The following is a 141,966-nucleotide window of genomic DNA, read 5'->3' on the forward strand; positions in this document are numbered from 1 at the left end:
CACGTTACTATCCATTCTTACTATACCATATCAAAAACATGGCAACGACGGAGATCTAATCAGCCACAACGTGTGGAAAGGTCTCTCCTTATGAGACCTATAGTCTGTAATGTGCATTCCATTCACTGTAGCTATGGTCTCAACCACCTAGCACTGCCGATAGCCGAAGCTCCCTCCTCTGCGACAGCCTGCCGCCCACGAAGAGACAGAAGCCGAAGCTTTTGAGAGGCCACGGAGTTGCACGAAGACCAGAGCTACGTCACTGTAAATCCCAGAAGACGCCTCATTGGAGGGTCGACCCCCTCGACACCAAGACCCTCTGCAACGCCCGCAACATATAGGTATCAAGTAACGACCTGGGTGCAGACCCAAGGTCATCGATCACATCCACTCCAACTACCACCGCAAGGTCCTTGACATGCGTCCAGGAAGGAGGCAAGGCGACGCCGACAATCCTTGTCTTCCTACTACTGATTAGTTTTGTAGCAGTGTTGATTTCAGGTGGTTTTCTCTTTGTAATATTTCGGGTGATATAACTGACATGGCATATGGTACTTTGACACCTGTCAAAGTCCAAAAGGTGGGTACTAGACGGATACGATACGATATGATACGATCTTGGATCAGATCCCGCTATATGTTAAGAGTATCTATGTCAGTTTCTCCATCATTATATCTAAGGGGTCGTTTGATTTAGGGGAATAAGAGTGGGGAATGAGAATGAGAATCATTGATTGCCATTGTTAATGTTTGGATTATAGGAATAGGAATACAAATAAGGGAATGAATCCTTGAAATTGGGCAATAACTCATTCCCATGTACCTCCCCTTCAATGAGTCATTACCCTATTTTCAACAATTAAAATAATTCCTTATTCCAAAAATACCTTTGACCTAAAACTAAAATTTTCTCCCTTAATATCAAATATCAAAATATATTTATTTATTTTTTCTTTCATATCACTTCTCTCTCCTTGTTCTCTCTCATCATATTTTATCTCTCATCATTTTATCACATACTTTCTCTCTCCTTAATTTCTCCTATCACACCCTCTTTCCTCTTTTTTCTCATTATATTTTCTCTCTCCTCAATCTCTTCCTTCTTTTTTCTCATCATACTTTCTCTCTTCTCAATCTCTCTCATCACACTCTCTTTTCTTTTTTTTTTCTCATCACACTTTCGCTCTCATCACACTTTCTCTCTCCTCAATCTCTCTTGCAACATTCCCTCCTTTTTTTCCTTAACACACTTTCTCTCTCATCATACTTTCTCTCCTCAATCTCTCCCATCACACTCATTGTTCTTTTTTTCTCATCATACTTTCTCTCTCATCATACTTTCTCTCTCACCATACTTTCTCTCTCCTCAATCTCTCTCATCATACTCTCTCTCCTTATTTTTTCCATTATATTTTCTCCCTCTTCATCCTCTCCCATCACACTTTTTCTCTCATCTTCTCTCATCATGCTCTCTCCTATCACACTCTCTTTTCTCATTTTCTCTCATTACACTTTCTCTCTTTTCATTCTTTTTTATCACACTTTCTCTCTCATCATTCTTTTTTATCACACTTTCTATCTCATCATATTTTCTCTCTCATCATTCTCTTTTATCATATTTTTCTCTCACATTCATCTTTCTTTCACATCTAATTTTTTCTTTTATTTTCTTTTAAGGGTAAAAATAGAAATTTTGATTTATCCCGATAGAAAATATGCAACTAATCAAATATTACTTTTAAGAGTGATATCCATGCTCATACCCATTCTCATTCTACAATACAACGATTCTCATTCCGATTTCTATTCCTAGGAAAGAACCAAACACCCCCTAAAATTTATCCATTAAATTTAAACAATCACTTTTCAGTACATACTAAATCAACTATCTTAAAATTTTCATCCTCCTTAATTTATTATTATTATTATTTTTATTTTTTATTATTATATTTATAGAATGAGTGAAAGAAGAGAGTTTGAAAAAAAAAAAAAATTAAATGAAAGGAGAGAAATAAAAAATATATATATTACCTAAATTTAAAGAGTCACACTAAATTCAAAACCCTACCTAGTAAACCTTCGAGAACTTCCGCTCCGCCATGGATACCTCCCCTCCGTCCTTCCTCAAGTCCGTCGAGCTTCGCCTCCTCCGGTGCACCTTATCCCAACCAAACTGTCCTCCTCCTCCCTCCTCTCCGCCTCAGCCTCACGCCCTCCGTCCGCACGTCGAATCCCTCGTCGATGCCATCGAGCAGGGTCGCTTCGCCGACGCGTTGTCCTCCGACGCCACTCGTCTCGTCTTTGACTTCTCGGAGTCCTGGGAATTCGAGAATTCCCATAACTGCGCCGCCCGGTTTTACGGTGAGGTCGAGCGGGCCGCGGACGCATTCCTTAGTGACGCTGGATCTGCTGCCTGGCTCCAGGTGCTCGACGCTGAGTCCGACTCGGATGTGGACGCGGAGGGTAGGTGCAGTTTGCTGATGTGCCTTGGCGTTGCTGCACTTCTCGCTTTTACGCAGCAGAACGTTACCGGGTGAGCAATCTGTGCTGTTGAATTGAGAGTTCATCTTCAGGTTGCGGTGCTTATTTTTCGTTTCCTTGTTTTTTAAGGCCTATTCGAGAATTTTCTCCGTTCCCTCTACGATTTCCTCAGTCGGAGGGGCGTAAGGATGGCGGAGGCGAGTGGGACGCTTGGGCACGTAACCAATTGGCTTCTGTTGGCTCTGACGTGCAGGGAAAATTTTCACTGCTGCAGGTATCCTACTTTTAGATTTGCTTTTCTGATATACTAGCCGAATTCTTATTGTAACTGTGCTCCTTTCATCAATATTTTTTTACCAAGAACTAGTGACTCATATTATTATTTTCGATGGTATTGAGGTAACAACTTAGTTCAATATTCTTTGTATTGTAAGTCCATCCCAGGGATCTAAGTTTAGTGAATCTTCTTAAAATTTGACACCACAATAATATGAACACCAAAGGCTATGATGTTTTGGCCTATGTTCCTCTCTATGGCTGTTATCATCATGTTTTTGACAAATGAATTTCAATAATGGGTACGCTGTTTTCTATTTGTGGATATCTTGGACTATTGCATTCATCAAAATGATCCTCCAAGTCATGATTTGGAGCAGTCCGCCTAGTTTGGAAGCCTCAGGATGGTCTAATGCATATAAATACAAGTTGAAGATTTTCTGGTTTCTTCTACTTCTGGATTTCTCTTTTTTCCTAAAACACATACTCTCCTAAGGCAGGAAGTAATTATCAATCTCATTGAATCCGTCATAGATTGTCAATGCTGTGAATTCTCCCAACATATTTGGTTGGTTGCATGCAACCAAATGTTTTATTTGTTGTTACAAATTTGTTATATTGATTATCATTTCTAGGGTAGCTGATAAGATGTATATTCAAACTATATTCGTGCTATAAGCTTGCAATTACTTAGGGTCTTACTAATTTTGTGTTGTGGATGATTTTTTTCTTTTCAGTATTTTATCTATGCAAGGATCTTGTTCATGAAGATAAAGGAAGTGGTCCTTGAGAGAAGAACATCTTGTATAAATGGTTGTCAAACTTTATATTGGTGGCTAAGTAGGCTTTTACTTCTTCAGCAAAGGATCTTAGAGGAATCATCTTCTTCTCTATACAATTCGCTGCTATTACTGAAAGCTTGCATATTGGAGCAGTTTGGAGATTTTGGAAATGTTGCCGGTTACTGGGGTAGTATGTTACTCGAGGGGGAAGCTTTATCTATTGTATCACTTGCTCACTTAGAAACAGGAATCATTGAACATAAATATGGCCGAGTTGATTCTTCCAGGTAAGCTGTTTGATGGATGTATTACTACTTTGGCCATGAGCAAAAAGTCATTTATACCCTACTACAAGTTACATGTATTGTTCCATTTGATATATGGCATCCTTAGATGCAGTACAGATTTATGTATGATTCAAAATTTTTAATTTAAGTTGTTTTATTCACTAGCAATTACATCTCCCCACAAACTATTAGTCTACTTGCTACATGGCATACAAATTATGTTGCAATTTCCATTTTGTTGCAACATTTAGTAATTTCTTACCTGGAAAGGATACTAACTGAATTCTTCCATTTTAGGTACAACTGAGTCACCTATTTAGTTATCTAGCATGCTTTGCTCGCTACCTACTTTTGTGTGCTTAAATTTAATCATCTGAGTCACCTATTTATTGGTTTCTAAGTAAATTTAATCAATTTTTTAGAAATAATTTGAAAAGTATCAGAAACACGTTATTGTAACATATGTAACCCGTAGAGCCTGTTTTCATATTAATTTCGCTTTAATATGAGGCTTGAAGTCCTTGCTAATACTTGAAGAGTATCTTCAATGACATGGGTAGTGTTGTTCTTGGCACATTTCTGTAAGCTCAATCCTATTTGTTAATTACCATTCCCAATACCTTTGGTTTTTGAATTGGTTGCACAACATCTCTATTTATTATCTTGGTTAACATCAACTTAGATTGACACTATGGACATGATAAATGTAGATGTTGTAGCCATCGACAACCTAGTGGTTGGAATTCATCTTATTCTATAGGGGTGATACATGCTTGTTTTCTAGCAATACAGGTGGAACAAGTAAGTTCAAATTGTGCCAACTATGTAGTGTGGATTGTGGAGGGATAATTTCTGAGACTTAATTCATTCAATGAATGATTTTTTTTTCACAAGGAGTGGTTGGGCAGAGATTTGGATTTTTGAATAATAAAATGGCCTTAATCTCCTTTTGTTAAACATAACATCCATCTTCTATACTTCCATTTTTATATAATACAGGTGTATATGTAAGAGAATGGTTTTGTGCTAATGATCTATAATTTTTTTTTTTATTTCCTGGCTTGCTTATCTTCAAGCTTTATTGGATTCAGATCTTCTTCTTGAAGCTAGTTCTATAAATCCACTTCATTACTTGCAATTAGATATCTCAGAATCCTTTTTTCTGATGACTTATTAAATTGATAAATTGTACAGGTCACATCTGGAACGTGCTGAAGAAGCTTGTGGCTTGCATCTTGTTGTAACTGGTGCTCTTGGTTTCCGGACAATATACCAGGTTCTGTTTGCAAAATAATTTGTGGGATTTTTCCTTGAAGTTTATCAGACTTTTTTTCTTCTGAAAAGAATTGTCTATAATCTAGGTGGATGCAAAGCCTCAGTTGATACTTGCTGCAAACAAACATGAAGAGAGCCATGCTCAGATTCAGAATCACAGTTCAGGTTCTGAAAGTAAAGATTGTGATGACCGAGGATTCAATGATTGTTCTGATATACTAATGATTCCAAACTTAGTAGAAAATGGAACCTATGAGAATCCCAATGGGAATTTCACTCACATTAACAAGGATATTAATTTGACATCTATCCAGCAAGCTGTTATACTTGCACAATGCTTACATCTCCAGAGGAGAAGTCGGGATGACGAATTGTCTGGTAAGTTTTTCACCATAAACTACAATTGCTTGTTGAATTTTTTTAGTCATCCTTGTAGTTATATTTCTTTTTATTTCTTCTGTACCTATTCCTTTACATTGTATTATATCTGTGCTAAAAAATACCAGTGATTGTTGTTTGTTAGAAGATGCTATGTTTTTTCATATGCAAACTCTGAAATTTATTGTTAGTAATTTGAGTGTCATGGATGCAATTTGGAGAATCAGTCATCTCATGGCATGATCTTTTAGTAAACGTCTTCTGCAGTGGTGTAGTTATATGTCAGGGTAACTTACAAAAGTATTTTCTCAATGACTAAGCCTATATGAGCATTTCTAGTGTAATTTGGCAGGGGTATGAAGTTTGACTTGTTTGAAGCTTGTCGTCTTCTCCCTTTACCCACTCTCCCTGGTGTTTTACATTCATTAATTTATCTAAGGAAATAATATTTGGTTCTGGATGATATTTTTTTTCTTTCAAGGGATGAGCAATATCATTGAACAACAACAACAACCAAACATTTTCCCACTAGGTGGGGTCGGCTGCATGAATCCTTTTACGCCATTGAGCTCTATCTCCTATTATATCATCATCTATATTTAAATAAATTTTATCTTATTTTATTGTTGCTAACCAAGCCTTTTTTGGTCTTCCTCTTCCTCGTTTGATATGCATGTTTATCATAGTTTCACATCGCCTAACTGGAGCATTTATTGGTCGTCTAAGTACATGTCCGTACCATCTTAAACATGTCTCTCGAATTTTTTTCTCAATAGATGCAACTCCGACTTTCTCTCTAATGCTCTCATTGAAAATGAGGACAATTTTTTTTCCTTCTATACCTTTTCTCTTGTTTCTTCTTTTCCCATATTTTATTATGTGCTCTTTGTTCCATATCATTAAGAATATTCGTGAGGGTGAGACTTAACATTACACAAGATATAAAATTACTAGATAATCTGCATTTTAGTTTAGTAATTAATTGAAGTTCATAATATGTGAACTCATATTAATGTTAATGTGGTAAATTATGAAATGCTTTGTGTTTTAATTACTTAGCTATTACTACAATTTTGATAAAGTGTTTGCTTTTAAACTGCAATTCTGTGGTGAGTGTTTAGTTCCACAAATGATGTGGAACCTCGGCATCTCGAAGGGCTTAGCCCTTAAATAACACCACTATGCAATGTCTCAATGTGTTTAGCGATGACTGCTGGAGGCTTCTAGTACTAACTTGCTGCAATCTAGCACTGATATAATCAATTTGGTACTGACCAACCTCCATCTGTATTGCTGTTATCCTCTGCATTTGTGTAGATGCATTATGTTGCAGTTTCACCTACTCACTTACTTCACTGAAGTGTTTATATGCAATTTTTTGTTCCTTGTGATGTTTTGCAATGACAATAACATTGACATAGGCAACCAAACCGTGTAGAAATAGTTTATGTACTCACATTTCTTTTTTAAGGTGACACGTTTTGAGTTTGTTCTTTTTTTCTAGTCAGATTAGAATTTGTTCTTTTAGTTTTACTTTTTTGCTCTGCTCATTAAATAGGGTGGGAAATGGCCCCATACATTGAAGCCATTCATTCTCAACATCAGGTGTGCTACACTGTAAGTCTACAACCTTTTTGCTTCTCTAATCTTTCTTCTATATTTTCTTTTGGGTCCATGCCTTAGTTCAATATCAATCAATTTTGAAAACTATGCATTGTTGGAAGGTGAGTTTATGACCTTGATAGTGAAAATATTATGTTGTGAATTGTTGTCGTTTCTTATCCACTTCTAAACTAGCTATTGCACTGAAGTGCACTAATATTTTTCACACACTAAATGTTTTTAACACCCTAACTGTTTGTTCGTTGTGGTTCGTGAAGTTTGTGCAGTGCTTTACAAAGTTTATTATGCACTGCTCTCTTCAATCTGAAGTGTGCCCTCCCAAATTGAAGTTTTGTGTGCCACATTCAAACTGAATTGTTGCTCTCTCTCTTTGTTAAATTTTTTCTCTTATACATCTATTTGTTTATTGATAATTTTAGAAAAAATATTGTCTCTCTATCCGTGTTGATAGTGTAGATGTTGGATCTCTAGTCTTTGTTTTCCAAGGCATTCTCCTTTATTCTTTTAAGCATAGGTTTCCTTTGACAGAGAGAAAGGATGAGAAGTGAAAAGAGATGAGAGATTGAAGAGTGAGAGGAGGATAAGTGAAAAGCTCATCCTTTTTTTCTTCTTCAGAGGGAATGAAAAAAAGGAAAGAATAGAAAAAGTGTTTCATTAATGCTATGTTTACTTGGAGGGCCGGATGGGAGTAAGGATGGATTGCACAGAAATCACTTTCCTCTATTTACTCATTGTAAAATAATTTCACTAAAATTTGTCCATGGATTATTTTTCTGCATTTTTTTCGTCTGCCCAAAATCGGGCAGAACGAACTTCCCTTGCCTTCCGTTCCTTATCAATCCATGGCTCACTCTAGTCTGTCCTAGTGGCGTAACAAGGTCGATTGTGGCTGCTGGCAGTGAACTCATGAGGCCGCCAGCTGTGGCCTCGCCTGCAGCCACGAGCAGCTACAAACTCACCAGAGTATGCCAACTTCTTTCTCTCTCTTTTTCCCTTTCCATTTCCTTCTTCTTTTGCCTTTTCTTTTCCTTGTCTGAGGATATTTTCCACCATCAAATCCTTTCTTTCTTCAATCCACACCTCGATGTAAACAAAGCAGGGGTGGAAGGGGGGAGGTTGAGAGAAGGTGGAGGTGAATGATTTTGGAACTTATGAAGATGTAGGAGGCAGTTAAACAGGGTATTATCATCATGCTTGAGATGAGACATGTTTGATTTGTCCGGGAGGAAAACTTAACAAAATTAAGTAATAGTTCATTAATTAAATAGTGCACATTACAAAATAAAGCATAAATGCAATGTCTGTCAAAAAGAAATACTATGCATGCTAATTATAAGTTGCATTTGCACCTGGAATGCCTTTATTCTCATAGGTGTTATCGTCAATTTCATGAAAGAAGTGGTCTCTGTAACCGGTTAACTCATTGATAAAGAATCTCTCTTATTTACGGATCTTTACCTCATATCCACGAGCCATGTTGCCAAATCACCTTTTGTCACATAGGATGCTTTGTGAATATGTATACAGGTCGCTGTGGTCAGAACTCTCAAACTTCATTATTCTATCTGGTTATGTGATACCGTGCTGAAGAATGAGCCTTTGAGCTAACGAACTTAACAATTTCGAATGATTTGATATCATCTGTGCACAAAATGTCATCCATATACAAAAATAATACTAGTTACCCATGTCTTGTACCATTCCCTTTCCAATTGGCTTGGTTTTTGTGCTCACAAGTCACTCCATCTAAGATAAGTTGCCTTCAATTCTACTTGTTGAAGTCAGTGAGGGGAGAATGGTGCAGTGGAAGTACATTTATTCATTGCCCTATTGATAATCGTTATAACATATATTAATGGATTTATATAGTGAACTTATTGGGGAATTTTGTGTTAGTGGATAGTTCTTGTCCAAGGCTATGTAAGACATTCATGTACTGTATTGAGTGTTGTATGTGCTTTTGAGTTAAATCTTTAATCTTTTATCAGTCTTCTCTCTGCATTCCACTGGCCCTGGTTCTGCATTATCTTGTCCTGATTGCTATTACAGAACTCCTTTTCCCATTGCCACTTAATTGGATGTAAGTGCAGACCAGTATTGCTTTTGTTTATTTTCTTCTCAAAATTTCTTCATCCTCTCTTCTTTGGACTGCATAACCTTTCTTCATCAGTACCATGTGTAGACATTGATTTTTCTATATAACAAAGTTTAAACTATAGTTCTATATGAGATTTCATTGACAACTGAAGTGAGATTGTTTTGGTGTCGACTAGTGTACCTCTATTGCCTTTGATGGTTGCAGTGGAAGAAATATATACATTCTCATTTGCTGTAGTTTTAGGCTAGGGTTCTGTTGCTTTCTTGGAGAACTCCCATAACTACTGCTTCTTGATCACCGAGGTCACACACAGAGCCCTTGTAAATCCTCTACCACACTTTGGATAGTCCTCCAATGAGCTTCCTAATGTGGCTTAACTGGGAAGTCTTGTGAAGCTGTTCTACATCTTAACAATCAGTGGAATGGTATCTCATCCCTTTTGGGAGACGCCAAATAAGACTCCTAGATATGCTGTATATTGATTGTTTCTCCTTTTGCCAATACTATCCAGCATGGGTCAGTGTCTTGTACATTGCCCTTATATTTGGTTATATTATCAATTCTGTAACACTATATGCTAACTGGTGTTTATTAGTCCAGTTAAGGATTTGGACCATAAGTTCCTGTTATGGCAAAACTGGTACCTAACCAATAGAAAATTTTGGGTTTGTACTTATATCATCACTTGACATTGTCAAGCTTGTATTAGACTGCTATATGAAATTTTAACACTTGAACTACTATATTTTTGGACACTTATATAATCTTGAGCCTAGTTGCTCAGTGTGGCATTTTTTGGTTGATTCTGAAGTTAAGTTTGTGACATACAATTACATAACAAGTGTATATGGAAAACTGAAAATGGATATGCAATGCTTTGTTACCATACTGTGTATTGTTTATATGAGAAAATCTAGGAACAATATCATATTACTTGTTCAATAGCCACGGCTTGTTATAAAATTTATGCTTTCTTGTTTTTATCTTGAGTGTCGTATAATTTTGAATTCTTTAGCGAGCATAGTTTTTCTGACTTCCTATATTGATTGGGATTCAAATAATTTAATTGCAATTTTTTTCTAGATCAGTAGCTTCTGTGATATTCTGCGCATTCGGTGGGAGTCTACTCGAAGTCGGACAAAACAGCGGGCTTTGATGATGATGGATAAGTTGGTAAAAGAATATTCATTTATGCTATCACTTTGAGTTACATTCTTCTTTTCCCCCTAAGATTGGCTTGATTTTGTTTCTCGTCGATTTGCTAGTTCATTCATGTTGAAGCTGGTAAATTATTTGAAGTGGTTATAGTTTTTTCTATTTTGTGGCCTTAGATGGTTTCAGATTCTACTCCATACCTTTGTAGATGAGCATGTTCTTATAGTTTGCATGAAGGATTGCCTTTTTTCTTTCTGCTTGCTATTTCTGTACTTTTTACACCCTCCAGTATCTTCATCTTTGTTATATGCACTTATGCTGTGATTTTGCTTTAAGTTTGAATAACTTGGTTTCTGATTAATTGATTATGTTGAAAAGCTTTTCTATTTGCTACAACCATGATCTAATAGTAGTTTCAGCAAATAGGTTCTCGTCTATTACAGAACCATTTTGTTGGATTTCTTTGCTTATCACACTTTCAGGTTCGTGCAAGATTAAAATGGGCATTAGTTCACATAGGACCTCTTGCTAAATTATAGGTATTTGTCTTTTAAATTATTGTCTAAGAAGATTCACAGTAGGACCTCTTGCTTTCATATCATGTCAAATTTTATGGAGTGACACCTTACACTATTACAAGAAACATATGAAGACAGGATCTGCTGATTATTTCTCTAATAGCACAATATGTTTAAGTCCTAGGTCAATTCCTTTGACGTTTCCTTTACTACAGGAAAAAAACTCAAACAAGAAGTGAAAAAGATTGATTTTCTACCTCTAAATGAAAAAGTTTATTGAAGTGTTTCCAGTTCTAAGACAGATAATTTGAATAAACTTGATGTCGGTTCTGTGTAATTAGCCCCATCTCAGATGTGATTGGACTACATAATTTAGATTATCCTTGAGTTGGCTTGGTTGGGCGTGCTCATTGTGATGAGGGATTTCTGTATATCAGAAAAAATCTCATCAACTCATTTGTATTAGGCTAATCAAGTAAAGTATGCCCCACTCACACATGAATGGGAGGATTAAGAATATAAATTTATAAATTGGTTTCTCTTATAGCTTGAGCTTTCAGAATGAGTGATTGGCTTCTCAACTTTGACATTCTGAACCCTGTTGTCCATATAATTAATTGGCATATGGACCACGTGCAATATGTGATGGGTTGACCTTATATGATTTAAAACCTTGGTTATGATAAAATCAATAGTATTTCAAAACAACGATGTTCTATATGTTGTCTACTCTATTGTAATGGGATATCTTTAAATGATGTGAAAACGTGGTTGCTCACATTCGATCTACTGCTATATTCTTATGAAAAGAACCCTTGCTAACACATCCAACTGACAATAAAGCATTAAAGGATGAAATTAGCAAGACAAATACTTAATTTTTGAGTTTTAAATCTTAACTGTTACCATCCCATAGCTGATATTTGTTGGTTAAAAAAGAATAGTTTTTTCTATGGCCGTAACAGCTGCAACAAACCATATTGGTGCTTGATTTATTGTGATTTATCGTTTTTTAATAATCATGTATTGAATTTTTTTTTATGATTGTCATGGTTAAAGTCGGGATTGACTTGGCTTGTTGATATAATGATGTTTTAGTAGCTCTGAGCTTTTGAATAATGAACATACTGTTAGAAAATATTAAAATAATTTGTTTTAGTTTACTGGATTTCATTTAACTTTTACTCTTTCTAACATTTATCAAGTTACTAAATAATACATAGATTATATGTATTACTAATTTTGCACATTGTTTCAATAATTAAATTAATTATGTCAATTAGGGCTAAGCATTCAGTCAAAATTGAATTGACCGAACCGAATAGACCGAAAACTAAACAAACCGATTTTTTTTTTGAACCAACTGAACCGATCGAAATTAAGAAAAACCCAAAATAACCGAACCGATATAATATCGGTTAATTCGGTTTTTAACCGAAATAACTGAATTTATTTATTTTTTAAAAAAAACTCATAGATATATTAATACGTTATACGAGTTATACATTAGCACTCTAATTTCTGTTTCCCATGGCTATTTTAATTAAAGATTGTTATTTTTTCTTGTGGTATCAAAATGTAAAATCATACATTTTATAGAAAATTTGTAGAATTGGCAGAATACATAACACTTCAGGAAATATAGGTAATTTTTTCTAAAATTTTATGAAGTCTTAAATGAATTAGACATTTTAAAGCAAATAAGATGGTCACTGGTTCATTTAGTGATGGATTTGCACACAGAGAACATAAATATCATCATCTCTATGCACAGTACATTTAGAGATGGATGAGGAGGATATTATATCTTCAATTTTAAAATGATCAAAAATATTCTTTTTTAAAAATCATGTATAATTTTTTTCCCCAATCAATCAAATACAAAAATTTATAATCAAGCAGAGATAAAACAAGATTATTTTAGTAATAAACTGAGAATCAGTAACATGTCTGAATAATACCAAACTTGCTAGATAATTAGAGTCATGATAAGGAAATCAAGCTCACTTTATGCAGGAATAAAAAACCTAGTCTCCACAACTTGTTATGTTCCCAAAACCCAAGGCAATACAGATTACACTTTTCTTTTTAGAAGATAGTCTCTTATCCAACTTGAATTGAGCAGCATTGGAGGGGTTGACCTTCACTCCTTCAGCATCATAAGCAGTCGGAGATGATGCATATATTTCTCTAAAGAAATGAAAAGGGAAAAAGAAAACAGAACTGTAACAAAACATCTTGAATTTGTGTTGGTAGTCTAATGGTAAGCAAGCTAGATTCAGAAGGTGTTTGAATTTGTATAATAGTAAATGTTGGGAGGAGTTAAACCTTTCATGATGCCTCATGGTCATGACACAAAATATCACCATGAAACTAGCAAAATTTAGTGCATCAGAACCTGATTATAGGACATAAAAAGCATAATGAAGAAATTAATATAATCTAGATAAAGGAACTTTCTCCTACTTATAAGTTTGATTATAACTAAATAAAAAAAAATAGACAATTCTCTTTTAGGAAGCAAAAAAGCATACACTTTAACATTCTGTCGGCCAATAGCTTCCTTCAAGAATTTTCTGTGGATAAAACATAGAACCATAGACAAAAGACATTCAGTAGACAAAATATGGAATTGAATATGGGATTACAATATGAAATTTAGTAGACAAAATATGGGATTCAATTAGGAAATTGAATATTACATTGCAATATGATAATAGATATGCTAATTGCAAATCATGAAAAAAAAAGAACTAATATCAGATTACCATAGTAGGCATAACATATCATTGATTATCATGTCATTCATCCATGCGTCGGTATTGTCGAAGAAGACGAATACAATATAATTTTTGAAAATTATGACAAAAAAATACAAGTTAAATAAATAAATACTTTATAAGTTTATAATTATAAATAAAAATCTAACTCTATTTTTCTTAAAAAGGAAAAACTTACCGCTTTCAATTTTTTCCACATCTTCTAAAATTTCTTCAATGTTAAGTGATTTCAAACTTAACCGAAGCCAATCTTGAGTACAAATAAAACTTTCTACCACCTAGAGTCAATGAACTCCTAAAACAATCAAATACCCGACCACTAGTACTGAAAGCATATTCTGAAGCAACTGTTGATATTGGAATAGCTAATATATCACGAGCAATTTGAGCAAGTATAGGAAATATGTGATAATTTTGCTTCCACCATCCCCAAATATCAAAAATATCACAATACTCTTCAACTATTTCATTAAGATACTTGTCTAATTCTAACATGTTGCCATCACCAAAAACTTGAGCTTTTTGTTTCTTAAACTTCTCAATGATAGATTGTCTTTTTAAATCCATTTGACTCATATTTGTTGAAGCATTGTCATTAACTGATTCTGAAATAGATGGAATGCTCATTGAAGTATTGCATTGAGACTTCATTTTTTCCTTATAATTCTTGTACAAAGCAAATAAAATGTCCTTTATCATCTTTCCTACTCTTGCACCCTCCTCATTTCCATATAATTCAATCAACATAAATTCTAGGAAACCCAATTTATGTCTTGGATCAAGCACCACCGCAATATAAATCAACTTATTCATTTTCTTCAATCTCCCCAATACTTTTCAAATTTATTTGTCATTTTAATTCCCATCGAATACACATCAAGATTATCACTTTCTTGCCACTAATTCAAGATGGTATGAATAGAACTAATCTCGTGTGCAAAAGTATTGGATGTGACATACAAAGATCCAGAAACTTTTAATGTTATCTCATAAAAAACACTTTTTTCAGTAAGAGATGCAAAAAGTATAATGTTATTCCAATCTACACTTGTTGGCTTCCCATCAAAAGTCTTTAATTCTCTTTTAGGTTTATCATCTAATTCAAACATCGTCTCTCCATTTTCATTCAAAACAACAAGCCAATCTGTATATTGAAGATCTAATTTAAATCATGAATCTTGTTCATCAAACCTATCAAAAGCTCTTTTAAATTTTTGAGCTATATTCAACATCAAGAAAGTTGAATTCCATCTAGTTGGTACATCTAAACATAATGAGTTTTTGCTTTCAATTTTTTTTCAATCTCGGCACATTCTTTAAACTTGCTTAATCTAGAGGGAGATTGCTTAACATATTTAATCGCATTCTTCACCCTCATCACAGATTGATTTATGTCATTTAAGCCATCAACAATAATTAAATTGATTACATGAGCTACACATCTCATATGAACATATTCTCCCTTCAAAATTATGGAATCCCAATTAATCATCTTTTTTTTTTTTTTTTTTGCAACTATTGATAGCAACATCATTTGAACTTACATTATCAACTGTAATAGTGAAAATTTTATTAATTTCCCAACCCCTCAAGCAATTTTCAATGGTTAAACTAATAGCCTTGCCTTTATGACTTGTTGAGAATTCTTTTCTGTAAATTCCAATTTGTATCAATAAAATGAGCTGTTAGACACATATAATTGATTTTTTGAATAGATGTCCATGAATCAGTGGTCAAACAAACTCTTTGTGCTGAATCATGTAATAAATTTTTTAATTTTTCTCTTTGAATTGTTTTTTGAATTTAATACAATCACGTGCAACCGCCCATCTTGAAGGAATTCAAAATTTCGGACATACCATGGCCATAAATGCTTTAAATCCTTCTCTTTCTACAAATTTGAAAGGGAGTTCATCCATTATAATCATTCTAGCTAATGTTTTTCTAAATGCATCTTGATCAAATTTCCAAGAAGTCAGAAACACCTCACCCTCTCTTGAACCTACTTGTAAACTTAATTGTGCTTGAGTTGTTCCAAAAAAACTCTTTATCACAATATTTACATTTAGCTTTTATCTCTGATTCAGCATTAGTAAACTTTACGAAATGATTCCAAACTTCACTTCTTGGTTTCATTGTTTTCCTCTTGGTTACCTTTCCTTTACAATTTACAGCAGTTTTTGTTTCCACTGAATGACCAGTATCAGATTGTGGTACCGAACAACTATTATCAATATCCATATTTGCTAAATCTCTTTGCATTGATATCAGACAAATACTGATCACATAACATTGTTCAAAATATTACAAAATGTAATAATTGATAAGGCTATTCAAAATATAATTGACTAAAACAAAAGACAAATATGAAACTAAAAGCACGAATGATACTTATTAGGATATCTAAACACTGTTAAATATTTGAGTTCAATAAGGAATACATATGACCTGAACGAAATCAATGCAAAATTACTATAAAATATTGAGAAGATAGAATTACTATTTACCCACACTAGTTGGCAGTCCCTGCTACTGTGGTGTGAGTACGAGAGGGAGATGGGGCTCGGGAGGAATGGACTCTAGTAAATCACTCTTGTGAGTTGTGAATCCAAATTTGAACAGAAGCTATGCCGGGGCAAAAGCAACACAATGACAGTAAGTGTCATGTTTTTCTCCTTTCTTTTGAACAAAAGCTATGCCTCTAACCCAAGAGCAAACGAACAACAAAATAGAAGAACAAAAGTAGCAACAGAAAAGCCCTTACTAGTTACTATCGCTCAACGTGGAGATTCAAGGTTCATGGCGAGAGGGGGACCTTGATTGTGAGAGAGGTGAGAGTGAGGTGAGGAGGGTTGAGGCCTTGAGGGCTCGACTATAAGAGAGCGACGTGAGGACTGAGGAGGGTTCAGGCCTTGAGGGCTCGACTGTGAGAGAGCGACGGTAGGAGATCATGGGAGGGGATCGAGGCTCACCGGCGCCGGAGGCGAGAATGACAGGGCGGGAGGTATCGAGCAGCGGGGAGGGGACGCAAAGTTGAGGGATGTGGAGAAAACAAGACAAAAATCGTGGATGGTTGAAGTGTGGCAGAATAGATTCGGGATTTAGGGTTTCTAATACTTTCTATAGGGTTGGATTTTTAAATTCTGATTAATATTATTTCGGTTTATTCGGTTTAACCGAATAGTGATTTCTAAAACCTAACCGATATAACCGATTTTTATAAAGAAAAAAAAACAAATTTCCGAATAGACTGAACCGAATTTTAAATTCGATCGGTTTGGTCGGTTTTTTGGGTTTAACCGAATTTTTGCTCACCCCTAATGTCAACTTAACCATTCTTAATTATCTTTCTTAATTTACTTTTAGAACTAGTCATATTAGTTCAAGTGTTCAACTTAGTTTACTTGTATTTATTAAATTTCAATTTTATACTTGGATTTCAAAGCATACATTATATTTAAATAAAGTAAATTATTAACATAAGCATTGAAAACTTGTCATTAATTAGATTAATTTATTTCAGTATATTTCCAATTAATTTAATTAAATATAATAGTTGTAATTAAAATATGTTATATTGGAACAACAAAGATTACTAATATAATATTCATTTTAACTACCTTAAGTATAATATATATTCTTCGAAATTTTATAGATTTGAACTAGTTGTCGAATGCTTGAAATCTCATTTCAAGTTGGGGTTTTGGTCATTGACTGGAATGAGATGGTGTTGGTGCCATGCTGGATGTATAAACATGTTTTGCGGGAGACACCAAGGAGAAGGGAAAGATGTGGAACATGGCACTAAAGGAACCCTCTCAAAAGAACATTTAAGTGAAGAGGGGAAGTCTTCTTGTGGCGCTGGTGAAACCCTTGCGCAAGGAGGAGAAGTCTTTAAGTTGGCAGAATCCTCGTGTGAGGATGAGGATAAGTCTTCTCGTTGGTGGAACCCCACATGTGGAAGAGAAGAAGTTTTCCTATTGGTGGGACCCCCGATGAGGAAGAGGATTCACACAAGGACAAATCTTCTTGTGGCATTGGTAGAGCCCTCATGAGGGGTGGGATTCATGAGATGAGGAGAATTGATTCGAAGATGTTGTAGTCATGCAATGGTCTCAAGGTTCCACGTGTCAATTGGTAGGCATACGCCTGTGTTGACCAACTTAGAACAACAATTTAAACCATGCCAATTATAATAAATTGATTCTTATTTTTTTTTCAATTGTTCTAGAATTAATTGAATTAATTCAGTTTGTTTGTATATTGAATTCATTAGATGGGAAACGTTGGTCAACATAGTTCTACACAATCTAGTTACTCTATGCGACATTATGTAAACTATATGAATGCTTACATGCTTCAACGCTAGCAATTTAATTTAATCAAAATGATCCCTACAAATATATATTTACTATTAAGAGTGTCTGAATTGGAATTTTGGAACAAACATTAGGGAATTTACCTTTATTCTTTAAAATAAAAAATAAAAAATAGTATCGATGTACAGAATTCTATGCATGATCATATATGCATTACTTTAATAATTTGAAACATCCAATCTGTGAATGGTGTATGTATAAATCTAATATATACATGTGCGCGTGTGTGTTGGCCTCTGATGAATAGCGTAGTTACTTTTGTCAATTCAACCTGTAATACTTCTCTTAACTTTTGTCAAGGCTTACTATATACTTATTCAACTTCATATTTAATCTGCATTGCTGGATTACTAGGTTGAAACTATCCATGATGCTTCTTCTCTAGCTCCTGCACAAGCGACTCAGTTATGTTTTGGGGTACTTGTTCCAACTATTCCTGCATTAAGGAAGTAGGTATCTGGTGTACCTGTATCTGTTAGAAGTTGTCAGAGTGTTAGACACTTGCCAACTTGTGTTCTATAGTAGATACTACGAGTGATATGACTAACCTTTTTTTTTGTTATTTGAAAACTTTCAGAGAATATGGTGAGATGATGATTAGCTGTGGTTTAACTGGAGAGGCACTAAAAATATTCGAGGATCTTGAATTATGGGATAATCTAATTTATTGCTATCAGTATGTAACTTTTCCATTTATGTGATAATGACTTCATATATTTGTGAATGTCATAGTTCTTCAGTTCTCTATATAATATTCACTTATTTTTTTTCCAGATTATTAGGGAAAAAGACAGCAGCTGTTGATCTTATCAAGGCACGTCTAGATCACATGCCTAATGATCCAAGACTATGGTAAATTAAATAACTCTTCTGTCAGCGAATGGGTTGGTTCAGGACTTTATAAAAGAGGATCATTAAAATTAATATTAGCTAATAATTTCATTATTTCTTACATGCCTATCTGATATATTGAATTGAGGTTTACATGATCGTTTGTTTAAATTAGCTTTAGGTAATAAATTATGGCAGCGGGCAAGTAGCTTGTACATTCTGACTGCTTTCTGTTGTTCATGGTAAATCAGGTGTTCACTTGGTGATGTGTTAATCACTGATGCTTATTATGAAAAAGCTTTGGAAGTTTCAAATAATAGATCAGTCCGGGCAAAGGTATATCTCTTGATTATATCTGTGTATTTTTATATATCTAAGTGTTAAATCTGATGTCAGAACATAATTGTCTCTTGACAGAGATCACTTGCACGAAGTGCATACAATAAAGGTGACTACGAGAGATCTAAAACTTTTTGGTATGTGGAAAGATTGCACTAGTTTCATCTCCAAGAGTCACATCCGCAACACTTGACTTTCTGTGTTTGCTCTGAGTTCATATTGACTTGTATTTGAAATTTACTTCAGGGAATCTGCCTTGGCACAAAATTCATTGTATCCTGATGGTTGGTTTGCACTCGGAGCAGCTGCACTCAAGGTCTTGTTCTCTTTAAGCTTTTTAAGTGCACATTTACCAAATCTGTTGCATGGAGTTTTGTTGTTAATTATCTTTGCACATGTACTATTAGTGTTCTATCTTGGAAGAGAAATGCAAAATTGGTGTAACAAAATTGCACTTTTCTCTTTGGTTTAAGAAGGGATACATACATGTTTGATGGAGTATGTCCTGATCCTTGAGGGAAATTTCCTGTCTGAAGTTTCCAGTCCTGTTTAAGTAAATTCAGTAAATCTGTCATGTTCATTATCAAAGCAAATAATTATTTCAAACTTGTTTGCTTTTGCAGGCTCGAGATACTGATAAAGCGCTGGATGCATTTACTCGAGCTGTTCAGATAGATCCTGATAATGGAGAGGCTTGGAACAATGTAGCTTGCTTGTATGATCTTATAACCTTTTTTTTCCATTATCATAATCGATCTTTACTAGCACTTTAGTTTTGAATAACTAGCTAGTTTCCAATATTTTTGGTTTTTTTAAATGTCTGACTAATGTAAGAATGACTTTACCAATAACTCACAGTACCCTGTTTGTTCCTTTCATTTTATTTGTTCTAAAGTGCTGCTCATTTTTTTGTATCCCAAACCATAATTTTTTTCCCAACTTCTAGTTCAGAGTGCACTAGCTTAAGCCATTTTTAATGGTATTTGATTTCAAGAACTTCTTTACAGATAGCCACAGCAGATAAATATTTATTGTTTTCTCTTTCTGTTCTCCTTTTACACCTTGCTGAGCTTTATAGGCATATGGTCAAGAAGAAAAGTAAAGCTGCATTTATTGCTTTTAAAGAAGCCTTGAAGTTCAAGTAAACCAGCTTTCCTCTCTCTACTATTGTTACCTGATCAGTAATCCTTTCAACCACCTAAGATGAACCCATTTAACAGGAGAAATAGTTGGCAACTATGGGAGAACTTCAGCTATGTTGCTCTTGATATTGGAAATATTCGCCAGGTGAGTAGATTTTTTTCAAGCATGTTATTTATGTTTCTTTCATAAATTATGGACAACCCACATTCAAGAAGTTGGCCACTAGGTGGAACCATCATATTCATTTCCATCCAAAATTCTTTGATGAGACTCATGACAGAGAATGATTATGATACACTGCTAGAAAGCAACAATTTAAGCTGACCTCATTTAGTGGGATAAGGCTTGGTTGTTATTATAAAGCAACAATTTATCATGTACTGTGTTAATATTAGAGTTTGAGTCATCATGCTTGAGAAAAGATAGTCTCATACCATAGCTCAGAACAGATTAGTAGATAATTACAGATATTTTGTCTTGGTGGTGTATTCTGGAGCAACTGAAGAGTCTCCAAAGTGATGCTGCAGACATAGTTCAACATTGCACCTTTGTACAAGTTCTTTGAGTCAAGAAATACTTCAAATTGTGAATGAAGGATATTAGACTGCTAAAACTGGTCTCACCATTTCTACAGTATTGACATTTCGAAGAGGAATTAGAACCTTATTCAGTTTTGTCTTGTTACCCTATTGCATCACCTTTTACATATTTTTCATAGATACTTCAAGTTGCATTTTGTTGATTAGCTGATTTGCTTGATGTCCTTGTGCATCAGGAAAGTGTTTTTCATCCAATTTAATTAACCCATGGTGCATGTACAAATGTATGTTAGTAAATCTACAAGATCTGCTATCTACTTACATGATTAAATTCCATGTTCTTGTTGCAATTATTAAAGTGCATTGCAGCAATTAAGATGGAACCTGTGTAATTCTGAAAAAAGCTAGCCGCGCAGGATAAGACCTGCTGCCTGGTGAATGATTGTTCTCATTATCAATTTTACAGGCACTAGAAGCCATTAAGATGGTACTTGATTTGTTAAGATGAAACCTGTGTAATTCTGAAAAAAGCTAGCCGCGCAGGATAAGACCTGCTGCCTGGTGAATGATTGTTCTCATTATCAATTTTACAGGCACTAGAAGCCATTAAGATGGTACTTGATTTGTCAACCAATAAGCGGGTGGACATTGAATTGCTGGATAAGATATTGCGGAAGTTTGAAGATCAAGAAGGCAACTCAAACTCTGATCTCAGTTCAAGTGATGTTCAAGATGTTTCTAATAAACCTGAAGAATTAAATCCTGATTATTCTTTAGCTGAGCTTCCCAAGTCAGAAGCAATCAGTGGTGAGCCACGTGAAACTGAGTTCTTGTTGGATATGCTTGGCAACATAATGCAGCAGGTCTCTATTTTCTCCTATTGCATATTCCCCAATTTTTTTTGTTCTTTCTGTTGTGACACTTTTCTGATTGCCTAAAAGGTTATAAAGATCAAAAACACTTTTCTTTTTTCTTTTTTCCTTTTTGGTATGGTATTATTAGTCATTTTCTAGTAAGGATAGCATTTGTAATTGCCCTTGACATTACTATATTTTATATTTCCTTGTAGATCGTGCGAAGTGGCGGTCCACCGGATACATGGGGTCTATATGCAAGGTGGCACAGGCTCAAAGGCAACCTCCTCATGTCTTCTGAAGCCCTTCTTAAACATGTTAGATCTTTCCAGGTATATCTAGGGTGATTTTCTCACAAGTTGGCATCCCTGAGTAATGGTGTTTACGGGAGTTGAGAGTTATGAATTAATTAGTATGCACTTCTAAACAGCACAAGCATATAATCAAGTAAAATCGTGCAAAGTGATCTATGCATCTTTTATGTGATAGAAAATTTTTGCTGTTAAGGTGAGTTTATTGGTTAGCATGTCGAGTATGCACACATCTAAAAATTTGTGGCACAGAGGTTTCTTGTTTACTGATTTGCTGAGTTAGGTGGTCAGAGCGCTCTTCCTGTAGGTTGGTTTCAGTCACAAGTTCCATCCATCCATTTATTTACCTCCTAACCAACCTATAAAAAACTAGTAACAACCACTGGCAACATCATTCATTTCATGTTGCAGATCATGGACACAAATTTGTTTCTTTAATAAAAGAAATTATTGTGCTTTACATGCATTTCACGATTAAATGGGTGGCTTGGTTTTTTTATTCAATCTTGATTGAATCTATTTCTGACAGGGTTCAGAGCTTTGGCATGATAGGGACAGGTTTAAAAAATTTGCTCATGCTTCCTTGCAATTGTGCAAAGCTTATATGGAGATTGCTTCCTCCAATGGCAATCGCCGAGAACTCTTTGCAGCCGAAATGCATTTACGAAGTGCAATTAACCAGGTAATTTACTAGCAAAGCAGGTGAATGTGCTACCGAAGCTTCATCCGTTTTAATCCCTAAGAGCCCTAGTTTTATTAGATTAGACTGCAACTTGGAATTATCAGCAAAATGTCATACTATCTGGCTTCATCTCTATTCTTCAAAATGATGAACTCGTAACTTATAGTACTACTTGTTTCTGCTAAGTATTCATTTCAAAATGATCAACTTCCGTATTTGATACAGATTCGTATTCAAAACTTTTAAAGAAACAATCCTTACCATTCAGGACCTAGTAAGCTGATAAGAGATGATTGACATTTGTGGGAACTTGAATATATCTTTTGAAGTTTTGAGGAATGCTACCATAATTCCCTTGTGGATTCCCGACTGGTTCTTTTGCAGGCATCAAATTTCTCGGACACTGATGAGTATAGGGATCTCAAAACCTGTCTTGACGAAGTAAAACATCAGATAGATGTTATTTCTGGTTAAGAACGAAGATAGGTTGAAGTAGATTGTGTTGTGATAAGAATCTGGTGAACCTGCAAGCTTCTATAACCATCCACAATTGCTGTCGGAGATATATGCCACTCATAATTTGACGAGAAAGGTGAGTGTCTACTGGACAACCAATCTGGCAACACGCTTATTGTATCTGAACTTTGTCGAGCTCGACTTTGCTGCAATTCCAAATTCATGACTTCTGAAGTTCAGGGTGGTGCTTGGACAGATGCTTCACAAGGTTTTTTGTGACTATATCGGGCATGGATTCTCCAGTATAGTATGGTAAAGGGTCCATTTTCTTATCTTATGGAATAAGTAGAATTTTGTTTCTTCAAGTTATACTTATTTAACTTATGTCTATTTATTAAATTTATTGTCAATATTTGGGAGAAATCCCAAAGGCGGATTGTTATCTTTTGATCTTGATCCTTTTACCTCTTTCTTGGCTTAGTTTCTTTAGCACCAAGCTGTATTGAAATGTACACTTTCGTTGTGATCGCTGGAATTTTCCCTCTAACCACCAAAAAAATATTGGGCAATCGACATTGTCTTCCTGAATTAGTAGCTAGTGTTGTCTAAGTTTTTGTTGCCAATGGGAAATATCATGCCATGGGAGTGAACTTCATTTGAAAAACTAAGTAGATTTGCCAACCTATCTAATGGTCAAAACATTCAGATTTGGTTCACGTTGTTCAAATGATCTAATTTCAGTCATTTCAACCCATTTACCTGTCTTCTCAGTTCATTTGACCTGTTCGGTCAGTTCAACTTGGTTCGACTACTTTGTTCAGACGTATTCACCTTATGTACGCCACTTAGCTTGTACATAAACATCTTGTCTTATAACACTTAGCCATGTTCGATCTTGTTTCCACTCGGCTCAATGAGTGTCACTTCATCTGGTTCCACTTGCTTTCACTAACCAGAGTAAAAAAAATTGATTCTTGAGTGTGATTTTCATATATTCCGGAGATACAAGTTAATACTTTAGGTTTTATCGATCACTGTAATAATATTCAGCCAGATGTTATGATGTCAAGGAAGGCATGCTCTAGTGGGGAACAAGAGGATGGAGCATGCAGCCTTTTGTTTTCGTTTTGGTGGTCCTTTGTTAGCCATGGGATCAGTGTTCACTAAAGAGGCATGGTGGGTTATTCCTTGTCCTTTAAGGGAGGCCATAGAGTTTGTCCCCGTTGCGTTATAATGGTTGACGATGAAATCTCAATAGGGTTGTAAAGAGATCTCCTCCTCATCGCCTACGAGGTTGCGGGGTGATCAATTGATTAATAATTGAATCGGCTAAATAAATTAAACTAATCAGCCATTCGGAATTTTTCCTTGCACTTCTCTGTGCTCATCTTATATTCCAACTCTCCCGGCTTCTTGTTTATCGTGATCACAAACCTCTAAATTAGCAGCAAAAGTGAAAAAAAAAAACGTGGTTGTAGGAATTGGATTCGAAGCGACAATGCAGCGATAAAAATCTCTTCCCGTAGGTGGCCCTTGAACGTGGTGGCTCCCTGGAAGGAGGCGCTCGAGCAGCGCCACCGTCTCCCGCCGTGGCCAGTGTTTGCCGGGCACGCCACGGGCGAGGGCATCATTGTCGACGGCGAATCCAGCAGCGTCAAACTTCGCCGTAGTTGAGTCCGGCAGCCGTCTGCTGATCGGAGAGACAACCTCCTCCGTCGATAAAATCCTACTCATTAACGATCACCCACGCAGTCACCATCCTAGTCATCACCGCCAACAGTCGTGTGGGCCCACCATTCTCTCGATATAGCTAGGAATTTAAACGGGTTGATCGTAAAGGTGTAAACGTAGTTTTTTTTTTTTGGTGTAAAATTACCGCGCCTCCAGCGGCGTGTGATACGGTTGAGCACGTTGGCCATTGGCGAGGGAAGACGTTGGACCGTAAGCTGTGCGGTCCAGCTTCGGATCTGGCTGATTATTAATTCCAAAAGGTGATTATGTTTATCATGTGCGTGTCTCGCAAGAAAATTATTTAAAAAAATAAACCCAATTAATTTTATTGATTTGTCCTGTAGACCTGCCCAATCTAATTTTTTTTTATCAATTATTAAAATAAATTAAAAAATATATACAGTAGATTAGAAAATATGTACGGACAGTTACGGAGCCAAGGTGTTGCGCTTGCACGCCGATTAAATCTTTAGAAAATAAAGAGATAGTTGGTTTCGTTGCTAACTACCCTTTTCGTTTGGTGGGGTGATCAACCAACACTCACCTTCCCCACCTACCGAGCGTACTGGGCCCCTTCATTCGTTGCCCTCCTATCCATCGAAGAGAAGCGTGTCCGCTGCTCAAGCGACGGCGCTCGCTAGGTGACCGATACATCATTCTCTCTCTCTCCCTGCTCTCTTACCGAGACGCAAACAGCTCGTTTCTCTGCCGGCGATGGCAGGGCGAGCTGCAAGGCTGGTCATGGTGGCGTCCTTCTTGGCCGGGCTGGCGAGCTGGTACTACGCAGTGTACATCAGGCCGCCGGCGCCCACGCCGTGCGGATCGGAAGGCGGGCCGCCGGTGACCGCCACGCGGATCCGGCTCCGGGACGGGCGGTTCTTGGCCTACTCGGAGACGGGGGTGGCGAGGGGGACCGCTGCGTACAAGATCGTTTTAGCCCATGGGTTCGGAGGGTCCAGGCTCGACGCCCCTCGCGTCTCTCCGGTAACCCTAAACCCTACCTTCTGTTAATTTTTACCTCCGGTGATGGGAATGTGCATTTGGATGATCGATCGGTGGGAAGTTGTGTCACCCCTCGACGGAAGGCCTAACTAGTCCCAAAAACCTTCCATTAGTTTGATCTGAAATCATTCAAATCAAGTGATCTGGTTTGCTCCTTTAGATGATCAATTACACTAATTTATTAACCTACAATTGATGTCATTAATGTAAAACAATAGGATTGTAAGATTGGTAGATACCTTGTGAAAACAGTCTGAAGTGTGCAAATGGATATGAATATTCTCTCTTGTGGCCGACGTTGAGTACGTAAAAATTGAATTTCCGAGGCAATATGAGCTCTTCTTTAGTTTCAAACCATGCATTCCTTTCCTTGAATCTTAAATCCTGAATCCTTCTAGCTGCTCTGTGTAGATCTCTTCTTTTAGGTCCTTGTCATCAAGCTGCTCAAGTGTAAGATCTAAGTCGGAGTACAACTTGAATAGCTATCGTATTTGTCACTGGAGAGAAGATCTTGTCGTAGTTATTAGGAGTTGGTTCATCATGGATTCAGATGGTTCTCTTTTTTCCTCTCACTTTTTGTTATTAGGAGTTGGCTCATCATGCTTGAAATAATCTTCTTCAACAATAAAATTAAAAATTTCCCTTTATTTATCTTTTTTTTTTGAAAAAAAAGTCTGTTATAAATCTCTATGGTTATAAACTTTTCCTATTTGTATTAGCTTGAATGATACTAACCTTTGCATGCATTTTATAGTGTGTGCAACATAACTATGCTGTGACTATTAATAACGATGGGTAATTTCTATTGTTCATTGCTGTATTGATATTGAAAATTATCTTTATCTTGAGCATTAACTGAAATCAGGTTCACTTTAGGTATGTTTTTGACATGTTTGAGCAACAAAGAATGCTATATGCTAGTCTGAATATATGTGGCATCTATCCCAATAATCTTGGCAATTTTCTTGTTGTCAATCTTACTGGCCCATAGTCTCCCAACTCATAATGATGTTGAAGCCCCTGAATCCACCATCCACCTAATATCAGGGTCTGGAACATGGTAGCATTTACCACTTGCACAGACTTATGTTTGCCTCATCCACAGATGTTACAGACAGTGATTATGCTCTTGTCTTCAGTCTTCTTTTGCTCCTTTGATTTCTTGAATAATCTACAGTTCGTCTTCATGTGATTGCGACCAAACTTTACACAATGACAACACTTCATTTTGTCTTTGCTCTTTGACATATAATTGATAATATCTCTCGTTCATTTAGGTAGTCACAATTGAGAGTTCCATTCTTGTAATTCAAGTTCATGAGTCTCTTTATCAGGTATAACTTGTTCTCTCCAATCTTCTTAGCATAGAGTCCGTCCAGCTTTGTCATAGCATGTGTACATCAGTTTCCATGCTAATTAGGTTGTGTGCATTCTTGTACACCCACTATCATATGTTGACATATTTGTGAGTGCAGACTATGTAGGATCATATAGAACGTGAGAGGGGGGAGGGGTGAATAACATTTTTAAAAACTTCTCTTTTTCGGTTTGAAAATCAGTGCATAGTGAAAGAAAAAAGAATAAGAAAAAGAACCAAAGAAATCAGAACATAGTTGGGTTTACTTGGTTCGGAGCCTTCGACGACTCCTACTCCAAGGCCCACACCCCTTTGGGATGTATCCGATGGACAATCCACTAAACAATCAAATCTCGGTCACAAAAGAAGAAAGTGTAACAAGCTACACCATCTTATGCAATAATAATAGTAATTAACTTTAAAAAAATGTTACCAACACTTGTATTGACGGAGGCTCGTAGCTCGAGGTCGATGTAGCTCTGACTATAGCAGTTGGGTGTAGTAGGGTCATAGCAGAGCGGTGCCAGGAGGACGGTGCAGTAGAAGGAGCTTGGATGCTTATAAGAAAGTTATGTCTTGAGTGCGGGCCGAACAGTCCTTTTATAGTGCATTAGGGGAGCCTCGGTTCACCCGGGGCGCCTCCATTCGATCCCAAGTCTTCGGACTTTATCCTTCCGGAGGCGCCTCCAATCGTCTGGCTCCAATGCCATCCAAGGCTTCTCCACCGACTAAAACTTCATCCATGAAATTTATCTACGTGGAGGCGCCTCTATCCATCCAGGGCGTCTCAAGCACTGTTCATCCAGGGCGCTCTCCATTTAACTGAGGCACCTCGAGCACAGTTTATCCGAGGCTTTATTTTTTAAGAAACTCTTGCAAAACATGTTAGTCCAAAATAACAAAAAATACTTACAAAACAGAGTTAGCAAACATAATAAAATTATGAATCAGATCCTGTCTGACACGACCAGGATCTAGCCTTGGTCTCAACTTAAATTTTCAAAATGAATCTAAGTTGGACCAACGCCTATAGTCCGGGACTTGTTCTCACTGGATCTCTAGTCCTCCGGACCTATTTAGACTTTCTCTAGTCTTGCTTAGTGTCTGATCAACTTGATCAACTAAGACTTTCCTGCAACACCGAGTTTGCACAATAGATATAAAATATTAAAGTTAAGCAGTGTTAGCAGTATTCAAGATTTGCTGGTCCGGTCGACCGCGTTTACTTCTTCTAGACTTCTCATTATTTAGAGTTACCTCCCCTAAAGTTTTCAACTGTCTACTTTCACTCACTAGGGCTTTTATTGCTTAACGTCACTCAACAGGACTTCCACCATCTAGCTTCACTCACTAGGGTCTAGCTTCACTCACTAGGACTTTCATCGCCTGACTGCACTCATTAGGACTTTCTCTTGCCTAACCTCCGGTTAGGACTAGTCACTCAGTAGACTTCTCACATTCTTAACCTCCGGTTAAGACTTACCTCGCCTAACCTCTAATTAGGACTAGTCATTTAGTAGAATTCTCACCTGCCTAACCTCCGGTTAGGATTTATCCTTGTTGGTCATCTAGTCATGACTAGACTTCTTTCTTCCAAACATTAAGTCCTGTTTGGATCAACCCTTAGTCAAACTTACCAGACTTAGGTAAATTGTCAAACATCGAAGCACTGATAATATTTGGGGTTTGTCAAACATCGAAGCACTGATATAACTTACCTATAGTGCTTCGATGTTTGACAATTTACCTAAGTATGGTAAGTTTGACTAAGGGTTGATCCAAACAGAACTTAATGTTTGGAAGAAAGAAGTCTAGTCATGACTAGATGACCAGCAAGGATAAGTCCTAACCGGAGGTTAGGCAGGTGAGAAGTCTACTAAGTGACTAGTCCTAATTAGAGGTTAGGCAAGGTAAGTCTTAATCAGAGGTCAAGAATGTGAGAAGTCTACTAAGTGACTAGTCCTAACCGGAGGTTAGGCAAGAGAAAGTCCTGATGAGTGAAGTCAGGCGATAAAAGTCCTAGTGAGTGAAGCTAGGCCCTAGTGAGTGAAGCTAGATGGTGGAAGTCCGGCATATAGGAAACATCAAGAATGGTGATAGAATTTCTCCATCAACCAAGCTGACTATATATGCAGTCCGGTTAGCAATGATAATTGTGGCAAGCCAACCCCAGAAAGATGAAGTTATTCAAGTCTGGAGAAGTTGTGCTAAGAATTTTCAAATCGTATTGTATAGAAGTGGCTATTATTTATTCTTACAAACTTACATGGCTGAACTTACTGTTTTTATAGTTTAGTCGTTCAGTGGCGCTTGAATTGTGGAATTATTTATTTGTATATACCTCAGAGAATTCCTGGTGGTGTTTATTTGATCGATCACACGACCTCTCTTCAGGGACTGTTAGAAGAACTGCGTATTTATATGGTGGGTTACGATCGAGCTGGTTTTGGAGAAAGTGATCCTAATCCGAATCGCTCATTGAGGAGCGAAGCATCAGACATCACAGAGCTGGCAGATGCTTTGGAGTTGGGCCCTCGGTTTTACTTGGTTGGCTTCTCCTTGGGTGGTCATGCTGTTTGGGCATCAATCAAGTACATTCCAGGAAGGTATTTGTCGTTCTGCTCACTTGTTCATCTTTCAGAAAGAAAGCCATGATGAATAACTTTTTGGACTTCCACTTCTTCAAATAACTCTTAATGTTTTTGCCATTTTTGTTTTCAGGCTTGCTGGAGCAGCACTTATGGCACCTGTTATAAACTACAGATGGCCTGGGTTCCCAAGCAATCTGTCAAATGAGGTTTACAAAAAACAACAGCTTGGAGATCAATGGGCGCTAAGAGTTGCATACTACGCCCCATGGTTGCTTCACTGGTGGATGAACCAGCCATGGTTACCCCAATCCACTGTCATCAAAGGCACGACTCATCTGCCCAACCGCTTGGATGAACAAATTCATCAATATGCCATCGCCAACAAACTATTCGAAGAGGTTAAATTGCTAGTTACATTTTGAACAAACTCAAAATGCAAAACTAAGGTGGACTTGTGTTTGCATTGCCAGAGGAGGAAGCTAGCCACTCAACAAGGCGTTCAAGAGTCATTTTATAGGGACATGGCGGTTATGTTTGGCAAGTGGGAATTTGATCCAATGGAGCTCTCACAACCACCGTTTCCAGTTCATATATGGCAAGGCGACGAAGACGGATTGGTGCCGGTGACACTGCAACGATACATCAGCAGTCATCTCAGTTGGATCGAGTACCATGAATTGGAGGCCACAGGACACTATCTCGCAGCTGTGGAGGGATTGGGCGATGTGATGCTTAAGGCCTTGCTGGTGGAATCATTTGCGAGGTGAGGGCTTCTTTAGTCTCTACTTATAGCTTTTAAAACTGGCATCATATTTGGCTCCGATAAGTTGCGATCTGGGTATTATATATGCCTGTTGTTTGTATCTGCAATGTATCAGAAGTTTGGTCTAGAGTAACTTGTATTAACCATCAACATAAATTTATGTCATCGTATGTTAAATCATTGTTTCAAAAATTGCATTAGCTCGCCTTAGTTGATTCTACCATGCCAAACTCCATTATAGGCTTCAGGTTTCCATAAAAACATCAGTGTGCATTGAGAAATCTTTGCTGATTGATTTGTTATTGCAATTATTCTTTTCTCTTCCTTGTTGTATGTGCTACGTCTGCCTCAATGGTGGCATTTTTGCTTGCAAATGCTGTTGGAGACTCTTTGTAAGGCAAAATCCTTTTTTGTTTGTTGGTTTGTTTGTGTTTTTTTTAATATTCAATTATATTTTAAATAGAATTTAGTTATTGTAAACGAGTTAAAGGAGGGGCAAAGTGTCCTAAATCCCCATACACAGTTTTAACTTTACCTTTAGTCCCTATTTTAGAGAATATTTATTTCAACTCCCTAACTAACACTAATTCATCTAATTCACTATCTGTTGCACATATTTTGAGGGACTATTACAAAATATAGGTATAAAAAGCCCAAAAATTTTGAGAGACTATTACAAAATATAGGTATAAAAAGTCTAAAAAAAATGTATCATTTATCCAAAATGAGGTATAATTTTTATTAAATTCAATACTATTTAAACTCAAATCTAGTACATTATTTATACACATAATTTTTAGGTATATGGTAAAATATAGGTATAAAAAGTCTATAAAAAAGTATAATTTCATCTAAATTCAGCATTATTTATGTGTATATATTTTTTAGGTATATAATAAAATATAGATATAAAAAGTCCATAATGAAATATAATTTCTCTTAAATTTAGTATAATTTAAGTTAAAATCTAGTTTATTTTCTATCGAATTAAACAAAAAAAAAATATATATATATATATAGTTTAATTGGGTATGATGGTATAAGATTGTGCACAGATTTGAATTAAGTGAATTAGTATGAACTAAAGAGTTAAATAAACATTTTTTGATATAGGGGCTGATAACAAAATTGAAATTTTGTATGGATAATTTATGGTTAAAGGAGGCGCATTATTAGAGAAATTGCAGTGAAAGGGAGTTATTTTAGAAGTGAAAATTTAGTTGTTTTTAGTGAAAAGGAGGCAAAAGTAAAAAAAAAAACATGCAAAAAGTCAAAAACCATCATGTTATATTGTTTGTCTTGAAAATAATTCAATAGATATGACTAATTATTATTATAATATATAATTATTTTGATCATCCCAGATTCAACTGGTTTATTTTTTTTAATAATATATAAGTGTTACTCTAGCACTACTACTGTAATATTGTAACCGTTAATATTAATCCATTTAAAATAATTTTAATAAAATTTAAATAATTTTAACTAAGTTGATAACAAATAATTTGATATAATAAGCTCTATGTATAATAATTTTTATTAAAATTAAGTAGTCAATTTCTTATACGAAATAACTATTATAATAGTGCTGGAATAAATAATATTTTTGATAGAAAATATTTGATAGAGCGTTTTTTTAGTTTTAGAAAAAGGATTCATTATAATTTAGGAGATCTTTTGATTTTTTTGCCTAACTTTTATTTAAAAAAATTAAAAAGCGTAATTTGACAATGTTATCATTGCCATTTTGAAGAAACAATTAAAAAACAAATTCTTTTTCTGACCATCAATCGATCAATGTTTTGTCCTTCTCTGCAATTTTTCTCGCTTGTGAAATCTTTTTTTGCCACCTACCAACTCTGCTCGACTGTAACGCTTTCCAACATAATTTCATAATTATGTTCTGATATCTGATAATTCCATATTAAAAAATTAAAAAAATATTTTATTCAATTTTTATTTTAAAACTATTAAAATTATTTTACTTTAGTTTTCCATCGGGATTACAATGCGATGGTAAATAACAAGACAAGCTTTCTAAGTACCGAGTGTTCGAATCTTACTTTAAGGGTTAATCATATCGTAAACGCTTCTCGATTTATTTTAATGGCCGCAGTCTAAATTCTCTGGACCACAATCCCTGGTTTGCTCCTGGACCAGGGGTCGTTCATAGATGGAATTTCATGGATCCCACTTCTATAACAAATGGAGTCCATACAATCTCACCTATGAGTGAGCTGGTCCATCCTCTGGATCACAAAGTGTGGTCGAGAGGATCCGTGCTCTAGTGGTCGACCGAAAACTTACACGAGGCCAGACTAGTCACTCTCAAGGTTAGTCCGATCATAAAATACTCACGGTGCGTACCCACCGTGGATGACCTGTTACCATGTTCACCTTATGGTGCACATCCGGTGTGCACCATGTGCATTTTGTTTTCTACTTTCTTAGCCTAAATATTATATATATATATACACGAGCTGAGTCGAATTTTGGAGTGTTCAAATTTATTTGATAAGGTAATCGAGCCGAGTCGAACCGAGCTTAAAATAAACCATGCTAGTGACTATGACACATTTTTTAAGTCTTGCAGCATAAAAGGATTGTATATATATATACGAGTCGAACTTTGGAGTGTTCAAACTTGTTTGATAAGGTAACCGAGCCGAGTCGAACAGAGCTTAAAATAAACCAAGTTTTTGAAATGATTGTTCGGCTCGACTCGTATATATATGTACAGTCCTGTTATGCCGCGAGACTTAAAAAATGTGCCACAGTCACTGGCATGCAGGACGTGGATTTCCTTTAGCTTTTGCGTTATGTCACAGAACATGTTTAATTGGCTTTTCTCTTGTCATAGAAACCCTATTTCACCAAAGTCCCCTTTTGTCGCCGTGGCGCCGTCCTCGCCCCTCCGATGTTCCTTGCTCCTCGTGCGACTACAAAGCTTCCAGGTCCTCCTCTGATATACAATCCTGTTATGCTACGGGACTTAAAAAATGCACCTGTGCGTGATTGCATTGCTGGCATGTGGGACGTGGATTTCCTTTAGCTTTTGCATTTTGTCACAGAACATGTTTAATTTGCTTTGCTTTTGTAACAAAAACCCTATTTCGCCGAGGCCCCCTTTCGTCGTCGTGGCGCCGTCTTCGCCCCTTCGGTGTTCCTTGCTCCTTGTGAGGCTGCAAAGCTTCCAGATCCTCATTGTCCTTTCCCCTTCAGCGCATATCCTCACGAGGCCGTGAAGGGTTGAAGATCCTCGCGCCCCTCATCGTATCTCTCGTCAAACCTCCGAAGAGAAGCTAGGGCAACCCTATTTCACCGTCGCGATGTCGTCCTCGCCCCTGCGGTGCTCCTCGTTCTCACATCCTCATGTGGCCACGAAGCTTCCAAATCGCGCCCCTCGCCGCCCCATTATTCTCGCTACCGACCTTTAGCCGCCGCAACCTCTCTTTGTGAGACTTCTTATCTTTGTTGGGCCTCTCTTCTACTTCCCATTGTTCATAGTTTTTCTCTTGTTTCTGTGAGGATAAATGATTTCATCTCTGTTTTCTCGAATGCTTGATTTGTTTTAAAAAAAAATCTTTTTTTAAATATAATTTATTGTGCCAAAATTTATGTTTTTCTTATGTATTTAAGAAAACCTTACAATGAACTATTGAAGTATTTATGAAAAAGCTGATTATCTTTCTTAATTCTAATAGTGCAAAGCATAAGATATTAAGATATTTGGTAGCTTAATCCCTAGTCTCATCGTTGATAATTTTAATCCTGAGGCAATGTCAAAGCACATATAGATTTAAGCTAATGTGTTATTAATTCATATAGGGACACTCCTTGTCTTTGCTGGGTCTCTCTTCCATTTTCCATTGTTCATAGTTTTTCTTTTTTTCCTACATCTGGACTTAAAGTATTCTATAAAATTCATATTAGTTATGGTCATTCTCATTTCTATTTCTATGAGCACTAGTCTTTTTGTTGTGTATAATTTAACCATTAATAAATTGGTCACAACAGTGCTTTAATTTGATTAGCTAAAACATATTGGAGTTGCAGTATTTATAGTTTATCTGCATGAACAAATTATAAACTCTTTATTTATTTATTTATTTTTATCTTCCAAAAATGAAGTGTTATGAATACGATTCCTTAGTCAAATGAAGTGTTATGAATGAAATTTAGTTAATAATAGAGAAATGTTAAATTGAAATTAACACCATGTAACTATTCCAATTATAGGAATTGAGATGTTGGAAATTCAATTGTATAAGGTGGGAAAGGTTATGGTTTTGTCTATCGATTGCATCAATATTATATCAATCAGTTATTTATGAAATTCCTCTAAAGTTATTGTCAATATTATACCAATCAGTTATTTCTTCCTTTAACCTATATTGTCACATGTTCTGCTAATATTCATCTCTTGAATTTTATTGTAAATACAATCCAATTGTTCATCCAAGAAGCTTATCCCCTCATTAGTAAAAAATGCATCATCAATTAATAATGAAGAGTTATAGGATAACCTTGAGTGCCTTGACATCAAAACCCTATCTAGATCATTAATGAAATTTTACACCCCCAAAGCATATATTGCTCCTACCTTTGCATCTTGTGTCCATCGTTTGAGTATATACTTATCAGGCAAATGAAACACTTGGTTGATACAAAAAAACTAACATATGCCTGCATAGAATGCCATCGAACTCAAACTTCCTACAGCTACAGGAAATGTTATCCCTCTGTTTGTCATGTGTGAGCACCCTTGGTTTGGAGGAAAAACAACTTTGAAAATTCATCACATGATAAACTACTGAGTCAACTCCCATAGATACTTGTTACACATAATAACCATGATTCTCACTCATTTCACTTTGAAACTCCACCCATTTCTTTTTCGTATACAACTTAACCATTTGAGTTTCCATTGACCAGTTTGTCTTAATCCTAGGATGCTCATTCATATCAATATGATCTGCAACTAACTTATTGTGTCTTTGGTATCTCAGTGCCCTATTGAAACGGGTGATAAAGTCAATCAATGAGCTTTTATTTGAGACATATCTCTTGAAAAATGCATGTGAGCCTTCAGATCTCTGACTACTTGACATTCTAGCACAAAATATATGATTAAAATAAGCTGGCACCCACTTATGTCACAATTCATACATCAAAGATAACCAATCATTTTTCTCTAAATTAGCATACTTGATAACCTCTTCCCATGATTTCTCAAATTCATCAGGTGTTGTAGAATTTCTAATGACATTATTTATACTTTGATAGTAGTTACACAAAGTCAAATGATTCAATTTTTCTAGAAATTTGTTCAATATGTGCTACAAACAATATCGATGCACTGTCTGAGGGAAAACGTAGGCAATAGCTTTTGTTATAGCAGGATCCTGATCAGTGATAATCACATTTGGAGCACTTTTAGGCACAACTTCTATGAATTTGTTAAGCAACCAAATAAAAGATTCACTTTTCTCATCACTTATAAAGGCACAACCAAAAATAATTGTCTGGTGATGATGATTAACTCCTATAAATGGTGCAAAAATCAATCCATATTTGTTGGTGTTATATGTTGTATCAAATACAACTACATCATCAAATACACTGTATGATGTTCTTGATATATGATCAGCCCAAAAACACCTACTAAATCTATTATCTGAATCAGTCTCGTATTCAAAGAAAAAAAACTAAATTTTTCTCTTTCTCAGATGCAAATAGCTCAATTAGTGTTCGGCATTGATACCCTTCTATTCATCCCTTAGCTCTTTCTCAAAGTTTCTAATATCTCTTTATGTGCAACCTACTCGCTCAAGCCCTCCATACTCTATCTCCAATAATCACATTTGTTGGCAAGTTGGCATATTGTCTTCTGAAAACTATTGAGTCAATGTTTTTTTTACTGCTGAAACATTACAATGTGAACGTAGCAAATGCACTTTTGATGGAGTCGAGAGTGGATGATTATGACCTTCGATGAAGTTAGTGGCAACCCATGTAGATCCAGTTTGTTTCTTGACAAGTGAAATTCTTGACTTACAACCAATTCTAACTTCACCACGTGCTTTTTCCCTTGTCTGTTGATCACCTTTTGCTTGCTTTTTCCGCTGATCATCTATATGACCTTCTTTAAAGCATACAAATGTTTTCCACACAACTTCATTTGTCATCTTATTTTTCTTGCTACTATTTATCGTTGCACTAAATTCGAATTCACGTGCATATTGATTATAGAATAAAAATGTCTCATCTATTGATGTGAATTCCATCTCATATTGTGGCTTTCGATTATTTGCAACTTGAGGAATGTATAGCTGATTTTCACCTCAATTTTCATCCATTAATAGGAAATTTCAAATTCAAATGAAATGAAACTCTGCATTCCATCATCATATAGCAAGAAAAAAATAATCTAAATCAAATATACATAAACAAAGAATGTTGCCAGTATCTAACATCAGTTCTCATGTGGTACAGGTAAGAATAATGCATCCTCTAAAGTCACATGGAAATAGAAACAGTGTTGTCCATAACACAATTATTTTTATAGAAAACTTTAATTAAAGTGGCAATGGAAATATTCTAAAATGGATAAGGTCCAATAGTACCAATACTGTTAATTTCTAGCCTCAAAGAAACATATTGTTGTCAAGAAAAACAAAGTGTGATTTCTATGAACAGTGGGAAGTAGGTGCAGGAACGATTGCAACCATAAACCCTAAATTAGAGTGGAAAAATCTAACATTAAGTGAAAAAATGAAGTGCAAATAGCAAAGAATAGGAGTCTCACAGCAAGGGGTTGTGACGGCTAGAGGTCGGCATAAAAATCCTAATATACCAGTTGGCGAGGATCTGGAAGCTTCACAGTGATAGGGTCGGTGAGGGGCAAGCATAGGTGAGCGTTGCGGTGAGGGACGAGCTTAGAGGTCGGCTAGAGGAATGGTGAGGGCGAAACTTTTCTTCCCCCTGGTTCGCTGTGGAGCTTTGATGAGAGACCACGGGAGTATCGAGGGGAGACGACGACGACGAGCACAACCGAGAGGAACGAAACTTCCCTGCCCTAGCCTCGCTGCCTAGCTTTGCTCGAGGATGGTGAGGGGAGAGGACGACGAGCGTTGCGGTGAGGGAAGAGGATGGTGAGGGGAGAGGATGGCGAGCGCACAGGAATGATTTCCTCTGCCCTAGCTTCAATGCGGAGCTTTGACGAGCGACATCCGAGCGGTGCTACGAAGAGAAAAGGAAATCGCGTGGCGAAAATCACGACGCCACGTAGACATGCCAGCAACACATACAGTCGTGCACAAGCGTGTTTTTTAAGTCCCGTAGCATAATAGTTGTGTGTGTGTTTGTATATATATATATATATATATATATATATATATATATATATATATATATATATATATATATATATATATATATTATTTTATCCGTATTTCATCTATAAATTTTAATAGATCAAATTTTAATCATTTTTTATATTGAATATATATATATATATATATATATATATATATATATATATATATATATATATATATATATATTACAATTAATCTCCCTTTAAACAAAGGAAAAGATATTGTCATCTAAAGATACAGAAGAAAAAAAAGACTTGGTCTTTATCAAAATGTTAAGTATATATAATTCAAGATTGTTGATAGATATTAGAGTTCAATGTACTTCAAATATTTAGAGCCATGAATTTATTCTACATGTTTTCCTCGATAGTGGAGTCACAAATTCTTGGTTAGTATACAATTTGATGGTCAAAACTTTCTTGTAATAAATTTGTTAAAAACGTTCAACTGCACTTTTACACAAATTGTGGGATGTTTAGTACTCGAATACTCCTTAATCAATTATGCGTTAGACTATTATCCCATAAAAATATTTACTTAATCCTAGAACTCAATTTTTTACTTACCCGAGAAAAAGCATTATTACTTACCAAAGATTATGCAGTCTTAGTAATAGCTCCTATCCTTTCTGATTATTCATCAGAGATTTGCACTAGTAAGTGTGGTGCTACTACTATTTCTACCACTGAAGTTAAAAATCCAACAACAATATTGGATTATTCCCGTACAAATAAAGGATCTTGTAAATAAGACTCTTGTCAATAAGAAAACTAGAGTTACTTGGTTGTAATAGCCCTCAAGATTTTCTTGATCTTTTAGACCAAGAAAGTGAAGTACCACATGACTTCATAAATCCAACTTATTTACTAACTTGATTAACACACAAGCAGACTTAGATTCCTTCATTTCTGAACTAGAATGGGTTAATAGTTTCCATAAAGAAGATGAAATTAGCTGTTAACTATATAAACTTTCTTGGAATGGAAATTCGACATGAAAAAATTTCCTTGAAGCTTATATCTCCACTAAAATATCTGACTTCCCAGACAAAATGGTGTAGGATCGTTAAAACGCTAGGGGGGGGGGGGGGGGAATAGTGATCATTATTTTTTCAAAAATCAACAATATACAGCAGAAAAAAAACACGAAAGTACAATAATTTTTTACTTAGTTCGGAGCCTTCGATGACTCCTACTCTAAGGCACGCACTCTTTGAGTGCTTTTGTTGAGCAATCACTGTCAATTCGAAAATGAGTTACAAAAAGGTTTGAGCACAAGAACTGAAATTAATTGTTACTGACAAACAAAAAAAAATTGAAGTCTTTTGTTCTTCAAACTTCGGAGCATCCTTTCAGTGTCATCGAAGCCTTTTCGAAGCAGTGCACAAGAATGAAACTTGTAGTTGATGATTGTCTGAAGCTGCTTGTCGAAGGCTTTTATATAAGCCCATTCCGGACGCCTAGAACCCCTCCAGGGGCCTAGACCATCGCTGACGTGATGATTTCTCGTCAAAACTTAATCGATCAAGTTTATCCACCTTCGGACTCCTGGACCCCCTTTGGACGCTTGGACTCCCTCCGGACGCCTGGACCGTTGATGTGAGTTTGACCAGTTGTCGTGCTCCAACTCAATTTCTGGATAACTTTTCTAGTTCGGGCGCTTGGACCAGGTCTAGGTACCCAAATCGCATGGGTGCCTGCCAGGCCGCCCGGGTGAAGTTGGTCCTAGCTCTCGGACACTCTTTTTCAGCAATTTCTTCCCTACAAAAAAGAGTTAATTCAGGCAACAAAAAATATATTTATCCAACAAAACAAAATTAGCACAATACAGTAAGATAGCAGTAGTAATTAGATCATGTCTCTCTGAGACTAGGATTTAGTCAAAGTCTCAAATTAGGATTCCCAAATGGACCTAAGCTGAATCAATGCATATTGTTCCCTCAACCGGTAATGCGTGCTCACTGGATCTCTCCTCTAGTTGCTTACCTCCACTTACCAACTACAGTTTAACTTGTCTTTAACTCACTAGGTCTTACTCTTCTCTCTAGTTGTCAAGACCCGCGGGCCCAACTAGACTTCAGTCGATTGTCAGGTCCCGCAGATCTAGCTAGATTTCAGCCTGGTATCAAGTCCTCTAGACCCGTCAACTCCTATACACTTGGTAAAGCAATTATACCATAAATACTTTAACTTTAATCCACTTGTCATTTATTAAAACATGAGTTAGATCATTAGTATAAATTGTAACAACAAATGGAAGATATAAAAACCTTTAAGGCACGTTTTGTTGAGGGTAATCGTTGATAACTTTGGTTATCGGACCATGGTTATATTGTTTAACCCTATTTGATTTAGGTAATAAATGATTTCCAAGTAATCAATCACTCCTGCCACATTAGCAAACAACATCAAAATTGGGAATATGATTACCTCCGAAATGGGTGTCTTTGATGATTCTGGAGTTAACATAAAAATGTTCCCAAAATTATCCTCGGCTTGTTTACACGCGGAAGCGGGCATCTAAGGCGAGGAGAAAAGAGCAAAGGGGAGGGAGGGAGGGAGGGAGGACAATGTCGTCATCCTCCTCCACGTCCGCTCCACCAACGTCCTCTACGGTGTCGACTAGGGTGCCATCGACCTCTCGATCGAGTCCGAAGATGCTGTGTCTGAGGTGCCACCCCAGAAGTTGGAAGATGACTTTGACGCCTTCACGACAACCAAGGCGTTTGATTCAAGTTAGAAGGCGCTTCCACCCGAAGTTTTACTTTTTAGTCGGCGGGGAAAGCAAGAAGAAGGGGATATGGTCACTAGTATCCATTTGATCATGGATCTGGATTCTTTTGTATGGAGCTTAGTAGGTGTTTTTTAGATTTTCAGACGCAGATGCCGATTGTTGGAGAACTGGAGATCACAGTTCATAAGGAATGCATCATTCCATGTCGGGTGATTTCGGCTTTCGGTTCTGCTTTGTGGATTTAGAGTTCTAGTGTTTCGCGACATTGGTTTTTCCTGAGTTGTTTGTGTTGCCGCCACTATTACTGATTTTTTAAAAATTTTGAGTGTTTATTTTTTCGATTTAATATGATGATCATTGAGCTCGGTGACTCACCTGGAAGTGTTCTTGAGTCTCTTGGCGTCTATTGGTGATTCCTCGCCATTGCAAATCGTGTTAGCTTTTTGTTCGCAGCCTTTTCAATTTCACTGAGAAATTCTCTTAGCTTTGTATTGTTTCAGATAGCTTTACAAAGCTCTGAACTCAAACAAAGATTATTATTATCATTAATTAATTTAATTTAATTTATTCTAAAAAATAATCAAAAATCAAATTTAGTTAGATGGAAAAATATATATAACCAGGGTAATATAGTAAATATTAAAATTAGTTATAATATTACTAAAATTGAACTAAACAATATTAAGTTATGTTTTATTTCCTGTAATCTTAGTTATGTGATTATCTGATAATCACATAACTAAAATTATGTATGATAACTTGAACCAAGCACACCTTTAGATCTTTTCTCGAACTTTTGAATTATGTAAGACCATATCAAAAGAACATTAGAAAACTAAGTGGTCCATGTATAATAAACTTTGGTTATCAGACAAAGATATTTCAACCAGCAGGATATTGATCTAGTAAAACTACTACAAGAAAATAGGGCTTCAGAGATGAAAAAAATCACATCTGAAAGTCATTTTTTCGTTCCTAAAGAAAGTTTAAGATGGAATAATCCGTCTGAAAGTTTCATTAGTGAAAACATTATGACTAATTTTGAGACGGAAATATTGTCTTTAATTTCATAAACATATTAAAAACTTGTTTATAAATCTATTTTTAAATTGATAAAATAAAATTAATTTCAAATAAAATTTCTGTTGGGACCTTGATCACCAACTGGGGGGGGGGGGGTGTGAATAGTCGGTCACCCAAATCGTTCACTTCCTAAGTATTTATTAGTGCACAGTGGAAATACAAAACTAATACGAATACAAAAGCTAAATACTAAAAACAAGAAAGAAAACAATCAAACCATTAACACGTTGATTTAACGTGGTTCAGAGATGATGCTCCTACTCCACGATGTGTCCGTGAGGTGAACGATTCCTCAATCCGTAAGTGGATTAGTTCCCGAAACTCCAGCTAGCTTAATCCTCCTTCTCGATGGAGAATCTTGCCACAATCTCTTGATCACACATAAGGATCACACTGAAAGCTTTGGAGACTCTAATAGGCTTTAACCAAGTCTATTTTTATCACCTAAGTCAGTCATCCTAAGCTCCATTATATAGAGATCGAGAGGAAACACCCAAGTCATGTTTTGCCACTAGTCGACTGCCATATTTACCAGTCGACTGACCTTTGTGGAATTCGACCATTACAATCTAATGACTCAATTCCAGTCGACTATCAAAATATGAATCAATCAACTGAGTCATATGGATTAAGCGAACAGAAGCATTCTATTTGCTCCCAGTCAACTATGCAGTCAATTGATTCAGTCGTCTGATAAAGTTACCAGTCGACTTGTACTCGTAGAATCAAAAACCCCAGAATTACATTCCGGGTTTGTTGATTCTCAACCACTAGTCGACTGTAAACTCTAACTTAGGATTTTATACCCCTAAGTATAATCACTCATGCATTCGTCCTTGCCCGCACAACCTTGACCTTGCCTTTTAACCTCCTTTATCAGCCTTGCATCCCTCAGATGCTTCCCCATCCTTCACGCCTTGTCTTCAAGATTTTCGTTTTGCCTTATCCTTGTTGTTGGGTCTTCACCTTGCCAAGTCACACTTGGACTTACATGGCCAAATCTCAAGCTTGGACTTACACCGTCAAGACTCCCATGCTTGGACTTTACTTATGCCAAAATCACACTTAGATTTTCCTTTGCATCTATCACCTGCACACTCAATAGCGCATATCAAATATAGATGCAAATCCTAACTTAAATCATTTGTTTAAACATCAAAACCTAAAGGTACATTGATTGCTCCAACAATCTCCCATTTTTTTATATTTGACAACCGTTTAAGTGGGAGAAACAAATAATGCAATAATACATATATAAATAAATATGCAATATACTCAATGCACCTAATCCTTGGCTCCCCCTTTACCTGCTCCTTTTTGAGCTAAGATTCCTTGCAAAGGTATTTAGGTTTTCCACTTAAACCTAAATGTCTTCCCCTTTATCATACATCAAAAAGAGCTCCAGCAATATCTCAATTATTAGACTCTTATATCTCTAATGACCATAATCATCAGACATTAATCCTCCATATGATTACATATATGTATATTATCCTTTTGGTTATTTCCTGTTGCTGAAAATAGTTTTAGACTGTCTTAGTCGACTGTCCTTATCGAATTAACCTCACAGTATCATTCTATGTTTGATGAATAGTATTAACAGTCGATTGATTTTTGATATCAATCGATTGACATCAAAATTGCAACCTAAATCCATTTCTGAATATAATTTCAGAAATACACTAGAAATTTTTCAAAAAATCCCAAATTTTATAGAAAAGTCTATTTTACTGTTATCTACTTGGAAAATATAGAATTAAAAATTAATTTCATCATAGATCCTAAGACATAAAATTTAAAACTATATAAATAGTTCAATTGAACTTTGCCCTAAAATTCTAGTTTTGACTTTCTCTTGATATCTCTACCCATACTAAACCATAATGCATCGCTAGCATTAGTTTATATGACATCTATATATCTAAAATCAATTTTCATGCAATATGAATCCTATTTCATATTTTCATACATGAATCTCATCCTAATTATGCCAACTAACTTTAGAGACTCAAGTCTATCTTTAAACCATTTGACACATTTTATGACCCATCTAGAATCTTATGCAAGATCCACTTGAGATTTATTGATTATGGATGAGAACCAAGGATGAATCCCAAATTTACTCTTTGAGCTTTCCCTAGAGTTCTTAGCCATAGCCACATTCTTAGGTGACTCATCTATTATGGCTAGACCACTATGATGCACCTCATATGACAATTGGCCTAACCACTTTACTCTCTTAAGCTTAGATACCTTGTTGTTGGTTATTTTCTCCTTATTCTTAACCTTGAATGATTTATCCTTAGTTGGCTTATCTTTGAATTTCTTCTCCTTGTCATAGTTATATGCAACTCTGGCATATATCTTTTCTTTGATTTTGGAGATTTCTCTCTTGCCATTAGCACGTGCAATCATTGCATGTGTCCTTTCTTTAGCCTTAGGGGATGATGATTGGTATCACAAACCTGATCAATTTTTGTTGGGTCTTTGGCTATCCAAAATATTATCAAGTCCTTTAGATCCAATAATGAATTTATCTAGGACTTTTTCTACCCTATCAAACTTTTCCCTTAAGCCTTGATTTTCCAATTCTAGATTTCTAACCCTAGAATCGACTTATTCACCATTGACATTCCTAGACCTACCCACTTTCCTAGACATATATCTCTCCTTTTGGGGATTAACACCTAGGTTTTCCTTAAGCCTACTATTCCTAGGTTTAGCATTTGGATTTAATTTCCTAGGGTTATCAATCATGTTAACCCTATTCCTATCATAGTATCTAAATCTAAAATTATGCATGGGTAAATTTCTAGCATACATATCCCTAAAACTTGAATTAACATTTGAATTAAAATTCAAGTTAGGGTTTACCTTTCTACTTAACATTGAAGCTCCCCCTTGACACGAGCATCCACATGGCTTCTTCCACGTCCTCTATTGCTTCATTCACACTATCTTTTTAAGCACTCCCTTCGTTGGGCATTTTGTGTGGTAGTGTCCCCGCTCACCACACGTGAAACATACTATGTGTATCTTCTCCTTCTTCATCCTACAACTCAAATTAGATTCTAAATGAATTGAATTGAGTTTAGGAGTTATTGCTTTTTTCCTTTTTGAGCGAAGGATTTATAATCTTGTAGTGTCCCATTTTACCACACTAAAAACACTTGATGTGGTTCTTTTGGCTCTTCTTAGTAAAGGCGGTTGATGGTTATGCTTCCAACACTTCTTCTTCGCTTATCTTGGACTCTTCTTCCCCCCTTAAAGATGTGGACGATTCCACTTCTTTCCTTGAAGATGTAGATGATTCCACTTCTTCCTCCTCTTCGGATGTTGTGCACGTTTTAACATCTAATTGGTCATTCTCCTCTTCTTGGACTAATGCGCTCTTCTCCATGTGCTCCTCCACTAGTTGGATTTGTGTAGGATTTTTATAAAGAACAATCACTTTACTCCATAGCTCATGATCACACTTGTATTCACCTACACAAGATAACATATTAGGAAATAATAAATTTATCAAAATTTTTGTTATCTCCATGTTTGTCTCCGATTGTTCCCTTTACTCCTTGGTCCAATACCATGGTCGGAGATGCTTTCCCTTCTTCTCCGTTGGAGTTTCAAAAAGTTCCTCTAAGAGCGCTCCTTGCCCTGATACCAATTGTTAGAAACTTGATCATTGGCTAGAGGAAGGGGTGAATAGACGATCACCCAAATTGTTTGCTTCCTGAGTATTCGTTAGTGCATAGTGGAAATACATAACTAATATAAATACAAAAGCTAAATACTAAAAACAAGAAAGAAAATAATCAAATCATTAACACGTTGATTTAACGTGGTTCGGAGATGATGCTCCTATTCCATGACGTGTCTGTGAGATGAACGATCTCTTAATCCATCGGTGGATTACTCCTCGAAACTTCTGCTAGCTCAATTCTCCCTCTCGGTGGAAAAACTTCGCCACAATCTTTTGATCATACATAAGAATCACCCAGAGAGCTTTGGAGACTCTAATAGACTTTAACTAAGTCTATTTTCATCACCTAAGCCAGCCGCCCCGAACTCCATTATATAGAGCCCGGGAGGAAATACCTAAGCCATATTTTCGCCACCAATCAACTAGCCTCTGTGGAATTCGACTTTTACAACCTAACGACTCGATTCCAGTTGACTACCAAAATATGGATCAATCAACTGAGCCACATGGGTTGAGTGAACAAAAATATTCTATTCGCTCCGAGTTGACTATGCGGTCGACTGGTCCAATCGACTAGTACCCCTAGAACCATAAATCCTGGAATTCCATTCTAGGTTTGCTGGTTCTCAACTGCAAGTCGACTGGTAAACCCTAACTTAAGGTTTTACCCCTGAGTACAATCACTCATGTACTCGTCCTCACCCTCACAACATTGACCTTACCTTTTAGTCTTCTCCATCAGCCTTGCATCCTTCGGATATTTCCTCATCCTTCACGCCTTGCATTCAAGAGCTTCCTTCGGTCTTGTCCTTGTTGTTGGGTCTTCACCTTGTCAAGTCACACTTGGACTTACACGGTCAAGCTTCAAGCTTGGACTTACACCGCCAAGACTCTCATTCTTGGACTTCACCTTTGCCAAGATCACACTTGGACTTTCCTTTGCACCTGTCACCTGCACACTCAATAGTGCATATCAAATACAAATGCAAATCATAACTTAAATCTTTTGCCCAAACATCAAAACCTAAGGGTATGCTAATTGCTCCAATAATTTCTATCTCTAATTTTATTTTAAATCCATTATTAATCCGTCTAAAATAACATATCAAATATAATTTTAATCTCTTTATAAATCCATCAACAATTCTATTTATAAATTTGTATATAATTTTACTTTTAAAATTATCACAAAATTTTATTATATTATATTTCTATATTTTTCATCTGCAAGAAACAAACACATATTTCAAGTAAATTAAGAATATTAAAAAGGAACTAATTTTTAAAGCCAAAAGTAGCATATAATGAACATTGAGATAAATATTGATCTCATACAAGAAAATTTAACCATTAATCAAACTATAAGTAATTGTATAAAATTTTAAATCTCACTACCAACAATCTAATCTTTACATTATATATCACAGTGCTCACAGGGATTAGATCCTCCTAGATATAAATGATTTATATATTTTCTCTCTTGAATAATTTTGTGAACCATCTCCTTGAGATCTTCTTTCTATATCTATCTTCCTCAATAAACTTTTCTTTCCTCTGCCTATTTTCTATGATAATGAGTTTTAATTTTTGTTACTTTCAATAATTTTTTCATCCATCCTCTCACTAGTAGCATGCATGCATGTCTTCAATTTCTTCTATGAGATGAATTGTTCTCTGGTACAAATTAACCAGCTAATCAAGTTTGTTGAGACAATCTAGCAAATCAAAACATTAAATGAGTAAGTCTTACAATATCAAAATTTTAAATACAAATAAATTGAGATTGTACAAAAGCCATAATCACATCATTATTCATTCATTGATTAGTCAATAGTTAACTGTCAATGCTAAAGAATCAACAAGTGTGTTCATGAAGACTCTTTTGGCTCTGAAACCGTGAGCATCAACAAACCATGAACATAGGTTAGTGTGAATAAATATTTAGGTAGAATTTTCTTTGAATCTGAATCCTAAATTCTCTAAGTATTGATAACAAAATCGAATACAAGACAATACAAGTTGTTTATTGAGTTTCTTACTGCACATTGATTAATTTAAATCATAAACTAAAAAAGCTTAATATCCACAAACACAATATCACATGAACTCTAAAACCGTCAAGAAATAATCATATAACATTAGTAATTATTTTTTCTGGTGTAATGGTCAGGGTCGATTCTTAGGAGCTAACGACCTAGGGTTTATCCTACCATACACCTAATGCTTATGTACATGCATTTATCTTCCTCTATATCCGTGGGACTAGTACTAGGGGAATTATTAAGGTAGCGGATCTACCTTTTTTTTTGGAAGGAGGTTACTTTGTTGTTAAAAATCAAGTTGTTAAGATAATTGCTATGTGATTCATTCTTTGAACATAATTTGTTTAAATCTATCCTTGTTAGTAAGTCTAGAATTTTACTCTTACTACTATACTTTCAACCATTAGTTGGCTATTGCGCCCTATTGTCTTACCAACTTTGATTCCATAAAATTAATTACTTCTATTTTTCTTTTTGCTTTTAAGTGTGGCTATTCAATGTTCAAATTTTAATTAAAAAGTCTCTTCTATATTTGATGCTTTTACTTTTGGGGTTGTTTAGGTTTTACTTGAAATGCAAGACAACTTTTTTAGTTGCTGGCCATTGCCCATAACCATTACCCTTGGCCATTACCCTTCCAAAAAAAAGGTAGATCCACTATCTTAACGGTTCCCTTAGTGCTGAGCCCATAGATATGGATGGAGGTAAATGCAGGTACATAGGCATTGTGCATGGTGGAGTAAACCACAGGTCATCAATTCATGAGAATTGACCCTTGGCTATTATGCTAGAGATACCATGCACCCACCATCTGCACTACACTCTGGGAGTGCCATTACCCCTTCCAAGTAATCATGGATCAGTGTCGTAATTCAGTTGCTCAAGGAATGTCTTGGATGTTGGTAACATAGGGGAAAGTATCAATAAAATTCAAGTGATAACAAATACATGAAGAACATAGAAGACCTTTTCTTTAACCTAGCCAACACAATGCCCCCAAAACCAACTGACCCAACTACACTAAAGGTAAATTAAGGAGGTCAAAGAATAGAGTTACTCATATTTTAATACAACAGTGTCCGAAGGTCTTGCTAATTATTAATTGCTTAATGTCAAATCTTTTTTATTTCTCTATGTAACATAGCTAGTTTGAGATTCTATGTGGTGGCCAGAATGGTACAACATTTGAATTGAGCTTGTTTCAGGCACCATATTCCTTTTCAACAATGGCACTGACACTATTAGAGATAAAGTTGAAGAACCAAGGTTTAGGCTAGCCATCTCCAAGAAGCCTTGAGTACCCCAAGGCTTCTTGATGAGATGATGACAACCACTCCTATTGGGAAAGTGGGAGAAGAGAGGGAAACACTAAGGGGGCGTTTGGTACGCGCATTTTTCATTTTCATTTTTTGGAAAACGCGCGTTTTCTGGAAAATGGTGTTTGGTTTGCGTTTTTGGCGCGCGTTTTCTAAAAAATTGGCTACTGCTTTCTAGAAAAACAGAGAATGACAAAAAGTCATTTTCTGTTTTCTAGAAAACGCGTGTTTTCCAGAAAATGAAAATGAAAACTGTGCAAACCAAACGCACCCTAAGATTTTTATTCCCATACCGAAAAGATAGAAGTTGCCCTCCTCCTATAGAAATTGAGCAATCCATGAGTAGAAAAGAGAAGAAGCAAGCAGTAGCAGCGGATGGGAGTTGAGATCCCGTCACACGACGGTGGCACATGGTTTGAATGACCAAGGGTTCGCTCCACAAGGAGAGGGGCTCAAGAGGAAAATTGATGGCAAAGGAGAGATGTCCACAGCGACGATCAAGGATGGAGTGGAGGCGGAGAGGATAGAATCAGTGATGTCCTACATCCGATTCTAGGAATTGATTGGGAGGGCATATAGTGTGTTTTGGGGTTTTTGGAAAGAAGGGAGGAGGAAAAGGCTACAATGATGACCGAGGTTGAGAGAGGCGTGCAAACACTAGGGTGAGTGTGACAAAACAAAAATACTTAAAACCTAGGTTTTATAATTAATTAATCTTATTTATATATGTTAATTTTTAATTAATTAAATCAACCTATTAAAATTATAAATTTGAATCCATTCCATCTCTAATTTTACTTATGCTCTATTTAATCATAGGTATGAATTATGGAAGGAAAGAAAGTAAGGAAGGAAAAAAATCCCTACAAGCAAAGACAAAAAGGACAAAGAAAAGAAAAGAATAGAAAAAAATCCCTATAGATGGAAGATGAAATGAAAGAGATGGAAGACAAAACGAAAGAAACATAAGGAAGGATGCATGGGTGGTCATTGCCTTGCGCTCGTCGGGAGAAGTGGGGGTGCCCCTGCACTGCTGCCCATGGCTCGTGGCCCTACGACAAGGCTATACAAGCAGCCCATTGCTCAACCCACAGTGCTACCCACATCGGTGTTAGTGGGTTGCAACTACCCGGGCACTAAGGCCGAACTTAAGGGTTGCATCAACGACGTCAACCGGATGCACCGCTCCTTGGTGGAGTAGTTCAGCTTCGATACCCAAGACATCACTGTCCTTATCGACACCAACAAGTATTACACTCAACCCACCAACACCAACATCCATCAAGCCCTTGGCAACCTTGTCTCCGCCGCCAAGCTTGGTGATTATCTCTTCTTCCACTACAATGGTTATGTCACCCGCCCTCTATTGAGATTGGTGAGGGTTATGATATAGGCTACGATGAGTGCATCATTCCTTGTGACATGCATCTCATCACATGTATGTAATTCCCTTCCTTCTCCTGTCTAAATTAGGGATTTGGGGTGTTGAACATTGAGTTTATGATTTTTGGATCAGATTTGGGTGATGTAGATGATGACTTGAGATGGTTTGTGGACAAAGTACTTTGAGGTTGTCGGCTTACCATCATCTCCGACTCTTGTAGCGAAGGTCTCATCAACCACGCCAAGGAGCAGATCATCAAGAGCAGTAAGCATGGGGACGATGCAAAAGAGAGTTTCGGCTCCAGCAGCTTTGTCTCAATATCCTTCTTGAACCAAGTTGCACATGAAGCATTCAAGTCCCACTGTATCCACCTTCCCCATGAAGGTTGATGATGTGAACCTGCAAGTGCACGAACGTCGTCAAGTAATAAAATTTATATAAGTCGATCCCACGAGAATTGAAGATTAAATGCTAATTGGTATTACATTTTGAATTTTTCTAGACAAAATCGATAATCACTTGATTTGAGATTTTCGACTAAGAAATGAAAATAAAAGAAAGATAACTGAGGAAGCCCTTAATTCAGAATACTTTTTAAGTCATTGGTTTCATTGTAATGGTGAATGTTGTGCTACAAATTCGCTCATTCCTAGTTCTCCACTTATATATTTGCAGGGTAGTCTAAATTACTACCGAATATCATCCCACGAAGGTGTATCGAAGTATTTCCCCTACCAGTAACTAAGTATGTCATCAAGTGAAGAAGTAATTTAGAGAGCCCGAGTTTTCAGTAGAGTACCTCCTGTCTCAAGGCCTCCCCCGGTTATACGTCTCTAGATTACATAGGTCACTTGCATAGCACATGATTAGGAAAAACTCATTAGGTCAAGTGATACACTCATCTATATACAAAATTGTTCTCCCTTAGGAGGTTACGTTCCATATAGAATGATAGTTTCCTTAGATACACAACATTAAACAAGTATCCTAAAGTCATGCTGAGCTATATTGGAATGTACACTCAAAATATAAAATAATTTATGCATCTATTCAATAAAAATTCAGGTTCATGCTCAGATATAGACACACATCAATGTATCTAGCTCAGAAATTAGATCTATGCATATAGAAATGTAATTTAGATAGATAAATTCATGTTAATAAAGAAAGCCTACTTGCAAACATTTCATCAAACAGAACAAGTGCCATACAAGCTTCATCAAACAAGGAAATTGACAATTCAATAGAGTTTACAATATCCACACATTACAATTACTTCCTACGTCCTAGAACAATATAAATCTACTCTATAATTAGAAGAACTATAATCCGAGAATTCAAAACAATAGAAACTTCAAGAACCCTAAGGAAGGGGAGAAGAAACTTATCCTTTGATGTCAAGTGAAACCCTTGGATGTAGATCTTGGAGTGCCGATGAGGATAGAGTAGTAAAATGACTTCGGATCGCCCAGATGATGTCTCCGGATGCAAGAATTTGACCTAAAGGGTCTCCTCTCATTGTGGATCTTCCTCCTCTTCAAAGGAGATGAAGTACCCCTTACATAGAAGTAAGTCACGGGGTGGTTGTGCCTCTTGGCACGACCCAAACCTGTCTCTGGCATCTGGTCGTGCCATCAGGCACGACCAAAGCTACCTCTAGTTTCTTGGCCATACTTATTGGCACGGTCAGAGTAGAGACTGCTTTGTTTTACCTTCTAGGCCGTGCTATTTGGCACGACCAATTTCTCAAAAGTGCATTCTCTGACTTTGTGGAGACATGGTCGTGCCTCTGTGCATGACCGTGTCCATTTCAGCTTTAGAAAATTACATGGGTTGGCACCTGGCCATGCTTTGAGGCATAGTTGTGTCTTGTTTGGTGCTGATTATTCTTCTTGGTCGTGCCATTTGATACGACCAATGACTTTGCTGGTTCCTTGGTCGTGTCATTTAGCACGGCCACCTTCTAGAGTTTTTCCTGGTCGTGCTTCAATTCATGGTCAGGTTCAATTTGGCACTGGAAGTTTTTTTTACATCTTTTGAATCTTTTGCCGCTCCAAACTGTTCCTAAAAATAAAAACAAGCACCGAACAGATTTCTGGATGTAAAATAGTAATTATCCTAAAATTAACATGATTAAGGGTGTGAAAGCATAGATTATAGACAATGAATACAGTAAGATGTGTGCTAAACAATACAAAATAATATATATAATTTATGTACATAAGTTGATATCTCATAGGCAGTGACGACTGGGCCACCACCGAGCACGAGTACCAGGAGTGCAACAATGAGGAATTTTTTAAGAGTCGATCCTTTCCTCCACCCTTCCTGACCTCTTGAAGCAGAAGACGAGGAAGGACGACATCAACGTAGGCAAGATTAGGAGTGGATCCAGAATTTTAAATTGGGGGAGTTGATGCATTTCCTAGCTGTGCGATGACTTGATCCATGAATGCATCCTCACAAGGCAACGTGATCAATTAGTCAACCGTCGACCGCCTAAACACTTCCTTCATAGATTTGGAAGGGCTAAGTTATATATATATATATATATATATATATATATATATATATATATATATATATATATATATATATATATATATATAATTTTAGGTTTTGTGACTTGCCCCCCTAGTCCTACTGGATCTGCCATTGGGCAAGATCCGACTGACCCTCTTCGAGGTCTTTGACGACGATACCAGCCCTAAAGCGAAGAAGTTCATGAAGTTCTTGCTCCACAAGTTCCACTGTCACGGCAATGACGGCAAGGTCAACGACAAATTCTTGAGCATCGTCAGGGACCTAGTTCAAGAACTCCTTATGCGGAAGCTAAGCAACGAGGAGGAGGAAGATGAGGAGGTGAAGTTGGAGGAGTTGTACTCGAGCAACGGCAATCATGGAGAACGCCAGTGTTTGAGGGTTGCGACGCGTCAAGGAAGGAAATGCTTTCCGCCCGATTTTGGATGAATGAAATTATCTTCACGAATGAATGTATAAATCCATCTGTCAGATCTTGTATAACAAGTAAACAATCCACGAGGTTATGGTGCCACAATAGAATATTCAAGTTGTTACCCAAGTATCCACGGTTCAAACCCTAGCTATGACGTATTTGTTGAAATTTTTCCACCAAATAGGAGGTACAATCAAAGGATGTTGGGCTTCTGGGCTGGCCACAGCGTGCATTTCTCGATTTACCCTAGTAACTCGTAAGAAACTTTCATGTATCAAATTAATCATCTTAAAAATAATCCATGAGATTAATTAGAACTATCATTTTTTTTATATATATAACAAGTAAACAAGGAAAGGATATAAAATTCATTCTCTATCATAAAATAAATGGAGGAAAATTATCCGTACAGAAAATTTTTCTTAGTTCTCGAATCTACCGCTTCAAATAAACAAAGCATTAGAATATATTTTTTTTCCACTCCAAATTTTTATTATTTTAAATGATATTTTAACAGAAATAATATAATTTCATTATATACTCTATAGTAAATTTGTCTTTAATTTATATAAATTTAAAATAATTTTTTTATATCTTAAATTTTTATTAAATTTTGAACGGATTTTTTTTTACAGAAATTATATGTCTCAAATTTTATTTAAAATTGATATTTATTTTTTATTTATAAAACTATGTACTTTTGTATCAAATTTATTTTAAATTTTGTTTTATTTTTTTTTTCAAATATTATATTTTGTTAAGGTGAAATATATTAATGATATTTTAATAGAAATAATATAATTTCATTATATACTCCATACTAAATTTGTCTTCAATTTATATAAATCTAAAATAATCTTTTTCATATCTTAAATTTTTATTAAATTTTGAACAGATTTTTTTTTTACAGAAATTATATGGTCTCAAATTTCATTTATAATTCATATGTATTTTTATTTATAACATTTTATATGTACTTTCGTATCAAATTTATTTTTAATTTTGTTTTAATTTTTTTTCAACTATAATTCAACTAATTTATTTTTATTTATAAAACTCTAAGTCTCTATTTTTTTACACTAATTATGGATGATCCTGTCCGAATCACCGAACCAAAGGACGCTGGGCACGTGGCGCACTCCTAGTCGAGGACGTAGGCCTCTGTCTGGTGGCACGAATCTCCGGCGAACCTGCACAGAAGTCGGGCCGGGAAGAGTTCCCGGTGTCGACCCTCCGACGCTCAAGTCAGGCAAGCAAATAATGCAAAAGGTGGCTCCAGAGATGATTTTCGCGTACCTGCGGTGAAGTAAGAGGCTCTATATATAGAGCAAGGAGAGAACTAATGCACGTTCACCGAGGTGCAGACGTGTCAGCAACCCATACCTCGGTATGTACTTGTCAGAGAGCTTACCTGACACCATACTGCTACAGTCCGAGCATGTCTTCGATGGGACAACAGGACACCCCGTTGCCAGACTAGGAGTATGGCGTAGCCATACGACTTGACGGCTGTCAGAGGGTATTCCCTTCCTTTACCCACCGCCCGGCTGGGACGTCCGTCCGGCCGACCGGGCGAATAACGTCGTCCGGACGGCCTTAATTCCCTGCGTCGGCCGGGCGGCCCGTCCCTCCGCTCGGTCATTATGTACTGTTTCATTGAGCGTCGGAACCCTGGTCCCTACCAGGGTGCCTTTTACTACCAGATGTCCCTTTCTTCTAAATCCGGTCGGCTCGTCCTTCTCCGGCGGGCCACTGGGCCCTTTGACCTCCCCGTGGTGTTGACCCCTCGTTATGGGGTTCCGGATTCTTACCACCGGATCACTTGCCTCCCCCTCGAGTCTAGTCGAAGGAGGCGAAGTCCGACTGACTGGACTGCCGATCTGACTGAGCAATGATCCTTGCATTAGTCCGCTCGGCCAGGCATAAGGATGCTCATCCGTTCGGCAATATCTTGTCTGTGCCTTGTGCTTCTCTCGGAATCCATGTCCAATGCTCCCCCCCACTGTTTATCACGTGCACTGCGCACGGTAAGGGGAGCTCATTAAATGCGGCTAGTATCTCGCTGAACGTGGCGATCGTGCGCTTGTCAGCGCATGGCGGTGGCGTCACTTCCGATGGGACAGCCGCCGTTTGAAATGAACGGCTGGATGATAACCTCGTTATCAACGACCTGGATCGGACGGTGGAGGTTGCTTCCGGGCGGCAATATAAAGCTCGCGGCTCCGCTTCCGCCGCCGCCTCGCTGCTTCATTCTCCTCCGGCACTTCTCTGCTCGTTTTCTCTTCCGGCGACCTCGCCCCTCAACTCTTCGGCAAACCTCAGCCCTTCGTCGATCATCTTCTTTGTTTGTAAGGCCTTTTTTCTTGTTCCCAGCGTTTTCTTCTTTTTGTTACCCGTTTCCTTCAATCGGCTTTTCTCCATTCTTTGCTCGCCCCTTCCCTCGGAATCCTATATTCTCGTCCCTTGACCATGACTAGCACTTCACAGTCGACCGGCGGCGCTCCAGGTCTATGGTACACGACCATGGAGAGCCGTTTTGATGAGGAAGACGCATTGCGTCTCGTCCGGACTTATGACCTGCCGACCGACCACCAAATAGTGTTAGCCACACCGGCCGATCGGCCTCATGAACCGCCGTCCGGCACAGTGCTTTTCTTCCGAGACCAATTTCTGGCCGGACTGCGTTTTCCACCCCACAAATTTTTCTTAGAAGTCTGCAACTATTTCCGCATTCCGCTCGGCCAGGTAGTTCCCAACTCTATTAGGCTGCTGGGCGGAGTGATAGTTTTGTTCAAGCTGAACAACATCCCCTTGGACCCAAAAATATTCCACTACTTCTACTATCCCAAGCAAGCCGAGTGGGGTACCTTTGTTTTCCAGTCTAGGATAGGCTTCGTGCTTTTTGATCATATGCCGAGCTCCAACAAACATTGGAAGGAGCATTTTTTCTATATACGTTTTCCCGAGCGGCCGACTTTCCGCACCAAGTGGCAGACGGCTATGCCCGCGCAACCGGAGCTCGGCAAGTTTAGAGGCGACGCGGACTATCTCCATGCAGCCGAACGGCTAGTCGGTCAGCGCTATCATATTGACGAGATGCTCCTTCCGGGAGTAATGCATATATTCGGCTTGTCTTCTATCCCAGCTGATCTGCCCTGCAGCATGAGTAAGTTTCCTTATCTTCCCATTTGTTTTGTTCTAACTGATTTATTTTTTGCTTCTGCAGCTGAAGTCATGTGGCGTGCTAGAGCTACCGAGAAGCTCAAACTGAAGGCCGCTCAGATTAAGCAGGTGACGAACAAGGAGGCCACTGAGCGGGGCCTCGCTCCATCTGATCCGGCCGGCGGAGAAGGTGAGGGGGCACCAATTGTCCCCGAAGCCTCAGATGTCCCTGCCTCTCACAATGAGGCCGCGGTCGACCTGGAACCTCCTACCGAGGCCGAGGTAGAGGGCCGTTCGGCCGATGATGTGCCGCTACGCACTCGGAAGCGCCGACGACCAGAATCTGCCCATGCCTCTAAACTTGATGAGCCACAGCCCGAGCGGAGCGCGGGCGCACCGGTGCTGTCCAGGACGGTTTCCCTCGAGAGTACCCCAAACCCTCAGGGTTCTCCGAGGGCCAGCTCTGAGGTGCCGCCGTCCAGCCCTTCCAGAACTTTGCGCCGTATCAGGCGTATGGGTGAGCTTCCCTCCTCTTCTGCCGGTGGGCCGTCCGATAAGGCCGCTGCTTCTCAGAGTGAGCCGAGTGGCCAGAATTTGATAAAGACCGTTCTGCGCCTCCCCTCAGAGGCGTACATGGCTGCTGCTGATCGGCCAATGGTCCCCGAGCAGCAGATTACTCTGACGGGCCCTCTTGCCCAAGCTTGGATAGATGCTCGGCGTCGCATAGCCAAGATGACTCCCGGGCAGCTCGGCGATAGCAACCTTCAACAGGCTATCGGGGTATGCTCTCCTTTTCTTTGTTTGCATATTCGAATTATGTTTTTAACCTGTGGACATTTGTTGGTAGAACTGGGTGGAGCAGATCACTATTAGCGATCGATTGGCTGAGCTGGAGGACGAGTTGAAAAAACAAAAAACCGCGGGGGGTAACGGGCAGTTGACTGCCGCTCTGGAGAAGGCCAAAAAATCGCTGGATGCCGAACGGAAAAGGGCTAACGATTTGGCGAGCAAAGTCGTTCGACTTGAAGCGATGATCAAGCAACGAGAGAAGGAGATCAAAACGGCGACCACTCGGAAGCAACAGGCCATCAATGATATGGACTGTATGAAGGTGGAGATCAGGGGGTTGGAACAACGCATCAAAGACTTGGACGCCCTGCTGGCCACCGAGAAGGAGGGCCGCTCGGCGGATCTCCAAAGATTCGACGGAGATTTGGCAGAGCTCCAAGCCGCCAGCGATGCCGCCCACGCCGCGCTCAAGGAATACCAAGAGGGGGAGTCGGCCCGCTCTGACGAAGTGAGGAAAGCGTTCCTTTGCTCGGAGGGCTTCGGAGAGAAGTTTACCGACAAGATATCCCTCACGTTCGAGGAGGCGATCAAGGCGGCGGTGGGATATCTAAAGACCAAAGGTCACCTGCCTGCCGAGCTGACCATCCCCCCCGAGGATCTAGCGAGCGTGATGGACACCATCCCCGACGCTCTTTTTGATTTTGATGTGTGAGGAGCGTTTTTATAAACTTTTTTGTATTCCCGCCGTTCGGCCCAGACTATCTCTGTAATGACTTTTTTGGCTTGCGTAATAGATGATCTTCTGTTCCTTTCACCTTTTATTGTGGCAAGAACTTACTAAGTATTCTTTATAACCATTCCGCTCGGCACCTCGCTATGCCAGACAAGCGAATTATCTTTAATGTCTCATTACGCGCCTGATCAGCCGCTCAGCGCGCAAACTTGTTTGCCTCGCTGGATGAGAGCCGCTCGGCCGCCGGCTCGTCTCTTGATATTTATCGTCGGTGCTCGACGGCGCGGTTATTTATAGCCGGTCGGCGCGGCTCTCGATTTTTAACGACGGGGCTCGTCGGCTTTCCGCTCGGACGTTTATAGACGCCGGCTCGTCTCTCGATATTTAACGTCGGGGCTCGACGGCGCGGTCATTTATAGCCGGTCGGCGCGGCTCTCGATTTTTAACGACGGGGCTCGTCGGCTTTCCACTCGGACGTTTATAGACGTCGGCTCGTCTCTCGATATTTAACATCGGTGCTCGACGGCGCGGCTATTCAGTCGGCGCGGCTCTCGATTTTAACGACGGGCTCGTCGGCGCGGACGTTTATTGGCGTCGGCTCGGCTCTCGATATTTAACGTCGGTGCTACGCGGTTATTTATAGTCGGTCGGCGGCTCTCGATTTTTAACGATGGGGCTCGTCGGCGTTCCGCTCGGACGTTTATAGACGCCGGCTCGTCTCTCGATATTTAACGTCGATGCTCGACGGCGCGGTTATTTATAGCCGGTCGGCGCGGCTCTCGATTTTTAACGACGGGGCTCGTCGGCTTTCCTCTCGGACGTTTATAGACGCCGGCTCGTCTCTCGATATTTAACGTCGGTGCTCGACGGCGCGGTTATTTATAGCCGGTCGGCGCGGCTCTCGATTTTTAACGATGGGGCTCATCGGCTTTCCGAGGCTAACTCCTTACCAGGCCGAGTGGCCTTGTATCATATCCCGCGCTCGAACAATATTTATGCCCGGCCGAACAGCACGGGTCATTCGCTTACGAGTCGGGGGCCTTCGCTCTCTGAGCGCTTGGCCCGGATAATTTATATGCCCCTGCCGAACGGCAAGGGGTCTTACGCAGTAATCCTTTCGGCGGAGAATGCCCAATGTGTTTCCATCTCTTTGCTTCCTGCATCACAAGTACATAGGCAACTAGCATATACACCAGAATAAATTACATTCGTGCACCTTTCATCCAGCCCGATAAGGCTGGAGGTGATTTGCACTCCACGGTCGCTCCAGCTGCCGTCCGTCTTCATCCTCCAAATAATAGGCTCCCGAACGGAGCTTCTCAATAACCTTGAAGGGACCTGCCCAAGGGGCTTCAAGCTTGCCAACGTCGCCGACTGGTTTGACTTTCTTCCAAACGAGATCGCCGACCTGAAATGATCTGGGGATTACTCGTCGGTTGTAGTTCTGCTTCATCCGCTGCCGGTATGCCATCAGCCGAACGGACGCCTTTGCCCTCTCCTCTTCTACCAAATCCAGCTCCATGTTCCTCCGTTTGGCGTTGTCATCATCGTAGCTCGGATCCGGCGGACTCAAGCCGACTTCAACCGGAATGATCGCCGCCGCCATATACCAAATGGAACGGTGTGACTCCTGTCCCTTCTTTTGGCGTCGTTCGGATGGCCCACAAGACGCTCGGCACTTCATCCGACCAACTTCCTCCCAAATGGTCGAGCCGAGCGCGTAGAATACGAAGAATTTCCCGGTTGGCCACTTCAGCTTGACCGTTGCTCTGAGGATAGGCCACGGACGTGAAATGTTGCTCAATGCCGTAGCTTTTGCACCAATCCTCTAACATCTTCCCTGTGAACTGCCGCCCGTTGTCGGACACTAGTCGACGAGGGATGCCGAACCGACAAATGATGTGTTGCCAGATGAATTTTTTAACCATTTGTTCAGTGATCTTTGCCAGCGGCTCGGCCTCCACCCACTTGGAGAAATAGTCGACCGCCACTAGTAAAAATTTCCTCTGTCCGGCCGCCATCGGAAATGGACCGACAATATCCATTCCCCATTGGTCAAACGGGCATGAAACGCTTGACGCCTTTATTTCTTCGGCCGGTCGGTGGGAGAAGTTGTGATACTTCTGGCATGAAAGGCAGGTAGATACTGTCCGAGCGGCGTCTGTTTGTAAAGTTGGCCAAAAGTATCCGGCCAAGAGGATCTTCTTGGCCAACGAGCGCCCGCCCGGATGCCCCCCGTATGATCCTTGATGTACTTCCTGAAGGATGTAAGCTGAGTCCTCCGAGCTTACGCATTTCAGCAACGGGCGCGAGAAAGCTTTCTTGTAAAGTTGATCTCCGATGAGTGTAAACCGACCGGCTCTCCTTCTGAGGAGCCGGGCTGCATATTCATCGGATGGTGTGGCGCCCGAACGGAGGAATTCTATGATGGGTGTCCGCCAATCGCTGGGAAATGTGAGACCTTTCATCCGGTCGACATGCGCTACCAACAGTACTTTTTCGATGGGTTCAGATGTCGCAACTGCCTATTGAGCTGCATGAGTTTGGCTAACTCATTGCTTGATTTTCCGCCTGGGTATCTTACGGACAATAACTCTCTAAAATCAGCTTGAGCTTCTCAAGGCTTGAGAGTTTAAGTAGCCATTGATTTCGAAGGTGCCGAGAGGCTGAGCGCCAACCATGAATCCGAGTGAATAGTTACCCGACCGGCCCCACATGCGACTGCAGAAGCCTGCTATAGGGCCTCATATACTGCCTCATTGTTGGTAGCTTTGTAATCCAGACGGATAAGTGCATCTTTTCTTCTTGAGGAGAGAGCAACACTTCCGAGCCGAGTAGATGATCCATCCACATATTCTCCACATAGCTTCCGACTCTCGCCTTTGCACCTCGATCACGAATCGGCCAAGGATTGAGCTTTGATCGCCGATCTGGGCGATACTGGATGTCAAATTCACTCAGCTCCGTCGTCCATTTGATGAGCCGTCCGGATGCCTCTGGATTTAGTAGCACTCGTCCGAGCGGGCTATTGGTTTTGACAACGATCGTGTGCGCCAGGAAGTATGGGCCGAGCGACGAGGACCAGAGCAAATGCTAGTTTCTCGAGCCCAGTGTAGCGAGATTCAGCATCTTTTAGAATGTGACTGAGGAAATACACAGGCTCTTCTCCGCTCGACCTTACTAATGCTGAGCCGACCGCATGCTCGGTTGAAGACAAATACATATAAAGCGGCTCACCCGCCGTTGGTTTGGCCAACACCGGAAGAGAGTTCAGATATGCCTTCAAGTCTTCGAACGCCCGATCGCATTCTTCATCCCATTGAAACTTTGTGGCTTTGTGCAGGATTTTGAAGAAAGGAAGGCTCCGGTCGGCAGTTTTAGAGATGAATCTAGACAGAGCAGTTATCCAACCGGTCAATCGCTGAACTTCCCTTGTATTTCTGGGAGGCGGCATATCTTGCAGAGCTTTCACCTTGCTGGGATTGGCTTCGATGCCCCGCTCGGTCACTATGTATCCCAAGAAGCGTCCTCCTTTCGCTCCGAACAGGCACTTCTGAGGATTCAGCTTGACTCCATACTTACGCAGCGTTCGGAAGGTTTCTTCCATGTCCTTGAAGAGGTCGACCGCTCGGACAGACTTAATTAGAATGTCGTCCACATAAACTTCTAGGTTCCGCCCGATCTGCTCTCTGAATACCTTATTCATCAAGCGCTGATATGTGGCTCCAGCATTCTTCAATCCGAACGGCATCACATTATAGCAATAAGTGCCGTCGGCCGTCACGAAGCTGACTTTTTCTTGATCTTCACGGGCGAGCGGCACTTGGTGATAGCCCTGGTAGGCGTCTAGCATACAGATTAATTCACAACCGGCCGTGGAGTCCACCAGCTGATTTATCCGGGGCAGAGGATAAAAATCCTTCGGGCAAGCTTTGTTAAGATCCCGGAAATCTATGCACACCCTCCATTTGTTGCCCGGCTTGGAGACTAATACTACATTTGCAAGCCAGCTTGGGAACTGCACCTCACGTATATGGCCGGCTTCCAGAAGTTTCTCCACCTCTGTCCGGATGATGGCGTTCTGCTCGGAGCTGAAATCTCTTTTTCTTTGTTTTACCGGCCGAGCATCCGGTCGGACATGCAACTCATGCTGCGCTATGCTTGGCGAAATTCCGGGCAACTCATGTGTCGACCAGACGAAGACATCATGATTTCTCCTGAGGCACTGGATCAGCTCCTCTTTCTGCTTCTCCTCCAGATCAGACGCAATAAAGGTTGTGGCCTCCGATCGGGTTGGATGAATCTGCACTTCTTCTTTTTCCTCATAAATTAAAGTGGGTGGCCTTTCGGTGATGGCGTTTACCTCGATCCGGGACGTTTTCCAAGCAGAATTGGCCTCTGCTCGGACCATCTCGATGTAACATCGCCGAGCTGCTAGCTGGTCTCCTCGTACTTCTCCCACATGGTCCTCCACGGGGAATTTGATCTTCTGATGAAAAGTTGAGACGACCGCCCGGAATTCGCTGAGTGTCGGTCGTCCTAAAATGACGTTATAGGACGAGGGAGAGTCAACCACCACGAAGTTTGTTGTTCTCGTCCTCCTGAGCGGCTCTTCTCCCAGCGAGGTAGCCAGCCGGATTTGGCCGACCGGCTGAACTTCGTTACCCGTAGAGCGGAGTCGTCATAGGTAGCAGCTCGGCTCGATCTGATCGAACGTCCTCTTGAATATGATGTTGACTGAGCTCCCTGTGTCAACAAATACGCGGTGAATAGTGTAGTTGGCTATTACCGCATTGATGAGCAGAGCGTCGTCGTGAGGCACTTCAACTCCTTCCAAGTCCCCGGGCCCGAAACTGATTTCAGGTCCGCTCGCTCGCTCTCTGCTGCAACCGACGGCATGGATTTGGAGCTGCCGAACGCTCGCCTTTCTAGCTCGATTGGAGTCTCCTCCGGTTGGCCCGCCAGCGATGACATTGATCTCGCCTCGGGAAATGTTGCTTTTATTTTCCTCTTTCCGAGCGGATGGTCGGGACCGTTCTCTGGACGCTCGACGATTCTCTCGCCTGGGAGAGCGATGTCGATCGGGAGTCTGTTGCCGTGGCCTATCAACTCGCGTCCGATCGGCTTCCTGAATTCTCTGTCGCCGATCGACTGAGGGAGATCGCCGTCCAGCACTTCGCGGCATAGGATGAGCCACGAAGGGAAGACTTCGACAATCCCTTGTGTTGTGCGTATCCGTCCGGTGGAAGGAGCAGAACATCGGGGTCCACCTCTTCTTCGGTTTGGGCCGGGCGGCGGCTACCTCCTGCACATGGGACCGGACATGGGAAGATCGGATTGCTTCAGCCCTTGGTCCTCTAGGCGGCTGATGAGCGGCGTGCTGTTTCCGCTCGGCTGGAGGAGGCCGCTCGGCGGGAGTTTCTTTTTTCCTGGCCGCCTGTGCTTCTTCCACGTTAATGTACTCGTTAGCCCGATATAGCATGTGATCGTAATCCCGGGGCGGCTTTCGGATGAGCGATCGGAAGAAATCTCCATCCACTAGGCCTTGTGTGAAGGCATTCATCATAGTTTCCGAAGTGGCCGTTGGAATGTCCATCGCCACTTGGTTGAATCGCTGGATGTAAGCTCGAAGCGATTCCCGGGCCTCTTGCTTGATGGCGAACAGACTTACGCTTGTTTTTTGATAACGCCGACTGCTGGCGAAGTGGTGGAGGAAGGCCGTTCGGAAGTCCTTGAAGCTTGTGATGGATCCGTCCGGCAGCCTCCGGAACCACCGTTGAGCCGATCCCGAGAGAGTGGTGAGAAAAACTCGGCACTTTACTCCATCTGTGTATTGATGGAGGGTTGCCGTGTTATCAAACTTACCCAGGTGATCATCCGGGTCGGTTGTCCCATTATACTCGCCGATCGTCGGGGGCGTGTAGTGCTTGGGCAGAGGGTCTCGTAGAATGGCCTCTGAAAATTGGCGATTGGTCCGCTCGGGAGATCCCTTTTCTGTCGTCTTGTCGAGGCATTTCCTCCGAAGATGACCCCTTATCTCTGTGAGTTGGTAAGGCTTAAGGGTGCGGAAGAGCCCATGAAATGCGACGGTGGTAGGTGGTGCTTCGTTCGGCCACGATCGATGTTGCTTCTTTGTCGGCCGCTCGGATGCGGCTTTTTTTGCTCCACGAGCTTAGCGGCCCTTGTCTCGATCAGGTCGAGTTCCTCATTCGAAAGCGTCACCACGTGTTGTCGAGCCTCGTCCATTGTTTCCGATCGGACGCAGGAGCGTTCCCACAGACGGCGCAATTGATCCTGTCCGAATCACCGAACCAAAGGGCCCGGGCACGTGGCGCACTCCTAGTCGAGGCGTAGGCCTCCGGTCGCCGCGAATCTCCATGACAAAAGTCGGGCCGGAAGGGTTCGGCACCCTCCGACGCCAAGTCGTGCAAGCAATAATGCAAAAGGAGGCTCCGAGATGATTTTCGCGTACTGCGGAAGTAAGAGGCTCTATATATAGAGCAAGGAGAGAACTAATGCACGCTCACCGACGGGACGTGTCGAACCCATACCCGGTATGTACTTGTCGAGAGCACCGACACCATAATCGAGCATGTCTTGATGGGACAACAGACACCCTGTTGAGACTAGGAGTATGGGCGTAGCCACGACGACTACCGCCGAGGGTGTTCCCTTCCTTTACCCACCGCCCGGTTGGGACGTCCGTCCGGCCGACCGGGCGAATAACGTCGTCCGGACGGCCTTAATTCCCTGCGTCGGCCGGGCGGCCCGTCCCTCCGCTCGGTCATTATGTACTTTTCATTGAGCGTCGGAACCCTGGTCCCTACCAGGGTGCCTTTTACTACCAGATGCCCCTTTCTTCTAAATCCGGTCGGCTCGTCCTTCTCCGGCGGGCCACTGGGCCCTTTGACCTCCCCGTGGTGTTGACCCCTCGTTATGGGGTTCCGGATTCTTACCACCGGATCAATGGACGAACTCACTGTACATATTCAAGACACAGTACCATGATACATATTGTTTGCAGATGATATTATTTTGTTAGATGAAACACGTGAATGAGTAAATGTTAAACTAGAATCTTGGAGGGGAAGCACTATAAGAGAAATGTTTTAAGCTTAGCAGATTAAAGACAGAGTATATGGAATTTAAGTTTAGCAATATTAGAAGTAATGAAACAATTGTTAAGATAAGAGAGAACGAGTTGCCCGGAACCGAGAAATTTAAATATTTAGGATCATTTTTGCAAAATGATGGAGGGATTGAGAGAGATGTCTTACATAGAATACAAGCAGGATGAGTAAAAGGGAAGGGAATGTTGAGTGTTTTATGTGACCGTAAAGTACCTCTTAAATTTAAAGGTAAGTTCTATAAAATCGCAATTAGAACTGCTATGTTATATGGAGCTGAATGTTGGGCTATGACTCGAGCACATGAGCAGAAGATGAGAGTTGCAGAAATGAGGATGTTAAGGTAAATGTGTGAACATACGAGGATGGACAAAATAAGAAATGAGAGCATTAGAAAGAAAGTCGGACAAATCTATTAAGGAAAAACTCCGAGAGACACGTTTAAAATTGTACAGACATGTACTTAGACGACTAATAAATGCTCCAGTTAGGCGATGTGAGACTATGATAAACATGCATATCAAACGAGAAAGAGGAAGACAAAAAAAACTCGGGTAGCAATAATAAAACAAGATAAAATGTATTTAAATATAGATGATAATATAATAGGAGATAGAGCTTAACTGTAACGCCCCGGCCCAGGTGAGCCCCACCCGAACCGAACCGGACACATCACCAGAATTGTCCATCGGGTTAACGACTTGCTCCACAGACCACCGAAGGTCCTTTCAGCGTGCTTTGTCTTCAATCGCATGCACCCTGGGAAACTCCCCAGGAGGTCACCCATCCTAAGATTTTTCCAAGCCAAGCACGCTTAACTTTAGAGTTCTTAAGTTTGGGCTTCAAAGGAAGGTGCACCTTGGTGATATAGATAGTATCATCTAACCTTTTAAGTCATACTTAACCAGAATCTCAGAACCGGGTTATTATAATCACCCCCACTTAAAGATACAACGTCCTTGTTGTGTAACAACGAATCACACCACAGACAAATCTCATAATCTCTCTCGCTAGTAGGTGCCCTGGGAGCTCCTGCCACAGGCGCACTCACGGTCGCAAGGTCGCTCTGATACCATCTGTAACGTCCCAGCCCGGGGCGGGCTCCACCCGAACCGAACCGGGCACGCCACCAGAATTGTCCATCGGGTTAACGACTAGCTCCACAGACCACCGAAGGTCCTTTCAGCGTGCTTTGTCCTCACTCGCACGCACCCTGAGAAACTTCTTAGGAGGTCACCCTATCATGCTTTCAGGTCCGAACCCTATGGGGTCGAGTGGCTCTTCCGCTCGGCCCAAAACGGACAAGGCGCGGAAGGGGACAAAGGGAGCAACTTAGAATATCCTCCTTGAGATGTGTGTCGCCGACAGATAGCATGGTTGGTGGCTGGACCGGATATAGAATCGTACGGTGGAAGTTTCCACTGCCACGTCAGATATATGCCCGGACGATTGCAGCATGGCGACAGACACGCTTTTTTGACATGGTCATTCCAGGTATGCTTTGAGGAGCGTGCACACTTTGGGATGCATGCACGCATCCCCCCGGGAGCCCTATATAAGGACTCCCAGGCTTCAACGGAGGTATGCATTCTGCGCTACTGTAGCTACAGTGTTCATTCTCATCTTTCTCTCTTTCCGCCGGAGTTGACTTGAGAGTCGGAGGGTCGTTGCTGGGAACCCCTTCCCGGCTCGGTTTTGTGCTTGCAGGTTCTTGCCGGAGGTTCACAGCAGTCGAAGGGCTATACATCATCGCCGGGAGCGCCACGTACCCAGCGTTCATCGACTCAACGCTCGGACAGGATCAAACGTATGTGGGAAAGCACCTGAATCCGAGCAGAGAAGATGGAAGAAGTTGGACGCCAACTCATGGTGACGCTCTCTCCCGAGGAGCTCGACGCACTCATCCAAGCGCGAGCTGCGAAGATGGTCGAGCAACAACTGAAGGCCCAAGCCGAGCGGATAGCGCAGCAGACCGCCTCGGTTTCTGGTGCCTGAGCGGCGATGGAGGACCGACCGGCACGCCAGGAGACGCGCCGCCCGCCCCTATTCCATTCCATCGGGCACTGTTCCAGACTCCGTCGGAGCTGGCCCTAGCCAACCAGGGATTGTCCGATGAAGCGCCCGTGCGGGACGCTAGGAAGGGGAAGGCACCGCGTGCTGAGTCATCCCCCGAGCGGGTCAATCGCCAGTTCTTCAAGGCGATCTTACAAGACCCTCTCCCAAAGCATTACACTCCCATATCTATCGGAGAATATAGCGGTACAATCGATCCAGACGATCATCTCGGTAAGTTCGATAATGCTGCTACTCTTCATCAATACACCAACAAAGTCAAATACAGAGTCTTCCTCACTACATTGTCCGATTCGACACAACGCTGGTTCCGAAGGTTGCCGGACAGATCAATTAAGAGCTTCAGAGACTTTTGAACGACATTCCTTCATCACTTTGTCAGTAATCGACGCTACCAGAAGACCAGCGTCAGCCTCTTTTCCATGAAGCAAGGGCCAAGAGAAACTCTCCGAGCCTACATCCAACGCTTCAACCAAGCAGCTATGGACATATCCGCAATCTCGTCTGAGACAATGATGCATGCTTTTATACAAGGCTTAGTCGACGGGGACTTCTTTCGCTCACTCATCAGGAAGCAGCCTCACGACTACGACCACATGTTAAAAAAAGCAAGTGAGTATATTAACGTGGAGGAAGCGCAAGCGGCCCGAAAGAAGGAAGCGCCAGGCGAGCCCTCAGCCCAAACCAAAGGGAGAACACACACCAACTAGCAACCGCCGAGAGGACCACGTGCCGAGGGGATGAGGCCACCTCAAGATTCCAGGTCGCCCGCCGTTCAGCACATATATTGAAGGAAGTGCATCAGGGATCTTGCGGAGGACATCCGGGTGGTCGCTTGATGGCAAGGAAGATCCTGTTAGTGGGGTACTTCTAGCTGACCCTTCAAGAAGATGCCGCCCGGACCATCGCCAACTGCCTTTCCTGCCATAAACACCACTGCTTCTCCATCGGCCAATGGAGGAGATGAAGGCGTCTACGGTATCTTGCTCGTTCGACCAGTGGGGTATGGATATTGTAGGGCCTTTTCCCATGGTGACCGGACAGCGGAAGTTCTTATTGGTAGCGATAGATTATTTCTCAAAATGGGTCGAGGTCGAGCCGCTAGCGAGAATAACCGAGCAGATAGTCTAGAAGTTCATTTGGAAAAACATAATATGTCGGTTCGGCATTCCCCGACGGCTCGTGTCCGACAATGGGCGGCAGTTCGCCGGCCAAGAGCTCCAAGCATGGCGCGAAGGGTATGACATCCAGCAGCACTTCACTTCCGTAGTATATCCCCAAAGCAATGGGCAGGCCGAGGTCACCAATCGGGAGATCCTTCGGATTCTTCGCGTTCGGCTCGACCATATAGGGGGGAGCTGGGTGGATGAATTATCGGGCGTGCTATGGGTCATCCGCACGACCCCAAAGGAGGGAACGAGCGTTACTCCGTTTCACTTGGTATATGGAGGAGAGGCGGTCGTCTCAGTCGAAGTCGGTGTGGAATCCGAGCGGATATTGAGCTACAGCAAGGACAACGCCGAATGGAGATAGCTGAAGCTAGATTTGATTGACGAGGAGCGAGCCAAAGCAGTCGTCCGACTAATGGCATACCGGCAAAGGATGAAGCAGAATTATAACAAGCGAGTAATCCCTAGAGTGTTTCAGGTTGGAGACCTGGTATGGAAGAAGGTAAAGTCGGTCGGCGATGTGAGTAAGCTGGAGGCCCCATGGGTCGACCCCTTTAAGGTCATTGAAAAGCTCAGATCGGGTGCCTACTATCTCAAAGATCAAGACTGGCGACGGCTGGAACGACCATGGAGCGCGAACCACCTTCAGCCGTACCGAGCTGGGTGAAAGGTGCGCTAATGTAATCATTTAAGCATGTTTTCATTCTCCTGTACCCTTTGCCCGCAGGAATGGAATCACAAAATATAAGGGTATACCAATTTCCACCGAACGACCATCTCCATCAAACCGTCAAGCGGCGACATTAAATCCCAGAGTCGAACCAGCGACTATAAACCCCCCGACCTGAAGACCGTCGAGCGACGACGTTAAATCCCAAAGTCGGACCGGTGACTATAAAGACCCTGGTCTGAAGACCGTCGAGCGGCGACGTTAAATCCCAGAGTCGGGACCGGCGACTATAAAGACCCCGGCCTGAAGACCGTCGAGCGGCGACGTTAAATTCCAAAGTCGGATCGGCGACTATAAAGACCCCGGCCTAAAGACCGTCGAGCGGCGACGTTAAATCCCAGAGTCAAACCGGTGATTATAAACTTCCCGACCCGAAGACCGTCGAGCGACGACGTTAAATCCCAGAATTGGACCGGCGACTATAAACCCCCGGTCCGAAGACCGTCGAGCGGCGACGTTAAATCCCAGAGTCGGACCGGCGACTATAAACCCCCGGCCTGAAGACCGTCGAGCAACGACGTTAAATCCCAGAGTCGGACCGGCGACTATAAAGACCCCGGCCTGAAGATCGTTGAACGGCGATGTTAAATCCCAGAGTCGGACCGGCGACTATCAAGACCCCGGCCTGAAGACCGTCGAGCGGCGACGTTAAATCCCAGAGTCAGATCGGCGACTATAAAGACCCCGGCCTGAAGACCGTCGAGCGGCGACGTTAAATCCTAGAGTCGGACCAGCGACTATAAACCTCCCGGCCCTAAGACCGTTGAGTTCCGCTTGGAAAGAAGGTGTTTTGAGAAGCAAATGAGAGTGAAATTGAAAGGTTATATTGACTCGTTGCCTAACTGGTACATAGACAAAAGACAGATGAAAGTCGGATAACATTAACTCGCCGAACGACGAGTATACAGATGAAACTACAAAATCTAAAGGCACTCCTCACTGCAGAACATCGAAGATTGGCTCGGAGATAGTTTCCAACAATCCAGCCAAGTCTCGTGGGGGGGGAGGGGATGGATGCCATATCCGGAAGCTGGCCCTTAGCCTTCAGATAGGCAGTCGTTGCATGGATGGCTTCCTCAAAAGCCAGGACGAGTCGGTCGCTAAGCTTGTTGCCAAATTCTTCCAAACGGACATAGTTTTGCCTCATCACCGCGAAGCGACCTGATTCGTCATCTTAGTACTCTTTGAGAGCAGCTCGGGCGGCTTCGAGGGCGTCCTGGAGATCCTTCTTATCTCCTTGAAATTTAGCTTGGTCTGTCGATCAATTTTCCCGCTCGGTAGATAGCAAGCCAGTCAATTCTTGGACGCGTTGCTCCAGCACTCGGGCCTGCACATTCTTTGCCTCTAGATCAGAAATGGCCCTATTCATCCTGTTAGTTGCCAGCTTGATCTCCTGGTCGTGCGACTTAACCTAGGCTTCGAGCCCAGCTACTCTGGTTTCCAGGCCAGAAGATTTATGCCGCTAGACCGCCAGCAGTTTTTCAATTTTGTTCAGCTCGGCCCGAAGCATGGCATACGAAGGCCCCTGAGCTGGCGCCCCTCTAGAAATCTGAAGTTTCTTCAACTCTTCCTCCAGCGCCGCCAGGCAATTACTGACCACGATGTTCTCCACCTAGTTCTGCGCTCAAATGAAATACTATCAAGAATCGAGCAACATAATCATATAGGAGTTTGAGAGGCATACCCCGGTAGCCTGCTGCAAGTGGCTATCACCGAGCTGACCGGGAGTCATTAGGGCAACACGGGCCCTCGCATCCTCCCATACTTTTGCAAGTGGTCCGCGGATGGTGATCTGATGTTCAGGGGCAGTTGGTCGATCAGCCGCCAGAAGGAATTCTTTGGTTGGGAGATGCAGGACAGCCTTAATCACTCGACGGCCGCTCGGATCAGACTGGGCTGAAGGTGAGCGACCGGACGACTCGCCGAGCGGAGCGGAGATTATGCTCGAGCGCCTAAGCCGACGATGGACTCGTGGCAGAGAAATGACAGGCTGCACCTCGAGGGAAGCCGCTGGCAAATCGAGTTGCGAGGGAGTTCGATCCGAGGAAACTGCCTCGAATGAAACGGGGGCTGGGTTGACTGCTGCAGAAGAAGCGCCACCTTCTTTGATACTGGTTCCACAGAAGTAGCCGAATGGGCAGGAGGATCCGTTCTGCGCTGCTTGCATGTCACCAGCAGAGTGTCATCGGCCGAGTACCCCACGCCCTCCGGCGTAGGATGTCCAACAAACGAGGTAGCATCGCCGACCGCTTCGGTTGCAGGGATCCGATCAGCCGACTCTCCTACGACGGGTGTAGCTTCTTCACTCTCACCTTCGCGTGAGCCGACCGGCTCAATGCCCAGGTCGGCCATCTCCTTAGTAGTCGTAGCTTCGATCTCAGCCACCCTCAACCTCATCCGCTCGATAGCGCGAGCACGCATCATGATGTCAACTGCAGAAAATGAAAACAAATCAGTTAGACTAAAAGAGAAGAAGGATCAAGAATGCTCTTACCCATGCTGCTCGGAAGCTTTGAGCGGATCGGACTCAGCCCGAACACGTACAACATGCCTTCGCAAAGCAGCTTGTTGATGTTGAACTTTTGGCTGGCCAACATGTTGGCTGGATGAAGGTAGTCCGGCTGGCTCCTATGTTTTCCGAGATCGGGTGGAAGCGGTACGACGGTCTGCCATTTGGTTCGTGATCCTGTCCGAAAGCTGAATCAACGGACGCTGGGCACGTGGCGCTCTCCGGGTCGCTGACGTAGATAGTCGACTGATCGTACGAACCTCCGATGAACCTGCACAGAAGTCGGGTCGGGAAGGGGTTCCCGGCGGCGACCCTCCGACGCTCAAGTCAGGCAAGCTAACAATGAAGAAGTGACTCCCAAAATTGTAGAACGTGTACCTCCTGCGAAGTATAAGGCTCCTTATATAGAGCGGTGAAAGAGCTCACACACACCTACCAAGGCAAATACGTGTCCTTAGCCCATACCTCGGTATGTGTTTGTCAGAAAGCTTACCTAACACCATACTGCTACAGTCTAGGCACGTCTTCGATGGGACAGCAGAATACCTTGCTGCCAGATTTGGAGTATGGCCTAGTCATAGGGCTTGACAGCTATCATAAGATGTTCCTTGTCCTTCTCTCCCTACTCCATGCCGGGGCGTCCGGCCGGCCGGCACTCATCTCCCGTCTGGCCGGTCCGGCCAACCGGCACTCATCTCACGTCTGGCCGGCCAGCACTCACATCACGTCCGGCCCTTTATATGCATCGGTATGCTGGGGAGATCCTCGGTAAGGTGCTATGTGGGGACTGCTAGCAGTATGTTACTTTATGTCTACGACCGAGCATGACTTCCGCTCGGCCCTTCGTTACTGTTCAATCGAGCGCCGGAACCCCGACCCCTGTCGGGGCGCCTTTTGCCATCGGTTATTCACCGGTCGACCGGCCGGGAGGTCGGCCCATGAACCGCCGCCCGGCACTGTCCTCTTTTTTCGAGATCAATTTTTAGCCGGGCTACGCTTTCCTCCACATAAGTTTTTCTTACAAGTGTGCAATTATTTTCGCATCTCGCTCGGCCAGCTAGTTCCGAACTCCATTAGGCTGCTGAGCGGGGTGTTAATTCTCTTTAAACTGAACGACATCCCCTTGGACCCCAAAGTTTTCCACTACTTCTACTATCCTAAGCAAGCCGAGTGGGGTACTTTTGTTTTCCAATCTAGGATAGGTTTCGTCCTTTTTGATAATATGTCGAGCTCCAACAAACACTGGAAGGAGCATTTTTTCTATATGCGCTTTCCCGAGCCACCGGCCTTCCGAATCAAGTGGCAGACGGCGATGCCAGCGCAACCGGAGCTCGGCAAGTTTAGGGACGATTCGGCCTACCTTCATGCAGCCGACCGGTTGGTCGGCCAGCGCTACCACATCGACAAGTTGCTCCTTCCGGGAGTGATGTATATATTCGGCTTGTCTTCTATTCCCGCCGATCTGCCTTGCAGCATGAGTAAGCTCTCCTATCATCCTCTTTCTTTTGTTCTAACTGATTTATTCTTTGTTTCTGCAGCCGAAGTTATGTTGCGTGCAAAGGCTACTGAGTGGCTGAAACTACGAGCCACTGAGATCGAGGCGGCCAAGAATAGGGAGATCACTGAGCGGAGCTTGGACTCACCTGGTCCAGCCAGCGGAGAGGGTGAGGGGACTCAGAGTGTCCCCGAAGCCTTAGACGCTTCTGCCTCTCTCGGCGAGGCTACGGGCGATATAGAGCCTTCTACTCAAGTCGGGGTAGAGGGTCGTTCAGCTGACGAAGCCCCCCTCGCAACTCGAAAGCGCAGACGGCCAGAACCAGCCTCTCAACCAACTCCATCTGATGAACCACAATCCGAGCGGGGCGATGAAGCTCCAGTGCTGTCCGGGACGACCTCTATAGAGAGTACCCCCACGCCGCGTGGCTCTCCAAGGGCTACCTCTGAGGTGTCGCCTGCCAGTCCTCAGCGAACCATGCGTCGCCTTAGGCGATTGGGCGACCTTCCTTCCTCAAGTGGTGAGCCGTCCGGTAAAGCAGCTGCACCCCAGGGTGATCCGAGCGGCCCGAGATTGATAAAAACTGTCCTGCGCCTTCCGTCGGAGGAATATATGGCGGTTGCTGATCTGCCAGTGGTCCCCGAGCAGCAGATCACCCTCACGGGTCCTCTTGCCAAAGCCTGGGAGGATGCTTGGCTCCGAATTGCAATGATGACTCCCGGTCAGCTAGGCGACAGCAATCTACAACAGGCGATCGGGGTATGTTCTTTGCCATGTTAGTTATTTGGATTTAGTTTCTAACTTGTTCCTATCCGTTTGCAGAATTGGGTGGAGCATATTGCAATCAGCAATCGCCTGGCCGAACTGGAGGACGAGCTGAAAAAGCTCAAAGCCGCGAGAGATAGCAGACAGTCAACGGCCGCTCTGGAGAAGGCAAAAAAGCTGCTGGAAGCCGAACGGGGTAAGTCTTCCGGCTTGTTGAGCGAAGTGGCTCGACTCGAGGCTTTGGTCAAGCAGCGGGACAAAGAGATAAAGACCGCGACCACCAGGAAGCGCCAAGCCATCGACGACATGGATATGATGAAGGTAGAGAACCGGGGGCTAGAGCAGCGAGTGAAGGAATTAGACGCCTTGCTCAAGACTGAACGGGAGGGCCGCTCGGCCGACCAGGTTAAAGCGGAAGGGGCTTTGAAAGATCTTCAGGCGGCCCTTGACGCTTCCGGAGCCACTCTTAAAGAATATCAAGATGGGGAGACCGGTCGGTTGGCGGAAGCGCGCAAAGCATTCGTCCGCTCGGATGAATTTGGCGAAAAGTTCAGTGACAAGCTGTCCTTAACTTTTGAAGAGGCGATCAAAGTGGCAGTGGAATATCTGAAGACCAAAGGCCACATACATGCCGAGCTGTCCGTCCCCCATGATGGGCTCCATCCCCCGACTCTCTCTTTAACTTTGATGATAGTGAATGAGAGATTTATGTAATTTCTCTAAGTGTGCAATCTTTTGTATGTCTGCCGTTCGGGGCGAATATTATAAATTTTGTCTGTCCGCCGCTCGGCGTAAGTGGATTGTCTCCTTTTGTTATTTGTTTGTTCAACCAGCGTCCCATCTTTACAGTTTTCTCGCGTCCCAAGTACATTTTATAAAGGAGCCGCTCGGCCCCACGCTTTCTTTATTCTTGCCTCATCGACATGCTCGATCTGAGGTCGGCCTTTACAACCGAGGACCACGCAGAGAGCTACCTGTCCTGCGGCTTTATAGGCTCCGGTTGCCCGCCTTATAACGTCAATTTTTACCGTCGGAGCTCGACGGTCTTCCGCTCGGAGGGTTTATAGACACCGGCTCGCCTCTCGATTTTTAACGTAGGAGCTCGACGGTCTTCCGCTCGGAGGGTTTATAGACGTCGGCTCGTCTCTCGATTTTTAATGTCGGAGCTCGACGGCCTTCCGCTCGAAGGGTTTATAGACGCCGGCTCGTCTCTCGATTTTTAACGTCGGAGCTCGACGGCCTTCCGCTCGGAGGGTTTATAGACGCCGGCTCGTCTCTCGATTTTTAACGTCGGAGCTCGACGGTCTTTCGCTCGGAGGGTTTATAGACGCCGGCTCGTCTCTCGATTTTTAACGTCGGAGCTCGACGGTCTTCCGCTCGGAGGGTTTATAGACGCCGGCTCGTCTCTCGATTTTTAACGTCGGAGCTCGACGGCCTTCCGCTCGGAGGGTTTATAGACGCCGGCTCGTCTCTCGATTTTTAACGTCGGAGCTCGACGGTCTTCCGCTCGGAGGGTTTATAGACGCCGGCTCGTCTCTCGATTTTTAACGTCGGAGCTCGACGGTCTTCCGCTCGGAGGGTTTATAGACGCCGGCTTGTCTCTTGATTTTTAACGTCGGAGCTCGACGTGTTAGAGTGTATACTAAAAGCCTAGCTTTTGGTATAAACATTTATCTAGAAATAAGAATCACATTGGTCAAATGTCTACATTTGTGATAAATGTAGTTGTTCAATTAATTTATATTGTAGATAACATGGTGTGTGGTGTCACACACAGAGGATCATGTTATCAGTACCTTATAAATTATAAACAGTAGCTCACGACCAAAATGGAAAGGAACAAACCATTAGAAGGTCGTAGTGTAATTAGGTATCAGTTTATCTTGACTGTATAATTACACTAGTACACTTAGAGTGTATTGAGTAGGACCATTTGAGGTCGTTTCTTTTATACTGATTTTATAAAGAAACAAAGACCTCGGTTATTATGGAAGTGTGTGCTCTTAATCCTAATATAATAACAAGCACATATATTTGATATTTATTTCTTTAATTTATCAATGGGTGAGATTTAGTTCGATGAATCAATAAGCCCGATAAGTTGGGAAATGGTATCACTTATAGTGTGTGTTGTTGATTATAGAAGGAAACTGTGTCCTAGAGATACTAGGTTGATAATGTCCTCAAGAGGAGCTCATAAGGATTGTCATGTTAAACCCTGCAGGTGGACTTAGTCCGACATGATGATAAGGTTGAGTGGTACTACTCTTGGACTAAGATATTAATTAAGTGAGTTGTCAGTAACTTACTTAATTAGTGGACATTTGTTATCTTAAACACAGGGAGACTAACACACTCATAATAAGAAGGAGCCCTAAATGTAATTTGGGATTGGTGCGGTAGTTCAATAATAGTTCTCTAGTGGAATGAATTATTATTGATAAAATTAAGTTGTGTGTTCGGGGCGAACACGGGATGCTTAATTTTATCGGGAGACCAAAACTAATTCCTCCTCTCGGTCCCTATCGTAGCCTCTAGTATATAGAGATTTATACCCACCGCATACCCACCTTCTTACCCATCCAATGGGGCCGGCCAAGCTAGCTTGGAACCCAAGCTAGGGCCGGCCAAGACCAAGTGGATGAGCCATGAAGGTGGCCGGCCACTAGAATATTAAAAAGGATTTTTATTAAAATTATTTCTTATGTGGATATCATGTTTTTAAAAGAGAGTTAAAAAATTAAAAATTTCCTTTTATAACTTTCTACAAAAGATTAAGAGAAGAGATTAATCTCTTTCCTTATTTGTAGTTTAAAAGGATGGTTTTAATTTTTGGTAAAAACTTTCCTTATTTGTAAATCATCTACATGATTAAAAGAGAGTTTAAAATTTGAAATCTTTCCTTATTTGTTGATTAAAGGAGGATTTTAAATTTTAAGAAAACTTTCCTTTTTAAACATGTTCATGATTTAAAAGAGAGTTTAAAAATTAAATATTCTCTTTTATAAGTTTCTATAAAAGATTAAGAAAAGATTTGATATCTTTCCTTATTTGTAGATTGAAAGATATTTTAATTTTTAGAGATAACTTTCTTTTATCCACATGTTTAAAAGAAAGATTTTAATTTATTAAATTTCCTTTTATAAACCAATCATGAAGGGATAAAATTATTGGAGAAATTTTTATAAATTTCCGGAAACAAATTAGGAAGTTTTAATTCTTGTTTAATTAAAACTCTCCTTGATTTGAGGAAATAAGTGGCCGGCCATGTTTTAGTGAGAAGAAAAATTATTTTAATTAAAATAAAATTTTCCTTTTCATGGCAAAAGAATTAAGGAAGTTTTTATTAAAATTTCCTTATTTGCCAAGACCAAGGATTATAAGAGGTAGAGGAGCCTTCAGGGTGAACAACCTCTATTCTTTTCTTCCTTGGTGTGGTGGCCTCCTTCCTTTCTCTTCTCTCCATCTTGTGGCCGGACCTCTCTTCTTCCTTGAAGATCAAGTGGTGGCCGGATTTTAGCTTGGAGAAGAAGGAGAGAAAGCTTACATCCCTTGGAGCTTGATTGATGGAAAAAGATCTTCATCTCTTGGAAGCATAGTGCTTGGCCGAAACTTGAAGAAAGGAGAAGAAGGTGCTTTGGTGGTTTCTCATCTCGGAAGATCGTTGCCCACACAACGTCCGAGGTTAGAAGAGGAATACGGTAGAAGATCAAGAGGTTTTTCTATAAGGTATAACTAGTAATTTTACTTTCCGCATCATACTAGTTATTTATGGAAATAATACCAAATACAAGAGGCTTACGATTCTAGTATTTCGAATATGTTTTTCGATGTTGTGTTCTTTTGTTTTTTTTTCTTTTCCTTGTGATTTGATTGTTCTTTTCGGTTAACCTAAAGTTATTTTAGGAAATTAAATATTAGCTTTCCATAAAATGTTTTGTCTAGTCGGTGGTGGTTGTTCCCATATCCAAGAAGGCCATGTGCCTCGCCACGTCAGTACTGGGAACCAATTATGGAAATTAATATTTAATGGAATTAATAACTTAGGTGATTTGGATCAAACGTGTTAAGTTCCGCAGGAGATCCAAGTCTAAACCTTAAAGAACAAATAGATTAAGTTTTGGATCAAACGTGTTAAGTTCCGCAGACGATCCAAGTTTAATTTAAAAGAACACATGGTAGCTAGGAAAAGGTTCAGACCTTTGTACAAAATTTTTATACAGTGGAACCTCTAGATTTTCCGAGTAGCAACCAACAATTGGTATCAGAGCTAGAGTTTTGCCTCTGTGTATTTGGTATTAGTTTAATTATGCACATGTCATACATAATTTAGGCGGGATAATAGTAGGATGTGCTAACTTTGTGGATCAGGATCCAACTATTATGGCTTATAGTTTTATGTGTGATTGGACCCTTGGACATGTCAAGGGCATTTATATGTGTGTGCATGATTGTATTATAAAATACAGGAGTATTTAGTTTTATTAGGATTTTATTTTTGATCTAGATACATGTACATTCCTTTTATGGAATATAGGATCAAAATTGTAAATTCTATTTATGTCATGGATCGAATCTTGCAAAGCGTGGAACCTTCTAAGGACCGAGGCGCAGCGGAACAAGGAGCAAGATGGATGCGACAACTCGGTGGCGGTGGCCAAATATGGCAGCAACTTGGGATGACAACACACGGAGGACAACTAGAGATAAAAGTCATAATAGTTGAAAATTAGATTTTCTATTTATTACTTTTATATTGTGTGCATGTTAGTTTACAAGTTTAGTAGGCTAGCATAGTTAAAATTCCTCATTAATAAATAACTAAGTGGGAGAGGGATTTTAAGTAAATCCCATGGTCTCCATTATTGGTTTGTAAGTGATGCAAACAAGCTTGCGTTGGCTCGAGTGCCTTCCTCCATAACGGATGAGCTTATTTGGATCACTAGAACAAACTTCTATTTTGGATGACTATAGGAAGTTAATTAAGGGCGTGTGATTCCCCAACGGAAGGGCATAATCTTATTAATGGACTTAGTGTCAAGTAATGGTATACACTTAGACACATCTAATAGTATCCTCCCATCGAGTCTCATTGCTATTATTTGTGTGACCAAATGAAACCAACTATTAATTTGTCATAAAACTAGGTTGACAAGATAATAAAATTAAAGGGTTAAAACCCATCTTACAAATGATTGATTTTGTATACGTTCACACTAACGTGGCATACAAAATTAACGGTGTTTGAGATAATTTTATTTGTCATAAAGTTACGTTGACAAGATAGTTAATGGGTAAAACCCTCCTCTTACAAATGTTGATTTTGTATACGTCCACACTAACGTGGCATGCAAAATTCACGGTGTTTTGAGGTGTTGGTAAATTTAAATAGTATTGTTAGAGGAATCAATATTATTTTAAATTTAGAGTCTTGACCAAATATTTGATTAAAGATAGACCAACTATTAATTTTATTCGTCATAAAGTAAGGTTGACGAGATAATAAAATTAAATGATAAAATTTCCTCTTTGAATTTGTATACGTCCACACTAACGTGGCATACAAAATTCATGGGGATTTTTTAAGGAGTTGGTCTTAACCAAATATTTTTGTGATTCTTAGGAAGATGGTCAAACCCTAGCTGATATACTTTAGGATAGACTTAGTGGTCCCAATTATAATTGATTGGAAATAGAATTTGGACATTAAGGTAGACTGTTCTCTTAGAACTAAGAACAATATAGGTGTATTTTATTCATTAGTTGATACATGTTTAGTGGAGTTATCTACCGGTACCTGGTGTGTAGATACAAGATGCCATTAATCATGTCTGCAATTCATTGCAGGGTTCCAGGAAACCCAACAACTAAATGAAAGGTAAATCACCGTCCACATGGGCACTACTGTAAAAGTGGTAGCTGTTGCAGTGGGAGATGTTTATCCTTTGATAAGAATAAAATATGGATTTTAAGTAATTGTCTTTACATACCAAGTTTAGAAAGAACCTGATTTCAGTTTCTAAACTATTATAGATATTGTGTCTATTTTGATAACAAAGTTGTTATCAAGAAAAATAGGAAAGTTATCTATTCTGGTATGATGGTTGACAATTTATAATCCAATAACTCCCACGATGCAACAAATGGAAATTAGTCACACATCTTCTAATTTTAAGAGAAAGCAACCTTCGGAAATGAACCAATTATATCTTTGGCATCTAAAGCTAGGTTATATTAACTTAAGTAGGATTCATTGGTAGCTGATGAACTTTTGTGTTCATTGGTAGTGGAAATCTTTCCAACCTACAAGTCTTACTTGAAAGGAAAAATAACCAAGAAGCTTTTAAGTCTAAGGGGAATGGAGTCAAAGATATATTGGAATTAGTTCATTCTGATTTGTGTGATCCTATGACAATCCAGACAAGAGGTAGTATCGAATATTTCGTCTATTTTATAGACAACTATTCAAGATACAAATACATTTACTTAATGTACCGCAAGACTAAGTGCTTTGATTAGTTCAAAGAGTACAAGGCTGATGCGGAGAAATGTTAAAGTAAAAAGTCACTATGGAAAATCGTAGTGGCAAGTACCTCTTGAGAGATTTTAGGAGTCACTTATCAGAAGTTGGATTTCAATCCCAACTAATCGCACCTGGAACACCCCAACAGAATGGTGTAGTAGAAAGAAGGTATAGGACTCTTATGGAATAATTAGATAGATGATGAGTTATTCAGAAAATTACCAAATTTGTTTTAAGGATATGCTCTGGAAACGGAAGTGAACTTTCCAAAGTCATAACTCTCTGCTCATATAGAATTGCTGAATAGGTGTAAGCCTATTTTGAAGCATATTCGGATTCGGGTAATCCAGCACATATGTTAAAGAGAGATAATGATAAGTTGGATAGGAGTTCACTTGTTTGTAAGATATCCTAGATAAACAAAAGTAGGTTTATAGTCTTAAAATCAGAAGGTCATTGTTAGCATAAATGACTGATTTTTAGAAAAGGACTATATAATGAACCACGTGCTCATAAGTAAATTTGTTCTTAAGGAAATAATAAAGGACATGTCTAACCTAGTACCAACTGTACAAGATGAGATACCACAAGAAAACTGCAACTCGTATCACAAATTGATACACAATTACAGAAAGTGTCTTATTGTAGTGGGAGGGTTGTTATGCAACCTAAATAGGTTCATGTTTTGGGAGAGTTTTTGGACTCGATCTCTGGAGGGCATGAACCTGATCTCCATATGATGAAGCACTCCAAGATAAAGATGCAGCATCTTGGCAAAGAGTAATGAATAAAAGAATTAGAATATATGTATTCTAATAAAATCTGGAAGCTTGTAGAATCACCAAATGGTGTAAAAGCCGTTGGGTATAAAAAGGTCTATAATAGGAAAAGAGGAATAGACAGGAAGGTAGTAACTTTCAAAGCAAGGCTTGATGAAAAAGGAAACTTTTTCACTGGTAGTCATGCTTAAGTTTATCCGGATTCTTTTATCTATTTGGCAAGTGGATGTCAAGACAGCATTCCTTAATGGAAGTCTTGAAGAAAACATCCATATAAAGCAACCGAAGGGTTCATTGCAAAGGGCTAAGAGCATCTTGTGTGTAAGCTCAATCAGTCTATGGATGAAGCAAAGCTTCAAGGTCTTGGAACATCCGATTTATCAAAGTAATCCAGATCTATGGATTTAGTTGGATAAGTCTTGTGTATACAAGAAGATGTGATGGAAACGTGGTGGTATTTCTTGTACTATACTTAGATAACATTTTTGGTAGTTGGAAACAATATCAAAATGTTGTCGAAGTAAGGGTATGGTTGTCCAAACAATTCGATATAAAGGACTTGGGAGAATGTATATATTCTTGAGATCAAAGTAATAAGGGATCGCAAGAAAAGAATATTTTACTTATCCCAAGCTTCATACATCGGAAAAATCCTTGCTCGTTTAAGCATACAAAACTCCAAGAAAGGTTTCTTACCTTTTAGGATGGAGTAACTTTATCTAAAGATATGTCTCTGTAGACATCAAAGGAGATAAAGGAAATAAAGGCAGTTCTTTATGCTACGGCTGTTGGAAGCCTAATGTATGCTATGCACGAGATCAGAAATCTGTTTTGCCAAGGGCATAGTTAGCAGATATCAAAGTAATCCTGGACAAAGACATTGGACTGCAGTAAAGCATATATTGTAGTACCTTAGAGGCACTAGAGATTATATGCTAGCTTACAAGGCGCTTAATTTAGTCCTTGTGGGTTGCAAGGATTTTGACTTCCAATCGGATAGGGACAATAATAAGTCAACCACGGGGTTTTGTGTTTACTTTAGGAGGTAAAGTCATAACTATGGAAGAGTGATAAGCATAGGTGTTTTTCTGGACTCCACCATAGAAGCTTAGCATATGGCAAGCCTCTGAGGTAGCCATAAAAGCTGAATGACTCAATAACCTCAAGATAGACTTAGATATGATTTCTAGTTTGTCCAAAAATTATTACAATTTATTGTAATAATGTTGGTGCAATAGCAAACTCAAGAAACCATAAGTCTATAAGGCAAGTAAACACAATAGAGCGCAAGTACCACCCAATACGAGGAATCGTATAAATGAGGAGAAGTTGTTGCCGCCTAGATTGCATCAGGTGATGACCTATAGATCCTTTCACTAAGGTCCTTAAGGCAAGAGCTTTTGATGGGCATGTTGAAGGGATGGGAATCAGATGTATGGCAGCAGATATGGCAGCTTAGTCTTTTAGTATAAGTGGGAGATTGTTAGAGTGTATACTAAAAGCCTAGCTTTTGGTATAAACATTTATCTAGAAATAAGAATCACATTGGTCAAATGTCTACATTTGTGATAAATGTAGTTGTTCAATTAATTTATATTGTAGATAACATGGTGTGTGGTGTCACACACAGAGGATCATGTTATCAGTACCTTATAAATTATAAACAGTAGCTCACGACCAAAATGGAAAGGAACAAACCATTAGAAGGTCGTAGTGTAATTAGGTATCAGTTTATCTTGACTGTATAATTACACTAGTACACTTAGAGTGTATTGAGTAGGACCATTTGAGGTCGTTTCTTTTATACTGATTTTATAAAGAAACAAAGACCTCAGTTATTATGGAAGTGTGTGCTCTTAATCCTAATATAATAACAAGCACATATATTTGATATTTATTTCTTTAATTTATCAATGGGTGAGATTTAGTTCGATGAATCAATAAGCCCGATAAGTTGGGAAATGGTATCACTTATAGTGTGTGTTGTTGATTATAGAAGGAAACTGTGTCCTAGAGATACTAGGTTGATAATGTCCTCAAGAGGAGCTCATAAGGATTGTCATGTTAAACCCTGCAGGTGGACTTAGTCCGACATGATGATAAGGTTGAGTGGTACTACTCTTGGACTAAGATATTAATTAAGTGAGTTGTCAGTAACTTACTTAATTAGTGGACATTTGTTATCTTAAACACAGGGAGACTAACACACTCATAATAAGAAGGAGCCCAAAATGTAATTTGGGATTGGTGCGGTAGTTCAATAATAGTTCTCTAGTGGAATGAATTATTATTGATAAATTAAGTTGTGTGTTCGGCGAACACGGGATGCTTAATTTTATCGGAGACCAAAACTAATTCCTCCTCTCGGTCCCTATCGTAGCCTCTAGTATATAGAGATTTATACCCACCGATACCCACCTTCTTACCCATCCAATGGGGGCCAAGCTAGCTTGGAACCCAAGCTAGGGCGGCCAAGACCAAGTGGATGAGCCATGAAGGTGGCCGCCAAAGCTTGGGTCCCAAGCTTAGGTGGCCGGCCACTAGAATATTAAAAGGATTTTATTAAAATTATTTCTTATGTGGATATCATGTTTTTAAAGAGAGTTTAAAAATTAAAATTTCCTTTTATAACTTTCTACAAAAGATTAAGAGAAGAGATTAATCTCTTTCCTTATTTGTAGTTTAAAAGGATGGTTTTAATTTTGGTAAAACTTTCCTTATTTGTAAAATCATCTACATGATTAAAGAGAGTTTAAAATTTGAAATCTTTCCTTATTTGTTGATTAAAGGAGGATTTTAAATTTTAAGAAAACTTTCCTTTTAAACATGTTCATGATTTAAAAGAGAGTTTAAAATTAAATATTCTCTTTTATAAGTTTCTATAAAAGATTAAGAAAAGATTTGATATCTTTCCTTATTTGTAGATTGAAAGAGATTTTAATTTTTAGAGATAACTTTCTTTTTATCCACATGTTTAAAAGAAAGATTTTAATTTATTAAATTTCCTTTTTATAAACCAATCATGAAGGGATAAAATTATTGGAGAAAATTTTATAAATTTCCGGAAACAAATTAGGAAGTTTTAATTCTTGTTTAATTAAAACTCTCCTTGATTTGAGGAAATAAGTGGCCGGCCATGTTTTAGTGAGAAGAAAAATTATTTTAATTAAAATAAAATTTTCCTTTTCATGGCAAAAGAATTAAGGAAGTTTTTATTAAAATTTCCTTATTTGCCAAGACCAAGGATTATAAAAGAAGAGGTAGAGGAGCCTTCAAGGGTGAACAACCTCTATTATTTTCTCCCTCTTTTCTTCCTTGGTGTGGTCGGCCTCCTTCCTTTCTCTTCTCTCCATCTTGTGGCCGAACCTCTCTTCCTCCTTGAAGATCAAGTGGTGGCCGGATTTTAGCTTGGAGAAGAAGGAGAGAAAGCTTACATCCCTTGGAGCTTGATTGATGGAAAAAGATCTTCATCTCTTGCAAGCATAGTGCTTGGCCGAAACTTGAAGAAAGGAGAAGAAGGTGCTTTGGTGGTTTCTCATCTCGGAAGATCGTTGCCCACACAACGTCCGAGGTTAGAAGAGGAATACGGTAGAAGATCAAGAGGTTTTTCTATAAGGTATAACTAGTAATTTTACTTTCCGCATCATACTAGTTATTTATGGAAATAATACCAAATACAAGAGGCTTACGATTCTAGTATTTCAAATATGTTTTTCGAAGTTGTGTTCTTTTATTTTTCTTTTCCTTGTGATTTGATTGTTCCTTTTGGTTGACCTAAAGTTATTTTAGGAAATTAAATATTAGCTTTCCATAAAATGTTTTGTCTAGTCGGTGGTGGTTGTTCCCATATCCAAGAAGGCCATGTGCCTCGCCACGTCAGTACTGGGAACCAATTATGGAAATTAATATTTAATGGAATTAATAACTTAGGTGATTTGGATCAAACGTGTTAAGTTCCGCAGGAGATCCAAGTCTAAACCTTAAAGAACAAATAGATTAAGTTTTGGATCAAACGTGTTAAGTTCCGCAGGCGATCCAAAATTTAATTTAAAAGAACACATGGTAGCTAGGAAAAGGTTCAGACCTTTGTACAAAATTTTTATACAGTGGAACCTCTAGGTTTTCCGAGTAGCAACCAACACGACGGCCTTTTAAGGCTAACTTTGAAGCGGCCGTTCGGCGAAGCTATTTGCCCTTTAATCATTTTTGCTTCCTGCATTACAAGTACATAAGCGGCCCAAAATATATACAAAAATGAGTTACATCAGTGCACCTTTCAACCAACCCGATAAGGCTGGAGATGATTCGTGCTCCATGGCCTATCCAGTTGCCGCCCGTCTGCATCCTCCAAATAATAAGCGCCCGAGCGGAGCTTTTCGATGATTTTAAAGGGGCCCGCCCAAGGAGATTCTAGCTTGCCGACGTCGCTGACCGGCTTCACTTTCTTCCAGACAAGATCGCCGACCTGGAATGATCTGGGGATTACGCACCGGTTGTAATTCTGCTTCATTCTTTGACGATACGCCATCAGCCGGACGGACGCCTTGGCTCTTTCTTCTTTGACCAAATCCAGCTCCATGTTCCTCCGCTCGGCGTTGTCATCATCATAATTCTGGATCCGAACGGACTCGACGCCAACTTCGACAGGAATAACCGCTACGCCGCCATACACCAGATGGAAGGGCGTGACTCCAGTTCCTTCCTTCGGTGTCGTTCGGATGGCCCATAAGACGCCTGACACTTCATCCACCCAGCTACCTCCCATATGGTCGAGCCGAGCCCGCAAAATGCGAAGAATTTCCCGATTGGCTACTTCGGCTTGACCATTGCTTTGGGGATATCCCACGGACGTGAAGTGTTGTTCGATGCCGTAGCTTTTGCACCAATCTTCAAGCAATTTTCCTGTGAACTGCCGCCCGTTATCGGAAATAAGTCGACGGGGGATGCCGAACCGACAGATGATGTTCTGCCAGATAAACTTCTTGACCATCTGCTCGGTGATCTTGGCTAGCGGCTCGGCCTCCACCCATTTGGAAAAATAATCGACTGCCACTAGTAAAAATTTCTGTTGCCCGGTCGCCATAGGGAATGGACCCACAATATCCATTCCCCATTGGTCGAAGGGATATGACACAGTGGCTGCTTTCATTTCTTCTGCCGGTCGGTGTGAGAAATTATGATACTTCTGGCAAGAAAGGCACGTCGCGACGGTCCGAGCGGCGTCTGTTTGCAGGGTTGGCCAAAAGTATCCGGCCAGCAGTATCTTTTTAGCCAATGATCGCCCGCCCGGATGTCCTCCGCATGATCCTTGGTGCACTTCTTGGAGGATGTACGCCGCGTCTTTCGAGCTCACGTATTTCAACAGCGGGCGGGAGAAAGCCTTCTTATAGAGTTGATCTCCAATAAGTGTGAACCGACCGGCCCTTCTCCTGAGAAGTTGGGCTTCATAGTGATCGGATGGCGTAGCTTCCGAGCGGAGAAACTCCATGATGGGTGTCCTCCAATCACTTGGGAATGTGAGGGCTTCCATCCGGTCGACGTGCGCCACTAAAGACACTTGTTCGATTGGCGACTGGGTGACGAACGACGTTATTGCACTTGCAAGTTTGGCTAACTTATCGGCCGCTTGATTTTCCGCTCGGGGTATCTTTTGGATGATGACCTCTCTGAAATTAGCTCTGAGCTTCTCAAAGGCTTCAGCATAGAGTTTGAGCCGAGCGTTGTTAATCTCAAAAGTACTAGAGAGCTGCTGAGCAGCCAACTGAGAATCTGAATGTATAGTCACCCGTCCGGCTCCCACATGCCGAGCTGCCTGCAAGCCGGCTATGAGGGCTTCATACTCAGCTTCATTGTTTGTAGCTCTATAATCCAACCGGACGGATAAGTGCATCTTTTCTTCTTGGGGAGAGAGCAGCAGTAATCCAATCCCACTTCCGAGCCGAGTGGATGATCCGTCCACAAATATTTTCCACATAGCTTCCGGCTCCGAATTCTGCACCTCAGTTACAAAATCTGCTAAGGACTGCGCTTTGATTGCCGAGCGAGGTTGATATTGAATGTCGAATTCACTCAACTCCGTTGTCCACTTAATAAGCCGTCCGGACGCTTCTGGATTCAATAATACTTGTCCGAGCGGGCTATTAGTTTTGACAATGATGGTATGCACCAGGAAGTATGGACGAAGGCGCCGAGCGGCAAGGACCAGAGCGAAGGCTAACTTCTCGAGCCCAGTGCAGCGAGATTCAGCATCTTTTAAAATATGGCTCAGAAAATATGCAGGCTCTTCTCCGCTCGCCCTCACTAATGCCGAGCCGACTGCTTGCTCATTTGAAGATAAATAGATACAAAGAGGCTCACCTACGGCTGGCTTGTCTAACACTTGCAGAGAATTCAGATATGCCTTCAGTTCTTCGAACGCCCGATCGCATTCTTCGTCCCAGTGAAATTTAGTGGCCTTGCGCAATATTTTGAAAAAGGGCAGGCTCCGGTCGACGGTCTTGGAGATGAATCTGGACAGAGCAGTTATCCGACCGGTCAGACGATGCACTTCCCTCAGATTTCTTGGAGGCGGCATATCTTGTAGAGCTTTCACCTTGCTGGGATTTGCTTCGATACCCCGCTCGGTCACTATGTAACCCAAGAAACGCCCTCCTTTTGCTCCGAACAGACACTTCTGGGGGTTTAGCTTGACTCCATATTTCCGTAGCGTTCGGAAAGTTTCCTCCATGTCTTCGAAGAGATTGGCCGCTCGGACGGACTTGATAAGAATGTCGTCCACGTATACTTTCAGATTTCGCCCGATCTGCTCCTTGAACACTTTGTTCATCAGCCGCTGATATGTGGCTCCCGCGTTCTTCAATCCGAACGGCATCACATTATAGCAATAGGTGCCGTCGGCTGTAACGAAGCTGACTTTTTCTTGATCTTCACGGGCGAGCGGCACCTGATGATAGCCTTGGTAAGCGTCGAGCATACATATCAGCTCACAGCCTGCGGTGGAGTCCACTAGCTGATCGATTCGCGGCAGAGGATAAAAGTCTTTCGGGCAAGCTTTGTTAAGATCACGAAAATCTATGCACACTCTCCACTTGTTGCCCGGCTTGGAGACTAATACTACGTTCACCAGCCAGCTCGGGAACTGAACCTCGCGTATATGGCCGGCCTCCAAAAGCTTCTCAACTTCCGCCCGGATGATGACATTCTGTTCGGCGCTGAAATCCCTTTTTCTCTGCTTCACCGACCAAGCGTCTGGTCGAACATGTAGCTCGTGCTGCGCTATGCTCGGCGAAATTTCGGTCAGCTCGTGCGTTGACCAGACGAAGATATCACAGTTTCTCCGGAGGCATTTGCCTCCGTTCGGGTCGGGTGAATCTGCACTTCCTCTTTTTCTTCATAAACTAGAGAGGGAGGCTTCTCAGTTATAGCGTTCACCTCGATCCGTGGCGATTTCCGAGCGGAATTGGCTTCTGCTCGGACCATCTCGACGTAGCATCGCCGAGCTGCTAGTTGATCTCCCCGCACTTCTCCCACTTTGTCCTCGACGGGGAACTTGATCTTCTGGTGGAAGGTGGAGACGGCCGCTCGGAACTCGCTGAGCGCTGGTCGTCCCAAAATGACGTTGTATGATGAGGGAGAGTCGACCACCACGAAGTTTGCTGTCCGCGTCCTCCTGAGCGGCTCTTCTCCCAGTGAGATAGCCAGCCGGATTTGTCCGACCGGCAGGACTTCATTGTCCGTAAATCCGTAGAGGGGGGTTGTCATGGGCAGCAGCTCGGCGCGGTCAATTTGCAGTTTGATCGAACGCCTTTTTGAATATGATGTTGACCGAGCTTCCTGTGTCAATAAAAATGTAGTGAATAGGGTAGTTGGCTATTACCGCTTTGATGAGCAGAGCGTCGTCGTGGGGCACTTCAACTCCTTCCAAGTCCCCGGGCCCGAAACTGATTTCGGGTCCACTAGCCCGCTCTTGGCTGCAGCCGACTGCATGGATTTGGAGCTGCCGGACGCTCGCCTTCCTTGCTCGGTTGGAGTCTCCTCCGGTTGGCCCACCAGCTATGATGTTGATCTCGCCGCGGGAAGTATTGCTTCTATTTTCTTCTTCTTGAGCGGACGGTCGGGGACATTCCCTAGACATCCGGAGATTCTCCCGCCTCGAAGAACGATGCCGCTCGGGAGTCTGTTGTTGTCGTCTGTCAGCTACCGTCCGATCGGCTTCACGAGGCCTCTGTCGCCTATCGGCTAATGGCGACCGACGACCACCGCCTCTGGGAACGGGGTGGGTGATTAGAGGAAAACTACGGCAATCCCTGGTGTTATGTGTGTCCGTCCGGTGGAAGGAGCAGAACATTGGGGTCCATCTCTTCTTTGGCTTGGGCCGCGCGGCAGCTACCTCTTGCACGTAGGACCTAGCATGGGGGGAGCGGATTGCTTCGGCCCTTGGTCCTCTGGGTGGCTGATGAGCAGCGTGTGGCTTCCGTTCGGCAGGAGGAGCCCGCTCGGCTGGAGTTTCTTTTTTCCGAGCCGCTTGCGCTTCCTCCACGTTGATGTATTCGTTGGCCCGGTGTAGCATGTGGTCGTAGTCTCGGGGCGGCTTCCGAATGAGTGATCGGAAGAAATCCCCATCCACGAGGCCTTGTGTGAATGCATTCATCATGGTCTCCGAGGTGGCCGTTGGAATGTCCATGGCCACTCTGTTGAACTGCTGGATGTAGGCTCGGAGCGATTCGCAGGCTTCCTGTTTGATGGCAAACAGACTAACACTGGTTTTTTGATAACGCCGACTGCTTGCGAAGTGGTGGAGGAAGACCGTACGGAAGTCTTTGAAGCTTGTGATAGATCCGTCCGGCAACCTCCGAAACCACCGTTGAGCCGATCCGGAGAGGGTGGTGAGGAAAACTCGACACTTCACCCCATCTGTGTATTGATGCAGGGTTGCAGTGTTATCAAATTTACCCAAATGATCATCCAGGTCGCTGGTTCCATTGTACTCGCCGATCGTCGGAGGCACATAGTGCTTGGGCAGAGGGTCTCGTAGAATAGCCTCTGAAAATTGGCGGTTGATCCGCTCGGGCGATGCGTCCACTCGGGGGGGCTTTCCCTTTTCTGCTATCTCGTCTTGGCATTTCATCCGAACATGATCCCCGATCTCGATTAGTTGCTGCGGCTTCAGGAGTGCGGAATAGAGCTCGATGGAATGGAACCGTGGCCTGTGGTGCTTCCGCTCGGCCACCTGATGTTGATGTGGCTTGCTGCTCAGGCCGCTCGGCTGGTGCCTTCTGTTTTTGTTCCACAAGCTTAGCGGCCCTCAACTTGATCAGAGCGTCAAGTTCCTCCGTGGAAAGCGTCACCGTGTGCTGTCGTCCAGCCTCGTCCATTGTTTCCGTTCGGATGCAGGAGCGTTCCCACAGACGGCGCCAAATTGATCCTGTCCGAAAGCTGAATCAACGGACACTGGGCACGTGGCGCTCTCCGGGTCGTTGACGTAGATAGTCGGCTGATCGTACGAACCTCCGACGAACCTGCACAGAAGTCGGGCCGGGAAGGGGTTCCTGGCGGCGACCCTCCGACGCTCAAGTCAGGCAAGCTAACAATGAAGAAGTGGCTCTCAAAATTGTAGAACACGTACCTCCGGCGAAGTATAAGGCTCCTTATATAGAGCGGTGAAAGAGCTCACGCACACATACCGAGGCAAATACGTGTCCTTAGCCCATACCTCGGTATGTGTTTGTCAGAAAGCTTACCTGACACCATACTGCTACAGTCCAGGCACGTCTTCGATGGGACAGCAGAACACCTTGCCGCTAGATTTGGAGTATGACCTAGTCATAGGGCTTGACAGCTATCATAAGATGTTCCTTGTCCTTCTCTCCCTACTCCATGCCGGGGCGTCCGGCCGGCCGGCACTCATCTCCCGTCCGGCCGGTCCGGCCAGCCGGCACTCATCTCACGTCCGGCCGGCCGGCACTCACATCACGTCCGGCCCTTCATATGCATCGGTATGCTGGGGAGATCCTCGGTAAGGTGCTATGTGGGGACTGCTAGCAGTATGTTACTTTATGTCTACGGCCGAGCATGACTTCCGCTCGGCCCTTCGTTACTGTTCAATCGAGCGCCGGAACCCCGACCCCTGTCGGGGCGCCTTTTGCCATCGGTTATTCACCGGTCGATCGGCCGGGAGGTCGACTCATCCTTCTCCGGTCGGCCGACCGGTCCGCCCTTCTCCGGTCGGCTACCTGGCCCTTTGATTTCCACGTGGCGTTGACCCCTCAAAATGGGGGTCCCCTGTTCTAACCGTCGGATCAGTTCGGAAAGATGGCAGCTCAGGAAGACGCAAGTAAAAGAAGTATTCTTTCCCGTGTTTGTTCGAGATCGGCATTTTGTTAAAGAAAACAAGGCCAATCCGTGACTGGAAGAGGAAGGTGCTCCACTCGGACTGTTTGGGGTAGTAGAAATAATGGAAGATCTTGGAGACTAAGGGGATGTCGTGCAGCCTAAATAGGACAACCACTCCGCACAACAACATGAAGGAATTTGGGACGAGCTGGCCAAGCGGGAGGCAGAAGTAATTGCACACTTCACGGATGAACGGATGTAGGGGAAAGCACAGACCGGCTACAAACTGGTCGCAGAAGAAACAAATGGTGTTGGTCGGCGGGTCATGTGGCCGATCGAAGGGGGTAGCTAATATTAGTTCGTGGTCAGAAGGGAGTTCGAAGGTTCGGACAAGGCTCAGCGCGTCCTTTTCATCAAACCGGCTCTCCATGGTAGCATACTAGAGGTCGAGATTGGGGTCAGACTGGCGAGAAGAACTGGCCATTGCCGAGGCAAGGGGCAAAGCAAAGGAAAAAAAAGCAGGGTCAACGGGAAAGATGACTAGAACAGTGCCAAAAGTGGCAAAAACTGCGAGAGTACGAAGAAAAACGCAAAAGAACAGAAGGGCGAGGGGCAAAGAAGCCTTATATAGAAGAAGGTGATCGAAGAAGGGAACGAGGGCTCGCCAGAATGCTGAAGAAAGAAGTCGTCGGAGCACCAAACGTGAGCAGGAGCCCAGAAGCACGGAAGCAAGCAGCGGCGAGGGCAGGCGATAAGAGCATTATAAAGGTTGGGTTCGAGTGCTCCAAGTCGTTGGATTCAGGGCACAGGGCCCGAGAACCGGATTCGGCCGTGGAATTCGAAAGGGCAAGGGTCGCATCAGCCCTGACAACCCGATCGCGTGGTGTCGGCGGTAGCGCGACGCGTCGCTCGCTCATAGGGGCACATTTAATGGGCTCCATTATTGAGGCGTGGTCGCGTGCTCGCCCTCAATGGTGAGGATTTATACGAATCCCGAGGAAATCTTAAAGACGTCAACATTGACCACCGTTTGATCGGCGAGGCAAATGGTGGCAAACCAAAACTCGCCTAAGTTCCAGAGAATGTGTTGTCGAGCGGCAGGATTTCCTTCCAGGGTCCCCAAGCGGTTAAGCATTTTCGGCAGAGCGACTGTCAGACGGACTTGAGGCCTCCTTCGACTAGACTTAAGGGGGAGGCACGTGATCTGGCAGTAAGCACAGGGGGACCCGCATGGGCGAGGATCAACAACACATGGAGGTTAAGGTCAGAGGGGTCAACCTATAGGTTTGGCCAAGCAGAGAGGCCTTATGGCCGCCCGGCCTGGAGAAGTCTTATGGCCGCTCGGCCAGGATCGCGCCAAGGGTGGTGTGAAGACAGTTCGACCGTGAGTCGGGTTCCCGACGCTCACAAGCTGCCAAGTACAGAGAAATTGCTTTGTTGAGCGGCATGTCCGCTTGGCTAAACTGCAGCTCAACCAAGGAAGCATTCTCACTCGGTCTGTCACGCCTTCAGGTCCGAGCCCTACGAGGCCGAGTGGCTCTTCCGCTCGGCCCGAAACAGACAAGGCGCGGAAGGGGACAAAGGGAGCAGCTTAGGATATCCTCCTTGAGACGTGTGTCACCGACAGACAGCATGGTTGACGGCTGGACCGGACAGAGAATCATACGGTGGAAGTTTCCACTGTCACGTCAGAGATATGCCCAGACGATTGCGGCATGGCGACAGACACGCTTTTCTGACATGGCCATTCCAGGTATGCTTTAAGGAGTGTGCATACTTTGGGATGCGTGCACGCATCCCCTCGGGAGCCCTATATCAGGACTCCTAGGCTTCAACGGAGGTATGCATTCTGCGCTACTATAGCTACAGTGTTCATTCTCATCTTTCTCTCTTTCCGCCAGAGTTGACTTGAGCGTCGTAGGGTCGTTGCCAGGAACCCCTTCCCGCCTCGGTTTTGTGCTTGCAGGTTCTCATCGGAGGTTCACAGCAGTTGAAGGGCTATACGTCATCGTCGGGAGCGCCACGTACTCAGCGTTCATCGACTCAACGCTCGGATAGGATCACTAGGTATAGGAATCGAAATGAGAATCATAGTATTGTGGAATGAGAATGGGTATGAGTATGGATATCACTCTTAAAAGTAATGTTTGGTTAGTTAAATATTTTCTATTAGAATAAATTAAAAATTCTTTTTTTACTCTTAAAGGAAAATAAGAGAAAAAAATTAGATGTGAGAGAAAGTTAAATGTGAGAGAAAAATATGATGAGAGAGAATGATGAGAAAGAAAGTATGATGAGAGAGAAAATATGATGGGAAAGAATAAAGAGAGAGAAAGTCTAATTAGAGAAAATGAAGAAAGAGAGTGTGGTGGGAGAGAGATTGAGAGAGAGTGTGTGTGATGAGAGAGATTGAGGAGAAAGAGTGTGATGAGAAAGATTGAGGAGAGAGAGAGTGATGAGAGAGAAAGTGTGATGAGAGAGAAAGTATGATGATCCTGTCCGAATGCTGAATCAACGGACGCTGGGCACGGGGCGCTCTTCGACTGCTAACGTGGATCTTCGACTGGTGGCACGAAGCTCCGGCGAACCTGCACAGAAGTCGGGTCGGGAAGGGGTTCCCGGCGGCGACCCTCCGACGCTCAAGTCAGGTAAGCAAGTGGTGGAAAAAGTAGCTCCAAAGGCATTCCATACGTACCTCCGGCGAAGTATGCGGCTCTTTATATAGAGCGGTGAAAGAGCTCCTACACGTCCACCGAGACGCGTACGTGTTCGCAGCCCATACCTCGGTATGTGTCTGTCAGAAAGCTTACCTGACGCCATACTGCTACAGTTCAATCATGTCTTTGATGGGACAACAGAACACCTCGTTGTCAGACTTGGAGTATGGCCTAGCCATAGGACTTGACGGCTGTCAGAAGATGTTCCTGTCCTTCTTTACCCACCACCGGCCGGGACGTCCGTCTGACCGGCTGGACGAAGAGCGTCCGGACGGCCCTCATCCCCTGCGCCAGCCGGGCGGCACGCCCATCACGTCCCGCCTGTCATTTGCATTGATATGCTGGGGAGACTTCCGGGCGGGTGCTACGTAAGGACTGTTAGCAGTATGTCACCTTCTCTTAGGCCTTCCGCTCGGCTCTTAGCTATTGTTTCAACTGAGCGTCGGAACCCCGACCCCTGTCATGGCACCTTTTACTGTTGGATGCTCATCGGTCGGCCGATCGGTCTATCCTTTTCTCCCAAGTCCGGTCGGCTCACCTTTCTCCGGTGGACCCCCCGGCCCTTTGATCTCCACGTGACGTTGACCCTTCGCAATGGGGTCCCCTGCCTTGACCACCGGATCACTTGCCTTCCCCTCAAGTCTAGTCGAAGGAGGAGAAGTCCGACTGACTGGACTGCCGATCTGATCGAGTGACGACCGATACCTTAGTCCGCTCGGACGGGCTAATGGATGCTCAGCCGTTCGGCGATATCTTGCCCGTACCTTGGAATTTATGTTGAAGCTTCTGTTAACCACGTGCGTTAACCCGTAACTTGTTGACACGTGGCTGCCTTTCTCTTGTCAGGGTATGGCGGTGGCATCACATCTGATGGGACAGCCGCCGTTTGAAAGGAACGGCTGGATGATGACCTCGTTATCGACGACCTGGATCGGACGGTGGAAATTGATCGCTGCCGCGCTTATAAAGCTCCCGACCCCTGCTCTTCGCCGCATTTCGACCTCCTCATTTCCAGACATCCCGCTGCTCCTCTTTTCGCTTGCGACCTTGCGTTTCAGCTCTCCGACGACTCCACAGCTCCTTTCGATCATCTCCTTTGCCCGTAAGCCTTCCTTTCCCTTGCTGCCTCTTTTTCATCATCTTGCCATCTTCCCTAGTTTTATTTCTTTTTCCATCCATTCCTCGTTTATTCCTGGCCCTATACCATGACTAGTACCTCACAGTCGACCGGCGGCGCTCCTGGTCTGTGGTACACTACCATGGAGAGCTGTTTCGACGAGGAGGACGCGTTGCGTCTTGCTAGGACTTACGACATTCCTCCTGACCACCACATAGTATTAGCCACACCGGCCGATCGGCCTCATGAACCGCCGCCCGGCACTGTTCTTTTCTTTCGAGACCAATTTTTGGCCGGGCTACGCTTCCCACCCCATAAGTTTATCTTGCAAGTCTGCAATTACTTCCGCATCCCGCTCGGCCAGATAGTTCCTAACTCCATTAGGCTGCTGAGCGGGGTGATAATTCTCTTTAAACTGAACGGCATCCCCCTCGACCCTAAGATTTTTCATTACTTTTATTACCCCAAGCAAGCCGAGTGGGGTACTTTCATTTTCCAGTCTAGGATAGGTTTCGTCCTCTTTGATAACATGCCGAGCTCCAACAAACATTGGAAGGAACATTTTTTCTACGTACGTTTTCCCGAGCCACCGACCTTCCGTATCAAGTGGCAGACGGCGATGCCAGCGCAACCGGAGCTCGGCAAATTTAGAGGCGACGCAGCCTATCTTCATGCAGCCGATCGGCTAGTCGGCCAACAATATCACATCGACAAGCTGCTCCTTCCGGGAGTAATGTACATATTCGGCTTGTCTTCTACCCCAGTCGATCTGCCCTGCAGCATGAGTAAGTTCCCTTATCTTCCCGTTTATTTTGTTCTAACTGATTTATTTTTTGCTTCTGCAGCTGAAGTTATGTGGCGCGCCAAGGCTACCGAGCGGTTGAAACTGCGAGCCGCCGAGATTGAGGCAGCCAAGAACCAGGAGATCGCCGAGCGGGGCCTTGCTCCATCGAATCCGGCCGACGAAGAAGGTGAGGGGACTCAGGATGTCCCCGAAGCCTTAGCCGCTCCTGCCTCTCACGACGAGGCTGCGGGCGACATAGAACCCTCCGCTCAAGTCGAGGTAGAGGGCCGTTCGGCCGATGATGTTCCTCTGGCCACTCGGAAGCGCAAACAGCCGGAGGCAACCTCTCAACCAAGTCCATCCGATGAACCGCAATCCGAGCGGGGCTACGAAGCTCCAGTGTTATCCGGGACGGTCTCTATCGAGAGTACTCCGACGCCGCTCGGCTCTCCAAGGGCAACCTCTGAAGCGCCGCCCTCCAGTCCTCCAAGAACGCTGCGACGTATTAAGCGATTAGGCGACCGTCCTTCCTCCTCCACCGGTGAGCCGTCTGGCAAGGCCACTGCTTCTAAAGGTGATCCGAGCGGTCCGAAATTGATAAAGACCGTCCTGCGCCTCCCTTCTGAAGAATACATGGCAGCCGCTGATCGGCCTATCGTCCCCGAGCAGCAAATCACGCTCACGGGTCCCCTTGCCAAAGCTTGGGAGGATGCTCGTCTTCGGATCGCCATGATGACTCCTGGTCAACTTACAACAGGTGACCGGGGTATGTTCTTTTGCTTTGTTGGTTATTTTGGATCAAGTTCCTAACTTGCTCGTATCTGCTTGCAGAACTGGGTGGAGCAGATTGCCATCAGCAATCGCCTAGCCGAACTGGAGGACGAGCTGAAGAAGCTCAAGGCCGCGGGAGACAGCCGACAGTCGACGGCCGCTCTGGAGAAGGCTAAAAGATTGCTGGAAGCTGAACGGGGTAAATCCTCTGGCTTGACGAGTGAAGTGGCTCGCCTCGAAGCCTTGGTCAAGCAGCGGGACAAGGAAGTGAAAACCGCGACCGCTCGGAAGCTCAAGGCCATTGATGATATGGACTTGATGAAGGTGGAGAACCGGGGGCTGGAACAATGGGTGAAGGAGCTAGACGCCTCACTAACTGCCGAGCGGGAGGGTCGCTCCGCCGATCGGACCCAAGCAAAAGGAGCCTTGCAAGATCTTCAAGCTGCTCTGGATGCTTCCCAGACCGCTCTCAAGGATTACCAAGATGGAGAGCCCGGTCGATCGGCGGAGGTACGCAAAGCCTTCGTCTACTCGGACGAGTTTGGCGAGAAATTTACCGACAAGCTCTCCTTGACTTTTGAGGAGGCAATTAAAGTGGCGGTGGAATACATGAAGAACAAAGGCCATGCTCCTGCCGATCTGTCTGTCCCTGCCGAAGACCTAGCGACCATGATGGGCTCCATCCCTGACCATCTTTTTAATTTTGATGACTAAGAATCTGTCTGTGAGGCTATTTTGTAATTTTTCTGTATCCGTGTCGGTCGGGGCAAACTTTAGAAATTTTGTCTATCCGCCGGTCGGCGTGAATGAACTGTGTCTTGTTATTTGCCCATTCTTCCTGCGTCCGATTTTTGTTTTTCGCCTTGGTCTTGAGCTTTTTGTGTCCCAAGTACATTTTATAAAGGAGCCGCTCGGCCATACGCTATTACGTCGAGTCTCACCGAGGGCTACGCAGAAAACCATCCATCCGGCGGCCCTATAGGCTTCGGTCGCCTACCGTCGGAACTTGACTACTGTCCGATCGGTGGGTTTATAAACGCCGAGTCGTCTCTCGACGGTTTCCCGACCGGAGGGTTTATAGACGCCGGCTAGTCTCTCGACATTTAACGTCGGAGCTCGACGGTCTTCCGCTCGGACGTTTATAGACGCCGGCTCGTCTCTCGATATTTAACGTCGGAGCTCGACGGTCTTCCGCTCGGACGTTTATAGACGCCGGCTCGTCTCTCGATATTTAACGTCGGAGCTCGACGGTCTTCCGCTCGGACGTTTATAGACGTCGGCTCGTCTCTCGATATTTAACGTCGGAGCTCGACGGTCTTCCGCTCGGACGTTTATAGACGCCGGCTCGTCTCTCGATATTTAACGTGTCTCTCGATATTTAACATCGGAGCTCGACGGTCTTCCGCTCGGACATTTATAGACGCCGACTTGTCTCTTGATATTTAACGTCGGAGCTCGACGGTCTTCCGCTCAGACGTTTATAGACGTCGGCTCGTCTCTCGATATTTAACGTCGGAGCTCGACGGTCTTCCGCTCGGACGTTTATAGACGCCGGCTCGTCTCTTGATATTTAACGTCGGAGCTCGACGGTCTTCCGCTCGGACGTTTATAGACGCCGGCTCGTCTCTCGATATTTAACGTCGGAGCTCGACGGCCTTTAAGGCTACTTTTAACACAGCCGGTCGGCGAAGATATTTGCCTATCTTTATAATTTTGCTTCCTACATTACAAGGACATAGGCGACCGAAATGTATATAAATTTACATTTAGCGCACCTTTCACCCAGCTCGGATAACGTACTCCCGGCCGAATGGCTCGGGGTCTTCTTCGTCGAGCGCTTGGCTCGGATAACATACTCCCGGCCGAACGGCTCGGGGTCTTCTTTGTCGAGCACTGGGCTCAGATACTGTACTCCTGGCCGAACGGCGCGGGGTCTTCCTCGTCAAGCATTTGGCTCGAATATTATACCTCCGGCCGAACGACTCGGGGCCTTCGGCATCGAGCGCTTAGCTCGGATACTATACCTCCGGCCGAACGACTCGGGGCCTTCATTGTCGAGCCTTTAGCTCGGATACTATACCTCCGGCTGAATGGCTCGAGGCCTTCGTTATCGAGTTCTTGGCTCGGATATTATACCTCCGGCCGAATGGCTCGGGGCCTTCATTATCGAGCGCTTGGCTCGGATATTTTACCTCCGGCCGAATGGCTCGGGGCCTTCATTGTCGAGCCTTTGGCTCGGATACTATACCTCCGGCCGAATGGATCGGGGCCTTCTTCGTCGAGCGCTTGGCTCGGTTATTATACCTCCGGTCGAACGGCTCGGGGCCTTCTTCATCGTCGAGCTTTTGACTCATGTAATTATACGCCCGGCCGATCGGCACGGGGTCTTCGCCTTCGAGTCGGTGGCTCGGACCTTATACACCATGAAGATGGGCCGCTCGGCGTATAATGCCAATTGCGTTTTTTAACATTTTGCTTCCTGTATTTCAAATATACAGCCAAACAGAAAAATATACAGCATACATTACATTGGCGCACCTTTCACCCTGGCCCGGAAAGGCTGGAGATAATTTGTGCTTCATGGTTGATCCAAGTCCCAATCCATCTTCATCCGCTCGGCGGTACTCCCCCTTGAATGCCGGTTGGATCTTTGTCTGGGGGAGGCATCCGCTCGGCCACCTGATGTTGACGTTGTTTGTTGCTCCAGCCGCTCGGCTGTTGCTTTCTGTTTTTGCTCCATCAACTTAGCGGCTCTCAACTTGATCAGCGCATCGAGTTCTTCCGTGGAAAGCGTCACCGTATGCTGTCGTCCAACCTCGTCCATTGTTTCCGTTCGGATGCAGGAGCGTTCCCACAGACGGCGCCAAATTGATCCTGTCCGAATGCTGAATCAACGGACGCTGGGCACGGGGCGCTCTCTTCCGGTGAACCTGCACAGAAGTCGGGCCGGGAAGGGGTTCCCGGCGGCGACCCTCCGACGCTCAAGTCAGGTAAGCAAGTGGTGGAAAAAGTAGCTCCAAAGGTGTTCCATACGTACCTCCGGCGAAGTATGCGGCTCTTTATATAGAGCGGTGAAAGAGCTCCTACACGTCCACCGAGGCGCGTACGTGTTCGCAGCCCATACCTCGGTATGTGTCTGTCAGAAAGCTTACCTGACGCCATACTGCTACAGTCCAATCACGTCTTCGATGGGACAACAGAACACCTCGTTGTCAGACTCGGAGTATGGCCTAGCCATAGGACGTGACAGCTGTCAAGAAATGTTCGTCCTTCTCTATACACCACCGGCCGAGACGTCCATCCGACCGGCTGGACGAAGAGCGTCCGGACGGCCCTCATCCCCTGCGCCGGCCGGGCGGCACGCCCATCACGTCCCGCCTGTCATTTGCATTGATATGCTGGGGAGACTTCCGGGCGGGTGCTACGTAAGGACTGTTAGCAGTATGTCACATTCTCTTAGGCCTTCCGCTCGGCTCTTAGCTATTGTTTCAACTAAGCGTCGGAATCCCGACCCCTGTCAGAGCACCTTTTACTGTTGGATGCTCATCGGTCGGCCGATCGGTCTATCCTTTTCTCCCAAGTCCGGTCGGCTCACCTTTCTCCGGTGGACCCCCGACCCTTTGATCTCCATGTGGCGTTGACCCCTCGCAATGGGGTCCCCTGCCTTGACCACCGGATCATATGATAAGAGATAAAGTGTGATGAGAGATAAAGTGTGATGAGCAAAAAAATGAAAGCTAATGTGGAACCGCCACATCAGCGGCCCCTCTAGAGTCGGTCCCACAGATATGGAGGGAGGTAATGCAGGTACACAGTTGGAAAGTGCATAGCGGAGACGTTAACTCCAGGCAGTGACACCCCGGGAATCGACCTCTGGACCTTTCAGCCACAGAACCATGCACTCCCCATATGTGCTACGCCCTGGGGACAAATGAAAGCTAATGTGATAGGAGAGATTGAGGAGAGAGAAAGTATGATGAGAGAGAAAGTGTGTTGAGAAAAAATGAGAGAGTATGATGTGAAAGATTGAAGAGAGAGAAAGTGTGATGAGATAGAAAGTATGATGAGAGAGAAAGTGTGATGAGATACAAACATGATGAGAGAGAAAGTGTGATGAGAAGAAAGAGAAAAGAGTGTGATGTGAGAGATTGAGGAGAGAGAAAGAATAATGAGAGAGGAAGTATGATGAAAGAGAAAGTGTGATGAGAAAAAAAAAAGGGAAGAGAATGTGATAGAAGATATTAAGGAGAGAGAAAGTGTAATGAAAAGAAAAGAAAGAAAGTATGATGAGAGATATTAAGGAGAGAGAAAGTATGTGATAAAATGAGGAGAGAGAAAATATGATGGGAAAGAATAAGGAGAGAGAAAATGATATGAAAAAAAATTAAATAAATATATTTTGATATTTAATATTAAGGGGAAAATTTTAGTTTTGGGTCAAAGATATTTTTGGAATAAGGGAATATTTTGATTGTTGAAAATAGAGTAATAACTCATTGAAGGGGGGAGACATGGGAATTAGTCATTATCCAATTATAAGGATTCATGCCCTTATTTATATTTCCATTCTTATAATCCAAACATCAATAATGACAATCAATAATTATTATTCCCATTCATCACTCTTATTCCCTAAACCAAACGCCCCCTTAGAAAACATATTTTCTGGACAGAAGAATCTACTATAGTATATTTTAACTTATATTCGAACTCTGGAAGAAAATTATACTTTTCAAAACTTCGTAGAATAATGTGAAGCTCTTAAATGGTTTCATTATAATCCTACTCCTAGTATTCATATTATCTATACAGAAGAATGTAACTATTAACTAAATTCACAAAGATTTTTCCTCAATGTGCTATTTTAGACCCATTATGATGGTAAAAAAAGATGAATACGTTCATCTCAGCGCCCTCATCAACCCGTCTCAATGTCAATACGGAGGAGATGAATTACAGATAGCTAACTACTCTAGACACATTAGCATCAGGATGCAAAGGCCATTTTGAAGAATTTAAACAAAATAATTATAAAGGAAGATTTATTACATCCGGAGCTATACATCTATGATTTTGATTCAGTACAACATTTCCTTATAATTTGGATTAAGAAAATTGATCTACTAGGTGGCTTGCATGCGCACCTATGTTGGGCGCCTAAGTGCATGCAGGACACTAGAAATCATACGGGTCTCCCGTTACACTCGAGTTCGGATTTTCTATCTCGAAATATCTTTGTTCCTGTGTCTTTTTGTCGATCGGACGAATTAAATTATATCTCAAGAATATTTTATACATCCCGAAGATATCACATATATTTTAAGAATGTCATAGACACGAAAATAGAGTTATTGTAAGACAGAGTTTCACTTAGGGATGGCAATTTTCCCCGCGGGTTTGGGGCCCCGCGGGGAAAACCCGAAATGGGGATAGGGATCCCCGATTTTTCGGGGATGGGGCGGGTTTGGGGCGGGTATGGGAATACTATCCCCATCCCCGAACCCGCCCCGAATATTATTATTATTAATATTAATAAATAATAATATGATTTTTTTAAAAAAATATTAATAATAGTGTTAATATTAATATTAAAATTTTTGAAAATATTATTAATAATAATATTATTGATATTGATATTAATATTAATATTATCATTAATAATTATTATTAAATAATAATAATAATAATATAAATTAATTTACAAATGAGGCGGGGATGGGGAATCCCCGAACCCGTGGGTTCGGGTTAGGGGAATCCCCGAACCCGAAAAAATAGAAACGGGGCGGGGATGGGAATGGCAAACCCGACCCCGCCCCGCCCCGTTGCCATCCCTAGTTTCACTAAGACACTCAACTTAGGCACACACGATGGGCGCGCAACTGATCAAGGTCGTGTGAGTATACACACACATAATATGCACCCTTTTGTTTGTATATCAAAATGTCGAGGTAGATGGGAAAGGCCAACATCCACCCCTTTTTCCTTTCGACGCATTGCTGAGTTTGTTTGCTTCCGCTTCCCTTGGAACCCAAGCAGCGTTTGCGTCTGCCGAGGGAAGAGGAGGGAGAGGGCGTAGCGCGCTCCTCGGCAGCCATCGGCTTGCCCCCCACGCCGGAGGATTGGGTCTGGAGGCATGGGGAACTCTCTCGGGTGCTCGGCCTCCGGCGAGCGGTTGGTGTCCGCGGCTCGGGACGGCGATCTAATCGAAGCCCGCATGCTGCTGGAGTTCAACCCTGGACTCGCCAAGTACTCCACCTTCCGTGGCCTCAACTCCCCTCTACATTTCGCCGCCGCCAAGGGCCACAACGAGGTCGGCTTTTTTCCCCCTCTTAGGCTCTTACAAGATTCGACCTTTCGATGTTTCTCGCCGTGTTGTGGGTTGTCTTACTGACTCGGCGTGTCTCCTCAGATCGTGACGCTGCTGCTAGAGAATGGGGCCGACGTGAATCTGAGAAACTATTGTGGTCAGGTATTCGATTACTTGTTTTCTCCCTCTTTTGCCTTGCGATTTGAATCTATCCTTTTTTCTGGAACTTCTGTATTCGAAAGGTTTGATCTTTGTGTTTATCATGAACGAAATTGAATATATAGACAGCATTGATGCAAGCTTGTCGTCACGGTCATTGGGAGGTGGTGCAGACTCTGCTCATCTACAGAAGCATTGTATGTGTGGGTTTGTCAAGATTTCCTTTTTATGTTTACAGAAATTGAAACCCTTTCTTTTGGGGGAGTTGAGAGTTAACTGGATCGAAAATCCTGAAGGTGACAAGAACGGACTATTTGAACGGCCGGAGTGCCCTGCACTTTGCAGCTGTCGGGGGACATGTGCGCTGCATTAGGCTGCTGGTGGTGGATTTCATCCCTAGCGCTCCGTATGACATGATTGCTGCAGAAAAGGATGGCACAGGCAGCCCGGGGCGTGCTTTGGACCAAAAATATGATCGGTCGTAGGTTATCAAACTAATCTAAAATTATGAATACCAAATTGGTGGCACTTCTTTTTGTTTATTCTTTTGAACTGAACTAAATGTTGCAGTGCGCTGATGAAGTTTATTAACAAACCTGCCGATGGAGGAATCACAGCATTACACATGACAGCTTTGAATGGTTACTTTGATTGTGTACAACTCCTACTGGATTTGGGTGCTAATATCTCTGTAGCTACATTTAACTATGGCTCATCTTTCAATTTGATAGGTGTGTTCTGGTTTTGCAAGCAAAATCGTGTGATTTGTTAAACATGAATGTTAGAGCACTTTTTCAATTTTTATGAATCAAGCAGGAGCCGGAAGCACTCCTTTACATTATGCAGCTTGTGGAGGGAATCTTAAATGTTGCCAGGCAATGCTCAAGTCCTATGATTAAAGTCATACTTGTTTTCCTCTGTTACCTTTTTGTTTCTCAGGTTGATGTTTTTCAATTTCATTTCTAACTCTTCTTCTTGGCAGATTCTCCTTGCTAGAGGTGCTAGCAGGTTGGCGTTGAACTGTAATGGGTAGATTTCCCTTTTTCTTGTTAAATCTACTTGTTATCTCTTGGAATTTTTCCATGAGAATTTCTTTCCTAGATTAGTGTTTGTTCTCTGAGGCAACTTTTGCTTGTCCCTCAGATGGCTACCGCTGGATGCTGCGAAAGTATGGAGACGACGTTGTCTGGAACCATTTTTGAACCCAAATTCAGAACTGAATCTTCCTGCATTTCCACTATCAAATTACCTTTCCTTGCCCCTCTTGAGTATACTTAACATAGCAAGGTGCGTCACGATTTCCTCAATCCTGCTGTTAGCAATTCACGCTATTGATTATACATTTTTTGTGTTCTAAGTAATCTGTATATTTAACTCTTGGTAGTAGTTCTTTATTAGAACCACATCAAATTTGTTATAAATGTTTCCTTGTAGTTAATATGATGGACACCTTTTAGGAAATCTCATAAATTATTTTGATGTAGTTAATATGTTAGAGATCTCTATGTACATAACATCAATAAAAAGACAAGAACATCTAAATTCTTCCCTCCCATAGGGATATAAATGACTTACAACACTACCACGAAATTTTATGATCATTCATAGCTATTTGTTGGCAAGTTTGTTCTGGTGTATTTTCATTATGTCAATCTTATAGCCTATAGGTTCATGTGTATGGCATATTAGTCTTAATCTTTTTGTTACTTTACTTGCATTGGACTTCCCATTCACATTAATTAAGATCTTCATCTAATTATGGTTATAGTTCCCATACCCCCTCTCACGCACACACACATTAAAAAAAAACATATTGTACTTCTTAATTTCTTAGACTAGTATCAGTTTTTTTCAGAAATGGAATGAAGAAAGAAATAGTTTGGAATTAGGAGCTCTGCAATATTGATATCATATGGATCTTCATGGGAAATAAAATTAGGATTAAGACAAGATAAATTCATGGGGAATCTAATAGTAAAGATGCATCATATAAAGAGATTTAGTGGTATTGTGAGGAAGTACAAAAGACTATTTTAACTTAAATAACATGTTTTCTCTTTTATGTGATGAAGGGGAAGGACAGGCTTATTTTGCTAGTTTAGTTGTTTGTATAATGACTTGTATTTAACAAGGAATTTTCTATGCTATATGATTTATAATTGTCTTATCGGTAGATACCAATAATTACAATCAGGATTACCATATGCATCTTGAGATTGGCATCTGGAATGAAAGGCTGATTGTGTTATGTCGAGTCTTTCAGACAAAAGTATTTACTAGTGTTTTGATGATATGAACTGGTAGAGGTATGTAGGGTACATGTGAATTAGAATTGCTGACTATATTTAGTAGAAAGCTAATATGCTTAGCAATGCATTAAGTGATGAGTGTTGATAAACTAGGGTGGGACATTTCTAAATTTTGAGGGAGTAAATTAGGATTTTCTCATACTTTAATGCCAATATCAAGTTGTTTCACCTAGATATTTGGACAATCTTTGATGGTCATGTTTCTGTTCATTGATGCAACAAGGCATAATATACAAAGCAAGTGAAACCGCAAAAGATTCATGTGACACATTCTGCTTATTAGTGTATTATGGTTATCTGTCCTGTTGAAATCTACAATGTCTCATACTTCTAATTACATTCTTCTGTAGGGAGTGTGGGTTGCAGCCTTCAGTTTTATCTGATAGTTATGATCTCTGTGCTGTCTGCCTCGAAAGAACTTGCAGTGTTGCTGCAGAAGGTGAAAACTCCTCTTTTTATAAGATTGAGTTGGCTATTTCTAGGCTGCTCAATTAATTGGTTTGCTTATAAAATCGCAAGCATGGAATCATTCCTTTGATAGGATGCTTGCATTGTGGGAAACATAGCAAAGTACTTGATTGGGACCGAAATTTATGTTTTATGGGACAATGCTGCACTAACCAACTGAGTTTGGATATTGGAAGACAAGCTATAGTCAAGTTTGAGTGTCAACTAATAGTACATTATGATTGAGCTCTTCATTTTGCATAAGGTTGCTCCTTACAACTTTAGTTCTAGAAAACCTCTCTTAAACATTTGGCATTGCATTAGACACTCGACGTTAACTTGTGCTTTTACTTCATCTTGACAGCAATTAGTATCTAATTCTTCAAATCTAATGATGTTTTTTTGCCTTTTAATTGCCTTTCAGGCTGTGGCCATGAACTATGTGTTCAGTGTGCACTCTATCTTTGTTCAACAAGCAGCACTCTATCTGCAATTGCCGATCCACCTGGCTCAATTCCATGCCCTCTCTGCCGAAATGGAATAGTTTCTTTCGTCAAATTACCTGCAACCCCGGCTAAGGGGCTGAAGCCAAACCTAGCACTCACTCTCTGCAGCCCCTGCATTTTAACTCCATGCGCCGTTGATATTCCAATCTCAAATAGAATAGAGGCACCACCCAGGAATCAGGCAGCTTCTTCTGAGCTCGTATGCCCGCTTGTTTGTACCCCGTTCTCGGCTGGTTTCATCTCCCCCAACTATGATGATGAGCCATGTCCATCAAGTGAATCCCAAGTAGAAGTTCAACCACAATCAGCACGCTCGATGCAGACTACTTCCAGCGAGCTGGATAAAATAGACGAACAGAGAGCCGATCCTAGCTGCTCAGGTATGTTCTGGGGTCGGAGAAGCTGCAATAGGGAGCATCAGTGCAATTCAGAAATAAATGCTTAAGCTATGCTTGTGAACGTTCTGTCGGTATGGAGCTAGATAAGTCTTCATGTTTTAGTTCAAAGGGCACTGGCAAAGGATGTTGTGTATAGAATGTGTTTACTAATTTTCAAAATGGTATCGCGAGAGTTTCTTTGCATAGTAGTTATGTAGAAGATCTTTCAATGCCTTGCAGATTGGCTGCGTCTGTGTGAAATACTGCGAATTGAAAAATTGGATGATGAAATCTTGCTACCCCGCACTATAAACTCATGGATGACTTACCGCCGCAATTCATAAGGTAAAGATTATGGTTGAAGCTTACTAAATTGTGGTAAAGATTATGGTTGAAGCTTACTAAATTGTGGTAAAAAAGACGAATACGTTCGTCCCTAGCGTCTCCGTTAACCCGTCCTAAGGTCAATACGGAGAAAGTAAATTACGGGCGGTTACTATCTTTTGGAATAGTGACTTGCACATAAGAGAAGTATTTACCTCGGCTTTGTTGAGATTCGAACCCCAGATTTCATTGTGACAACATCTCATGTGCTAGCCACTAGACCCATGGATATGGAGGGAGGTTCATGCAGGTACACAGGTCATAGGCATATGGCGGGGTAAACCCCAGGTCGTTAGTTCCTGAGAATCGATCCCTAGCAATTACGTCAGAGATACCATGCACCCATCGTCTGCGCTACGCCCTGGGGGCTGGTGGAAGCTTACTAAAAAAAAAGGTAGATCCGCTACCTTAGCGACCCCCCTAGTGTCAGCCCCACGGATATGGAAGGAGGTTCATGCAGGTACACAGGCCATAGGCGCATAGCGGGGTAAACCCCAGGTCGTCAGTTCCTGAGAATCGACCCTTGGCCATTATGCTAAAGATACCATGCGCCCACCGTCTGCGCTACGCCCTGGGGGCATGGTGGAAGCTTACTAAAGATAATATGGGAGAGTGATGGATCATTTACTATATCTAAGGTGATCGGCCTGGCCAGCACAACGCGTGTGACTCTATGAATAAATATGTCATAGTCGGGGATCGAATTATGGGTGTCTGGATGACAATCTGAATATCCTATCACTGTACCATAGCTCTAGGGATAATACGAGTTTTAAAAAAAATGATAATCCTAGTTAATTTCATTGACTAACCTTGGGATGATCAATCTGGCCTTATAAAAGTTTTTCATCGGTCACTAGGATAAATTGAGAAGTGCTCAACGTGATCTTATTTTATTATAATAAAAATAAAAGAGTTTTTTTTTTTAAAAAAATATCTAATTAAATATACAATGCAAAGAAAAAAAGACAAAATTTTAAAGTAATGTTTTACTTTTAAAAGAATAAATTGGGAGAGATTTAAAAAATATATATACGTGAAAATTTTAAGAATTATTATTATTATTATTATTTATATTGGGGAGAAAAAATGAATTAAATTTGATATTAAAAAAAAAGTGTATTTTTCGACGAATATGTGGATCTCGAGGGTTTTATGATAAATTACCCTAAATATAGGGCTGGAAATGGAAAACAAGCGACGACAAACCGGAAAGGCCACACAACTTGAGGCCATTCGATCTATTTTCACTCCTTTCTTCTAACTTCGTCCTCGCCCTTTGTCCACTCTTCATTTCGGTCGAGGAGAACGGAGAATTGAAGCAGGAAAAGGTCAGCTGATCGGTTGGAAGATGGTCTGTGTGGATACGCATCTCTTCTCCCTCCCCAAAGTTCTTGTTTTTCTGTGAATTTTTCGCTTCCTAGCGGTGCTTGGGTAAGGCTCGCGAGTCAAAAGTTTGGTTTTTTTTGTTGCTTCGTCGGCGGCGCTGACGAGGTGTTGCTTCGCTGCGCAGGGAAGATGGGCGTGGGAGTGTCGAGCGTCATGGGGCCGGAAGGTGAGGCGGGCGGCCTCCCGACGGGGCTGGGGGATCTCCCGGAGAACTGCGTCGCGGCGGTTCTTGCCTACCTTGAGCCGCTGGAAATCTGCCGGGCGGCCCGGCTCAGCCGGACATTTCGGGGGGCGTCCTCCTCGGACTCGGTGTGGGAGACGAAGCTCCCGAGGAATTACCGGCATCTGTTGGCGCTGGCCACGGATGAGGAAAACCCTTACAAAAAGAGCCGTCTTTGCAAGAAAGAGATCTATGCGCGGCTGTGTCGTCCGGTTCCCTTGGATGGGGGTACCAAGGTGTGTCTTCTGGGTTCATCCGCTCATCTTTTTCCTGACAATCTTCAAAGTCATTGATGGGTTCCGATTACAATTCCTCGCATTATAACAAAGAATGTATAATCGTTAAAAAACTTCCTTCCGAACGATGAGGATTTTTTTTTTTTTTTTTTTTATGTTTTGGATATGTATATTGTATCGCTATCTTTCCTTTTATCTCTTCAAGATTGATCGTAACTTGAAGTTTATTTCGTGATTTTGGGGTTTCGAATTGTTGATTTTCTTGGATTTAGGAACAGATTGGAATTTCGTGATGGCTGGAGAAGAATCAAACAAGTGAAGGTGTTTCTTTTGGGAGTCTTTCTCATCACATGCTTGTTTTAGCTATGATCTTATGGTTTATCTATTTGTCTGTAGGAATTTTGGCTTGAGAGGACCAGCGGTGGAATCTGTATGTCAATTTCCTCGAGGGCTTTGCTGATAACAGGGATTGATGATCGGAGATACTGGAGCTATCTCACTACAGAGGAATCTGGGTATAAGTTCATCTAATTTGAATTGAGATTTTCTTTGAAGTAGAAGTATTGCATGCGTAAGTTGATAATACAATAAATAATACAACAATTGTGCATGAGAAGAGGAAATTCAACTCATAGCGCTTTTAGTGGCCTTGAAAAATGATATTCTAGTTCTCAAATCACCAAACACACTCTTCACTTGATGTTTTTTTTTTTCTTAAACTCTTTGAAGTGAATATATTGGAAGCAAGCACGCAGATACATAATGTATTATGATGTTACTATTACGATGCCTTACATTTCACATAAAACTTTTGTCTTTTATCAAAAATAAATTATCAGCTTTGAAATGTTAGATCAATATGCAACATAAATAAATTAACAAATATCTTCAACTCGGTGGTTGCCTCTTTCTATGGTTTTTATGGTTTGGTTTGATAAGTTTATTGTGAATCGTTTCCAATTCTTATTGTTGTTGTCACTTAGCCCTTTGATTTGTTAATAGTCATTTGAATAGCAGTTTTCTGCTCTTGATATAGCTACTCCAGATATGAACTCATTTTGATTGTTCCCAATGTGATATCTGGATACACCATTTTATCTAACCTCCTAAACTTGATATCTTCTATTCTGGCCAAACTTTTTCTCCTGGAAATTATTTTGGATCCATCAACTTAAATAGCTTCTGAAAAGAAATGGTTGGGTAACTGTATCCTAGTCTGGAATCATTCTCTTTATATACAGTGTGCTCATCTTCCTTTTGTCTGATCCTCTGTTGTTATGAAGAAACCTGTGTCTTTTCTCTCTAATCTTTAGTCTTTGCATTCCATTCCCTTCCTTTATTGGACGATTATAACGAACTGAAACAAAACTAAGATAAGAAAAATTCCTGGTAAAGGTTACATTGCTGTTTGTATTCTGTAGGGATGGAAATCTAGTGTTAGACACATCTTGAACAAGGATTTGAACACTAGGCTTTGTCAAAGGATTGGAAATGTTGCCATAATTGATAAAAATGGACATCTTTTGGTGTCATACTAGGGTTCGTGATACATGCATCATGTCTACAATCGTTTATCAGCATTGTCATCTTCAGTAACTAGCATGTTCCTAGAGGACAGTCAGAATGCAATGTTGCCATAACAGATGAAATGGACATCATCTAGTACTAGCACACTAGGGTTGCTTCGTATCAACAATCCTCTATCTGCATTGTCAGCTTCAGTAACTATAATGCGCCAAAAAGACAGCCAGTATGCAAAATGTAGAAGAAATACGTCTTTAGTTGGGGAAATCAACCTATCATTAACAAATACCACATTAGTTGGTGATAGAGAATATTTTTTGCATTTTTTTTTTCAGAATTTTAACAGAGTTAAGCCCATATCGAGTTAATTATATACAAAAGCAACAATAATATGTATGCACAGAATGTGCACGCTAGAATAAATGAGAACCAACACTGAAATTTTTGTTGCTTTGCAGATTCCACTCGGTAGCTTACCTTCATCAAACTTGGTGGTTTGAGGTAGATGGAGAAGTTGACTTTTGCTTCCCAGCTGGTTCCTACAGCCTCTTCTTCCGCCTCCATTTAGGGCGTGCCACCAAGCGACTCGGTCGTCGAATATGCATCACTGAACACATACATGGGTGGGACATAAAGCCGGTGCGGTTTCAGCTGTCCACTTCAGATGGTCAACTTGCTCAATCCAAGTGTTACCTAGATAAGATTGGGAGCTGGATCCTATACCATGCAGGTGATTTCGTCGTAGAGAACTCTGATGTGCCGACCAACCTCAAGTTCTCGATGAAGCAGATCGACTGCACACACACAAAAGGCGGCCTTTGTGTTGATTCTGTCTTCATCTATCCCAAAGGTTTTAGACAAGGAAAAATCTTTGCCGCTGACCTGATGACATAGAATAGATCAAGCAGTCGTTACTGAATTAGAAGATACCAGCAGTAGAGCTTAGTGGTTTTGCTCTCTTGTAAGCAATTGAGTGCAAATAATGTACATATTTGTGTCAGGAACTTCATGGACTCTCAGAAGTTCCTGAATGAAGCTTTTGAATGGGTGTGTATGATTTCTTGAGATCAAATTTTCGAAAAGTTGGAAAAACTTGAACTTGATCTTATCTTGCCATGTTTGATAGTCAGATATTTGTGTCCTGTTTATGATTAATTGAGAATTCCTTGTAATAATTATGACCAAGTTTCTCACATGATCTCTTACTTTAAAACTATCAGAAAAGAATTTGGCAAAAGGAGTCTCTTTTTAAGAGTTGTTTTTAGGATTATAAATAAGCTAACTTAAATCAAGCTTTATGTTGTTCAATTTTTTTTTATAGATAATCGAGTTTAAAATAAACTAAGCTAATCAAATATTTATTTAAGCCTAGCTTGTTTAATTATTTAAATTTTTTATATTTTTAATTTGTTTAGTTGGTTAGTGAGTTGAGTTTGAGAGTTTATTTATTTATTTACCATATTGATAAATTTATTAACTAATTGAGTTGCTCGAATTTATTTATTTAATTAATTTTAAATATTAAACGGATATAAATAAGCATAATGTATTTTATAAATTAAATAATGGATGAAATATTGTTTTGATAAATTTTAAAAGAGGTGCACATTTTATTCATAAAGATAAATTTTTTTCTTTATTATTATTATTTTTTATAATTTAAAAATCTCAACCTCGGCTCAACTAATTCCATAAGGAGAACCTTCCTCCTAATTTAAAAGTGCAAATGATTTCCTGGCTAACCGCCAATATCCTATATAATAAATAATTATTTTCTTGGAGTGAAAATAAGTGAAGTCGTTATCTTAATTTTTTTTTTGCATTTTTTTTTAGGACAGCTGAAATTAATTTGCGCCAGCCGTAACAAATAATTATTCTCGGTCAGACAGAGAACTGCAAAATGAATTGAATGGAGGAGTATTTTGCATAATTAACTTGGTGAAATAAGCTCTTTTAGCACGATTTGGGTTCTCCTTCTATTGCCTCTGCGTTCTTCTCCGCCAGTCTCTCTCCTTCTCTTTCTCTTTGGAATCCATTTCCTCGTCTCTCGCTCTAGGGTTTCGCTTCCCTGTCCTCGATCGCCCCCGCGGCCTCCCTGCGGATAAGATTCTGACTTTCTTCCCATTTCCTTACATATTTTTGGGTTCCTGTTCGTGGAAAGCCCGGCTGCGCAGTTGGTTTCCGAGGATGGGTGGCCGCTGGGACTTCTTAGAATGGCTGAGCCCGGACGTCTCCACCTCCGTGCTCACGCGTATCGACGATCCAGCGGACCTCGCACGGGTCAGCGCCGTGTCCTGGTCCTGGCGCATGTTCGGTGAGTTACTGTGGCTTCCGATAGGCGATGGATATTGCCTAGTTTGATTCGTTAGGGAAGGCTGAATTGGGGGTGTTTTCTACTCGAGAAATAGCTCTACGTGGACTGGATAATGTTTGTTGCATGCACTTCGTCTTAGATTATCCTCTTTCATTTTGCGGTGAAAATTTACTGAATTTTCAATTTTTAGACATGGGCCGTTTGTCTAGCCAAAAAAGTACGTATTGATGAAGGATGGGAGGATAACTAGTTTCCACAGGAGACAGCACTTATCTTCACTTGTTTTCATTTCTGTCTACCTATATACATGAGGCGTATACAATTTGGGTAGGTATGGGCTATTTGTATCTGGAGAATTCTTTTGGTACAGTTATTTTGCCTTTATGAATTTTTGCCTGTGTCGGTTTTTCTCTAGATTTCGGATTAGTGTGTTGAGGGAGGAAACGATTGTGTGATTCTCTTCTGTCTCAGATCGTGTGTTCAATTCTTTGAAGGAGATAGTGCTGTAAACTAAGCCATAATTTTGGGTTATTGCTCTTCTTCACCTGATTTTACAGTTTATGTTGCTCTGATTTCGTCTGTGGCTACAACAGGAATAGCTTTTTCTTACTTTTCCTCTGGCTGATAAGATGATTTGGTTCACTAAGTTGCCTCTTACCTGCCCATGGATTCGGCAGTTGTTCAAAAGATTGACCTAATTCAGAGCAATTGGGAAGTTTTTGATTGGATGTAATATTGTTTAGGTTTCTAGTTTGAAATAAAAGACCTCCTTTTTATGATTTCAATTTTTTGTTGAGTTTGTTGTCTCTGTCCAGCTCATTGTAGTGGGCAAAATTGAACATTTGTTTATGTTCATATGAGCCATTGTTACTTAATATCTGGAAAGGCTAACATACAGAGTGCAGTTGTCAACAGATAGTTTGCATATGGATTCAATCATTTTGTTTTTTTTTTCTGCGCCAATTTAAGCTTTATTTAAGATTCTCTAGAAGGGGTATATCAGGAGAAGAAAGCATAGGGAAGAATTTGTATCTATGGAAATGCCTTTGATGAGTGGATAGTGATATTATTGGATGTAAAACCTATTTCTGGTTCTGCTTATTATTTTACACCATTAAAGCTTTCTAACTTTCCATTACCTTGAACTTTTTATTGTGATTACAAGAACTTTTCAGATCATAATTGCATACTACTCTTGATGCTCTTTTCTATTTTATTCATCCTCTTACATATTATATTTTACATATTATATTATGTTTATGTCATGTTTAACTGTGTGATATTTATATGGACTATGCTTCCATCTTTTATCTCAAAAAAAAAAAATACTGTCATTGTATGATTTAATTATGAGGCAAATTTTGACAAGGAAATATATGCCATATGGTAGTAGTTTTTTTTCATATTGTATTTCATGTTTTGGTTATGAAGCAGAAGTTTCATATATATTGCAGTTGTTGCAAATGGTTTTGGCAAAAGGCTATGCTTGAGGAATTATCCTGATGTGCCAAGTTTTTCTTGCATCTTTGAAGTAAGTACTGTGAACAAGACTGCACAAGTTGGCTGTAGTGCTGCTGCAGAATGGGAAAGCTTGGAGAGAGAACATCGTGTGTATCTGTACCTGAGTCATTGTCTTGGTTCGTCTAAATGTGAAAGGAATTGTATTTCCCAGGCAATATGTGCTTCCAGCACTGATAACTATCCAGATGAGAGCATTGCAAATACACTAGAACCTAGTGAAATAGTGGACCGTAGACCTTCTTATTGGTCGAGTAGTGGGCAGAGAGATCCTAGTATGTCAGAGAGTCTAACTTACAAATTAGTTGCAAACCTCTGCATTGTTGATGAGATAAAGATTAAGCCATTCAGAGGTGTCATTCTAGCTTTTTTCCTTCTGCCATCATAATACTTGAATGCTACTTAGATTCAGTAATTTTATTTGTTTCTTTTTTGTTTATTCAGCATATTTTCAGTATGGTCATCCCATATACTCTGCAAAAGCTGTGCGTATCCGGATGGGGTGTTCCAGATCAGGATCTGGTATAAGTTGTAGCCCAGATCAGCAATCGGCTCTCATTGAACAATACCACTGGAGATACACTTCACCAGAGTTTCCAATGGCCCATGTAATATAAGGATATTAATTTTATAATTTCATAGTAGCTTATCACAAATTTTGCCCTCAAAATACTGGTCGTTGGTATCTCAATGACTGATGAATGACATCTTTATTTCATCTAGAATGGTTATAGTGGAAAACAGGACATTTTTATTCTTAATTTATCTATGTTGATAAAGTGACTTAACGTCGATTTGTTCTAAATGCAGTGTCATTATGGATTTTAATTGTGTTGCATTTATCTTGGCATCAAATTTGTCTTCATTCTAAACCATTTAGTATCTGAGTGCATGAACTTAAATTTGGATGAATGACATACCTTCTTGCATATGAATATGAGATAGCATGTGTGCAGTGTTAAAGAATTAGGTATGAGGCTTGATGTCATTGCTGCTGCTTCTGCTGCCGCCTTTGTATGTACAAATATAGCGTGAAAGTGATACCTAATTATTTGTTTGAAAATGGTTAAACAGGAAAATGTTTTGCAATCTTTCAAGCTTCCTAAGCCTGTTATCTGCCTTGGTGGTGTTCTTCAGATTGAGTTGCTGGGTAGGGTTCAGAAACAAGCAATGGATGATCTCTATTATATTTGGTAAGCGCGGGATGATCATCTACTTTTTATTATTTGTTTGTCTTCTTGTTACTCATTATCTGCACCAGTTCATACATTTTGGACAGAGGTACAAGAAATACAAATTTGAAATATAGATGTTTAGGAATTTAGCATGTAAATAAGTTTGAGATGCTACAAAATAAACAATCCCTTTTACCATTTGCTATACATAGGCATTGGTCGTTTTAAAATGAATTTAAAGGAATGCCATGTTTCATTTATCTCTTCTTTCGAATCACTTCTGACATGCTCTTTTGCATCTTGAAGCGTCTGCCATGTCCAAGTTCTTGGTCGTCCACTATCACCTGTATTAGATCTCAATGTTCATGAGAGTGCGGATAATTTAGCTGTGACCTATTTCCCAGATGCAAGAAGCTGCACTTTGCCAGTGAGGGTCACAGAAGACGATGCTAGGGACTCGTCTTCATGGCAATCCCTTGCTACAAGGTTCTGGCACTTGGGAGCTGTCAGACGGAACCAAGTAATACTTAGTATGCTGCTAGGACCCATTCAGTTTTCTGATGATGATGGTGATGTTGACGGTGACAAGAACGACAATTGATGATCTGGAAGAGGAGCCTTCTGTCTTCTAAGCATCCAAGTTTCTCCTCGCGCCGATCCGTGTAAAGTAACAGGGTTTGTGTCATATTCGAATCAGACCCACCCTCTGATTCTCTCTATGGTATCATATGTTTAATGTTCTTAACTTTTCTTTGGTAGCTATTAAGCTTTGTATACTTCTAGATCAAACAATATGAGCACCTGTTGATCCCTCACCCGATCTACTTGCATATTTTAAGCGAGAAATGATGCCGCGACTTTCAGAGGCTCAAACTCTTCACTTTGTATGTCGAAACTACTCTTTATTTTCTCAGCTCAAGCCAAGTAACAATAATGTAACACAATCAATTCAGTATCAAGCTTGCAAAGTAACTGGTGTACTTGTTAAACAATAGGCTTTATTCTTGAGCATACTCATGTAGACAAATACTTGTCGCATATTTCATCATCTCTTTTGTTCAGGTTTATTGATATCAAGCTGCTACAAGAACTTCTCCAGTCCATAGACTAAGTTCTGCCAGAAAAACCTTTCCAGTTACATGTTTAGAATCTCTTCGATAAGATGTTACAATTCAAATCCAAATACCTGCAAGCGAATCACCTTTCTGATGGCCAAAATGAGCCCCGGCATGAGGCTCTCAACACTTGTGGTATCATGCCTGACAGAGTAAACCTGCACAAACCCTCTTCAATTCCCTGTACAGCCATGCTCAAATGGATTCAAGCTTGCTTACCTCCCCGGGCCCTGAGAAGTGCACCGTGGTGCTCGAACGGACGCCCGGTAAGACCATGGTATGAACCCTCACTCCATCTTCGCCGAGGACCTGACCCCTTGCCTTGAAGAGCAACCAAAAATATCACAATCTGATTCACTAAAGCTTAGAGCAGCAAGAGGTTGTTTGTTACTAACTGGATTCTCTGTGGCGATATCTTCGCGGTTATACATTTGGCCGAGATCAGTGAGATTGTTAGCAATTTGGATTGCCTCTGCTGATGGCAGTTCCTGCAAACACCAAGCAATTGATCAGTACTCTTGATTACTGATTGGTGAAGTCAAAGTTGCTCACTTTGGGGTTTGGTCTGGATTCAACAATCTCTACATTGTTGTAGTGAAAGGAAGCCTGGATTGCTGCTTGCTGGAGGAGGACAGAGCCTATCGACAGCGTCGGAGCAACAAGGCAGCCCTGATAACAAAGGAGAAGAGTTATAAGAATCAATCAACACCACTAACAAGGTAACCCATTGAATCAACACTCTCACCATGCTTGCTTTCTCACAGAACACAGAGAGTGCAGTGACTGTTTCCAGCTCTATCTCTGGGACATGCACAACACTCCTCAACCCGAAGGCTGCTGCCTGCAGGCAAAATTTTGAGCTGAAAGTTACAAACTTGTCAAAATGAATCTGGTTGATCGCGCATTGCACCTGTTTGACATTGTCATAGACGCTTGCCGGCTCCGTGAAATCGACAACGACTCCAGCTGCCTTGGTCTATCAATTAGCAGCTTGTGATCAAACAGATAAATGCAGGCAGCATGTAAAATAAGAACTCAATACCTGTGATATGGAGCCTGAAATCATGGTCAAGTCATTAAGGACTGGGATCTCCAGAGGCTCTTCCATGCCACAAAGCTGAAAGGAAAAGGTGATCATCCATTACAGCCATGAATTTAAAGAGAGTTTGAGCAGCAGTACTGAAGTGAGGAGAATGATTGGATGGACCAGTCCTGCATCTTGTCCCACTGAGTTAGTGTCCACAGCACCTGCAACTTCCATGCCTCTGGCTCGAGTCACTGCCAGGATTGCAGCCTTTCCTATCTCCTTTGTAGCTCCATTGATCACCACCTGCAGTGGCCATTCAGTTCAGGTTGCAAGGTTCGATGAGGCTGGAAAAGAAGAATTGAGAGAGAGAGAGAGAGAGAGAGAGAGAGGAGCCTTGATGGTGTTTGGGGAGGGCTGCATTGAGCAGGATATTGCTGAAGGAGTGCCGGTGCAGCTCCTTCCATGGAGGTGGAAGAAGGCCTGCTTCAAGGTTGCCATGCTTGGGGCAATGGCGGGATGGAGGGCTTGTAAGGTCTCTCTTGACGTGAGGATTCAAGCCTTATCCCGTCAAAGCAAATGCTTAGCTTTTGGGTTTACGATGTGTGGACTCAAATCTTCCAAGTCAGGGATATAACCATTCCAACTGATTAATCATGATGGTACGATGGTGACAAGTTGAGTCTGATAGAAATTTTTTATCGATTATCAAAATAAATCGGCAAGTGTGAGACCCATCCAAACTGATAAAAAAAATTTTATAGTACATCGTAATTGGAACTCAAATCTTAAATATTTAATTAATTTTTGAAGGATCTTACATCGTAGCTCCGGAGCATTTAAATCTCCTATAGTATGTTGTAACTAAGATTCGAATCTTAAATTTTTTGGTTATCGATTAAAGGTTCTAACCATCGCACCATTATTCCAGTTTACCTTCATACCGATTCAATTTATCATGTGGTTGCAACCACTTCCAAATTAATTGCCGACGGGCACACCCTCGTGAGACTGGAGCTATCTTCTACCATGGTAATGGCAGCTGCTTAGTTAGGATGGGTACGAGTAGGAGAATGGATAAAACGATCAACAAAGATGCACCTTCCTCGTAGCAAAGTGAACAGTATCCCGCTCTTTAAATTAATTAATTTTGAAGATGATTATTTTGATCTTATAAATTTTTTTTATCTATCATCAAAATAAATCAGAAAGTACTCATAAAAATTCATCTAAATAGCTAGCATTTTTAAAATTTTTGTCCCTTTAGAGTCTAATTAAGCATTTAAAAAATCTAACGGTTGAATTTTCTATGACTTTCATTATATGGTTGGAGTAATGATATGCATAAAGAAAAATCTCAAATACATACTTAAGGATAGACACATAAATTTATGATCCATCATTTCATTTTTTATGGACCAATCATTTTATTTGCCTATTCTTGAGATTCTTTCTTTGAGCATATCATTTTTCTATATGATTGTCTAATAAAATTTTCTGTGCTTTCATTATGTGATTGTCTAATAAACTCGTGATAAAATAATTTAAGATTCTATTAAATTTTAGAAATCCATAATTCTCTATTTAGATTGTAATATACACATGTCAAGGGCATGGTTACACTTATAAAACTATAAGCAATGCTAGGGGTGTCAAAAATGAACCCGACCCGACGACCCAACCCGAGTCGACCCGAAAAAAATCAGGTTCGGGTTGGGCATTTTCGGGTTCGGGTCGGGTTCGGGTTGGAGGGTTGGAGGGTTTAAAAATTTTGATATGATCTAAATTAGGGAGTCCTAGAACCTTTTAGTGAGTAAGAGTACTCACACCAGTTGTCCTATTACTATATCTAAAATTTAGGGTAAATAACCCACTTTATTAAATTTAGATAATCATTTTTTACTACACATTACATCAATTTGCCTTATAATTTCTATTATCTTTAATTTTTATTATTTTCTTCTCTTTCTTTTATTTTTTATTATTATATTTATGGAACGAGTGGAAGGAGAGATATTGAAAAGATTGAGTGGAAGGAGAGATTAAAAAAAATTATTTTATTTTTAGGGTAGAGGTTTCATTCCCTAAATTTAAAGAATCACTATTCATCAAATCTAAATTTAAGGAATATATAGAGTAACTGATGCAAAGAGTTTTTAACTACCCTATCCAAAATTTAGGATAAAATTTTTAGATAAGGTAGCTGATGTGGATGTTCTAAGTATGATAAACCTAAGTTCTTAAATAAGTTTGTATCAAATTATCCCAAGATCATAAAACTTTCAAAAATACATATTTTTTAATTTAGATTGTGGAATCCAAGTTTAAGGGCATAGTTACACATAAGAGGCTCCTAGGAAGGTAGTACTCTTGATTAAGTGATTTGGAGGTTTGGCAATTAGTGAACCGATGACCCTATAGTGTTCAGGATTTCAATATTTGATATGATTTGAATAGGAGGAGTCATAAAAATCCTTTAATGGTATTGGTAAGTAACTATGATTGCTCACAGCTATAGATGGTAAAATGCAAGTTTGAGAGTATAGTTAAGTTTAGGAGACTCCTAAGAGCATTTCCAATGGAGGTTTTTCTCAAGTTATTTCATTTTATCTTTCTTATATGTCATCAAAAATTAAGAAGTTGAGTTTGATATTTCAAACCAAACGTCTAAGTCTCTTTCCTCATTTGTTACGGGGTCACAAGAAAAAGTTAAAAACCCACTGACGGTTGGAAATGCCCTAAGAAATAAGAATGAATGGTTATAGTTTAAAATTATTTTAAGATTTCTAAGATCATTGATGAATTTTGATTAAAATTCATTTATGACATAAAAATACTCCAAACCAAGCTCATTTGAACTATTTACAGCTTCCTAACTATAACTATGTCCACAAGTTTATATAGAGAGTTATAAATTTTTAAACTTGACACAACTTTAAAGTATTTTATTACGAGCTAGCTCTGTCACACAATAAGAGCATAAGAAATTTAGCAGTCAATTGGATAGTAATTATCCATATAATAATAGATTAATGAGTCATAGACAATCGACTACTAATAAACAAAATATAATAGAAAATAATTATGAGTTTTGATAAATATAAAATTTAAGTATGTATTTTGATATCCGTGGTCCAACGAGAGGCGGCATCCTCTAGATTACTTTTACGATTTAAAGGATTTTTTCTTTATATATATTAGTGGGGATAGATAATCTCCATTTATTTTACAAATGTGGATCATTCATCCTCACCCATACGAGTACGGATCCGTTGGATCGTAAAGTGCGATTCAGAGGATGGACCAATTCATTCATAGATGAGGTTTTATGGACTCCCACCTATTATACAAATGCGGATCCTCTTATCTGTAAAGGTTGGACAAATCCATGGTCCAGCCTTTACATTGACGGGGATAATAGTCCCCTACTGGGGGCAATTACTTCCCACCAATTCTCTTGTCCTGATCTAGGAACAGATCAGAGGATTCGATCCCTAAAATTTCATCTATGAACAATCTCTAATTTAAAAATGGACTAAATAGATTACGGTCCAAAGGATCTCAACTATATTAATACATGCAAGAGAGCATCTTATGATCGTAAAAAGTAATGAACTATGATGAAAATTCTTAAGAAAAATTCTTAAGAATAGACACATAAATGATGAATCATATCATTTTATTTTTCATGGATTTCATTATTTATATATTTATCCTTAAGAATTTTTTTTAAGAATATAATTTCTCAAAAGCAATATAAAGATCTCTCGACCCAATGCCTTCTTCCGCTGAAAAGCAGACGTGTCACTTTCAGCGCAATGGTCCGCGGGGACCGCCGAGTAGTTCCGATGAGTTCCTGTCTCGTCCTGGACACCCGATCGTCTGCCCCGACATTACCCAAGGCATTTAACCAGGGCAACAGCCACGGCGCCGCGAAGTAGAGAGACCGATGCGAGCTCTCCCTCTCCCGCGTCTCCCGCTGCCTGTCGCTGTCCCTCCATTCTTGCCCTTCCCCGCTCTACTCTCTGCCTGTTGACTGCTTCGGAGGCCGATCGCACTTCTCCGATCATCCGCCTTCTCGGTGAGCCTGCTTCCTCTATGCTATTGTCTTGGATTGTCCCTTTTTCCGGTCATCTACTTTCGGGGTGGTGATTTGATTTGGTTTGGTTTCGCCTGTCGAAATGCCATCCCTTTCGCCTGTTGGGGCTGATCAGTGACTGGAGGATTGGTTGCTTGTTTCGGTTCATCAATGTTGGAATCGGTTAAGCCGCTTGGAGTCAATAAAAGCTCTTTCTTTTTCAACTCTCTCTCTCTCTCTCTAGGTCTTTGACTTTCGTGACTTTGGTGTGCCAGGAGGAGCGCCGCTTTTCTGGGAATAGAATGGACCAGGTGAGCGCTTCTCGTAAACCAAGGTTTTGATGTTTTATTTTCCGGGTTGTGAAATGAGGGGTTTTGGTAGCAGTATGAGAAGGTGGAAAAGATTGGGGAGGGGACTTACGGGGTGGTGTACAAGGCTCGGGATCGTCTCACTAACGAGACGATAGCTCTGAAGAAGATCCGGCTGGAGAATGAAGACGAGGGGGTTCCAAGTACTGCCATAAGAGAGATCTCTCTGCTGAAAGAAATGCAGCACAGCAACATTGTCAGGTCTTTATTCCTTCTGAGCTTTTCCATTTAGGTCTCGCTAAGTTTTTAATCCTTCGTAATCAAATCTTCCTAGATGGCTTTCTGTATGTATGCTTTGACTAACAATGTTTTTTTTTTAGTTCGTTACGGTAGTATCTATAACAGTTTGCTAGGATTTATTAGTTTATTATTTAACTTTCTTACTAAGTGTGTAAATTTTACCAGTGGTACATGATTCAATGGCCATGTTGCCAAAGAGGACTTGCCTGATACTTGAAGTTTAGGGGATCAGATAGAACTAAATTGATCATGCGTTGGATTTTGATCTAGCATGTCAGCCTCGTGCTCAGCATTCAGAAGGGATTGAATTAATGATTAGATGAAGGATGAAGGATTTTCATAGTTTGGATATTCTAGATCAGCTAAATGCGGATCTTTCTACTATCTCTTCAAAGCTGCATTAGAAATTTGAAGCTAAAACAACTTTCTTAATCTACTTGTATTTTTTTATCGCGCTTGTTCATATGCAACCAGAAATTATAATTGTTTGTGACACTATTTAGAAACCTCTGTGTTTTGGTGATTTTGATCATTCTATTGAACCAGCAGATTGCAGGATGTAGTCCACAGCGACAAACGAATTTATTTAGTTTTTGAGTATCTTGACTTAGACTTGAAGAAGCACATGGACTCTTGCCCAGAACTTGCTAAAGATCCACGATTAGTTAAAGTGAGTTGTTTTCCTTGTTTAGTCTGTCTTGGTTTATGTTACATGATGCTTGGATTACTCGCTTTCAATGTTTTTTAGCATGAATATTTTCCAAAACATCTTGGTGAAGAATAACTGGAAAAAGCTACGTCGAGGCAGTTCAAGGTTTTGTTGAAGGACATGTGAACATCTGAATTTAGCAGTTATTTGGAATGCATTCTAACATAACTATCTTTTACGGTCAACATATAAGATCTTCAGTGGGCTGTGGTCAATATATTTCTGTCTGCGAGTTCAAATTTTTCTCAAATCTAGAAATAAATTACTTTCTGCTAGAACATGCAATGCCAATGAGTGAATAAGGGGAGAAGATTATTCAAAATTCGCAGTTCTAACCACAAATATAAGTTAATTATTTGTTTATATGATGTAAAAGTTTCAGATTGTTGGAGATATGGTTCTGCAGCTATATGTATGATATTTGTCTTTAATTTCTTATGCATGTGCAGACTTATTTGTATCAAATGCTTCGTGGTATTGCCTACTGTCATTCTCATAGGGTTCTTCATCGAGATCTGAAGCCTCAAAATCTTTTGATTGATCGAAGAACTAATGCATTGAAGCTTGCAGACTTTGGGCTTTCTAGAGCTTTTGGCATTCCAGTTCGGACATTCACACACGAGGTGCTACTTTTCATCATATTACTTTTACTTTTCCCTTTGGATATATACTCAAATATTCTATAAAGCTAAGTGTGCATTGTTTCTAAGGAAATGAAGCTCATTCTGATCAAAATTTACTTTTAGAACACTGAGCTTAATATTAAACCCATTCTGCAATTTTTATGTTATTAAGGGGCTAGGACAGATTTGATACATGGAATATGAAACCCCCACACAGGATCACATTATCAGAAAATTCCAATTGATTGGGCTAGGCATATGCGATTGTTACATTGGTTAACATTGATAGTCTGCTATTAACTTCCTATCATTTAAAAGTGCATTGGGTTCAACAAAGTTCATTGTCCAGAATGTTCTTTAATATGCTTAAACTTTTAATTATTTATGCTTAAAATAGAATTGGTATTTTGATCCAAAAAATTAGAAATAAAAATAAAAATTGTTGACAATATAGTAGTTATATATAGTTTATGCATAAAATCATAAAATGGCTATTTTGGTCATAAATAAAAAAAATATGATACAACAACAATGAAACAAATGTTAGAGTCAATATGCTAATTTTTGTCTTCTCTATTATTTTTTTCATAAAATAATAAAAGTTGTATTTTGGTCAAAACACTTGCCTGAAGTTTTCCACTTGTTGAGAAACTAAGATAATCTTTTTCTAGTCATTTAAAATGAGATTTAGTTCAACAAAGCAAATTGAAGAATATGTGGCTTTAATCATTTTTTTTATACTACCGTTGCATATTATGTAACATATATTTTGTACATTAAGGTTCTAGTAAAATTGTCATTTTAAGTTTTTTGCATAGTTTCTACTTAATATTTTTACCCATGCACCGAGTATTATATTTCCCTTGCATTGTGTGTGGGTGGGGGAATCCTAGAAGCTTGATAAAGGTACCAAGTGCTCTAGTGATTTGGAGCTTCTCAAGGCAACGTGAGACACAGAACAGAACGGCTGATCGTAACGAGGCACAATCACTTCAAACTTCAATGTCTTCAAACCTTAAACTACAACATTTTCATAGCAGAAAAGCTGAACCAGTTTTTATTTCAAAGGCATTGTTTGAGCCAGCTTGGGCAGGTTCAGACCTAGGGTTATATTTAGTTTAGTTCCTCCCTAGCCCATCATAGGGGCTGAGAGCCTCTCTACATCCAAGTGGTTTCAGTCTACATTCTCACCCACTATTGAGATTTATACATTCTCAATGATAGACTTTCCAAGTCTCATGTGTCTGCTGTGATTTTGTTTTCATACTTTAGGTAGTAACGCTTTGGTATAGAGCTCCAGAAATCCTCCTTGGATCCAGACAATATTCTACACCTGTTGATGTGTGGTCAGTGGGCTGTATTTTTGCTGAAATGGTGAATCAGCAACCATTGTTCCCTGGTGACTCAGAGATTGATGAATTGTTTAAGATATTCAGGTTTTGTATTATTCTAGTGCTGAAAATTTTTCGATTCTAAAGTCAGGTACTGTGTGCCTAACAAGCTTTCTGCCTTTTTATTATTTTTTTACAGAATCTTGGGTACCCCAAATGAAGAAACTTGGCCTGGAGTTACTTCCTTACCTGACTTCAAGTCTGCTTTTCCCAAGTGGCAATCTAAGGTATGTAACAAGGATTCCTTTCCACATCTTGGCCTTAGAAATCGTCAATCATTAAAATTTCTAGAAAGTGGCTGCTTAATGCTATGTCACTTCTCCATGCCTATAATTAGGATTGGATAGAGAAGTCCTCTCGGTATAGACAGACAGTTGGCTAACGCATGGTGGTATTGCCACCATGAGATCTGGGATCAAATCTCGTCTAGTAGCCGAGTGTCTGCCCTCCCCCATGCGATATTCAATTGCCCGGGCTAGTAGTCATTCGTGATTTATCTCTTCCGTGTTGCTTGGAATGGGCTAGCGGTGGTGTTGGGGTGAGCGAATTACCTTTTTGCCACCAGGATTGGATAGAGAAAAGAAAGTGGTTTATCACTACTTGTTAATGCAGGATATTTTGCAGCTGAAACATTAAGGAAAACTCAACTATTTAGCTTAGGATTAAAGATAAGAGTGGTCCTGACTTTAAGGAAGGAGAGGAAGAGGGACAATAGAGGATCTAGGCAACCACTCCTAGGCTTCCCCTAGCAATCACACTTTAAGGGTCAGTTTATTTGGGAGAGCGGAAAGTAAAATTAAGGAAAAGTTTCGGTAGAAAAGTTTTTGTCGTTTACTTCATTAAAATTTTTAGAGGGAAGAGAAACGCAATCCATTAGCGGATATTTTTGGAGCCAAAATCGATCACCTCAAAATCGGACGGAAAGCAACAGATGGAAACAAAATGACGCATGTGCCTCTTTTCATTCACAAAATTACACCATATTCCAAAAAAAAAAAATGACGCATGTACCCTTTTTAACTCACAAAATTACACCATGTACATAAAAATGACTCATGTTTCCTTTTTTATTGACAAAATTATATCGCATGTATCCACCTTCCTCTATCAAGATAAACAAGCGTGCAAAGGAAGAGTTTTCTTCACCCTTTCTATTTTCTTCGTCCGAGGATAATTTTCCACCATAGATTACTTTCCCTTCCTCATCCGCACTTTAGAGTAAACATAGCACTTAAGAGGTTGGCGACCACACCATAAAATAAAATTTTAAATCATCTTTCATGATCCCAAAAGATTTATACAAGTCTCTTTATACAGACCTCTGAGTAGCCAAATTGATTTAGGGGCTAAACAAACTTAATAACTATGAAATGACAAGAATAACTCCAACACTACTAACTAAAGATTGTCTCTTTCAGAAGCATGACTCCTAGGCTTCTATTTTCTTCCTGTTATATAGTCACTAGCAAAAGATATGGAAAAGAATCATATCTACTGGAAATAAGTTTCATAACTGGGAATTTCCTTTTCTCATGATATTTTCCTTATCATCTGGCCACACTTGTCGTGCATGTTAATTAATATGAGCATCATGAGTTTACAACATTGAGATGCACACAATCTTATCTCCATTTCCGTCTTCCATATGGCCAAGACATGGCATTTATCAGCTAATCATTCATTGTAAGCAACCGCAAAGCAAACTGAATCAGTCTTTATCTTGCCTTTGTAGCACAGTTGTTATGACATGGATTATCCGCCGATTTGCTCTTAATGAGATTTAATCTGCTGTGCAGGATCTGGCAACAGTGGTTCCTAATCTTGGAGCTCCAGGGATTGATCTTCTCTCTGTAAGTCCTACTTCTTTGATTGCAACATGTCTAAGAAATGTAATTCCACTTAAATCATAGTAAGTGCTGGTAATTGGCATTGTCTGATTAGATTCTACGAGTTCAAGCTTGTGTTCAATTATGAAATTCCAGAAATAGGTTGCTGATCTTCCTAGTTGTTGGGACGATATCTATTTAAATAAAGGCATACATCTCCGAGATCAATGCCCTATGTACATAAGATACCTTGTATTTGCAGAAATGATATGCATCTCTTGTTGCTAATCCCCTATTAATGCCTTGGTTACCAGAGAATGCTCATTTTAGACCCCAGTAAGAGAATCTCAGCTCGTCAGGCTTTGGAGCACGAGTACTTCAATGATCTTGGACTGGTGCCATGAGCAATATTGGTTAATTCATCGAAATTTTGCAGCCTTGTTAACCTCTCTGCCATGGTTATTGTTATAATCATCGATAGTTTCTCTACTTGAAGCTTGCTAGCATTCTTCGCCGGACAGGATCTGTGTCTCGAACTAAAAGATCTCCATTGGCACAAAGATGTGGCTCACTCCACCTGTTCTTCAGCCAAGAGAAAAGTTTGACTCCACTTCTGTATCTCTGTGTGAGACTAATATATTTCTTTGAACCTATACTTGACCTTTTCATATAAGCATATTCACTGTGTGGTTGAAGTATTTGTATGTTTAGCTTGCAAGAAGTTTCTTTCAGGTACAAGCTCTGGTTTCTCATTCTGTTGGTGATGAGATTAACATTTCCATGACACTTCACATTTGGGTGTGGAAGATTATGAATTTTAAATATTTAGTTAAATTATCTCTCTCTCTCTCTCTCTCTCTCTCTCTCTCTCTATATATATATATATATATATATTAAATGAGGAAGAGTAAATTTTAAAATAACTAATTAATAATAATAAAATAAAGATAAAATTTATTTAAATATTAATAGAGGATCAAATGTATAACTTGTCTAATTAAAATTCCATGTATGTATTAGTATTAGCTTAAAACAATTTAATTCAATTCGATAGTATCTTATGTGCACAAAGTGTTTAGGACTTTAATAAAATCGGCCAACAAGAAAATGGCATCCCATTTTTCCAAATTATTAAAAAGGCATCCCACTTTGATGATTTTTTTTAATCAAAGATATTTCATCCCATAAACAATTCATATATAATTATCTTTCAACTCCTGTCTATATATTTTCATCTAAATCATAAACCTAGAGCGCGTTATATTAAATATAATTTTATAGCGATTGTAATATGAATATTAGATAAGCAAGTTAAATATACGTTGTAATAATTATGAGAATAGTAGTTATTACAACGTGAATAGTACACGAATAATGTTGAATCTATATTATAACAGCTGTGATTTCATAATTGATACAATATAAAATATTTTTGAATATGTTAAATATGTATTATAGCAATTACGAAACCATAACAGCTATAACTTCTTCACAGCTACTATGATTTCATAATTACTACAATGTGTCCCAGTTTTATATTTATCCAAAAAATATAAGTAGAAGATAACGACAATGGTAGCAAAAGGTGAAATCTGTCATACGGTCATCTTCACACAGTCGATCCTACGATTATCTGTGAAGAGGTACAAAAAGTTATAATTAGCCAGTACGGGAGGATTTTTTTTCTCAGCTTTATCGAAATTTGAACCTTTACCCTATGGTAGGGATTCTGTTGAATATAAAATAATAACGAGAACAACATACTGGAGGATAATTAAATAATTATATATGGTGACAAAAGACGAATACAATCGCCCCCAGCGCCCCCACCAACTCATCCCAGGGCCAACTAGGGCCAACACGGAAGAGGTAAATCACGGACGCCTACTAACTTTTGGAATAGTGATTAACACATAAGGGAGACATTTACCTCGGCTTTATCGAGATTCGAACCACAGACCTCATTGTGACAACATCTCATGCGCTACTCACTAGATCCATCCGAGGGAACAATTAAATAATTATACATGAGCTATTGCTTGGAAATACCTTTTGATGATTTCAAAAAAATAGGGTGCTCTTCTAACTTTTGCTCATAAAATTTGAAATTAAAAACTATCATTTACAATATTACAAATATTAAGGTATCTAAATGGAAAAGAGTGAGAGGAAAGGTACCCTTTAGGAAATTTGGAATTAGACACGCCCAATGGAAAATTCTTAATTTTGGGGGTGCAATTTGATAATTTACCATTTACTTATCGGGTCGGATCCTTTCTCTAATAAATCGGCCGTCCCCGCTTCTACCCTCTTCGTTCCTCTCTCATTCATTCCTTCCTTTTGAATCGTAGACCAGGCGATTCTGTCGGCGGCCGCCGCTTCCGGTTCCTGTTCCAGAGCCGCCGCCAGCGTGATTAATTTCGAATCCCCCAGATCCGCTTTCGCTCTCTCCCGTAGCAATGAAAAGGGGAGCCAAGCGCGTCGCCTTTGCCTCCGATTTCGCTGCCGATGCTGCCGTACGTTTATCTTCGTCCCTCATCCTCGCAGCTTCTTGAGCTCGAGTTTGGCGTTCATCTACCGATGTTCTATTTATTCCTCATCAAGGACTGTAAGATTTGATTGGCGGCGCTTTGTTGCAGTTCTAGCCGGTTGCCTGGTTAGGGTTCCTCGCAGTGGGAACTGAACTAATGGGATGTGGCACCTAGGAATTATTGGCCATGTTTCTAGGGAGGAGCGTAGATTTCAAAAATAAAAAAGAAAAACTTTGGTGAGAGAGATGTAGTAAGGAATTAAGTTAGAAAGGAATGAGAGATTCGTATGAGAAGAGAGAAATGTAAGTTCACGAAACTCGACTTGAGATAAAGCTCGTTAGTTTGAGTATGAAGGCAAGTGGCTCTTGAGCGATGCCCTTATATCAACTATTTTCCATCAGATGCCATCTTCTGTTGCATGGACTTTTCTAAGAGAAAAAATTCTGCAAAACCTGTGAGAACACCATTTGGAACTTCATCTGAATCCTAAGCCAAGTAGCACAATGTGCAAAAGTAGATGAGAACTATTTGGACTTCATCTTAATCATAAGCCACGTAGAAATATGTCAGTCAAGACAAATTGAACAAAACAACTTGGCTTTGAGTTCCTTGAAGACCATATGAAGTTAGAAATTTGAGTATCTAGTGTAACTAAAATATCATATTTGCATTTGCATTTGTCTTGTATTGTTTTCTGATTTTTTGTTGCTTTGTTCAGTTTGCGTGGCTAACAATGAGGTTTTATTGTTCTTTAATATTTTAGTTTAAGTTTTACAAGTGTGGTCACGTATTTTTGCTATAGCAAATGTGATGTGGTTTCTTACTATGTTTGCATATTTTACTATAGTAAATACGATGTGTTTCCTGATTGTTTATTAATTGAACTAAAAGGAAAGGGATGTACAACTTGATGAGAAACATCAAGTGAGTTAAACATTATTGACCACATGGAGAGTAGCAACTTCGTTTTGATAGTCGTGCAAGGTTTCCACCTAGCAGGTATATTCACGTCATGCCCCACTTGATATTACAGCTTGCAAGGAACTTTAGCCCAACATAGATTTATTGGTAGTCGGCAAGGAACATTTGAATTTTCCAAATAATTTGCCATCTGAGTATTCTTGAGACAAACATCAAAACACTCTGATAGGTAGCCACTTTGACAGGGGGCTCACTGATCTCAATTTGCGTGATTGCTAGAACTTTTCTTAGATTGATAATATGTGGTTACTTTTAAGTCATTTTTATGCTAGATTATCCTAATTTATAAGTTAATTTGTGAGTAGCCGATATTACTTTGAGCATAGTTATACCACAAAATATTCAGACTGAAGTGGGGATATCATATGCATTCCCATACCGAAGATCCTCTTCACAGTAAGGTTTCTTATATCACTATTTGATGTGTTTGATTCTTCACTACTTTTGTCTGGAGTGGGCACAAGCAATGTGAGAGATTCAGGGTACATGTTAAATTTTTGTTAACATGTCAATTTGTCATTCATATTTTTATAGGTAGGTTGTGAACTGCTCAAAACTATTCTAATTGCTTGGAAATGCTAATTTGATTCTTGTATGCCTTGACTTTCAATATTCTTTATAAAACAATAAGTTGGCACATGAAAATTAGAATTGATCTCAAATCTTCTGTGATTTCCCTTTAGACATTGTTCCTTTGTGTTTAACAAGAATTATCATGTAGTCACAAAATTTTGGAGATTGCATCTCTTGGATGGGTTGCGTATTACATATAGTTTCCTTATTAAATTACGTAGTTTGTCAATTTTCCATAGTGTTCAATAATACATTAAGCAAACATTATTGCCAAGAGGCAAATATACTACTGTGCCACATGATATTGCGCAACAAGAGTTTGCGATGCAAAAAAGAGAATTTCAAAGAGAAAATCAATCTAGCTTACTTATTTATTCTTTGATTCTTTCTGACTTATTAGACCATATTTTTGGCTTATCAGAAGAGGTCTCTATTTCATTGCTTTTGTTATTCAGTCAATGTTTTTTTTGGCTCTCCAAATATTCTATTATGTATGACTAGATTGCTAATTGAGGCATGCAATCCCGTGAGATTGTTGGCTGAGACACTATTTATCTTGATCATGTATCTGAAATCTATGATGAGTTGTATATGCAACAAGAATAGGACAGAAGAGGAATATTGTGCTTCTGTTATTCTAATTTGCACTGTTCAGGCCTGTGTAATGTTTTCCCCCATTTTCAAATTGATGCAGCCAGAGAGTAAAAGAGTAATGGATGGACCCTCTTTTCATGTTGACAGGGTGGAGTCTTCCCATCAGCCTTTGATGGCGGGCCCACCATTACATCCACAGCGTGCGGAATCAGCTCAACGGCAAGTGAGGGCTCTTAATTCCCAGTTTGTAAGGTTGTTTTCTTTAGTCTTCATTTTAGTTTGCTTATTCACTTTTAAAGCATGTGTATCTCTGATTACAGATTCTCCATGTTGTATCTAGCATGACTATGAGTATAAATTTCATGGATGTATTTCTTTTGACACAGGTTTGTGAATCATTGTACACAAAAGAACTATGTTTTGTTTTTGCCTTAGTTTGGTATACTAGGGTTATCAATTTTTTCATGGCATATTAGGGGTTTCCAGTTATCTCCTTTTCTATATTGTTCCTTTTGGTCATCAAAACCAATGGTATGTCGAGTTAGCTGATAATTTCTGACTTGCTGATCATGCCAAACAATAGATAGAGAATCTCACACTCCTGGTAATTATAATGCTTAATGTGGTTCTACATAGTGACACCTAAAAGTATTTGTTCTGAAGCCGCTGAACATTTATTTGTTGTCTACTTTTATGGCTAGTCACTCAAAGATGTGATTTCTAGTTTCACAGGAATTTGGTCATAGATTAATAGATGATCATCTTGATTCTTTAACTCATTATGATCTTACCTTAGTTTTTTAGGTTGTTCATTACTTCTATGTTGACTCTTCTTGTTGTAGCTTTCTTGTTGAATCTAGTGGATTTTGTATGTTTACTTAAACAGCTGGGTGCAGTCACAATTAGAAAAGCATCCAGATGAGCTTTGGGAAGATGGTGTTAACGACTATCTCTCTCATGCGTCTTCTATAAAGGTAGGTCAAATATTGTCTTGCTTTTGAGTTCTCTGTAACTTACAGATTTAGAATTATCCACATTTTCTTTAGCACACATATACCATTATGACTTTTTTTCTGTTCTGTGATGCTATGTTATTGGGCAGCAAATTTTTCTGTATTATCAACATCATGCATAGACTCCATTGGCACTTGTGTATTCTCATCATTATACCATGTTGTGTGCTACTTGTGGCTCATATAATGTTAGTTGAGCAAATGAATCTATTGAGGCTATTCTAGGAAATTATATTTACATTGTTCGTTATCTGATTGATAATCATATTGGAAATCAGGAATCTTTCGTTATTTCATTATTATTTATTGCTGTTTTTCCATCATGCTTTAACTTACTATGATACTATCACTTGAGAAAGAAGCATGTGGAGTGATACAATGTTCCATATGAAATTAAGTTATGGTTTGTTGTTATGAGATGACAGTAATATCTAAATGTTCTGATATTTCTATTATTTAAAATTTAATAATGCATATTGTGTAAAAATCATGATGTCATGCCATGTGCAATGATGAGGTTCATCATGAATTTCAATCTTACCAATTAACACTTTTCAGTTTTGACTTCACAGATGTTAACTGCACTGTTTCTCAATTAAATAACGTGGATAAAACTTATTCATATGATGAGGTTGCTCACATAACTGTATTAGGTGGGTTAATAATTTCATCATTGAATTACAATATTCATGCTGGCATTGTAGGGCCTGTGGACATTGGACAAGAATTTCTTTAGATCTGTTAGTATAGGCTCTTTCAATATGCATTCTATTCGCACTGTCAATATTGTTTTTTTTATTATTTTAAGGATAGACATAGTTTCAGAAGATTGTTGGTTTCTATTTTTGCACGTGATAAGTGATCTCTCGTTTGAGTGACAAGTGATCAAACTTAAAGTATGTTTCAAATCCAAGATTAGGTATAAAATTCCCAAAATTCCCACTGGAACTTGGTAAAAGTATATAAAATCATCTTCAGCTTGAGCTCAGTTTCAAGGTGACTATTTGCTAAGTTGTTACACCACCTTGGATGTGCAGATGAAAAATCTTACAGGACACTGTATTTACCCATGGAGTTTGGAATGCCAACACTTTTCTGTTTCCCATGCAATCTTCTCCATAAATATCTTATTGCTGCGGCAATTTGTCCTCAGTTTGACAGATGGGATGAACTCCTAGATCCAAAAATCTCGTTGTTAATAATTGATAGCATGCTTAACGATGCTGTAATGTAATGCTGCATTGTTATTTTATGGAATCAACTCCCAATCAAGTACTTTTAACTTCTGTATTCTTTTACAGGGGGAATTCAAGGATGTTGTGGATTGGCTTAGGGCAAAATCTGCAAGGGAAAGAAATTTGCCAATTGCAAGATCAACAACTGATCAGAAAAACTTGGTGACCACATCTGGCTATAGTAATACAGAGATGATACAATCAGAAACAAGTAATGGGTTTACAAAGCAGCAACTCATAAATCCCATAACTAGCTTCTCCACTTTGCAGAAGCCCACTCAGAATTCTGGTTTATTTTCTTTCACCCAAATGCCAAGTTTTTCTGGTTGGTTTTTGTTATGGTTATGAAGGGATTTTGTCATAATTCAAGCTGTCCAATCACACAATCTCAATGGATTCACAGGTTCTAGCAATAACCAGAAGAACACCTTGGCCAATCTGTCGGAAAACAAGACAACAGCATTTCCATTGCTAACGACCAATGGGGTTGAAAAGCCTGCAACACTGCCTACCTTTCCAATCTTTCAAAATCCCAGCTTGCAGAGCACTGGTCTTTTCTCTTTCAGTCAAACACCAGTTTTCTCTGGTAATGGTTAATTCTGTTAACTTCTAGAATATTGTTACTCAAATCACCAAATTGGTTGAGCATTTATGTCTGATATTTATAAAACATCATAATTATGCATAAATTCATTGTAAAGATAACAATCAGCCAAATCAAGTGCATCAAAGGAAATTGTCAGAAGTCAAGTGTATGTTTAGGTGTTATAGTCACAGAGATGTTTCCTTTCTCTTGATAGTTGAGACTAGCAAATACTTTTACTGAAGTTACTGTAAATGTTTTTTTTCTAATTTTTATGATCAATCCTTGTGTTTTCCTTGTTTTATTTAGGAGCTCAAAGTGAGAATGCTACAAAAGCTGAAGTTTCAGGTGATGCAGATGAAGGTAGGGTGGGAAGGTCTCTAGTTTATAATGATTCTGATAGCACTCAAGTTATCTTTTCTAAATGTATTGTTGTAGTTTGACTACAAAATTAGACTTGGTCAGTAGGGATGGTAGGTAGCATGGGTGGTCGGTTATTAATTTGTGATTAAGAATTTATGTGACTGCATCATAATCTTCAATATTCAAGCCACTCTTCTAGAATGCTACCTTGTGACTGTACATTACCAAACAAATCTCTTGCAATTGCTATTTGAATATAAGTCAAGTTCATGGTTCCAGCATTTGTCAGGATTCTGTTCTAACAATAAAGTGCAAGGCTCAATTATTAGCATATGTGGCTTTATGCAGCAAATACACATAAAATATTCAGGATTCTATATATATATATATATTTTCTGTAAACAACAGAAGATGATCTGGAGAAGCCAAGTAGCCCGTCTTTGGAGAGAACTGAAGAGAAAGGAATAGTTGTTGTCCATGAAGTCAAATGCAAGCTGTACGTGAAGGTATCTGCTTATGAAGCAACTTCTTTTGTTATGACTTTTCATATTGTTTTGCTCCATTAGCTAAAATTCTACAGTTACTGTCATCTAAGTTTCTTTAGCATAGTAGTTAATGTTATAAACTTGTATTTCATGTAGTTTGTATCCATGTGCATTATTATATAGTTTGTCTGATTGCCACCACTGAATTTTCAGAAAATAGAAATATTTGTATTACTGCATTACCTTCCAACATAATTTACCTCTAAAACCTTTTGTCTATGGTTGTTGTGCTATATTTATCATTAGATGTCAAGCAAAACAAAAAAGAGTATAATGAATGGAGACAGAGTGATCATCACCAATTTGTTGAAATATAAACCTTAAAGTAGTTGGTGAATTAAACAATTTGACTATTTGCGAGTGTGGTTTATCTGATCAGTTCCAGCAATATTGGTTAAAAACATCTAAGGATCAATAAAAAAATAAATACATCATATTGAGTATTGTCTATGTTTGACTATCTTGTATCATATTGTGTGATCCACAAACATCATAATTGATTTCAAGGTCGAAGCAGACTTCACTCAAGGTCAATTTTTGGTTAAACCCGCTATTCAGTAGATCGAAAACATGAGAAAAGAGAATTTCCAACTAGCCACCTAATAAGTAACCAAATAAACATCATGTACTTGTTCATTGCTTATTTTGTTTGTAGCTCATTGCAATTATCACTATGACTGGAAACAGTTTGTATGCATCCCATGTGTTGGGGGTAAATTACATCCATCTTTCCTACCATTGAGTTGTTTGTAAGGCCATATCATTAGAATTAGACAGGCGATTTAGATATTTCATGTTGAGTATACATTGTATAATTACTGCCCATCATTCTTGAACTATAAAGTTACTATGATTTTATGATCATAACCCCACACTGGAATGGCAGGAGCTGTGTTGATGGAGCTTGCATGCATATCAAACTACACTTTGATTTTCATCTAATCTTGTTTTCTGATTCTGTAGGGATATGCTTAATACTATTGTTTTGATTTCTGCATTCAATTTTTAAGTATCTTTATATGAAAAAAAATACAGCCGGATAATCCTGATGACAAAGGATGGAAAGATATGGGTCTGGGTCATCTTTCCATTAAGTGCAAAGAAGGCGAAAAGAAAGCTACAAAAGATTCCAAGCCAACCATTATCATCCGAAATGATGTATGACATTCCATTGTTAATGCTTTTGCAGGGAAACATATTTTTGGTTGGTATGCTCTTGTATGTCAATGAATATGCATCACAGCTTTTGCAAGTGAAGAATGATGGTTCAATTTGTCATCTGAAATGAGCATGAAGAGTCAGAAATGAAATGTTCTATTTTTTATGTTGCCAAGAAAAACTAGATATTAGGAAAGAGACATCAACTTTAGTAGTGATTAGAAGGTTTGAACCTAGTTGCACTATGTATAACGAAAAGGTGAAAACCAAAAGGGTAGGCAGTTTGAAAAATGGACTCTTCCTGTTGTATGTGTATGGAGGAGCCCAGTCGAGAGACTCATCTCTTGTGTGGTCATCTCATCCTTTCAGTAATCTTTAACCCTCACTGAGTGATTTTCTTCGCTAAGTTCTTCAGTTTGTCACATGTTGCATGCACCAAGGAGAAGCCAATTGAGACACTTGTTCCTGAAATCTCTCTCTACTACTGTCTTTGTCAAAGATATTACATAGTTGGTATTATGTCATACATAGTTGGTTTAATCCCACATTGAATGTGTAGGTCTAAGGTTTTAGGTTTAGTTATATCTATGGTATAGTATGCACATTCGCTGAAGTAGCATCAATATAATTTATCCCTCCTACAAGAATTCAGTTTTTCAAAGCAGTAGTTATATAAAATGGACCTTGCCTTTCATTCTTTTTTTCTGTTTCCAGGAAACAAATGGATTTCTTTTTTCCATTTTGTTCTTCCTACTAGAGAGAAACTCCTTGCCTGCGCAGAAAAGTATGTTAATTTGATGAAATAGTGAGGAATTACTAGCCCTTTCATCTAGGCAAACTTAATAATTAAAAAATTGATGGGAATCGTCCACCTCATCCATGCTCATTAGGTATTTTCAATAAATATCGGCTTTTGTAGTATTATGCTGAAAGGTGTCAAATGACCTTTAGAAGCTTGGCATCAAAATATGTATGGAGTTTTTATTATTTGAATCACTCCTTATCCTAACCTCCAGTGAAGATCAAAGAGACCACAACAGTTCCTGCAAAATGCTTTCTTCAAATTAATTGCTTCTTTAGTATATTCTACCCTTAGAATTGTCATTGTTACTCAACCAACTCCTAGATAATAAATTTTTGATGCCACAGTCTAGTGGACCTGAATGTCTCCACATTAATTTAACCTTTTACGATAATGGTTGAGTTAGGTTGTTTCCATATCATTCACTGTGAGAAAATATTGCAGTTGTAGCAACCATGACTTGTTCATTTTTTTGTTTGTTTTATTGAATAGATAGGCATGCAGTACATTATGGTTTGTCTTATTGGTTGCATTCTGAATTTATTTCTATCACATTAACTTTGTCTCACATAGATTGAGATGCTAGATTACATGAATGCATTTTAATGCATTAAAAAAGAAAACAAATTAAAGAATAATTTGAGTCCAATTAAATTCTAAATTTGAAATTGTTGACTTTTTTGGTAAATTTTTTCTTTTGGCAATTAATTAGTGGATAATTATATTTCTAATTTTGGTCTAGTGCATTTGCCAATTTGATTATTTATTTTCTAGTTTTCATTAGGATTGGCTCTACAATAGAAGTTCAGATCTATTTTTCATCTTCAATCAAGAATTTCTATTTGTTTCTCTTTGTGAGAGTTTTCCCCCTAGTGAGGTTTGTTTGTTTGTCCAGCCAATGTGCTACATCACAATTGGATTGCTTCCATATATAAATAGATTGTAGCGTATTGAGTCATAGCTTATTTCCATGTTGGATTGAACTAGGAAGATAACTACCTAAAGGTTTTAATGTGTTCTAGGAGAGGTTATATGGTAATGCTTTTGATGAATCATTACTGGCTTACTGCAGAACCTAAGAGAAAATTACAATTTGATCATTGATATGTTGTTACAACTTTTATATGGAACAGTATGCTGAGTTTTATGTTTATTCATTATGATCGTTTAGACTGCATTTTTTTGTTGTTTTGTTGATTGATGACTTTCTTTTATAGGTTTTCTTTTTAGAGCTTGAATTGGGCTTTCCTCTATTTTTCATTGCAGGTGGGAAAAATTTTACTCAATGCGTTGATATATTCTGGGATAAAGATGAACATTCAAAAGAATACCATTGCTTCAGTTTTTCATACAACGGTAAACTCACAAAACTGACTTCATAATTTATTCTAGTCCTTGCCTTAGCTGGCTGGAGCTTTCTGATTCGTTTGCTATGAACAAATGTTATGTCCTTAAATAATATTCAAAAAATTACAGTTTATTGAACTACTAACTTTGGTGGACAAACATTTTAAATTTTAAAATCTATATCAAAAACTAATGTGGGAATTGCTCATGAATGGTTGAGAAAACTAAAAAAAAAAAGAGATAATTTTGCCTATTGGAGGCGGTTGTTTGTGCTTATTGGATTTAAACCAGATTAGGCAATGTATATTTGTTTTCCAATTTTCTTTGTAACTTATTTTTCAAGACACTGAGCTTAGTGCACTGAACTCCCTAGCCTTAAGAATGACCATTGGGAGAGGTTTCCACGAACTCAAAAACAGCTGAGTCTGATCAATTCCAACTCCACAGCAAATGGATTAACCTATACATTATTGGCTTCCTAGTGGTTTCATCTTAACCTACCCAACCCAACAGTCGCTAAAATACTCTTTCCTACTCGGTTGACATGATAAGAACTAAGGAACCATCAATTCATTTAAGGTGTGAGAGGCAACTGTATTGTAGTCCTCAGTAAATGTGAGCTTCCTTTCCAAGCATAGCATTTGAACATGTTTCATGAACTGACTTTGTTACATGGTACTAAGAATAGGAGCATATTCAATTTGTCTAACTTGAAATATTAATGGTATGAAAGTATGCATGTTCAACAGATTGGCCTAGGCAATATTCCTGGAGAATTGTCCCATTATCTAGAAAGTCAGTTTCGTTAGTTCTTTGCACATCAAGGTATATTGTGACTAATCACCGATGTTCGTTATGTTTATCCAGGGTGGTGCAAAGGGCGTTGTTGCTCGTACGTATCTTCTCCGGTTGAAAAATGAAGTGGAAACCTCAAATTTGGCATCTGTTATCAAAGACCATACTCCATCAGAATGAAGGGTTAAGAGGTTGAGCACACTTCTGTTTCACTTTCTTTTGTAACAGCCTGAGCTAGTATTAAATTATGCAAGATAATTTTAAAATGAATCGTTGTATTACTAAGTTTCTGGTGTCGAAACCAACAATAAGTTTTTCGCTAGAGCATTTGTTTGTTCTTGAAAGATAAAGCAGTCAAGTTAGATAATTATCTTGATGGATATGATCTCCCTGAATTTTCTTCCTTTCCAAAGTTTTTGATAATTAGATAGATCTTATTATTGGACCATCCTCATTGTAATGCCTGTAGCAGTGAAAGTGGTTTATGTTGGTATAATGATTTCTTTGCTTCTTGTTAGGTTTGATCATGGTGGTTTGATAATGTTATTTAGCTTGTTGATGTTTATCAAGTTTGGAGATGGAACACAAAGATTAATGGATCAATTATAATCTTGGCTTTGTTAATTTAAGAGTTTTATCTTAGGTCTTGAAAGCTTTTGAAAGATTATCTTTAGGATTAGTTGTGGACTAAAGCTTTTGGATGATGAACTAAATTGAGAAAAGCATCTACCTTCATTGAAGGTGGGTGGACCCAATTTTAATTATTGGTTGACCAACATTATGTTATGCAAAAATGGGTCAACCCAAAATTATGGTTAGTTAATTAACATTATTGCTTTTTTAATACTGAGTCCCCAAAAGTCATAAATATTGATGGACTATTAGGGTGCGTTTGGTTCAAGTTATCATATATAACCTTGGTTATATGGTCACCAGGTAATCACATAACCAATGTTATGGGGAATAAAACATAATTAAATGTTGTTTGGTTCAACCTAGGTAATGCAACAAAAATTTATTTGTTTGAAGGTTTAATAAATACTTTAGTTTAATATTTTACCGTATTACCCTCAGTTGCAAAATCAACTATAAATAATAATAATAATATTATTATTATTATTATTTATTTATTATGTTTTTTTACTTTTCTTTTTCTTGTATATTTTTTTTATTTTTTATGTGTTTTTATATTTTTTTTAATGTTTTTATATTTATATTTTTTTTACATTTTTTAAATTTTAATTTTTATTTATTTATTTTATTTTTAAATTTTTTATTTTAAAAATTTTTTAAATTTTTTATTTTAAAATTTTTTAAATTTTAAATTTTTTATTTTTAAAATTATTTATTTTAAAAAAATTTAAAATTTTTTAATTTTTTAAACATTTTTTTATTTTTTTTACATTTTTTAATATATTTTTTAACATTTTTTTCTCTTTTTTTCCTGTTTTTTCTTATTGGAAGGTATTTTTGGTAAAAAAAATTCGTTAATCCCGGAATCAAGAAAAAGTTTAGTTTTCTGAGGTTTTTCGATTCCGGGCTGCATTACCTTTTTGCTGACGTGTCGGGCATGGAACATTACTTAGAAATCATCCAATACCTAAGTCAAATAAGGTTTTTGTTGATAACCTTGGATGGATAATCAAGGTTATCAAGAATAATCCCGAATCAAATACATCCTTAGAGTTTTGTTTAGGGTTTTGGAAGTTAAATCGAATTAATTTATCAAAATTAAAAGTTTAGTTTGATTTAAAATTTTGATTTTTTTTATTAAAATATTAATTATTTTGATTAAATCTAGGTCTTAATTTTAAAAATTTGAGTTTAGTTAATTCAATTAGATTGAAAATAACAATAGTACTATTGTGTTATTTACTTTTTTTTAAGATTATATGTTGACCTTGTCTCAATGGTCCTACAAATCTAGGACATGGTATCAACTCGATTTTATTTTAGGAGCCATTATTGTATTATCTACTGTCGATTACTATAGCAATCAATTCGATTGATGTTTTTCATCATTCGATTGAAATCATCAATGGACAGTTAAACTTAACATATAATAATTTTTTTTAATCTAGTATTTAGCTCTTTAAATTGACTAATTTAAAAATGACTAATTTGATTTCACGGAAATTTCTGACCGACAATTAAGATAAATTAGGAAGTGCTAATGTAGATCCATCTAAATAATTAAGTTTCTGACCGACAACTAAGATAAATTAGGAAGTGCTAATATAGATTCATCTAGATAATCAAGTTTCTAACCGACAACTAAGATAAATTAGGAAGTATTAATGTAGACCTATTTAGATAGTCAACATTCTTACGCTTATTTTTTACTGTAGAAAAAATCTTTTGTAATATACCATAGTTGAATTTCGAATCTTAGATCTTTTAATTATTTA

At 40.5% G+C, this 141,966-nt stretch overlaps 9 protein-coding genes and 1 pseudogene across 21 annotated transcripts; 9 read left to right on the forward strand and 1 right to left on the reverse strand.

The window, feature by feature from the left end:
• The first annotated feature begins 2,069 nt into the window (after nt 1-2,069).
• LOC122010085 (tetratricopeptide repeat protein 27 homolog) lies at nt 2,070-23,676 on the forward strand. 5 transcript variants are annotated; one of them, XR_006119782.1, is made up of 21 exons: nt 2,070-2,533; nt 2,611-2,755; nt 3,495-3,826; nt 5,021-5,102; nt 5,188-5,479; nt 7,038-7,096; nt 10,284-10,373; nt 18,387-18,481; nt 18,610-18,708; nt 18,807-18,884; nt 19,115-19,199; nt 19,281-19,339; nt 19,449-19,518; nt 19,826-19,917; nt 20,281-20,343; nt 20,423-20,489; nt 21,478-21,747; nt 21,954-22,070; nt 22,579-22,731; nt 23,116-23,323; nt 23,428-23,676. XR_006119782.1 is itself a non-coding variant. In XM_042566467.1 (21 exons), the coding sequence occupies exons 1-21, from the start codon at nt 2,100-2,102 to the stop codon at nt 23,203-23,205; spliced, it is 2,688 nt and encodes an 895-aa protein (XP_042422401.1). In that variant the 5' UTR covers nt 2,070-2,099; the 3' UTR covers nt 23,206-23,676. The 5 variants fall into 5 exon arrangements, 4 of the variants coding, with proteins under 4 accessions (XP_042422401.1, XP_042422399.1, XP_042422400.1 ...); XM_042566467.1 differs by having other exon boundaries at nt 21,478-21,577; nt 21,662-21,747; nt 23,116-23,676; XM_042566465.1 differs by having other exon boundaries at nt 23,116-23,676.
• A 1,791-nt stretch (nt 23,677-25,467) lies between these two features.
• LOC122010087 lies at nt 25,468-30,823 on the forward strand. The gene is made up of 4 exons (XM_042566469.1): nt 25,468-25,902; nt 29,672-29,883; nt 29,999-30,266; nt 30,339-30,823. The coding sequence occupies exons 1-4, from the start codon at nt 25,633-25,635 to the stop codon at nt 30,633-30,635; spliced, it is 1,047 nt and encodes a 348-aa protein (XP_042422403.1). The 5' UTR covers nt 25,468-25,632; the 3' UTR covers nt 30,636-30,823.
• Nucleotides 30,824-49,863: 19,040 nt separating this feature from the next.
• LOC122011204 lies at nt 49,864-53,238 on the forward strand (annotated as a pseudogene).
• An 18,375-nt stretch (nt 53,239-71,613) lies between these two features.
• Nucleotides 71,614-97,513, forward strand: LOC122011205 (plectin-like). Its single transcript, XM_042567610.1, has 5 exons — nt 71,614-71,683; nt 73,055-73,770; nt 73,834-73,944; nt 74,029-74,181; nt 96,908-97,513. Exons 1-5 carry the CDS (start codon nt 71,614-71,616, stop codon nt 97,511-97,513), a joined length of 1,656 nt encoding a protein of 551 aa, XP_042423544.1.
• A 5,210-nt stretch (nt 97,514-102,723) lies between these two features.
• On the forward strand, nt 102,724-107,108 carry LOC122010088 (probable E3 ubiquitin-protein ligase XBOS33). Its single transcript, XM_042566470.1, has 10 exons — nt 102,724-103,109; nt 103,209-103,268; nt 103,391-103,462; nt 103,562-103,746; nt 103,836-103,996; nt 104,082-104,140; nt 104,248-104,294; nt 104,409-104,552; nt 105,925-106,013; nt 106,446-107,108. Exons 1-10 carry the CDS (start codon nt 102,933-102,935, stop codon nt 106,970-106,972), a joined length of 1,521 nt encoding a protein of 506 aa, XP_042422404.1. The 5' UTR covers nt 102,724-102,932; the 3' UTR covers nt 106,973-107,108.
• A 1,403-nt stretch (nt 107,109-108,511) lies between these two features.
• On the forward strand, nt 108,512-111,760 carry LOC122010089 (F-box protein PP2-A13-like). The gene is made up of 4 exons (XM_042566472.1): nt 108,512-108,722; nt 108,802-109,133; nt 109,530-109,648; nt 111,116-111,760. The coding sequence occupies exons 2-4, from the start codon at nt 108,807-108,809 to the stop codon at nt 111,549-111,551; spliced, it is 882 nt and encodes a 293-aa protein (XP_042422406.1). The 5' UTR covers nt 108,512-108,722; nt 108,802-108,806; the 3' UTR covers nt 111,552-111,760.
• An 863-nt stretch (nt 111,761-112,623) lies between these two features.
• On the forward strand, nt 112,624-116,453 carry LOC122010090 (F-box protein At4g00755-like). The gene is made up of 5 exons (XM_042566473.1): nt 112,624-112,971; nt 114,426-114,842; nt 114,934-115,097; nt 115,564-115,682; nt 115,971-116,453. The coding sequence occupies exons 1-5, from the start codon at nt 112,845-112,847 to the stop codon at nt 116,263-116,265; spliced, it is 1,122 nt and encodes a 373-aa protein (XP_042422407.1). The 5' UTR covers nt 112,624-112,844; the 3' UTR covers nt 116,266-116,453.
• A 136-nt stretch (nt 116,454-116,589) lies between these two features.
• LOC122010091 (dihydrodipicolinate reductase-like protein CRR1, chloroplastic) lies at nt 116,590-118,501 on the reverse strand. 3 transcript variants are annotated; one of them, XM_042566474.1, is made up of 10 exons: nt 118,200-118,501; nt 117,960-118,109; nt 117,822-117,896; nt 117,690-117,755; nt 117,525-117,620; nt 117,332-117,448; nt 117,175-117,267; nt 116,999-117,100; nt 116,851-116,937; nt 116,590-116,791 (listed from the first exon to the last, which is right to left on the reverse strand). In XM_042566474.1, the coding sequence occupies exons 1-10, from the start codon at nt 118,302-118,304 to the stop codon at nt 116,738-116,740; spliced, it is 945 nt and encodes a 314-aa protein (XP_042422408.1). In that variant the 5' UTR covers nt 118,305-118,501; the 3' UTR covers nt 116,590-116,737. The 3 variants fall into 3 exon arrangements, with proteins under 3 accessions (XP_042422408.1, XP_042422409.1, XP_042422410.1); XM_042566475.1 differs by having other exon boundaries at nt 117,987-118,109; nt 118,200-118,489; XM_042566476.1 differs by having other exon boundaries at nt 116,590-116,778; nt 117,987-118,109; nt 118,200-118,484.
• A 3,185-nt stretch (nt 118,502-121,686) lies between these two features.
• Nucleotides 121,687-127,776, forward strand: LOC122010092 (cell division control protein 2 homolog A). Of its 3 annotated transcripts, XM_042566477.1 has the most exons (10): nt 121,687-121,884; nt 122,018-122,064; nt 122,157-122,192; nt 122,266-122,450; nt 123,039-123,159; nt 123,648-123,821; nt 125,094-125,257; nt 125,352-125,439; nt 127,009-127,062; nt 127,353-127,776. In XM_042566477.1, exons 2-10 carry the CDS (start codon nt 122,053-122,055, stop codon nt 127,440-127,442), a joined length of 924 nt encoding a protein of 307 aa, XP_042422411.1. In that variant the 5' UTR covers nt 121,687-121,884; nt 122,018-122,052; the 3' UTR covers nt 127,443-127,776. The 3 variants fall into 3 exon arrangements, with proteins under 3 accessions (XP_042422411.1, XP_042422413.1, XP_042422412.1); XM_042566479.1 differs by lacking the exon at nt 122,018-122,064 and having other exon boundaries at nt 121,690-121,884; nt 122,126-122,192; XM_042566478.1 differs by lacking the exon at nt 122,018-122,064 and having other exon boundaries at nt 121,691-121,884.
• Nucleotides 127,777-129,342: 1,566 nt separating this feature from the next.
• Nucleotides 129,343-139,940, forward strand: LOC122010094. 5 transcript variants are annotated; one of them, XM_042566482.1, is made up of 10 exons: nt 129,343-129,554; nt 131,818-131,969; nt 132,604-132,691; nt 134,032-134,290; nt 134,369-134,551; nt 134,858-134,911; nt 135,320-135,417; nt 136,492-136,614; nt 138,683-138,772; nt 139,631-139,940. In XM_042566482.1, the coding sequence occupies exons 1-10, from the start codon at nt 129,498-129,500 to the stop codon at nt 139,736-139,738; spliced, it is 1,212 nt and encodes a 403-aa protein (XP_042422416.1). In that variant the 5' UTR covers nt 129,343-129,497; the 3' UTR covers nt 139,739-139,940. The 5 variants fall into 5 exon arrangements, with proteins under 5 accessions (XP_042422416.1, XP_042422419.1, XP_042422417.1 ...); XM_042566485.1 differs by having other exon boundaries at nt 129,348-129,554; nt 131,865-131,969; nt 134,032-134,254; XM_042566483.1 differs by having other exon boundaries at nt 129,349-129,554; nt 131,865-131,969.
• Nucleotides 139,941-141,966: the final 2,026 nt, after the last annotated feature.

The sequence above is a fragment of the Zingiber officinale genome, chromosome 8A (genome assembly GCF_018446385.1).
Source record: "Zingiber officinale cultivar Zhangliang chromosome 8A, Zo_v1.1, whole genome shotgun sequence".
NCBI lineage: Eukaryota > Viridiplantae > Streptophyta > Magnoliopsida > Zingiberales > Zingiberaceae > Zingiber > Zingiber officinale.

Excerpts from the sequence above, each read along its gene's own strand:
- LOC122010085 (XM_042566465.1), top strand. The coding sequence starts at position 2,100 with ATGGATACCTCCCCTCCGTCCTTCCTCAAGTCCGTCGAGCTTCGCCTC. Across the intron at positions 2,756-3,494 it reads GAAAATTTTCACTGCTGCAG|TATTTTATCTATGCAAGGAT; the intron begins GTATCCTACTTT and ends TTTTCTTTTCAG. Across the intron at positions 18,885-19,114 it reads CCTAATGATCCAAGACTATG|GTGTTCACTTGGTGATGTGT; the intron begins GTAAATTAAATA and ends ATGGTAAATCAG.
- LOC122010087 (XM_042566469.1), top strand. The coding sequence starts at position 25,633 with ATGGCAGGGCGAGCTGCAAGGCTGGTCATGGTGGCGTCCTTCTTGGCC. Across the intron at positions 25,903-29,671 it reads ACGCCCCTCGCGTCTCTCCG|GGACTGTTAGAAGAACTGCG; the intron begins GTAACCCTAAAC and ends ACCTCTCTTCAG. Across the intron at positions 30,267-30,338 it reads CCAACAAACTATTCGAAGAG|AGGAGGAAGCTAGCCACTCA; the intron begins GTTAAATTGCTA and ends TTGCATTGCCAG.
- LOC122011205 (XM_042567610.1), top strand. The coding sequence starts at position 71,614 with ATGAAGGTAGTCCGGCTGGCTCCTATGTTTTCCGAGATCGGGTGGAAG. Across the intron at positions 71,684-73,054 it reads GTACGACGGTCTGCCATTTG|CCGAAGTTATGTTGCGTGCA; the intron begins GTTCGTGATCCT and ends TTGTTTCTGCAG. Across the intron at positions 73,771-73,833 it reads ATCTACAACAGGCGATCGGG|AATTGGGTGGAGCATATTGC; the intron begins GTATGTTCTTTG and ends ATCCGTTTGCAG.
- LOC122010088 (XM_042566470.1), top strand. The coding sequence starts at position 102,933 with ATGGGGAACTCTCTCGGGTGCTCGGCCTCCGGCGAGCGGTTGGTGTCC. Across the intron at positions 103,110-103,208 it reads CCGCCAAGGGCCACAACGAG|ATCGTGACGCTGCTGCTAGA; the intron begins GTCGGCTTTTTT and ends GTGTCTCCTCAG. Across the intron at positions 103,747-103,835 it reads GACCAAAAATATGATCGGTC|TGCGCTGATGAAGTTTATTA; the intron begins GTAGGTTATCAA and ends TAAATGTTGCAG.
- LOC122010089 (XM_042566472.1), top strand. The coding sequence starts at position 108,807 with ATGGGCGTGGGAGTGTCGAGCGTCATGGGGCCGGAAGGTGAGGCGGGC. Across the intron at positions 109,134-109,529 it reads CCTTGGATGGGGGTACCAAG|GAATTTTGGCTTGAGAGGAC; the intron begins GTGTGTCTTCTG and ends ATTTGTCTGTAG. Across the intron at positions 109,649-111,115 it reads CTCACTACAGAGGAATCTGG|ATTCCACTCGGTAGCTTACC; the intron begins GTATAAGTTCAT and ends GTTGCTTTGCAG.
- LOC122010090 (XM_042566473.1), top strand. The coding sequence starts at position 112,845 with ATGGGTGGCCGCTGGGACTTCTTAGAATGGCTGAGCCCGGACGTCTCC. Across the intron at positions 112,972-114,425 it reads CTGGTCCTGGCGCATGTTCG|TTGTTGCAAATGGTTTTGGC; the intron begins GTGAGTTACTGT and ends TATATATTGCAG. Across the intron at positions 115,683-115,970 it reads GATGATCTCTATTATATTTG|CGTCTGCCATGTCCAAGTTC; the intron begins GTAAGCGCGGGA and ends TGCATCTTGAAG.
- LOC122010091 (XM_042566474.1), bottom strand. The coding sequence starts at position 118,304 with ATGGCAACCTTGAAGCAGGCCTTCTTCCACCTCCATGGAAGGAGCTGC. Across the intron at positions 117,449-117,524 it reads TCTGTGAGAAAGCAAGCATG|GGCTGCCTTGTTGCTCCGAC; the intron begins GTGAGAGTGTTG and ends CTTTGTTATCAG. Across the intron at positions 116,938-116,998 it reads ACTTCTCAGGGCCCGGGGAG|GTTTACTCTGTCAGGCATGA; the intron begins GTAAGCAAGCTT and ends GGGTTTGTGCAG.
- LOC122010092 (XM_042566477.1), top strand. Across the intron at positions 123,822-125,093 it reads TTCGGACATTCACACACGAG|GTAGTAACGCTTTGGTATAG; the intron begins GTGCTACTTTTC and ends TTCATACTTTAG. Across the intron at positions 125,258-125,351 it reads GAATTGTTTAAGATATTCAG|AATCTTGGGTACCCCAAATG; the intron begins GTTTTGTATTAT and ends ATTTTTTTACAG.
- LOC122010094 (XM_042566480.1), top strand. The coding sequence starts at position 131,617 with ATGACTAGATTGCTAATTGAGGCATGCAATCCCGTGAGATTGTTGGCT. Across the intron at positions 134,552-134,857 it reads TCAAACACCAGTTTTCTCTG|GAGCTCAAAGTGAGAATGCT; the intron begins GTAATGGTTAAT and ends TGTTTTATTTAG. Across the intron at positions 138,773-139,630 it reads CTTCAGTTTTTCATACAACG|GGTGGTGCAAAGGGCGTTGT; the intron begins GTAAACTCACAA and ends ATGTTTATCCAG.